Genomic DNA, 144,179 nt, shown 5'->3' with positions numbered 1-144,179 from the left:
GTATTGTATGAGGACTCTTAAGTGAATAGAGCAACAGGAACGTTCAGAAGTTGATTTTATGAGCTTTTGGTCCTTACATATATATATATATATAGATTATTTATATATGATTTTTCCTCTTATTACATTTATGCCATACTTAGCTTATTAAAGCAAAAATATATTTAAGGTATATGTTTTTATTGTTCTTAGATTGTATGTAGCTCATTGAATTAAAGTATATTCAACATTTATGCTCCAAAAGTAAAAACCTTCTTTATTTTCAAAAAAAGATTGTTTTAGAAAAATTTTGCATTTGGAAAATTAAAGATATGGACACTATATTTTTATTATTTTATTTTTAGAAGAAAGAAAATTTGTGAATTATGTGGTTAGAAGTTAAGATCCTTATCGTATTTGTCATCTTTAAAAAATAAGGTTTCTCGTTAATTTGTATCTTTTTATTATATTGAATTGTATTGATTTAAGCATATAATGTGATATTTTTATTTAAAATTGATTAATTTCTATATGTTTTGACTATTAGCATACTCTAATTGTGTAATCTCTAATTATTTAAAAAAAATCTCAATTTATACTTTTAAAGAATATTATTTTTAATTAATATGATTTTAAAAATAGTTCTTAGTTTACAAACTGGTTTAGATGAAAAGAAGAATGTTTTGACCAATGTAAAAACTAATCCAATAGGACCAATACAGATATTTTTGTTGTATATAAGAAAATAACATAAATTAAATTATGTTGTAGGTCATTCTTTGGATTTTTAAATTTGTTTTTTCATATATTTTACTTCATCCCTATGGAAAATCTTCATGGCTCCAGCGATAATTAGAACAAAGGATTTCTATGCTGTATGTAGCTATGTAAGTGCCTAAGTCATTGAATGCACCAAGAAAATATATCAAAAATCTCAAATGCTGCTAATCTAAATGCCAAAGGAAAAAATTCCACTCTTCCATCCTGGATTTTGAACCATGTAGAAGGAGATGGTCCAGGCCCGGCTTTCTTTGTATAATTGTTTCTTCTTTTGTTTCAATATATTATCCTTAATTAATTATAAAATAAAATAAAATGCAATAGGAAAAAAATTAGAATTAGATTTTCTTATATCCATAAACCCATATTCTAATTCATATTCTAATTCTTGACTTTCTTCTTCTGCTTAATCTTTTAATTCCCCAAAGAGAAAAACGTTGGTTTCCAAAAATAACTTTGGATGTCCATCTCAAACTGATCATAGGGATGTTTGATGTTTCATCTAAAAAAAAGTTCTCATTTTGTAACTTAACTGGCATTTTTGATATTTTCAACGAACATGTCCAAAGTTCAAATCCTTTCAATCTCAATTATCGATGCGATAGAAATGTCTCAGATTATTGATGCGATAGAGATGTCTCAAATCACATCTTTCACCTTTGGAGTTAAAAGAAACCCCTGATCATAGGTAGCTAAAATAAAAATATTATGCATCTTTTACCTTGGAGATAAAAGAAACCCCTGATCATAGGTAGCTAAAATATTATGCAGACTGGTCCTAAAACAATATTTTCTCCTGGATCCAGAAGGCCATAGCTCTTAAATGCCCCATGGAATATATGTTACATTAAACAAAGAACCAAAGCTATTTTGTCTTTTTTGTGTCTTGACTCTTAAACTTGTGATTTTGGTTTATAAATAATGTTAGGTAACTAGTTTGGCGGGACTTGAGATTTCTTTTTGGGTTTACTATTTGTAGGGTTGTTGGCTATGCTTTAGGGTATCAACCCATGTGGGAGAGACTCCTAGAAAAATACATATACAGTCACTCTCAACCATTTCTTATCTCCCTCAACATATATTGAAAGGTTCTCCAATCAATTTTATACAAATCTTTTTTTTTAAAGACAAATTATCATCCGAGATTTAGGGATAAGTAACCAATTTAATAAAGAAGTATCCTCTAAACACACACCAAATTAACTAGCTCTCCTTGCCTAAGTGCATGACAACTGCTAATTAATTGACTACCAGAAATGTACAATACATACATATGAGGTACCCATATTATAAAATTTACAGGTTCCACCTATTAGAGACCTTATTAGCACTTGTAAAAGAAGAAATATAAAGAGGAATTGAAGGAAAAAGGCATGAAATTTATATAAGGTGTCAGGGCTGAGGACACCCCACATGTTCTGGTAATGGCTGCTAGTGCAAGAGATAATGCTCACAGGTTTTCTGAAAACCAGCACCTTGCTAAGCAAAAGGTACTTGTCATGGGCCCTACATGTTCAGGGGACACATTTCTCATCTTGTGGCATGTATGTATGATCCAAGTTTAGGCAAAGGCACTATTATAATTGAAGAAGAATTATTAGCATATATATAACCTGCCTCAATTAAGGGTTTTTTTTTAATGATATTGGCCAACATGGAGGGCCAGATGGAAATTAAATTCAAGTATATCAGTTTGGACAAAGTTTGTGGTTTAGTTAGCTCAATTGATATGGATTATTATTGTCAAATAAGATATTTGGAGTGTGATCTCTGCCTACACCAAAAATTAATTGGTATTTTAGCATGATAATAAAAAACAATCTTTAGGAGCGAATGTCATATATTAAAACTCTATCTAAAAAAAATAGACAAAATTTGGCTCAAAATATATTTGGAGTTAATTTTTACAACACTCAATAAAAAAAATTAACATAATAACATATTTTGAAAATCTAACTGTTACAGTACATTTTCTGTACGTTCTGATCACGCATGTCAAATTTCATGTCAATTGGATGTTATTTACTTTTCGATTCATAAACTTATTTTTTATGTATAATATTTTATTACAAAAAAAAAAAAAAAAAAAAAAAACTAGAAATTTAAACATTTGTTGATAACATAACTAATATTTGATTTTCTTAAAATTTTACAAACATGAAAAGTACAAGAAAAAAAAAATATAATCTAATGATAAATTTGTATTCACATCCAACAAAATGATATTAAGAAATACTGCAGAGCCAAACTTTGTCATTTCAGTTTCTATTAGGCAACCCACGCTCTATGATCCCAAATTCCCAATGATCATTGGGATTGAGACTTAAAACCATGTGTTTCGTATTTAGTTTCTAAAAAAAAAAGGTGTTTCGTATTTAACTTCAGGTGGCTAGTTAAAAAATATTTACAGTCCCAAAGAAAATGTATTTAATAAATTACCCTTTCTTGGAACACAGAGATATATGATATCTAGGAAGGCATGCTCACACATATTACAAATTACAAAGGGAAAATGCAGTGGAAGATTGATTCCTTCACGCACCCCACAAGATTTGCTTCTTGTTGGCATGCTAATCAGAAGATATAGCCAGAGATTTTATGCGCATCAAAGCGATCTTAAGCTCAATTATAAAGTATCATGCATGGGTTGTACTAGAATATTGTGCAGAACCAGTATCACTGCCTATACCTTATTATTCTTGTGCTTATGATAACAGTATAAGATGAGCCACAATTGAATTTTATGCCTGCTTATATTTATGATATCCAGAAGCATATCAAAATCCAAATAATACATATTCATAATCATCGTGCTTATTAATATTTAATATTCTTCGTTTCCATTGTGATGATTGGTGAATCTTCTTGCCTTTTAATCCTTAGTCCTGTCATAATTAGAAATAGTATTACATTCATAATTACAAGATTTTGGTCCTATGTACAATAAAAAGAAAGACACGAGACTTGATGCCCTAGTCATAGAAAATTATAAGGGAAAAAGTTTGATCTATGTCCCATAGACTAAGATCAAGGGCTAACTTACTGAGTGGAAAGGTATTAAACACCCATCCCGCACATCCTTAGTTGATCTCCTAGGATACACTAGCCAATATAAATAAATCCACCTACTTTGAACCAAACAAGGAAAAACAATCCATGAAAGCATTGAAAGGAAATATGAAAATGACAAAATTTAGTTACAAAATTGATTGTAGTTTTAGACTACAACCTTAATATATTTTTATTGGAGGTGAATTTTGACAAATCTACTATTGGATTACATCTTCTTCTTATATCCTTCATGTTTGCAAAATTTTGAGAAAATTAAAGATCAATAGTTATGTCATCAATAAATTATTTAAATTACAAATTTTTGTAGTTTAAAATTATGCATAAAATATTAGCTTATAGATCATATAGTAAATGATATCAGATTGACATAAAATTTGATATGTGTATTAAGAGAGGAAAAAACATGCAATTCAATGGTTAGATTTTCAAAATATGTAGTAATGTTTATTTTATTGAAAAAATTTGTAGCCTAAGATTACAGCCAATTTTGTAGCTAAACTTTGTCCATATGAAAAACTCTGTAGTTTGCATAATACACAATATAACAATTTTGAGATTTTTTTTTTTTTTTTTTTTGTGCAAAAGAACACCATTTTGCTAATAATTTCGTTAGTTAGTATCGTTTCCAAACTATTTAGGAAACAAACATCTCAAGTCTTTTAGACTCGACTTTACTATAGAAACTCAAGTCTTAGAGACTCGAGTTCCATGTGCTAGCAGAGCCATTGTGGAAAATTGTCCACGTGGAACTCAAGTTCCTCAAAACAAAACCAAAAGAACATTATCACACATACCTTCATCTCCTCACGCTCATAGCTTCAGCTTCAGGTTGATTCTTCTACTCCTCATGCTCACAGCCTCAGGTCTCACCTTCAATTTCTCATAGCTATTCACTCCTCACAGGTCTGTATAGCATCCTTCTAGGTCTCGCCTTCAAATCCTTCCAGTTTGTGTTCACTCCTCACATAAACATCTCACTAGGAAAACCAAACCCAAACCCAACAAACACGCCAATCAAAACCTGCAAAACCAAATCCAATAAACACACCAATTGGAACCTGAAAAACCAAACCCAACAAATGCACCACCACCTCATCTCAATCATACATTGCAAATTCAAACTTAACAAACTCATCGCGATCGGAACCTGCAAAGAGAGGGAGAAAATTCACGGGCTTTGATTTGGAGTTTTGACCAAGAAAGATAGGGAACGAGATTTAAGAGAGAACCTTAGTAGTGAGCTTCACCCTTGAAGGCTTGATTTGGGCTTGATCTAGAGAATAGGCTAGATACTAGAGAGAAGAAGAGAGGTTCAGAGGCAAAGAAACGGAAAGAGAAGAGAAGACGAAATTGTCTGTAAGTTTTTTGATTTTTTTTTTCTTTTGGTTTTGTTTTGTGGAACTCGAATTTCTAAGGCTCAAGTCCCATGTGCATTTTTATTCAACATATAGAACTCAAGTCTTAGAGACTTGAGTTGCTACATTGAACTCGAGTCTAAGATACTCGAGATATTAGTTTTTTAAATAGTTTGAAAACGATGCTAACTAACAAAATTGTTAGCATTTTGATGTTAAATTGAAAAAAAAAAATTCCCAATTATGGAAAACGAGGTTAGCAATGAACGTGTTATAGACACAACAAATAATAATAATGCATGGAAAAAACCTAGATGCAATTCTATATGTGACATATGGCATACGCATGATGAACAAATCCAATTTAGATCTACATGGCAAGTGTATGATCTTTCTTTTCTTTTTTTCTTTTTTTTTTTGAGAAATCAAGTGTATGATTTAATTAATTGCATCATGTTTTGGCTATTAATGACATGGATAGTTCAGGGTAGTGGCTTTCTCTATCATTGTAGCTTGGCTTCAAATTTTTATTACATCATGTTTTGGCCATTATCTTATAATGTTTGGGATAGGATCCTGAGATCTTTGCAAGGTTATGTTTCTATGTGGGAAATTTACAGACTACATTGCTCCCCTTAGTTGAGATATTGCATCACCATCCCAAGTTGCTATGCAATCTCAACTGAACTCATTCTTGTCCAGATGATGTCATAATTTCACCCATCAGGTTTTTGTCTAGAATTAAAGCATGAAATTTTTTCATATACAATTAAATTTATAACTCTGCAATTTGGGTTGGCTTCGCAGTAGCAGTACTAGGATGAAAGCTCAGTGGTTTCAATCTCTTTGCTCACACATATAAACAGTAATAAAGTAACTTAGATTTCTCATGAAAACACTAGCATGGAGGCTAAATTTTCTTCACTGAATGGCTCCAACTATGTGCCTCTCTTACTCTAAAAAATTTGCTTAATTAGAATGTGTTTAAATAGGTGTTTGATTAGGGTTGAAGCACAACTGAATACATAGTTCAAATCTAAACAAAGAATTTGTTTTCCGCAATCTCACTTGAGCGGGAACTTGCTTGAATTGGGTTAATGAGGGCTCGTTTAGTAGAGGAGTTTGAGTAGTATTTTTTGAAACACGTGTGGGTGAAAAAGTGTGTGAAAATGCTTGTAATATTGTTTAAAAACTGAAAATGTGAGTTTAAGATGCTCTACCAAATAGGGCATGAGTTTCTTGAGTAAGGCTGTTTATTCTTGCTTGAGCGAACTCTTTTAGCAACAATTCTTCCGACTTTCTTTTACACACTTTAACCCATTTTACATCAATATAAAATACATCAAGAATTCAGTTTGATTATAAGCAAATGTCATGAAATGAAAGAAGCCAACACTAAAAAAACCCAACACAAATAAGTGAAAATATCAACCAAATACTTAATTTTATATCACACTTTTATCACCTTACCCAACACGTTCAAGGGCCCAATGATTAAAAAAAGAAAAGAAAAGCCCCCCTTCCTAATTTCTACTCAAGTCTTTGGAGCCCATGATAGGCTTATTTTGCGAATGCCAATTCGCAGTTTAGGCCCAATGAAAGTCAAAAGAGTTAACCTTAACTCCAATTTGGCACTTCGACGTCGTCTCATCTTTTGGCTTTACAATCTTAAAAAATGATCTCCTTGGCAGAATCAGTTTAGCTGACTATTTAGCTGACCGCTCATTCTCGTTGTCGTTGCAAATAAATGAATGGCTGTGAGAGAACCACAGCGCCAGTGAGAATACAATACGGAATGCTCACTACCCACTTCAGAGATCCACTCAATTTTGCAACTTTCTTTCTTGCTCTTCAACCTTTAAGGTAAGAACCCATCAACCCCATCTCCATTAAAGTTTGTTATCTCCCAACCAAGCATGCTTCTACTTTTTGTAAGCTAGAAAGTTTACAAGAAACAAAAAAATTTTCATGAGAGGAAATGCTATGCCTTGTTAATTTTTAGTAGGATTTTCAGTTCTGGGTTTTAGTCTTGACTGATAACTTGTATAGAAAATGCAATTTTTAACTACTTTGCCATTGAAGGGTGACCTTTGGGTGGTATCTCAATTGGGTTTTGAACTGGGTTCTTGTAGAATTGAAACTAGAAGGAGAAGGAAAAAGTTAAGGGGTCTTGGTGTTCATGTTTGTCATAGTAGAAGTGCTGGTCTCTTATTACTTTCAAATAATTCAAGAGTTGTTAAGCAAGGAGGTTGCTGTGGGAGCTCCAAATTTGATTTGGGATTTGGGTACTCTAAGCTTAAAGTTGCTCTCTTTTGTATGCCAATGACAAGTTCTTTTGGTGCCTTGGTTGCATTGGCGTGTGCATTGGAGCAACAAGCAATAGGAAATGAATTTCTTATAGAAGGATTGGATTTGGCTAATGGGGTGTCAGGGGAAATTGATAGAAAGGATGCTGATTATAATAAATCGGGTGAAGTAAATGATGGCAATTATAAAAGAGAAGGTGATGGTGCTGAAAGTGGGGAAGGAGATGGGGAAGAGAAGAGTACAAAAGTTGATGTTCGTTCACTAGCACAGAGCTTATGGTTTGCAAGAACTGTAGATGATGTGGAGGAGGTTCTTAAGGACATGGGTGACTTGCCCTCTCAAGTATACTCATCCATGATTAGAGGTTTTGGTAAAGACAAGAGAATGAGTTCCGCGATTGCCGTTGTTGAGTGGCTCAAGAAAAAGAAGCATGAAACTAATGGTTTGATTGGCCCAAATCTTTTCATATATAATAGTCTGTTGGGTGCAGTAAAACAATCTGAAGAATATGGAGAAATGGAGAAAGTCTTGGATGATATGGCTCAGGAAGGGGTCTTACCTAATGTTGTAACTTACAACACTTTGATGGCAATTTACTTGGACCAAGGTCGAACTACTGAGGCTCTTGATATTCTTGAAGAGATACAAAAGAAGGGCTGGAGCCCTTCTCCAGTTTCCTATTCTACAGCATTGTTGACTTATCGAAGAATGGAAGATGGGAATGGAGCTTTAAGGTTCTTTATTGAGTTCAGGGAAAAGTATCATAAAGGTGACATAAGGAAAGATGCTAATGAAGATTGGGAAAATGAATTTGTTAAGCTTGAGAAGTTAACACTACGTGTTTGCTACCAAGTGATGCGTCGGTGGCTTGTGAACGGTGAGAATTTGAGCGCAAATGTGTTGAAACTTCTCACAGATATGGATAATGCTAGCCTTCCACTTGGTCGGGCAGAACAAGAGCGGCTTTTGTGGGCTTGTACTCGTGAAGAGCATTACATTGTGGCAAAGGAACTGTACACTAAAATTAGAGAAAGGCACTCTCAAATTAGCTTATCAGTCTGTAACCATGTGATTTGGCTGATGGGGAAGGCAAAGAAGTGGTGGGCAGCTTTGGAGATATATGAGGATTTATTGGACAAGGGGCCAAAACCAAATAACCTGTCACAGGAGCTGATAATTTCTCACTTTAATGTTCTTCTCACTGCAGCTAAGAAAAGGGGAATTTGGAGATGGGGTGTTAGGTTGCTTAACAAGATGGAAGAAAAAGGCCTTAAACCTGGAAGTAGGGAATGGAATGCAGTTCTTATTGCCTGTTCCAAGGCTTCAGAAACTTCTGCTGCAGTGGAAATATTTAAGAGGATGGTTGAACAAGGCGAAAAACCTACAATAATCTCCTATGGAGCCTTGCTTAGTGCACTGGAGAAGAATAAATTGTATGATGAGGCTCGCCGGGTTTGGGACCATATGATCAGGGTAGGTCTTGAACCAAACCTGTATGCCTACACAATTATGGCTTCAGTTCTCACTGGACAAGGAAAGTTAAACTTGGTTGATGCCATCATTAAGGAAATGGTTTCAACAGGTAATGAGCCAACAGTTGTGACATACAATGCAATAATTAGTGCTTGTGCACGCAACGGAATGAGTGGTGCAGCATATGAATGGTTTCACCGCATGAAATTTCAGAGCATCACCCCAAATGAGATTACTTATGAAATGCTAATCGAGGCTCTTGCAAAGGATGCTAAACCAAGGCTTGCGTATGAGTTATATCTGAGGGCTCAGAATGAAGGCCTTAACCTCTCTTCAAAGGCTTATGATGCAGTTCTGCAATCCTCTCAGGTTTATGAAGCAAACGTTGATAAGAGTGTTTTAGGGCCTCGGCCTCCGGATAAAACCAAATGACCACAAATTACAAAAACTTTGACAGAATCCTGTAACTTGGCAGATGTTCCCAGCAGAAGTAAACCATTTGACACAAAGGAAATTTACATTTCACAAACAGAAGGAAACCCATAAGTGATTTGTTACTAAAAACTCCATATGATAAGCTTTTTTTTCTCCCATATTGTTGTGCATATGGCCGTGTAACCAACCTCTTTCAGGTGCAGCTCCTATATGTAACAAACGTAATCTTCTATCTTATGCAAAATTCGTTAACACGAGTACTTACTAATTAAGCACACTCAGATATGGAAAGTAATAGCATGTGTGAGGCTATCAATAAATTATTCAATCTTTTTGTCTATGAGAGAACATTGGATAAAGATCCAACACCATGTTCAATTTCAAAACCAATGTCACAAACGACTGAACAAGAGGCCAATTAAGATTGGGGAAAAAAAAAAACTCAGTCAATGTTAGGGACACAATCTTTTTCGTAAGTGACTTGTCATTTCTTGAGGTGTCAAAATATGAGTGGTACCACATCATTTTTATAAGACCTCATCATTGAAATTAGTTATATTGTGTACCATATGCAACAACCATCTCTAACCCTTATAAAAAAAAATAAAAAAATAAAAATAAAAATCACAACACTAGAAGTATGCTTGTCTAACGTAGTGATAAAATAAGTTATATAATTTTTTTTAAAACATTCACTAAAATTATTTAATTAAATATTAAAATAAACAATGGAAACTTTTCTTCAAGTTGCATGACAGAAGCTCATTGTGTAAACCAAGTTCTTATTAAAAAAAAAAAAAAAGGTGAATGATTAAAATAATCTTAAATAAATAATGAAACTCATCAATTATCTTGATGTAAGTGTAGTACTTCAGAATTAAACTTTTGTAAGAGTTTTACCTAGAGCAAATTATCTTGATAATTTTAGTGAATCACAATTCACACAACGAAAACAATTGTTCCGTATGCACGCATTTACATTGAGTCATATGGTGTAAACACAACATGACCTATTGCCTGGCAAGCATCCTGTATTGCCTAAGTCCTCCAGGCATTGATTGTTCAGTAGGTTGGTGCTGCTAGGGTCACGTCTATTGGTGATCTCCCTATTATTTTACTTTTTTTTTTCTTTCTTTTTTTCCTGAAATTCCCTACCATTTGTTTACTTAAAAGATATTTTTAAATACTAAACAATAAAACATTTTAAAAAAAAACTTTTGATAACACAATTTTTAAGTGGAGTAGTGTTTTAATTTTTTTTAAATTTTAGAAATAGAGTTTCATTTAAGAGTAAACCATCTTAATAATTTTAATTTAATTTATGTAATTCACATGACTAAAGCATGCTATACAATTTTAAATAAGTAAAAAGAGTTACATCATACTTTTGGTGCAGTAGTCACTCCACAAGTATAAGTGTTTGTGGGGTGTGAAATGCAAAGATCAGAGTTCAAGTGCATATATATATATATATATATATATATAAAGAGAGAGAGAGAGAGAGAGAGAGAGAGAGAGAGATGGGTTCAAGTTACACCTTTTTTTTTTTTGAGAAAATGTTCAAGTTACACCTAGTGTAATTATACAAAAGTTACACATTTTTTAAACAGTAGATTTCTAAAAATTCTAATGATTAGAAAATCGCTATAATTGTGCTTGGCCATTCTTGGGGTGCTTTAGGTAGGCATATTTTTGTTGCTAATACCTATTCTCCCATATTGACCTACATTATTTCATTTGCCAAGACATGTAAAACCACCGCACACCCTTGGTGCGATGGTCACTCCACAAGTATAAGTGTTTGTGGGGTGTGGGGGGCAAGGGCCGGAGTTCAAGTTTCTAGGAGGGAGCTTCACATACATATACACTTAGATTAGGTTAGAGTAGAATTCTATTTTGTATTAAAAAAAATTATTATAATCAATGTCATCTTTAAAATTAATTACTTTTCATATTAGCTAACCTAATTACTTTGAGGCTTTAAAAAAAAAACCTAATTAATTTGAGAGAATATTAGATTATATTATTTTCTACTTTCTTTCTCTTTCCTAATTAATTCATCCCTAAGCTTGCACAAGTGCCTATTCTCAATTTTCTTTGAAACAAGTCTTTTTCCCATGGGTTTATGTCAAGAAAGAAGTCTTTTTCCCATGAGTCTTAAGGCTAGAGAATTAATTTCTTGACTGGACCTATACCATCTTATATGTGCAAAAATGGTAAAATGATTCAACGGCTTGTTTATGTATTGTCCAATTAAATGTTAAATACGTTTTGTTCACGTAACAACAGATTAAATGTCTACAGAATTTTTTGCTTCACCATTAATCTATCTAGCTAATCATTACATATATATGTCCAACAATTTAGTTGACAATGATGGCGTTTGATTGAACAAATTGCAATTCACAACAAGAGTCAATATGCCAAACTAACTCCTGGTATTTCCAAAAACTCATCAGTCACTCCAAAAGTCACCACCTCTGCAACTTTTCCACTCACTGATATTTTTGGTCCATTAGAAATAAAATATGCAACTCAAGAATGTTGAGAATGGGCCCTTTTGCAAGGTTAAGGATGAATTAGAGGGTGTTTGGTACATGTACTTAAACAACAGTTTTTAGTTTTTAAATAACATTACACACTTTTTCATCTACACGTATTTTTAAAAAATACAAACAACGTTACTAAAATAACATTACTAAACGGCCCTTAATTAGGAGAGAGAAAGAAAGTAGAAAAGAAAATAATATAATATTTTCTCAAATTAATTAGGTTAGCTAATATGGAAAGTAATTAATTTTAAGAGAAATGATATGTCCACAATATTTTTACAACAAATCTTAAGTGGCAGGTTGTTACTAGTTATTATTGTTAGGGCAAAAAAGTAATCTTAGTGTTAGGTTCAAATTTGAACCAATAACAACTAACCACCTATGATTTGTTGTGAAAATGTTGTAAAAATATTGTGGATGTAGCATTTCTCTAATTTTAAAAATGACTCAAATTAATTAGGTTAACTAATATGGAAAGAAATTAATTTTAAAGATGACATTGATTATAGTGATTTTTTAACCATTAGATTTCTTAGAAATCTACAATTTAAAAAATGCGTAACTTTTGTAAAGATACATCAGGTGTAACTGGAAAATTATTAGGCACTCCTAGAGTACCATAAATGTGTACTCTCCCCTTTCACATGAATTTAATTAGAGAGACCCACAATTATGTGGAGGAAGGAGTATGCATTTAGAGTACTCAATAATTTTTCAGTGTAACTTGAACCCATCTCTCTCTCTCTCTCTCTCTCTCACACACACACACATATATATATATATATACACATATATATATATATATATATATATATATATATATTATCTATAAAAGTAATGCTAAGAATAACTTCTTTTATAGCCTTTTCACAATTTGTTTAGTTAGTTATGATTATAACAATATTCCTTTTACATAAGTCGGTATATATATATATATATATTATCTATAAAAGTAATGCTAAGAATAACTTCTTTTATAGCCTTTTCACAATTTGTTTAGTTAGTTATGATTATAACTATATTCCTTTTACATAAGTCGGTCATTAATGCCATTCACAACCGTCCATTTAAAAGAAGTTAAGAATTTTGTATCTCTATATTTTATTTTTGAGAATCATATCCCTATATTTATTATTATATCTATAATGATTACACAATTTTATTTTATAATATATGATTTTTCTTTATATACAAAAAGTAGTTGAAGGAAACATTAGTATTTTATCTGGTGGGTGTCTGACAAAAAAGAATCTGGATTTATCAAACTATATTCATAAAACCAAAGTAAACCAACGATTGAATATAGTAATATGTTTGACTATAACATAATTGAACATTTTGTACAAGATGCTTATTGTCCACAAGCCTATGATTTGAATTAAAATAAATGGCCTGGCTGGGTTGTCAACATTATGTCTCAGGTTCTCAAAATGGAAGTGTGGGGAGTAAAAAGACCCTGATAGAAATGTGGGCCTTTGAGCCATGCTAAGGAGGCCGACCTGCTCTTGGGTTTGGAATTTGTTAGTACTACGGGTCGGCCCTTACGCCGAGGACCCGAGAGTACAGCCGATGGTGGATTTCTCCTCGGACGGACACTGGAGAACCAGGGACTTCATGGTAAAGGTTGGGAAATGACACGGCCAGGAACAATGGTTAAAAGGGGTGAACCCTTGAATGTCCTGGAAGCGCCGATGTTAGGGAAATACCAAAGGTAAAGGCTGCCACATCCGCATTAAAGACCCTGCACCTACCACACTAGCCGCATTAATGGGGAAGTGACACCTGAACAGTGGAGGAGAAACTTTTGGTTACTATTCAAAGGCACTTAGAAAAGAAATATCTAGGCTAACAGGGAGTTAGGGCAACACGTGTACAAAGTATCAAAAAGAAGAGTATTTAAGGAGCAACCTAGAACAGAAAAAGGGGGGGTGACTTTTTTGTAATCAAAAAGAAAAAGAAGAAAAGGGCAAGAGATAATATAAGAACAACTCTTGGCTTACGTCCGAGGAGGTTGATTTACAATATTCCTTGTTGTTTTCAAGTGTTAGTAATCTTTGACTCGTCAATAATTCCTTAGCCACTTCTAACCTGGGTTCCAAGCCCACACTCTACAAATTCATATTGTTTAAGGCTCATTGGGCCTGAGCCCGTAACTGTTCTTGGGGCCAGGTGCAATTGTGCGCTTACAATTGGCGCTGTCTGTGGGAAATCTAGTCTAGAAGAGGTAGGGATATTATGGCAGGCTTAGGTGCTCACCATGCAGAGTCACAGGGATCACAGCCGGAAGATCATTTCGAACGTCTTGAACATCGAAGGGATCGTAAGGGGAGTGTCCATACTGAATACCTAGGTGCTAGCCATATTCGTGAGGGGAGTAGCACCACCCACGACGAGGGTTCTAAATCCATGCAGAAGGAAATCAACCGTTTAAAGAGAAAGCTACGCCGCGCCAAGCGTAGGTTTTCACCGTCCTCATCTAATTCTTCCCCAGAGGAGGATAGGGAGGCGGCTACGGCTCGGGTCGCGCTCTCCCACCGGTGCAACATCCTCGGTGAGGAGGACGACCGGTAGCCAACTCGCGGACGTAAGAAGCCTCATTCTAGGGGCTTAGGCAACGATGCTATGAGTAGGGCGTTACACCGGCTCTCCAAATCTCCATTTGCACGGAGGATTGAGAAAGGAAGGCTTCCCGAAAGGTTTACCCGGCCTGCTTTCACCATCATAATGGCCGGGACTGATCCGGTGGAGCATGTGAGTCACTTTAACCAGAGGATGGCGGTGCACTCTCACAACGAGACCCTGATGTGTAAAGTTTTCCCCTCTAGCCTAGGACCTGTTGCTATGAGGTGGTTCAACGGCCTTAAGTCGGGGTCTATAAGTTCGTTTGGGGAGCTCACTAGAGCATTTGCATCACGGTTCATTATGTGTAGTAGAGTACCTTGGCCATTGGACTCGCTGTTATCCATGACCATGAGGGAAGGGGAGACGTTGAAAGCATACTCCGATCGTTATTGGGAGATGTTTAATGAAATAGATGGCAACTTTGATGAGGTGGCGCTTAATACCTTTAAGGTAGGCCTCCCTACAGATTACGACCTGAGAAAGTCTTTGACTAAAAAGACTGTTCGCAGTGTACGTCGCCTCATGGACCGTATTGACGAGTATAAGAGAGTGGAGGAAGACCAACAGCAGGGAAAGGGAAAGGAGAAGGTTATCCCGCGAGAGAAGGGATTTCAGGTCGGACAGATACCACAATAATAGGCCGAGGAGAGATTACGTTGGACAGTCCGCCTCGGCAGCACCTCAGGCCGTGAACACTGTATTTCGGGAACCAGTACATCAGCTGCTGGAGAAAGTTCGTAAGGAACCCTTTTTTAAATGACCTGATAAGATGGCAGGAGACCCTGCGAAGAGGAATCGTAACCTCTTTTGCCAGTACCACCGGGATGTGGGCCACACTACAGAGAACTGTCGGACCCTGTGGAACCATCTAGAGTAGCTCGTTAGTGAGGGAAAATTAAAGCAGCACTTGTGTCAGCCCACTGGGCAGGTCAGTCAAGTTGGCTCGAACAACCAGAGGAACAATACATCTCGGCCAGCATTGGGAACAATTAATGTTATCTTCGCTGCCCCTGGTAGGACCGGCTCAGGTCCCACTAGGGTAATGGCGGTTTCCCATCCTTCGGCCGAGGATGCGGGTCGCAGGCCGAAGAGATTGAAGGGCACTTTGCCGTCTTGGAATTTCTCAGAGGAGGATAAGGTGGGGACTATCCGCCAGCTGACGATGCTCTTGTGGTCGCCCTCAAAATAGGGAACTATGATGTGAGGAGGGTGATGATAGATCGGGGGCGGCGGTGCGGATATCATGTACCACGATACGTTTAAGGGGTTGAGGTTGAAGTTGGAAGACCTTACTCCTTATGATTCGCGCTTATAAGCTTCGAAGGGAGAGCCGTTGTGCGAGAGGGACGATCCGTTTGCCCGTTCAATCCGGCTCGAAACTTGATTGAGGTGGATTTCATTGTGGTTGACGCGTACTCACCATATACGGCCATCCTCGCCGAGGCCTTGGGCGCACGCGCTTGGAGCCGTCTCCTCTACCTTACATGTTAAAGTTAAGTTCCCTTCGGGGGAATGTGTTGAGGAAATCCTCGGCGGCCAATCGGTAGCCGGGCGGTGCATATCCTTTGCGATATTGCATCGGACGAGCGAGACTTCGGCTTTAATCACCAAAGACTTATAGCGAGTTAACGGCTCACGATTCATACGGAGTGGTGACGAGGAGATGAGACACGTTGCGAGGGGTTGGAGAAGTTTCCGGTAGCCGATGACGGCCGGAGAGATTCTTCCAAGTCGGAGTACTTTTGCCACGAGAGAAGATGAAATTGTTAGGATTCTTGAAGGACAATGTTGATATTTTCGCGTGGGATCCTTATGAAGCTCCGGGCGTGGATCCGGGCTTCATTTGTCATCACTTAAATGTCAACCCCGGCTATTATTCCGAGAAGGCAACCACCTCGGCGCTCCTCGAGAGAACATTCCGAGGAAATTTGTGAAGGAAGAGGTGCTTAAACTTAAGAGAGTGGTGCTATCGAAGAGGTTTTCTACCCGAGTGGTTGGCCCGTACGGTTGTTGTCAAAAGAAGAATGGAACGTGGAGGGTATGTGTGGACTTCACGATGCGAACAAGGCTGTCCTAAAGATTCGTTCCCAATGCCACGTATTGATCAGGCGGTGGATGCCCTTGTCGGACATCCTCGGATGAGTTTTTTGGACGCCTTCCGGGGTTACCACCGAGATTCCACTTAGCATTAGAGGACCGGGGAGAAAGCTTGCCTTCATTACAAATAGGAAATTATCATTATAAGGTCATGCCATTCGGCTTAAAGAATGCTAGGGCTACCTATCAAAAGAATGATGACCGAGAATGTTCGAACGGCAAATGGGGAAAACCATTGAGGTATATGTTGACGATATGGTGGTGAAAAGCAAAACAATACCCTCGCACGTGAAAGATTTGGCCGACACTTTTCGGATATTGAGAAAGTACAAGTTGCGCCTCGAACGCCTCGAAAGTGCTCTTTCGGCGTGGGGTACGGGAAAATTTTGGGATACATGATTACTCGTAGAGGCATAGAGGTAAATCCGGTGCGGGTCGAGGCTATTCGGGACTTGCGGTCTCCTCGGAACCCAAAAGAAATCCGAAGCTAACGAGAATGATTGCCGCCTTGAATAGATTCATATCTCGGTCGGTGACCGGTGTCGTCCTTTCTTCAAGCTGTTGAATAAGTGGAAAGGGTTTCGGTGGACCGAGATTTGCGAGTCAGCTTTTCAACGAGCTCGAAGCAATATCTTTCTCGGCCACCCATTTTGTCTCGTAGGCGATACATGAGATTTTGTTTGCTTATCTGGACCGCGGTGGCGGAGTCACGCGGTCGGCTTGGTGCGATAAGAGATGATAACGGGGTGCAAAGACCGGTATATTATGTTAGTAAGTCTTTAGGTGAAGCCGAGGTGCGTTATCAACCCTTAGAGAAAGCGCTCCTAGCCGTGGTTCATGCCACGCGAAAGCTTCCCCATTATTTTCGGTCTCGCACACGGTGCTACGTAGTACGATTACTCGGGCGAGGATAGCAAAGTGGGGGACCATCTGAGGGCTTTTGGTGTTAAATACAAGCCCGAACCTCGATGAAGGGCCGGGTCCTCGCTGACTTGGTGGCGGAATTTGCGAGCCATTCTTGGAAGAAACTCGAAAGAGGCCCATGGAGTGAAAAATCAGTTGGGGTAATCACGAGTTGCGGTGTCTCCGATTTGGGAAGTGTATGTGGATGGGGCTGCTAATCGAGAGAGGTGCATTATTGGACTTGTTCTAATGTCCCTGAAGGGATTGTCTTTGAAAAATCTTTAAGATTGGCCTTCTCGGCTACTAACGCAATGAGCGAGTATGAAGCGATCTTGGTAGGCATGCGGATGGTACGTAAGATGGGTGGTAAGGAAGTCCATGTCTTCTCGGACTCTCGGCGAGGTGGTCGGCCAGGTCATGGGGACCATGGAGGCTAGAGACCCCGAGAATGCGGGAATATTTGGCCCGAGATCAACGCCTTGACGGGCGAGTTTGATTCCTTCGCCTTAACCCATATCTCTCGGAGCGGAAACACCCATGCGGACTCTAGCCACGGCAACTACCTCGGCTTAAGGTTTACCTAGGGTTATCCTCGTTCAGGATTTACTAAAACCCTCTGTTGTCATTGCCGATGCACCTCGCATCCATTTAATAAGGCCTGGACCTAGTTGGATTGACTCGATCGTATCTTTTCTTATGAATGATGTCCTCCCTGAAGATAAATGCGAGGCGAGATAAGATACGGCGAAAGGCGCCGCGTTTACGGTTGTCCGAGGGACCGAAGCTGTAAAAACAATCCTTTTCGGGACCGTACTTGTTGTGTGTACACACGACTCAACGGAAGGGCTTGGAAGAACTGCACGAAGGGATTTGTGGTAGCCACACGGGAAGATCCTTAGCCCACTGAGCTCTAACTCGGGGTTGCGGTGACGATATGCAAAGGGAGGCTCACGACTATGCCGGGGAAATGCGATCAATGTCGGAGGTTCGCCCCTAATATTCATCAACTGGAGGAGTTCTTAACCCCCTTTCCGGTCCTTGGCCCTTCGCACGGTGGGGTAGACATAGTTGGGTCATTCCCAAGGGGCAACGGAGTAACAAAAGATGGCTTCTCGTGGGAACGAGACTATTTCACTAAATGGGTCGAGGCCGAGCCCTTAGCAAATATTAGAGATGTTGACTCCAAGAAGTTCGTACGGAAAAACATCGTCACTAGGTCGGAATACCACACACGCTCGTCTCGGACAATGGTGTCCGAGTTCGATAGTAAGGCTTTTAGGAAGTATTGTGGTGACATGGGTATCATAAATAGATATTCCACACCGGTTTATCCTCGGGGAAATGGGCAAGCGAGGCCGTTAACAAGGTCATTGTCGGTGGGGTGAAGAAAAGGTTGGACGATGCGAAAGGCGGATGGGTGGAAGAGCTCCCTCATGTTACGTGGACGTATCGGACCACACCGCGCGAGTCCACTAGAGAAACGCCATTCTATGACTTATGGGGCCGAGGCGGTGATACCTTTGGAATACGGTTTTCCTACCCTAAAGACAAGTTTTTTTAGCCGGAGAACAACGATGGACTCTGGAGAAAGGTCTCGATTTACTTGAGGAACGACGCAGGCAGCTATGGTTCAAATGGCTTACTATCAACGAAGGCTGAAACGAGGATATGATGCCCACGTGAGGCTAAGGCCATTTGCACTGGTGATCTTGTGCTAAGAAAAGTTGTTGGCACCTCTAAAACCCGGCACTGGGGTAAGCTAGGACCCAAGCTAGGAAGGCCACATATCGCATTGTGTAAGTAGCGAGGCATAGGGTCATATCGGCTGACCTAGATGAGAGAGTTGTACCACGCCCATGGAATGTAAATAATCTTAGAAGATATTATTATTAATGAAATGTGCTTTTGTCGAGTGAACGTTCCAAAGTTATGAGTACCTCGACGCATGCGGCCCTACTATCTTTAAGAATCAAACAGAAACTTGGTTAAGTGCAGTCCTCGGACCACAAACCTTGTGGAAATTGATGTCTTGTCATTTGTTAAACAGAACCTTAGTTATGCCAGGTCTTCGGACCTCCTACTTTGGGGAAATTAACATTTGAAGCTACTATCTTTAAGAATCAAACAGAAACTTGGTTAAGTGCAGTCCTCGGACCACAAACCTTGTGGAAATTGATGTCTTGTCATTTGTTAAACAGAACCTTAGTTATGCCGGGTCTTCGGACCTCCTACTTTGGGGAAATTAACATTTGAAGCTACATCTTTAAGAATCAAACAGAAACTTGGTTAAGTGCAGTCCTCGGACCACAAACCTTGTGGAAATTGATGTCTTGTCATTTGTTAAACAGAACCTTAGTTATGCTGGGTCTTCGGAACTCCTACTTTGGGGAAATTAACATTTGAAGTTACAATTTTTAAGAATCAAACGGAAAATTGGTTAAGCCTTATCTTCGGACCACGACTTTGATCAAAGTTTAACTCCTTATTATGTCTGGATGTTAAGGCGTTACTGTTTATTAACTCGGATCTAAAGTTTCATATCTTTAAGTGATAAGCAAATTTGTGTAAGGAATGGTCCTCGGACCTTACATCCTACTAGAAACGGTGCTATACATTACAAGGGTTTGATCGTTATATGAGGTCTTTTCTTCTTTTTAATCAAGGCATTGTTTAAATATCTCAACCATGTCACCTTCTGTTAAATCTTTAATAACATGCGCGTAATTACGTGGAAGTTATGATTGTGCAATCCTTGGAGTTAGATTTATTTACTCTGAGAAACGTTTGCTATGTATTAATGGGAAACTTTTGCGATAAGTATAAAAAGAATAAAGTAAAAACAGATGCAACACGGGTGAAAACCAAATAAAGTTGTTCTTCATTAATCATTTGGGCATGCATTACATATAAAGGCTGAACATGGAGAAAGAGAAGCCCTAAGCTAGGTCCTGAGCTTTAGGAGGAAGATCTTTCTGAGAAGTCTTTGGTTCCTTGTCTCTTTTAGCTCCGAACTGAAAAGGAGACAGAACCTTTTGTCCTTTGTCTGCTACTTTCGTTGGAGGGACATTGGATTCCATGGCTTGGCTAAGGCCCTTCTCGGCATCTCCGCCTCCTTCCTTGTCTTTATTGGAACCCAAAGGTTCTGTAGGATCTGGAATTGGCTTCGGGACCATGGGAGGAAGAGCAGGAAGATTTGTCTCAGGGGTAGGAGTAGCAGCAGGAGCCTCTTCAATCTCCTATATCTCCAGGGGAAGCCAAACATTCTCGAACTTCCTCAGATCCAAGGATAGAGGAACTCCTGCTACGTTTAAAGCTTCCCCCCAGACTTTCTGACAGTACTCCCAGCACAAAGCCGCGAAGTCCTCGTCGGTGCTCCTCAGTGGTTGCTACCCACTTCCTCGAAACTCGCACCTTGGCGGCTTGTAAAGAGAGTTGGAATGAAGTCGGCTTCTTCCTTCATCGGCGCAAGTTTTTTTTTCCAAATCCGGCGTTCCCGTTGGGCTCGGGCGAGCTCATCATCTTTTTCGCGAAGGAGCTTGCGCTGCCACTTCTATACGCAGGTCTTTATAGTCTTGAGTTTGACTCGGCCCCATTTTTCTCTCTCCTCGGCTCGGCCACCTCCGAGGTAAGCTTTTCATTCTCGGCAAGAAGCTGTGCCCAGGGACTTCTCTGTCTCCCGGCCTAATCTCAGCTCGATCCTGGCCTTCTTCCGAGTGTCTTCTATAAATTTCTCGGCTACAAAGACCTCCTGAATGGCCTGTAACAAAGTGTGATGGAATCAGGAGTAGTAAACAAACTTATGAATATTGTTAAAGTGGAATCTTCCTAAAAAGGGGTAAACTTACCAGCGCTAAATCCCTTTTTAAAGAGAGGAATAGTTGTGGCTGCCTCATTTTTTCCAAGGTCTCCATGTCCTTGGGCAACAAAAGAGGGCGCTCCAACACTTCGGCCAAGTGGTGGGCATGGCCTTGTTGAACTGCCCATATACTGGATTGGCAGGAAATGGGAGCGCCGTCCAGTCTTAAGTCGAGGGACCAGGTGGTCGGTGCTCGGCGCACCTCGGCCTCTTTCCTGATTTCCCCACTTTCAACTGAGCGGGCCCTACCCTTGCCTTTGTCCAGCTTCTGCTGCTGAACCGTTGGGGGTTGTTGTCGTGGTTTCTTGGGGTCCTTACTGATCGTCCCCTCAATATCCCATTTTCTCTTCTTCTTGGGATCCTCGGCTGGAAGTTTTGGCTCAGCTGGAGGAGGGGGAGGTGGCAAAGATGGGGGAACTTGGGACGTCCCCGTCTTTTTCTCCATAACCTTCGCAGCTCTGTTGGTTAGGAGACCCTTCATCCTGCCCATATCTTCCTCGGATTCGTCCTCGGGTAGGGCAACTACCAACCCTGCAATTCCAGAGGCCTCGGTGGCTTCTTCCTCCTCGTCGGAAAGTACGACGAATTGATTCCCTCGAGGTCTCTCGGTGTCTTCAAAATGGAATTGGTCTATCTCCTCGTCTAGTGTATGTGAAGAAGACACCTGCTCTTCTGGAATAATAGTTGCCTGAGCGTGCACGGCGAGGGGAATTGCCGCTATGGGTTGGTTGAACAAAACGGTGTAGGGGGCGTCAGGGATCTCGCGGTCGTCCAAAAAGTGGGGCCGGGCCACGTTTATTCTCCTACGTCTTCGGTCACCCGCAATTATGGCGTTCTCTATCTCCTGGAAGTCCGAGGATATGGGAGTGTACCCCAGAATGAGATGAGCAGCCCTGAGTTGTAAGTCTTCGCTAACGAACACCTCGGATCGAAGTACTCGGTTTAGGTCTGCGATGTTACAGTGACTTAAACGAGGACGCACGTGTTGCTTATCTGCAAAAAAAGACGTCAAAACAAACAAGCCTGATCAGATTTACACAGATATTAATAAGTTTAGGTCATTATGAATACTCATTTTTGTGTGTGTTAGAGGGAGTTGCGTTGTGGGGAGATTAATCCTATGGCATCGCACACAGGTCCCATTTCCGGCGGGACGAGTGGAGGCCGTCGTACCGGTTCCCAGAAACGATCAAGTAGTCATCCTTCATGCCTTTGTTGGATTTAGGCAGACAGGAGATTAGCCTAACGACGCTGGAACGGGATTTAATATAGTAACCCACCTTGGAGAGTTTGTGGGACTCGTACAGAAAGACGACGTCGTGCCAAGTGAGGGTTAGACCCATTTGCTCGTTTAGAGCATCGACACTACCCAAAACTCTAAAAACGTTTGGGAGGCACTGATCGGGACACAACGGTGGTTGCGAAGGTATTCCCTAGTTACGGGTTTCATTGGGAGGGTCATCCCACCCTTATGAAGGCTATCATTGGGATGATAACATCTCCCTCTTTCCTAGAAGCCGGCCACGGCCTGGGGCAATACTTTAAACCCACATCGCGGGAATGTGATACTTGGCCTCACAAAGCCTTCCATTCCGGCGGCGGTATCAACTAGACACTTAAACCTACCCATTGGAAAGAAACGAAAGATTAAACTCTAAGAGGGAGAATGCTTATAGTGACGAGAGGACAAGGGTTAAGTGAGGAGAAAAGGTCAAGAATAGAAAGAACAAAAACTTACAAAGTTGAGGATGTGCAAATTTTCACGGTTTTGCTGCGGGTAAAGTATGATGGCTGATGTTTTGATGGGATTAACCCACAGGGAATTAAATGAAGGCGCGAGGTTCCCGAAGCGTCACGGCGTGCGGAAAAGCGGCCTCGAAATTATATTTATCCCGCCCAAATTTTCGTGGAGTAATGAGGGCCGTTGGATGCCCGTCTCGCCGTTGAACGTGGGGGACAAAGTGTAGCTTGGCGATAATAAATGCGCGCGTTTTTGAAAATAAAACCGCCCAGTGGCATCTTCTGGGACGCGAAACGATTTCCACACGTGCTATCACTCACAAAGTGTGTGGAGCAGGTTCTCGTCAGATCAAAACCCTATTTTTCTCCTCAGACGTCGAAAATTAGAGTTCTGAGGGGCTATTGTGGGGAGTAAAAAGACCCTGATAGGAATGTGGGCCTTTGGGCCATGCTAAGGAAGGCCGACCTGCTCTTGGGTTTGGAATTTGTTAGTACTACGGGTCGCCCCTTACGCCGAGGACCCGAGAGTACAGCCGAGGGTGGATTTCTCCTCGGACGGACATTGGAGAACCAGGGACTTCATGGTAAAGGTTGGGAAATGACACGGCCAGGACCAATGGTTAAAAGGGGTGAACCCTTGAATGTCCTGGAAGCGCCGATGTTAGGGAAATACCAAAGGTAAAGGCTGCCACATCCGTATTAAAGACCCTGCACCTACCACACTGGCCGCATTAATGGGGAAGTGACACCTGAACAGTGGAGGGGAAACTTCTGGTTACTATTCAAAGGCACTTAGAAAAGAAATATCTAGGCTAAGGGGGAGTTAGGGCAACACGTGTACAAAGTATCAAAAAGAAGAGTATCTAAGGAGCAACCTAGAACAGAAAAAGGGGGGTGACTTTTTTGTAATCAAAAAGAAAAAGAAGAAAAGGGCAAGAGATAATATAAGAACAACTCTTGGCTTACGTCCGAGGAGGTTGATTTACAATATTCCTTGTTGTTTTCAAGTGTTAGTAATCTTTGACTCGTCAATAATTCCCTAGCCACTTCTAACCTGGGTTCCAAGCCCACACTCTACAAATTCATATTGTTTAAGGCTCATTGGGCCTGAGCCCGTAACTGTTCTTGGGGCCAGGTGCAATTGTGCGCTTACAAGAAGCTAATTCAAGAATCTGATAGCATGAACAAAATGACCTTTATCATTTATCTATAATGATTACAATGGGACAATGCCTCCTAATTATTTTCAGGTGTTTAATATGATAAGTAAATTATTTTAAGTAAACCATCAAAATTGATGGCTCAGTCACTAGAGCCGCTAGTAAGACTGGTGAATGAACTACCGGAATTGGAAATTGAAACGGTGGCTCCAGCGTCTGCCAAAAAAATAGTCTTTGGAGACTAGATTGCCAACATTGGTGGACAAAATAGTGTTTTTCACCACAGGATTGCCGACATAATTGGTGGCTAGAGCGGCACATAGGTTATTAGACCTTGGGCATCGGTTGCCGTAACAATGTCTCCAATGATTGGAAATTCGGAACTAGTCACCGAAACAACGGCTCTAGTTACTCAACCGCCAACATCGGCTGCCCAGCCAATCGAACCGGTGACCTAGCCACTTAATGGCGTGAGAAGAAACCACCATGTGTTTTTTGTAAAATATTTTACTAAAATTTTAAAGGTAAAATGTTTTACAACTTTTTTTAAAGAATTTTACAGTTAAGGAAAATATTTTACAAGCTTGATCATATTTTACATGCAAACAAACACTACCTAAAAATGGGAAGACATTTTTCAAAAAATATTTTATTTCAAAATAAACGCAATGTTAAAGTTCAAACCACAAACATCAACCACTACAAAAATATATCAATATCACTAAGTTATTACTTGAATTCCACCCAGTAACATTATTAAGGACGCTTTTATTGTAGTGCCAATGCAAATTCATGTGAAAAATGAATTTATTCAATAATAAAATAATTGTGTATTCCTAGAATTGTTTTTTTATTATCCATATCTTTGGAGCAGTGCAATTTTTTTTTGGTGAACAATACTGTGATGTTTGCAGATTCTTCCAACGGCATTGTCCAAGCCAAAACAGAGAATCATTCTCAGCATGTATCTTAACTTTCAACTTGTTCCGTGCAGGAAAAAGAAAAAGACACAGACTTTTAACTTGTTATATACTCCAGAAATTACTGGAAACTACGTAGAGACAACCCAGCATCTCTCATTATTATGTTATTATTTTTTTTGCTTGTGGACCAAGATGATACCTTCCGTGCTCAATCGAATGAAAAATATTTATGTTGATTACTTCTTATTAATTCTGCTTCTTTCACTGATTCGAAAAGAGATTCACAACCATAGAAGGACACAATTTTATTTATTGATCCTTGGCATTCAGCCTCAACACGAACCAGCACTTTGTCAATAATGCATAATTAGGGTAAAATCACAAATAAAATTTCTATAACTCTATAGAATTAAGTTTTTATTGAAAGCAGTTCATTCAAAAAAAAAAAAGTTTTTATTGAAAGCCTAGAGTTATATAACTGACTTAGGTTTTTTTTTTAAAAAAAAATGAACAAAAGAAAAGAAAAGGAAAATGTTATAACTGATTTCTGGAACCGTTAGTTGGAACCATTATTTAGCATGATGGTATAAAATCTATCCCACTTAAATCAAACAAAAAATGAAAAAATAAATAAGGATGTCATAAATTCACCGCCCAGCACGACTTGTCTTACCTCACTTTGTCCTGTGCAAATTTTCTATGTCTCCAAGCAGCGAATAGAGGAGGACGGGTTCTACTCGTCTTGCCTTGAACATGCATGTGTGTATTATTTATTTATAAAATCTTTTTTTATACATATCTTACTTAAAATTATTTTTGTATAAATTTTATTACCATTCCCTAAGAACAATTTTTTCCCACCATCCAAGCACTTATTTTCTCTCTCTAGGCACTCTCATTATTATTTTTTTTTTTCATCTCTACTTTATTAATATCGAAACCAATCCTTTAAGGAAATAAAATACCTCCAACCTGCTCTAAACCCATCTTGTCCCATTTTTGGGACGTGCAGATTTTTCCCACCCCAACAAAGGAACAGGACTCTTCTAATTCAACCTCGTCCTCTCTTGTTGCCATATTCTTACCCAAAAAGACGAACCACATTTGGTGGAAATTGGGTGTAGGGTCCAGAAACTCCTATCTCAATCTCATTTGTTCATCCTTAAAGCACTATGGACTTCGCTGTATCTACATTTGATTAAATATTCATCACCATAATTAAGGTCTTAGTTGACAGAGAGTTATGTATGTGGTATTGTGGTCCCGTCCATGATCGCTGGCTGAACCAATTTTGGGGGCTTTAAAAATACAAGTTAAAAGTTACAAGAAATTTACCCAAAGGAATTTCCACGAACTCACTGAGTAAATTGTGAACCAAACAACATATTGATATAGATACAACTATTATATGTGACAGAATTGGAAGCCAGTCAAAGTCATTTTGCGTCACAACAGTTACGTAAAAGCCTTTGCTTAAGAGAGTTTACTTTCTCTAAACATATCTTAACGTCATCATTATTTTGCACTTGTAATAATAATAAGATAACGTCACGTCAAAGATTGAGAGACTATCACAAAATTAATTACATCCCAGGCACGCTAAATGGATATTTGACCTTGCTAATTAGTAATTATTAAGTAATTACGTCACACTATCAGAATTCAATAGATACCATGATCGAATCTAAGAATATTTATTTTTGATAGCCAAAAATATATCCCATGATAGAATATTTATTGGTCATTATAACTCTTTCTATTCAGGGATAATTATCCTTTTATGAAAAATTCTTAAATGGTTGTAATAATTATTCTTTAAATGCACATAACAACTTTATTATAAAATAATCCTAAAAAAGTACTTTGTGTGTGTAGGCAGCACAAATGCACAAAATATTAGTAACATTGTTTGTATTTTTTGAAAATACGTGTAAGTGAAAAAGTGTAAAAATACGTATAAATGTGTAATATTGTTTAAACACTAAAAACTATTACTCTAAACACTGAAAACTGTTGCTCAAAACATACCAAATAGCTCCTTAATCTCTTCCTCTTTCAATGATCCCCAAAAACATAAACATTCCCATTTCAATTCAAAACCTCTAATTCTAGTTGCCAAATCAAACATATCTACATATGTGTATGTGTGTGTGTATATATATGAGATGGATTTAAGTTACACATTTTTTAAACTATTGGATTTAAGTAGATCCAACGATATAAAAAAAAAACTAAAAAAAAAACTCATTAATGCTAATATCCTAATTGACCTCATTTATTATCTTTTATTTAATACATTTCATACCTATCACTAAACCCCCCCAAAAAAAAAGTCTACATCTCTCTCTCTCCACCATAATCACATTTTTCTCTACTCTCTCTTTCTCCTCGGTTGCTTTTATCTAACTCAATTCCATTGTCTTTCTCTTGAGGATCATGCTAATGAGTGCTTTTAGAGTATTAGTTAACAATTTATTTTAGAAAAATTTTGACATAACTTTTATAGGAAATAAAAAAAGTTATCAAAACATTAATTATTTTTTTTCCCATAAAAACTTTATTTAAATGAATTGTTAACCAATATCTTAAGAGCATTTGTTAGCATTTTCCTTCTCTTAATCCCAATCTCATCGCCATGCTCCTTGCCTCATCAACATGAACACTCCAAATCTTGTCTCATGAAATAAAATCACAGTAATAATAGCAACGTAGTTCTTTCAACAATATTCTAGACATTTTTGTTGGTGTCTTTTTGTAAGCAGCACACATATTTTTATACTCATTATTTTTTGACTACAACAATGATTATTACTAAAGCCAAAAAAAAAAAAAATTGTGCCATTATGAATGTAGAAAGAGCTAATGTAATGATTATCACTCAGATTTTATTTTTCTTTTTAGAAATAAGTATGAAATATATCAAATAAGGGATAATAAATGATATCAATTAAAATATTAGCATTAATGAGGTTTTATTTTTGACCGTTGGATCTGCTTAAATTCAATGGCTTAAAAAAATGTGTAACTTTAAAGAATTACACCAACTGTAACTTGAACTCATCTCTCATATATATATATATATATATATATATATATATATATATATATATATATATATGTATGTATGTATGTATGTATGTATGTATGTATGTATGTATGTATGTATGTATGTATGTATGTATGTATGTATGTATGTATGTATGCGTGTGTGTGTGAATATGTTTTCTTAGTTTTTAATTTTATTTTGATATATTTGTTGATTTGCAAAAACAAGCAATGATATTAACTATAAAATCATTATTATTTCAGGATGATTGTTGTGGGGAATGACAAGACCCTGATGGGAATGTGGGCCTTTGGGCCATGCTAAGGAAGGCCGACCTGCTCTTGGGTTTGGTATTTGTTAGTACTACGGGTCGGCCCATACGCCGAGGATCCGAGAGTACAGCCGAGGGTGAATTTCTCCTCGGACGGACACTGGAGAACCAGGGACTTCATGGTAAAGGTTAGGGAACGATACGGCCAAGACCAATGGTCAAAAGGGATGAACCCTTGAATGTCCTGGAAGCACCGATGTTGGGGAAATACCAAAGGTAAAGGCTGCCACATCCGCATTAAAGACCCTGCACCTACCACCCTGGCCGCATTAATGGGGAAGTGACACCTGAACAGTGGAAGGGAAACTTCTGGTTACTATTCAAAGGCACTGAGAAAAGAAATATCTAGGCTAAGGGGGAGTTAGGGCAACACGTGTACAAAGTATCAAAAAGAAGAGTATTTAAGGAGCAACCTAGAACAGCAAAGTGGGGGACCTTGGGTAATCTAAAAAGAAAAAAAAAGAGAAAGTGATAATATAAGAACAACTCTTGGCTTACGTCCGAGGAGGTTGATTTACAATATTCCTTCTTGTCTCCAAGTGTTTATAGTCTTTGGCTTGTCGTTTAATCCCAAAACACTTCTAACCTGGGTTTCAAGCCCACACTCTACAAATTCATATTGTTTAAGGCTCATTGGGCCTGAGCCCATAACTGTTCTTGGGGCCAGGTGCAATTATGCGCTTACAATTGTGTTGGATCCCAAATAATATTATCACAAATATTAGTAATTCAAAATAAAATCAAATACAAGAACGCAAATTTTACGTGGAAAACCCTTTCTCTTTGAAGGGAAAAATCATAGGACAATTTTCGAATAATTTCACTATTATCAAATCAATTACAATAATTCTTATGTATGTCTCACGGCTAAAGAAAAATCTCTCTTATTTTTCTTTGCTCTCTCACACACACACACATTATCTCTTTCAAAGGTGACAACATTTTGCTTTCTCCTTTTTTATTTTCTTTTCCATGCACAACTCTTTCTTGACTGTCTTCTTTTTCTCTAAGCGACTCCCTTTTGGCTACTCTCTCTTCTTTTTCTTTCTTGTGCAGCTTCCTCTATCTTTGCTCTTTCACATATTCTCTGTGTCTTTTAGAAGGCAGCATTACCTTGTTCTCTCCTTTCTCTTGCATTCCTCCCAAGCTCAAATCCATTTTCTCTCTCTTGGTTTCACGCTCTATTTTCCCTCTCTCCATAAGGAGGACCCTTGGGCCAAAGCCAAAACCAAGGCCAAAACCATTAAATTCTTTGTAGCATTGTCTATTTATAAGGCTTTTTTCCTATTCTCTCTTGGACTAGGAATATATTACTTCTTTAACAAGGAATAGATTTTCTTCCATGAAATATTCTTTCCTTTTACAACAAGGAAATCCAAATTAATTTTTTCTTTTTCAACTAAGAAACCTAATTGACTTTCCAAGTTACAATTGTAATTTGAGGCAATTTCCTAATAGATTGAATTCCACAACAAGTGTAAATCTAATTGTATAAGTAAGATGTTCTAGATACACAAATTTGAGGCTTTAGTTCAATTTCACAACTAAACATCTTGATTCTTAATAGAAACAATTATTCAATTTAAACATCTCCTATTCTCGGTAATATGAATTGTTATTTATAACATAGTTTTTCATTTAATATACCAAACATACCCTAACTATTTTAAAACAAATCTAATAAGAGTTTGTTTAAGAATACATTATTTTATATTTTTGTTAGATATCAACTCGTGTTAATTGTTGGGCCAAATCATACCTTTTGAATCAGTTCCGTCCAAAAAATCAGTAACTTAAGTTCGATGATTCAACTTGGTCATTTAGGAACTTAATCACTTATGGCCTGTTTGGATGTTTAAAAAAGGAGGGGGAGTAGAGTAGAGGGAAGGGGAGTAATTCAATTACCTTGTTTGGGAGTTTTTTAAGGAAGGAGGGGGAGGGGTTTGAAGGGGTTTCAACTACCTCCAACTCCCTCATTTTTAATTTCCCCAAATTGGAGAGATTTAGAGGGAGAGTAGAGTACATAAAATTATTAATAAAGTAAATTACCTAATTTACCCTTATTATATTTATAAAATTACAATGTTAAAAACAAGGGGAAGGGCTAATTACTCTCTTCTCCCTTACTAATTATAAAAACATCCAAACAAAGTGGAGGGTAATCATTCTCCTCTACTCTCCTCCCCACTACTCCCCTCTCCTCTACTCTCCTCCCTCTCTAAACTCTCAAACAGGCCATTAGGATTTTCTATTTTTATTGATAATTTTCACATTTTTGATAAAATCCTCTAAAGTCGAGGTATTTTTCGTACCACACACGGTAATCTATAAAGTTAGATGTTACTTCGAGCCAATCACAGCATCATAAATTTCACTTCTTTTTTTATTTTTTTGAAAACACCATAAAATTCAGTTCAAACAACCTAAAAACAATAATAAGAGACCAATGTTAGTTTTTTTTTTTTTTTGGAGAAGAAGAGACCAATGTTAGTTAAAAATCAGTTTCTACTCAAACAGTAAAATTGAGTTTAAACATCAATTTGAGCATAACTTATTAAACCGTAATTGAACATAAAACGATTTTTTTTTCTCAAATAGTTTACTTGCCTTTGCGGACGCGGTGGTTTAAACTTTAAATAAAACATACGACATGTTTATTTTCTTTGGTTTTCGATTAATGCTTTTATTTTTTTTAAAGATAATATATAGTAATTTTTTTTATAGTAGGAAAAGAAAAAAACAGAAAAAGAAGATAATATCGAATACGACAATTTGGTTGCTAAAGCCTTTTGATTTTCCAAGTGAGTTGGCTACTGAGTCTGAGCGAAAATGATGTCTGATCTACTCTCTTCTCCGCAGCCTCCGCTTGGCGCTGGAAGCCCCTACCACGAGTGCTTTAAAATAAAAAAAATCAGTACATTTCCAAATTAACACGTTAAAAAAAATGTAAATTTCCAAATTAGCATAGCAAAACGGCTAACTCTTTCTATTAAAAAATAAAAAAATGAAAAGGCTAATTCTAATATGCAACTAACTCTTTTGCACTTTATTCTCAAAAAAAAAAAAAAGCTAATTTGCACATATTTTCATATTTATCTTATATGACAAATTGTGATTGACGTGAATCTAGTATTTTATTTTTTCTTTATTTATAATCAGTCACATATACTCATAAATAACTAAAAATGAATGTAAAATTAGTTGTGACCTTAGATTTTTTCTATCAAAAAATTTATATCAAAGATTGTAGGGTACACGTATAATTTAGCATGCTAAGAATGTTTAAAAAAAAAATTATTATTAGCTTTACTCAACTCTCAATTTTCTATGCGCGTTAAACATGTTGCCAAAATTGTTTTGCTTCCTCCACGTAATGATTAGTTAAGATGTCCAATAGCAATCTTTAACTTAGTGTGGAACATTCTCAAAAAAAAAAAAAAAAACTTTAGTGTGGAAGTAGTAAAAACAAAGTGCTTATAAAACACTCCAACAAGTGGCTTTTGCTTGTTAACAAGTGGCTTTTGCTTGTTTCTATGCAAATTTTTACTTGTTATACATGTTTTTCTTTCTTTTTATTGAAGAAGCCACATAGACAGACAGAACCTAAGTTGCTTTGGTTTGGCTTTTTAATAGAAACACAAATGAAAGAAAGATAAAAACTCTGCTTATTTATTATTCTTTTGATAGCAACCGCTCTATCCACGATCCCTCCTAATTTGAGGCCTTATAACAACGGTTATTGAACCGCCTTGTGTTCAATCCCAGGAAACCCATCTGATGTTTTTTCATATTTTAATTTCAAATTAAACCTTGACGTTAAAAAAAAAAAAAAAACACTAGCTTCCCTGAGAAAAAAGAAGACAAAGGCTTAAAGAATAACATTCTTTGTTATCCGTTTTTCGTTGTCATTTGGTCCTGAAGAAGAGTAAAAGAACTGATCTTGAGTAAGTTTCTGATGTGGGTTTTCAACAATTTTGCTTACTGGTGTGTTGGGTATTTGTTATTTTTTGGTTTCATGGTACTTAATTTTGTTGCTTGAGTTGTTGAAAATAGTATATTTTTTGTGATTGCAGGTGGAAATTGGAGTTGACTCTGAGATGGGTATGTAGTTATTTGGGGGAGATCTGGTTGGGTAAGGAGTAAGGAGAGAGAGAGAGATGGAACCCCCAAGGGGGGTTTTGGCTTCAGTGTGGAACTTTATTTGCTTTCTACCTTTCTTCAATGGACTTCTTATTCTGGGAGTCATTAAAGGTCTGTTGTCAATTTGTTCCTGGGTTTTGTTTTCTCTTTTGGTTTCATTCTTGTTATGGCCTTTTTTTCTCCTCAAAATTAATCATGTAATTATATATGTATTTGCTTCTTATGTTATTTAGGAAAAAGATAGTTTTGAACAAATGAATTAATTAATCTTTTCAGTACTACTACAATACACTGTCCATGTGTAATTCCTTTTTTAATTTATACCTGATGTTTTTTGAGTTTAGTTTTGCTTCTGTTTGCTTTGTTAGAAGGTGTTCTGGAGTTTAACATTTGAAAATTGATAGACAGAAATGATTGCTTCAGGATTGTGCTTTCTTTCTCCCTCTTTTCATCTTGCCTTTAAGCTGCTTCCTGGGTTTCTTAGTTTGATTTCATTGTTATTGCATCATTATTTGCTCCTCATGCTAGACCTGAGTCCTTGCCTAGTTTAGTTTCTCTTCCTTGGAATTTTCTTTAACAGGGCATTTTGATTCATGTCTATATCACCTAGTTAAGATGCTAGTTTTCGTGCATCATGTGCAAAACAAATACCTATGCCTTGAGGATGATGTTTGAATTGTGTATGCAGAGAAATTAGAATAGTCATTTTAGCTAGTCATGTATACGAAGCATTGACCGGTGAATCAAAATATATTGCCAGAATGAGGAGTGTGACTTTTAATAAACACGTCAAATTTTTAATGAAACTTGTTTCAGGTATCATTCTCTGCCCATTGGTATGTCTTATCATGACAGTTGGAATTTCTTCTCTCATAATTGGTCTTTGGCCTGTACATATTGCCTGGACATATTATTGCGTTCTGAGGTGCTTTCATGGTCCCTCCACCTTCCCATTGTGATTTCCTGATTTATTTATCTATTTTCGTTAATTTTTTTTCTCATAGTATTGAATATTGATGTCTTTAATGAGCAGAGCCAAGCGATTAGGACCTGTTTTGAAGCTTGTTCTCTGTATTTCCGTTCTACCTGTGCCCTTGATTTTGTGGCCAGTAGTTGGTATTGTTGGAAGTATCATAAGTGGAGCAGCATATGGCTTTCTTTCACCAATATTTGCTACTTTTGATGCTGTTGGAGTAGGAAAGACTAGTAAATTATACCACTGTTTTTATGTATGTCTTCAATACATGATTTCTTTTCTTTATAAAATTCTCTATTCTCACGTTGCCTGTCACAAGAGACATTCTTTTTTAAACTGTATTTGCAGGATGGAACTAAGGAAACTGTTAAAGGGTCCTTCACTATTGTCAGGGATTTTAGGGATGTTTGTTACCATTCCTACTTCTCAGTTATGGATGACCTACGTCTAAAAGGACCTCCAGATGTGAAATATTTTGAGATTAGGTTTTCTCTCTGTCTGCTGTCTACATTTGCTTCTTATTTCATTTATATTGCTGCTCATAAAACCATAAAATAGAGTTTAGACTATATCATTGAAAACAAATCCTTCATTACAATATGAAGGCTTTTAATGATGAACATGGACTCTTAAGTTCTTATAGTTTGCATTTGCTAAACTATTTATAATTTCCATGTGTTAACTTTATTTTCGTGATGGATGGAGTAATTAGAGATGAGAATATACTTTCCTGTATTTCTTTTTGTTTCAAACTCCATGTTTTCAATCTTGGAACATGAATTGTATTTGTAGGTCTCTTGAAGTATTTTCTGCTTATTATCTTTGAAAGATTATTTGTGGAGAAAAGACATTTTTCAGCCTCTAGAATATGCTTGATGTTCAAAACTTATATTCTATCCTTATGGCAATTCAGAGATGTTTGACTTGACGTCAACATCCACAATCAAGTTTGAGAAATTATATCTCATGCTGTAGGTGGAACTAATTGACATTCACACAAGGTGAATTGTCCAATGCTTTGGTTAATTGATCCTAGTTAACACACACTACTAGCATGTGGAATTCACACAAAGGGCAGTACTAATTGACTGTACAAGATATGATTGGCAGAAGGGTTGTTACAGAGGCCCAGGGGGTTCAAATGAAGGGTTGTTACACTTGGAGCCCAGGGGTTCAAATGAACTCCCTGAATTGGACCAAAAAAAATTATTAATGTATTTTTATCTTATTTTTCCTGTTTTGACACTTAAAATAAAAATTTGAATACCCTAGCCTTAACAACTGAAATAAACTTAAATATGATCATCTTAATTCTTAACAATATCTTGACCTTTTTAAACACAAAGAAAAATCTCAATAGCAAACCAAGTTGATCTAAAATTTAGGAAAAAATTTTAATCAGCTCAAAAACAAAACTAGAATTTGCTATTTTTAAACCTTAAAAAAAGCTCATTTAGATCTTAACAAATTTTAAATAAATCAATCAAATGGGAAATTAGTGGGTGAATGATTGCTTGACTGTGTACATTGAAACAGATGTAGCTAATAAAATTAATAATGAAGATATCATGTAACAATTTTAAAATATGAAACATTATAGAAGACAATTGTAAAACTTTATGTATTACGATTTTTTTTTTTGGTAATGTCGATATATTTAATTTATCTTTTGTTTAAAATTTTGTATAATTTATGTTTCTTATTGAACCCCCTAGAAAATAATCCTGGAGCTGCCACTGGGTTGTTAACAGATATATTTATGGTATGATTGTCCACAAGCGCATCATTTAATGGGACAGGCTTTAGTCAAGCTTTTAAAAACAATAGTAGAAATTATCTGATGGTCATGATTAGCCCAGTCATCTTGTTTTATTCACAAAAACCTAGTCTTTTCCTTCCCCATAATATAACGACATGACACTGATAATTGATTTTTTTGTTTTTAATCTTGTTAGTTGTTCTGGATATGTGAATTAGTGTGCCCATGTTTGTGCTTTGTTGGGGGTGGGGGGGGGGGGGGGTTGTTTCCCCTCTTTTTATTTTCTCTTTAGATAATATCTTAGTTTAAGACTAGCTTGATAAGTGTAGAAACCCTTTGGATTTTAGATTTTTATTTTTCCATTGTATACAGAAGTTAAGTTTTGTGGAGTTCTTTCCATGCTGAACTTATTTTGTTTTATTAAGGTGTTTTTTTTTTCTTTGGTGTTAACTTCCTTGCAGATTGCTTTATCTTCCTGGGGCAGTAATTGCTGGAGTTCTTGGTTTAGTTGTTGATTTTCCATTAGTCTCATTCATTGCTCTATGCAAAAGCATCTACATGCTCTTTAAGGGATGGCACCGTTTGTTTCATGACCTTATAGGTCGTGAAGGCCCTTTCTTGGAGACAATATGCGTACCTTTTGCTGGTCTTGCTATTATACTCTGGCCATTGGCTGTTGTTGGGGCAGTGTTAGGCTCCATGGTTGCCAGTATTTTTCTTGGTGCTTATGCAGGGGTGGTTGCTTACCAGGTAAGACTGTATGCTAGATGAGGTAATGTTGTTTTTTAGTCGTATAGTTAATACAGTTTGTTATAAATTGCTGCTTTTTTTCTTTGCTGATGAGCAGATGGAGGTAGCATTCAAATTGAGTTAATTTGTTGTTCACATGTTTGTTTTGTACAAGAATCACTCTTACTACTAGAGAATGACACTATCTGATTTTTCTAGTAACTATAATAAATTTTCATGGTCAGATTCCATTGTAAACAGAATGAATAGTTACTTTGCCTGTTTTCAATGATGTTTTAACACCTCCAAAAGTGATGGTTGCTATTGTTGATTACCATTTTCTTCAACTGATCATTGTTAGTAGATGTTTCAGCTTAAGATTGAAATATATTGCAAGTTATCTCAGCTTTTAGCATTTAGTCTGTGTAATCATTTCAAGCAATTGCACCTAAGCTATAATCACCAAATTATGATTCTCATGTCGGAGACTTTGAGATCATATGAGATAGCGAGACCTTTTATTGGTGTCCTGATTGCAGGTGACATAAATTGATTGTTTGGTCTTTGGATTACAGGAGTCCTCATTTTGGTTTGGTCTTTGCTATATTGTTGCGGCCTTGTCCATATATGATGAATATAGCAATGATGTTCTTGACATGCCAGAAGGATCTATCTTTCCTAGGTTTTGTTCAGCACTCTAATCCTCTTTGGTTGTGAAAAGTTTTCATGCACTTTGACTTGATTCTCATAAAATTCTGATATTAACAGGCCTAAATATCGAAATAAGGAAGCAGAATCACAGCCCACCTCTCGTACACCTTCTATCTCAAGGCCCAATTCTTTCCGAAATCCTCCTTCCCGCACAACGTCAATCAAGAACCCTATGGCTGAGCTGAAGGCATTTGAGGTATCTTGTATATATTGCATTTAAAATTAAAGGAATGCTTCTCTCTGGAATGAAGTTCCCTCTATTTGCATGTGTTTGAGATGCGTGACTTAGTTGCATAATTCTAATTTTGAAGACACCAAATTTTTTAGCTCATGGTTTAGGTGCTGAATGAAAGTATTTTCATGTCTCATGTAGCTACTTGATAGCTTATTCAAGCAGTGTCAACGCTTTGCCGAAATAATGCTTTCTGAAGGACTAATAACACTTGAAGACATTGAAGGTGCCAAGACTAGCAGAGTTATTAGCATCGGGTTACCAGCTTACTGCTTTCTTCAGATGCTTCTGCGCTCTGCAAAAGCCAATGCTGTGGGTTTATTGTTAGGTAGTGCTGCACCTTCCTACATATGTTCCCTTAAATTAAATTTTTTTTGTATCATTCTTCTTTTTTATAATTTGCAACAGTCTTGATGGCTAATAAAGAAATTGCTTTTGTAATTGATTGATATAGCTGACGAGGTTACAGACGTCACTAGCACAAACAGACCAAAAGATACCTTCTTTGATTGGTTTCTTAATCCACTTCTTATCCTTAAAGATCAGATTAAAGCTGAGAATCTTTCTGAGGCAGAAGAGGATTATTTCTCCAAGTTAGTTTTGTTGAGTGGAGATCCAGTGAGGTTGAAAAACTCAAATATTGGCTCTCCCCCTGAATCTGAACGTAAACGAGCTGAACTTGATGCACTAGCTCGAAGGTAATAAAGTGAATAATATTTGCAGAATCTTCCTAGTTCCCAGAATTATTTATTTTTCTTTTAATGCCCCTTTTAGTTGTGCTTCATTTATCCTTTTTTTTTTTTGTTAAAAAATAATGATGAAGGCTTCAAGGGATCACCAAATCTATCTCAAGGTATCCAACTTTTAGGCGTCGTTTTGAGGCTCTTGTCAAGACCCTATCCGATAATCTTGTCAAGAAGAATGATCACAGTGGATCAAACAATGGGCCTCAAACAATTCCAAGATCAAAGAGTGCCTTTGCACGAATGTTTAGCCAGCAATCTTTCAAGTACAAGACAAACAATCACGGTTCTGATCCGGAGTCACAAACAGCAGTGAGAAAGGTGGAAATTTTATGATGAGAGATGCTAAATGTAATTTTTGTACCAATCTTAATATTCTTTATTCCTTGATTTCCTAATTGGTCATTTTAAGTTGTAACCTTTATTTATTCTCATATTTGCCGTCTCCATCATGACAGATAAAAGAAGCATTTATTTCTATGTTGTACAAAGAAAATGCAATGGAAGAGAAAGATAGATATGGGTTTTGTTTTCTTTTTCCATTCTCTGAATATCTGTGTGGTTTCCGCACCCCCCCCCCCCCCACCCTACCACCACCACCACCACCACCACCACCACCACAAAAGGCAAAAGTTTATGCATTAGCTCTCCTTTCTCCACTATTTGTACTAAACAACAGACTTACTCACTTTTTCTACAATTTCCAGTGTATTCGGATTGAAAGCACCATTATGAAGTTCACTAAATTAGCAAATCACAGGATAAGACATAAGCTATTGGTGGCTTTGATAATCAAATTATAAGTTGTTCCTAATTTGATATGAACTCATTGTCACACTAGATGAGACACTCGGAAAAAGGTTCTTTGATTGGTCCATGTCCTTTCAGGTATCTTGATGATTGAGGAAGAAGAACCAAGGTTCTTTGGACAAATTCTGTGACAATGAAATGTGACTTGTCTCTTGTCTGCTGGGTCTTGTTGCCTAATGTTGATGGATTGTGATTTGTGAGTCAACGTAAGCACATCGAAGGGCAATCTTGTGCTATTTTTTGTTTGCTAGCTAATGACCTAGTTTAAGAATCTGTAAGTAGTCGCAAATTTGTGAGGACTTTTATAGGTTTACATTGTAGAATGTAGACGCACAATGTTGTACACGTTTGCAAAATGATTGATTTAAAATGTATTGACAAATAATTTTTGTCTTTTCTTTTGTTCAAATGTTATTAATATTGAATGGTTACCAGTTTTTTTTTTCATAGTATATTCAGTCTAGAATCTTAGTATATTTTTTTTCCTCATTTAAAAAACAAAAAACAAAAACAAAACGGTTCATACTTTAGCCCCCCCAAAGCTAAAATCCCAGCTCCGACCTGGGTAAATTTACCATTAATTTTGAAGAATTCATGTTATCTCATACTATACTATATAATGCCTACCTGTCAATTTCGTAATGGCTTGTCTTTCCTAGTTTTGTTGCTGATATGTCAGCTGTGTGTTGCTTTCTCAAATTAATTAGGAACTCAAAGTAATTGTGTTTATACTTCAGAAACCTTCTCAGACTTTCCTCAAGGCAACTATTACTTATATTATTTTAGAGCTATGGCGATCACAGCAACAAATACTATTGCTAGAAGCAAGCAGCCTTTGCAAGTGATTGGCTTAATTTTGCAGCACATGCATAATGCATTGCAGTCACATAGTTACCTATTATGCCTTCGGTTTTAACTTCTTTTCCACATAGACCTGTGGCTCTCGGCCAAAACTAGTTTCTCATACTTCTCTAATTCCGAGAGAAGACACATTAGCTTTAAGTGATGCTATTTGTGCTACAATTTTCATTGTGCGGTACAAGATTTTTGTAACTATCTTTTGGTGATAATCAATCTCGTTTAATATTAGTAAGAATGCTTTATCATCTAACTTGATAGTGTTTAATGAAAACACAACTCAAATGAAAAGAGCCCCATTAGAAGGCTGAATTGCATTTTCATCTCTATGGTAGTCCTCCACGTCCACCAGGCACAAGGAAATTACAGAGATGAAAATCTTAATAAAGAAATGGGCCAAGCAATGGGTGGAGGCCAACTAACTCCTACATAGTTCGAAGCAATTTTTTTTTCCAATTTTATATGCAACTTTTATTAACTAAAAACCTTTATTCCCTTGAGAAATTGATGATTTTAGCTTTTCTAACCGCATTGCACCTTTGTTTGAATGGGTTTATGTTGGAATATTTACGCGTGCATAATAATGTAATTAGTTGAGTAGTGAGTCTTCATATTGGATATTAACATTAAAAATGAGTAGTTAATAAAATTTAATTGGACCCAAACCTATCAAATTAAGCTTTTAGGTCAAATGGTGTCCTTATATATCTAAAAACTAAAGCATAGTATTTATTGTTGCTGTGCTCTTTTTAAGCACATCGACGTAGTATTTTGGTCCATTTAGTCCACTTCGGTCCAATGCGGTCCACTTCGGTTCTATTCGATCCAATTCGGTGCTTTTGTTTTACTTCGATCCTATTCAGTCCATTCAGTCATATCATTACACTTCGGTCTAATTCGGATCACTTTAGTCTATTCAGTCCACTTCAGTCTAATTCGGTTCATTTCAGTCCATCTTGAACTTTTTGGGCCTTAAATTGATTCTTTTTGTAGATTGCCTTTTCAATTTTTGGGTCAAATTTTCTTTTCTTTTTTATTCTTAATTTTTAGGTTGAAAAGTTTGTAATTTTATTTTATTTGGACCAAACTTTTAATTTTTGGTTAAAAAATACAAACAAAATAAGTATTAGAAATTAGACATGTGCCCCTAAAAAATGATGAATATTCAAAATATTACCTTAAAATTCAAGTTTCAATAATATGGGCACCATACTTATATTTTGGGGAAAAATGCTACAATTGTAAACCTATATAATAATTTAAACTTAATGTAATATGTTACATATATTCCATGAAATAAGGGCGTGTATATATATTTAACATTCTTAGACATGTCCAAATTAGTCAATTGATTATGGTATATTTAAAAAGAATTCATTTTTAATAATATCTTCTACATTTATATAAAATGGTATCATAATTATATAATTTAAATCTTCTTAATAAATTACGTTTTTCACTATGAATTTTTGTTGAATGCAAAATATTTTATATGTTGCATTACATAAAATTTATAAATAAATAAAATATATTTAAATAAATACATGCATTATTTTACCCACAAATTTTATATTATATTCTTATTAAATAATTATATTACATTTGCATCGATAACCTCCTGAAGTCTCCTCAACCTGTTATCCTTTTATATATCACATTTTTCAAGATATAATTATAAAGCAAAGCACATGAACAATTAAAGAAAAAAAAAAAGATTCCATCATCAGAGGTCTAAACAAATCCCACGTTAGATTTACAACAACATCTCTGAACAAAAAAATAACTTAGTCTTATGGAACCCTAAAAATTCAAAAACTGGACAATAGAACTAAATAACTTCCCACCTAGCATAACACTAGGGTGACTATATAACATTAGAAGCAACGAATGACAACACAAACTGAAGAAAGACTAATGCAGAGACTCCAAGTGAAGAAACTGCAACATGGGAACCAGATGATGATTTGCCACCACCAGATGGAGACTCTTCCTCATGTGATATCACTTTTACGATCATCCTCTGACCCTTCTCGCAGTGCCCGGATACTCCACTGATGAAGTAGAAAGGACGCGGCTGATTCAACCTGAAAACTGAATTCCCATTGTTGGAGAAGAAGCTGGGGTGAGAGGAATTGCACCTCTTATACTCTGTCTCATTCACCTCCATAACTGAGTCCTTCCTGTACTTAAAACCTGTGTTTACAAAAATAAAACACAAACACCAAAATAAATAAATAAAATATATAGGAAGTACATTGTCATTGATAAGAAATATATTTCACAACTTTTTTGCAACCTACTAAAGTGATGAATTGTTATTAAATTTTATATGGATTATTATTGATACCATTTTATTATCTACACATCAATAATTATGAACAAAATTGTGTATATAGACTCACTGAAAATATAAAGATCAAACTAGTTAAACACGTGTATAGTATATGAATGCATGTTTGAAGTGCTATAAACCCAACACTTTTTCACAACCTTCTCATACCTTAGCAAATTGTTATTGATTTCACATGAGATCATCATTGACACATCTTTTTTGTTCACTACTCATAATTTTTTTGAAAAAAGTTGTGTTTATATAGGCCTACTGAAAACATGCGCCATAAACATCAAACTAGTTAAGTGTAAGTGATTGTGAGCGCATGTTTGTGCATGTGATTGTGAATGCATGTTTGTGTATATATACTTACGGACAGTGTCACCAACTTGGAAGCGGTTTTCTGAGGCCCAGTCATTGTAGATTTTGCTGTCATTGGCTGGTGGGACTACCCAACCATGGGTGCCTCCAACTTCGAACTCAAAGGAAGAGACTGAGAAATTGTGAAGAGAGCAGAATACGGTAAACAAGAACACAATTAGAACTGTGGTGGAACTCTTGGAGAAAGAAGCCATTGGAAGCCTTTGCAAAGGCTCTCAAAAGAGACTAGGATATATGCTACGGGAAGAGATCAGTTGAGTGTAAACACGGAGTTTTGAGGGTGTGATATGTGAGTAATAATAGTGGGAGTTGTGATATTGGCTTATAATAAGGGGAATCCGCCAGAGAGCGTGGGTGTGAAGTAGGGCTTGAGATGAGAGAGAGTGGATGGACATGAAGGTAGTGGGAGGTTGTGGCTTTTTCTTTGACTTGGTCAGTTCCTCTAATCGATATTCAAGAACTAGTAATTTTGAAGCGGAAATGTTTTCCCACGTTGCCAACAATCATGGATAATGGGTCAGTTGGTCTAATCACTTGGATGAAACCCTATTTTTCTTTTCTTTTTCAATGGTAATTTGATGGTTATAATACGAGGAAAAAGGGATTTAAAAGTTAATTTTCATTCAAAATATCAATAGGCTGTTGCACAACAAAAATCTTGCACTACAAAAAACGCGCACTATAGCCGCGTCTTTTAGTCGCGTTTATGAAAAACACGGCTATACCTGACCTATAGCCGCGTTTAAAAGAAACGCGGCTATAGACCAAACCTATAGCGCCGTTTCCTAGAGACGCGGCTTCAGACCCAACCTATAGTTGCGTTTTGTTAAACGCGGTCATAGGTTAGGTCTAAAGCCGCGTTTCTAGTGTCTTGAGCTGCGTTTTAAGTCCGGACTATAGCCGCGTTTATCAAAACGCGGCTATAGGTCCAGTCAAATAATATATATATTTTAAAAAGATGACTTGTGTATCCAAATAAATTTTTTTTTTTTATATATATAAGGGGGAGCTATAGCCGCATTTTCAAAAACACGGCTATAGGTCCATATATATTTTTTTACGCTGATAACCTGAGCATCCGAATAATTTTTTTTAATATAAGGGCGGGGCTATAGCCGCGTTTTTAAAAACGCGGCTATAGGTCCAGTCAAATAATATATATATTTTAAAAAGATTACCTGTGCATCCGAATAAATTTTTTTTTTTTTATAAGGGAGGGGCTATAGGTCCAGTGAAATAATATATATATTTTTAAAAAGGATGAGCTGTACGTGCATCCGAATAAATTGATATTTTAACATAAGAGAGGGGCTATAGCCGCGTTTTCAAAAACGCGGCTATAGATAACACCATTAAAAAAACCCAGAACCCCACTTTCCCACCTACCCCCACTCTTATCTTTTCTTTCTTATCTTTTCTTTCTTGGTCATTGTTGTCTGCTTTCTTCAGTTCTTTCTTTCTTTCTTCTCTGCAAGTCACGCCCAGCTCTCCTTTCTTTTTTTTTCTTTTTTTTTTCCTTCTTCACTCCAACACTGCTCTCTTTTTTTTCTTTGTTTCTTTACTGCTGCTTCTTCTTTCTTTTTTTCTCTCTTTCCTTCTTTTTTTCTCTCGTTCCTTCTTTTTTTTTTTTCAACACAACGCACACACCGGTACACTCCACACCACCATATACTTCATTTTTCAAGCAAGGGTCACTGGAAAACTTCATAAGAAAAGCTAAAGGCTCACTCATCTCTACTATTTGAGGTAAAAATTCTCTAATTTTTTTATGAGTATTATACTTTTGCTAGAAGTTATTTTTGCTATTGTGTTGTTGATATTGTGCTTATGTTTAAATAGGTTTGTGTTCTTGAGCTTTTGTGTTCTTTGAATGAATTTAGTGTTAAATTTGGGTTGGTTTTGTTGAATGAGAGGAGATTCATGGTTTGTATTGTTATATTTTGGAGCACATTGCATTTGTATTGTCAGTATATTGTGTTTGATTTTGAATTTTATGGGTGTGTTTGATTTTAAAATTTTTGGGTTTGTGTTTGATTTTAAATTTTTTGAGTTTGTGTTTAATTTAAAAAAAAATTTTGTTTGAATTTTGAATTTTTTGGGGAAAAAAAAACCCAGAAAATTTTTTTTGTTTTAAAAAAAAAGCTGAATTTTTGAATTTTTTGGGGAAAAAAAACCCCAGTAAATTTTTTTTTTGTTTTTAAAAAGACCTATAGCCGCGGTTTAAACGCAGCTCAAAGCAGGTTTGTAGCTGCGTTTTTAAAAAACGCGGCTTCAGGTCTGGTCTGTAGCCGCGGTTTTAAAAACGCGGCTACAGACCCGCAGGGTCTGTTGCTGCGCCACTAAGGCCGGGGTTGTAAACGCGGCCATAGAAAACGCGGCTTCAGGTCTATAGCCGCGTTTTCAGGGTCTATAGCCGCATTTTTGAAACGCGGCTATAGACCCCGTATTTTGTAGTGTTGGCACTTGATAAATGAACTTTTTTTTATAGGACTTATTTTTAGAAAAATTGTCAATGATATTTTATTCAGATAGCAAATAGATCAGTGTTAACAAAATTGACAATGTTTTGGAGAAATAGACTTCATCCAAACTAAAAATAAAAAAAGATAATCTAGCTCTGATAGTTAAGGCATTTTTAAATACATTATCTTATTTAAAGGTATGAGAGGAGTTTACATAAGACAAGGTGTCTTTAGGTAAATGACCAATTAAAAACAAATGTAAACATATCACCATATATTCTTTAGAGCATTGATGATTATTTCGGAATCTCCTTCTAAAGCAGAATTGTCTCACCCAACTCACTGATAGGACTTGAATGAAACTTGAACTTGTTTAGTTCGGCAAATCAAATTCAACCAAAGTCACATGAGGATCAACTAAATTGATGAGGATCAACTAAATTTGATAGGGAATAAGACTTTGTTTTATACTAAAAAAGGTCAGTCACACCTCACAAGGACATGACTGACCCCTTTTTTTTTCCTAGTAAATCATGGCTAGGGAATTATTCAATATTAGCTACTAGAGTTTGAATCATTTTATAGAGCAAGCAGGCTGCGTTAATATTTTGAAGTCAATCTTCTAATTCCAAACATTGCAATCACCAACAGTTGCGTTTTTTTTTGTGGGGGGGGGGGGGGGGGGGTGCATTAGATCTTTTACAATATTGATTGCCATGAATATATATACCCTAAGAAAAACCGAACAATACTAATCAAAGAAACACATATTTTGTTAACCACTAGCTTCATCAACTCTTTGCTCAAATATTTAATAAACCTTGGATTTTATTTTCACCCCACCTCTTCATCAACACTATTTTTTTTTAATATTTCAATATCAAGAGGTGGGATGATTTGAACCTTGAACTTTTTTGTTGAAAATACAAAAAAATATCAATTGAGCAACAAAATTCTTGACAAACCCAACATTATTATCACTTGGCAAACATCACGGCTATTATTACTTAACAATACCATTTTAAAAATTATTTTGACAATTAAGACAACATTTTCAAAATAGGAAATTTCCCAAGACAACTTTCAAACATTTCTATTTTGCCAAAAAAATTTTACAAGCATCATATGGGTAACAAATATTCCTGATCCTATATGACCTACCCTACTTAAGCAAATTTTCCCTATCTTGAAGAGCCAATGAGGCATATACTTTAATGGATAAAATTTAGTTACAAAATTAGTTGTAGCCTAAAGTTATAATCTTACTCAATATCATAAATATTACTACATATTTTAAAAATCTATTCGTTGGATTGTATGTACTTTAAGCTCTTAATACACATGTTAAATTTTATGCCAATCAAATATTATTTACTTTATAATCTATAAAATTATATTTTATGCATAATTTTAAACTATAAAAACTTGCAATTTAAATAATTTATTAATGACATAGTTATTGATCTTTAATTTTCTAGAAATTTTACAAGTATGGAGGATATAAGAAAAAAATGTAATCCAATAGTAGATTTGTCAAAATTCACCTCCAATAAAAAGATATTGAGTAAGGTTGATTTTTAAGATACAACCAATTTGTAACTAAATTTTGTCATAATTTAATCCTTTTTTTTTACATATTCTATTAATTTATAAATTTTTTTTTTTATAACATTTTCTCTTATCATCCCCAAAATAATTGTTTTCTCTCTTGTATTGTTATAATTTTATTTCCTTTCTCTTTCGTCTCCACCTTGTTAATATTGAAGTCCACTCATTAGAGATGAAAAAGTACAAGGTACTTCTGATCCGACCCTAAACCATCCTATTACCATATTTAGTCCAAACAACACTAAAAGCTTAATTGTTTGGGCACGTATAATGGATATTTGTTTTGTAATAAGGACCTCGAAAACTAGCAGATAAAAAGGATGTTACATAAGTTGATTACTCTAATTTGTCACCTTTTAAGCACGATATATAACAAATTGGGAACGAGTTATTTAGTTAAGGACAAAAGCACAATCACATTCCTTGGATTTCAAATAACAAAGCAATACACCAAGTTAAATAACATCTTCATGAGACTAAAAAAAAAAAATCAAAAATCAAAAAGACAATCAAGGAGATTCAGAAAGAATACATGAACTTTAGAAAAGTGCACTTGTATTTGTCGTCTTTCTTTAATTTCCTCCTATATCACATAAACAAAGATTGGCAATATGAAAGGGGTTTAACAAAAATATCATGTAAAAGCTGAAATTGAGCGGAAATGGAAAGTAGCCGCCATATGTGTTCCCCACTGGCAATCTGAAAGGCACACATGAATTTATCCTATACCAGGATACCACCACCATGCATGGTCACATTATGTCATCTCACAGCTATGAAGCTAGTCAAATTCAGAAACAGCAAAACCATTTTTACTGCATCCAAAACACATAGAATAATAAGAAATGTCAAGAGTCTGTTACCATTTTTTCACCCCCTCTGCTTCGTCTGAGATCCTTGGTTCTTGGTCTTTCTTATCAGGCGTTGGTCATGGGACCCCCATCTATCCTTATGATCGCTACCTGGGTCCAAGGATTTGATCTGGACAGGACCTCTTTTGTTTCCTTTCTTTTGAGGTGCGTGTCTTCCCCCATGTCAATGTCATCTCCTGAACCATCCGCGTCCTTTCTAGGATCCTTTCTTTGAGCCCAGAGAGCCCATCCACGTCCTGGGCCTGAATCTTCTATCTCCACAGACTCCTTTGCTTTTTTGTTCTCTTTTTCCTTACTGGACCTCCTTGGGCCTTCAAATCTCCTTTTCCATCTTATTGGGCCGAATTTCCCTTCCTTTAAGGCCCAAATCCTCAATTACATTTTGGCCTCAACACCCTATCTTTCACTTAATTATGACTCCTTGTTTAAAAGAAAGAAAAAAAAAAAAAAAATTGGCTTCAAGTATAGTCTAATAATAATTGCATTTTTGTAGTGCCTATGTTGTGAACTTGTGATTAGAATTATATCGCACTTTTCCACAGTTCCACTATAAAAAATGATGTCTCTTTTTCCTTAAATGTCAAATAATATATACTTTTATAGCAAGAAATTAATTCTTTCGATTCATCTTTCATTTTTAAATATTTAAGACTCTTCTTTGAGAAACAAAAAAATATATATATTTAAGACTCTTAAGAAGTAGCTGAAGTTGGTTTTAATTAGGTCACGCAATAATTTAGAATTTATAACAAAAATATATAGGAAGTGTATAAAGGATTGATCTTGAGCCAGTATAGAGAATCTTGAGATATTATAAATGAATTTTTTAAGAGAACTTCCCCAACCACTAAGATATTTAAAGTGATTCTGCTAAACTTAGTTTACTAAATATATATTTTCCTAGTAGTCTAGCAACTTTGAATTGACCATTTGACATTTTTTTTTATTAATGATAAAAAAAAACCATTTAAAGCCTTAATAAAAAAATAAAAAAGGTTTCATCAAAAAAACAAAAAATTAAATAGATTTGATTGTAAAAAAAAAATGTAATTAAGTATTAAATTCTTTGATTCTTTCATTTTTAAAAAAAAAAAAAACAGATCGATTATTCCCTTATAAAAAATTGATTATTTCTTTATAAAAATAATATGCTAACACAAGCTCATGGGTAGCCCATTAGGCCCAACCCAGTACCCCAGCTTGTTAAAGACAAAATGGGCATTGCCCATAGACAGGGTTATAAGTTGGAGTTTTCTCTTTCGGCCCAACTTGAGCCGGCCCATTAACTAGTTAATAGCCCATTGTGCCCATAGACCAAGTAAAAATGGGCTGGCCCATTGACAACCCTTAACGCTACGACTAGTGCTAATATTCCCACTTCTTTCTTCTTCTTCTTCTTCTTTTTTTTCACTCTCTCACACGCATATTCAAGACTCTCTCTATCTCTCTTCTTATTTTTTTTTCTTTCTTCACTTTCTCAGTTTCTCTCACATGCAAACACAGGCTCTCTCGTTAGTTCGCATTTTGCATCTCCCCAATTCTTCTAATCGAAGTATTGACTCTCTCACTCAGACTCTTTCAAGGCTAGTTGTTTTCCATCTTTGCGATTCTTTAGGGTTTAATTTCATATATTCATTTATTGATTTATTAATTTAGGGTTTGATTTAGGGTTAGTTTCATATATTGATATTAACTTTCATATATCAACTCTGTCTAATCGAAGTATTGACTCTCTCACTCAGACTCTTTTAAGGTTAGTTGTTTTCCATCCTTGCAATTCTTTAGGGTTTAATTTCATATATTGATATTAATTTAGGGTTTAATTTAGGAATTACTTTCATATATCAACTTTGTCTAATTAAAGTATTGACTCTCTCCCTCAGACTCTTTCAAGGTTAGTTGTTTTCCATCTTTGCAATTCTTTAGGGTTTAATTTCATATATTGATTTATTAATTTAGGGTTTGATTTAGGGTTAATTTCATATATTGGTATTAATTTAGGGTTAATTTAATATATTGGTATTAATTTAGGGTTAATTTTATATATTGGTACTAATTTATGGTTAATTTCATATATTAATATTAATTTAGGGTTTAAATTTCATACATGAATAACCACTTTATTGGATTGGTTGTCTGCTTTGCAAAACCAAACATTTTTTTTTTATTCTTGTCCTTTTTATTCTTGATTGTTGACTTTGTACACTCCCGATGTACTAGGGTGTGTTTGGATACCGCTTATTTTACTGAAAACTAAAAACACTATAGCAAAATAATTTTTAAATGTGTAAATAGTGTCGTGGGACCCATTTTTAATGAAAGTTTTGTTGAAAAAAGAGGTTTGTGGGTCCCGTGAATAGTGCACTAGACCCACTGGAAAAACCACCACAACCACAAAACGCAAAAAAAAGGGAAACGCAGATGTAGACGCAGACGTGTTCCATTTTATTATTACCCAAACAGGTACTAGGTGTCCTTTTTTATATCAATAAAGATTATTACTTATAAAAAAAAAAAAAAAACTAAGAATGTGACTCTTTTTCTTGCAGTAAGAGAAGTCAACGCTCATTAAAGTGGTTATTCATGTGCATGCTCAATATCAAGTTATACACAAACACTTGATTAATGGGACTGAATTAGAGATGGGTTTCCACTTTCCAATATTTGTTTTATTCACACAAAATTACTTATCCAAGGAGCTGTGGTAAGTGAATTTGGTGAAAAATAGGCATGCATTATAGTACTTGACAGTTAAAGTTCCACTTCCTCTTGAACTTAGTTAGAGGGGAAAAAAAAAAAAAGAGATTGTTATTCCACTCAGCCAAAAAGAAAGAGTACAAGTAGAGTTACAAAACACCACTTGTTCAAGCCCTAGTAGCATTATATTATAGAAACATGGTGTTGAAGTTCGATGTAGAAGTTATTTACTTTTATTCCAATATATTGATTCATTCATAATGCAATTCATTGACTCATATATTGATTGTGGGTTTTGTTTTTTTTTTTTTTTTTTCTCTAATACTGAAAGTTACTGATTTCTCTAATTGAATTTTAGGGATATGACTATGGCAGATATGTCACTTGAATCGACCTTAGAAAAGGTAGATAGAAGCAGAGTTTTACTTGTTTGCATCTCGTTTCATGGCAGTGAAGCACCTCATTCGGTTTATGGAATTAAAGTGGGGGACTTATTGGTTTCAAATTGGGAGGCTTTGTCTAGAGTTGCAGATCTTGGAGGTGAAAATCTTCCATATTGGATGAATTCTGCTTTGTTTGGTCCAAAAATATTGGTTGCAAATGGATTCAAGGCATCTGGTTTGGAAGTAGAATTTAGCAAAGACATTTTTCCGTTTGATCCCTTTGATCCTGCAAATGGATTTGAGAGCCAAGACTATGTTGCTGTTAAAAACTTCACAGCGGGATAGTCAAACCCTATATTGGTGTAAGTCAAGGGGAAATTATATGCACTTGCTGGATTGCCATTTGAGCCTTTTGATAATCTTCCCCAACCTTCATTTGAGGTATATGATCCTGCAATTCAGGACTGGTCCCCCCTCCCTCCCCCACCTTTTTTCATTTCTATATATCACCCTTTCGACTTCTATGGCTCCTCATCATCACCTCCCACATATTACCCTTTTGACTCCTCTGGCTCCTCATCATCACCTTCCTCATAATCACCTTTTACATCACATCACCTTCGTCATCATCACCTTTTGTTTGTATCAGAAGAGGGTTCATTTCCTTTAACAATGCAGTTAGGGAATCTACGATCTCTTTCTTTGGCCTTTTTTCCAAAGCATATGCATTTGACATTGCCACCAAGGAATGGATGGCCAGTATTGCCTTTATGAGGATGCCACTTCCATTCAATGGGATAAGAATCAATCAATCAATCAATATATATATATATATATATATATATATATATATATATATATATATATATATATATATAAAAGCAGAGACCTCATGTTAGAGAGTACGAGATTATGCCACGTGGAGCATTCCTTGAAGTTCTCTTTATGTAGGGTTCTAAATTAACAAAGTTTGCATTTATATCAAAGTATTAGTTCATTAAATTAGCCAATAGAGTAAATGCTTATATCATTAATTATTTATATAAAATGAATTTATATGATAATTTTTACAAATTCTATATAAGAGATCATTTTTAGTTGGAATAATAATAATAAATTTAGAATATGACATTCTTACTCATTATTAGTTTCTTTGACAACAATTGGCACAAGAGCCATAAAAAATTAAATATTTGTGAATTCACAAAATAAATCTTAGTCTTTTAAATTTCCTAACTCCTTTCAGTCACATGTAATATATAGTGTGTTATATCATTAATTATTTATATAAAATGAATTTATATGATAATTTTTACAAATTCTATATAAGAGATCATTTTTAGTTGGAATAATAATAATAAATTTAGAATATGACATTCTTACTCATTATTAGTTGCTTTGACAACAATTGGCACAAGAGCCATAAAAAATTAAATATTTGTGAATTCACAAAATAAATCTTAGTCCTTTAAATTTCCTAACTCCTTTCAGTCACATGTAATATATAGTGTGTGTTTTAATATAATTTTTCTACAATTTATACGAGATACAATGATTGAAGGATATATGCATTTTTTTAGAGGCATGAAACATGTATATCTACATTAACCACTATATCATGCAATTTTCAATTTGTGAACACATATATATAGTGTGATTTCTATTTTGTCTATAAAATAACTAAAGATTACAATTTTTACAGTGAAATTTATTCAAAAATTTTTTTATTCATCAATAGTTTGGGGATATGAATCATGAATGTCTCTATTGGAAATTGAGGTGCCAACCAATTAACCTACAAAATTCTTGGCAAACTTATTGAAATATTGGAGAAAACTAACAATAAGTTGCACCGCACATCATGCGGGAATTTAGCTAGTTATGATAACAGTCAGTACATCCAGTAATTACATTGTCATTGGGTTCGAAGAAGAAAATCATCAACTGTGTGCTTTCTTCCAGCATTATGCATCGGGTTTCATGAATTCAGTTGCTCTGCCTATTGCAATTCCCCCCATCTTTTGCAAGTCCCGTCCAAATTTTGTTCATCTAGGAGACAACAAAAAAAGAACTGTTCCAAATTTTCTTTGCGACTTTTAAAGTTTCAAAACCTAATCAGAAATATATATTCTAGAAGGAGAACTTGTGGGTGGATTACGACAGCATTTCTTTTTATATAAATTTTTTTTTATAGAATCGTTGATAACCTAGATTTCACAGAACACCCATTTTATGAAAGAATAGAAAATAGTGAAACATTCATCATCACTAAAGTCCTTGTTTCTAATGTTTTACCTTCGACTTAAACTCAGAAAACCCCAACATGGTCGTGAAATGCACTGGTTCATATATTTTGTGATATTGAAGTTGCAACAGTGATCTTATGTGATATTGAAGTTATCTTCTATGATATTGAAGTTGCAACAGTGATCTTCTGTGATATTGAAGTTGCAACAGTGATGTTGTTAGTATGCTACATATATAGTCAATTTTATTCTCACTTTTTCCACTCTTCACATTTTTTGACAATGAAACAACAAAGTTCTATGCATTTCACATCTCCTGAATGACTTTGTGGCTATAGATGATAGCTTACTGGATTTGTTTGTGTTCTTTTCTTGTATGATTTGTTGCATTCAACTTTCTGTCTGGTCAAATAGAGGATCAGTGAGTAGAAAGTTTGAAATTAGTTTGTACTTCTTCCTGCATTATGCATCAGGTTTCATGCATTCAGTTGCTTGGCCTATTGCAATTCCCCCCATCTTTTGTGGGTCCTGTCCAAATTTTGTTTATCTAGGAGATAGCAGATAAAGCACTGTTCCAAATTTTCTTTGCGACTTTTAAAATTTCAAAACCTAATCGGAAATATATATTCTAGATGGAGAACTTGTGGGTGGATTACGACAGCATTTCTTTTTATATAAATTTTTTTATAGAATCGTTGATAACCCAGATTTCACAGAACACCCATTTTATGAAAGAATAGAAAATCGTGAAACATTCATCATCACTAAAGGCCTTGTTTCACACTTTTTTACCTTCGACTTAAACTCAAACAACCCAAACATGGACCTGAAATGCACTGGTTCATATCTTCTGTGATATTGAAGTAGCAGCAGTGATCTTCTGTGATATTGAAGTTGCAACAGTGATCCTCAATGATATTGAAGTTGCAACAGTGATCTTATAGTTGAAGTTACAATAGTGATGTCGTTAGTATGCTACATATATAGTCCATTCTATATTAGATAATTTTATTCTCACTTTTTCCACTCTTCACATTTTTGGACAATGAAACAACAAAGTTCTACGCATTTTACACCTCCTGAATGACTTTGTGGCTGTAGAAGATAGATTACAGGATTTGTTTGTGTTCTTGTCTTGTTTGATTTGTTGTATTCAACTTTCTATCTAGTCAAATAGAGGACCAGTGAGTAGAAAGTTTTAAATTAGTTTGTACTACTTCCTGCATTATGCATCGAGTTTCATGCATTCAGTTGCTCTGCCTATTGCAATTCCCCCCATCTTTTGCAGGTCCCGTCCAAATTTTGTTCATCTAGGAGACAGCAGATAAAGCACTGTTCCAAATTTTCTTTGCAACTATTAAAGTTCCAAAACCTAATTGGAAATATATATTCTAGAAGGACAACTTGTGGGTGGATTACGACAACAATTCTTTTTATATAAATATTTTTTATAGGATCGCTGATAACCCAAATTTCACAGAACACCCATTTTATGAAAGAATAGAAAATCGTGAAACATTCATCACCACTAAAGTCCTTTTTTCTCACGTTTTTACCTTCGACTTAAACTCAGACAACCCCAACATGGTCGTGAAATGCATTGGTTCATATCTTCTGTGATATTGAAGTTGCAACAGTGATCTTCTGTGATATTGAAGTTGCAACAATGATCCTTTGTGATATTGAAGTTGCAACAGTGATCTTATAGTTGAAGTTACAACAGTGATGTTGTTAGTATGCTACATATATAGTCAATTCTGTATTAGACAATTTTGTTCTCACTTTTTCCACTCTTCACATTTTTTGACAATGAAACAACAAAGTTCTATGCATTTTACACCTCCTGAATGACTTTGTGGCTGTAGATGATACATTACAGGATTTGTTTGTGTTCTTGTCTTGTTTGATTTGTTGTATTCAACTTTCTGTCTGGTCAAATAGAGGATCAGTTAGTAGAAAGTTTGAAATTAGTTTGTACTTCTTCCTGCATTATGCATCAGGTTTCATGCATTCAGTTGCTCTGCCTATTGCAATTCCCCCAATCTTTTGCAGGTCCCGTCCAAATTTTGTTCATCTAGGAGACAACAGATAAAGCACTGTTCCAAATTTTCTTCGCGACTTTTAAAATTTCAAAACCTAATCGGAAATATATATTCTAGATGGAGAACTTGTGGGTGGATTACGACAGCATTTCTTCTTATATAAATTTTTTTATAGAATCGTTGATAACCTAGATTTCACAGAACACCCATTTTATGAAAGAATAGAAAATCGTGAAACATTCATCATCACCAAAGTCCTTGTTTCGCACTTTTTTACCTTCGACTTAAACTCAGACAACCCAAACATGGACCTGAAATGCACTGGTTCATATCTTCTGTGATATTGAAGTTGCAACAGTGATCTTCTGTAATATTGAAGTTATCTTCTGTGATATTGAAGTTGCAACAATGATCCTCAGTGATATTGAAGTTGCAACAGTGATCTTATAGTTGAAGTTACAACAGTGATGTTGTTAGTATGCTACATATATAGTCAATTTTGTATTAGACAATTTTGTTCTCACTTTTTCCACTCTTCACATTTTTTGACAATGAAACAACAAAGTTCTATGCATTTTACACCTCCTGAATGACTTTGTGGCTGTAGATGATAGCTTACTGGATTTGTTTGTGTTCTTGTCTTGTTTGATTTGTTGAATTCAACTTTTTGTCTGGTCAAATAGAGGATTAGCTAGTAGAAAGTTTGAAATTAGTTTGTACTTCTTCCTGCATTATGCATTGGGTTTCATGCATTCAATTGCTCTGCCTATTGCAATTCCCCCCATCTTTTGCGGGTCTCATCCAAATGTTGTTCATCTAGGAGACAACAGATAAAGCATTGTTTCAAATTTTCTTTTCGACTTTTAAAGTTTCAAAACCTAATCGGAAATATATATTCTTGAAGGAGAACTTGTGGGTGTATTATGACAGCATTTCTATTTATATAATTTTTTTTTTTTATAGAATCATTGATAACCCAGATTTCACAGAACACCCATTTTATGAAAGAATAGAAAATTGTGAAACATTCATCATCTCTAAAGTCCTTGTTTCTCACGTTTTCGCCTTTGACTTAAACTTTGACAACCCCAACACGGTCGTGAAATGCACTGGTTCATATCTTCTGTGATATTGAAGTTGCAAAAGTGATTTTATAGTTGAAGTTACAGCAGTGATCTTGTTAGTATGCTACATATATAGTCAACAATGATCTTCTGTGATATTAAAGTTGCAATAGTGATCTTATAGTTGAAGTTACAACAGTGATCTTGTTAGTGTGCTACATATATAGTCAATTATGTATTAGACAATTTTATTCTCACTTTTTACACTCTTCACATTTTTTTACAATGAAACAACAAAGTTCTATGCATTTTACACCTCCTGAATGACTTTGTGGCTGTAGATGATCGCTTACTGGATTTGTTTGTGTTCTTGTCTTGTTTGATTTGTTGTATTCAACTTTCTATCGGGTCAAATAGAGGATAAGTTAGTAGAAAGTATGAAATTAATTTGTACTTCTTCCTGCATTATGCATCGGGTTTCATGCATTCAGTTGCTCTACCTATTGCAATTCCCCCCCATATTTTGCAGGTCTTGTCCAAATTTTGTTCATCTAGGAGACAGTAGATAAAGTACTGTTCCAAATTTTCTTTGCGACTTTTAAAGTTTCAAGACCTAATCGGAAATATATATTCCAGAAGGAGAACTTGTGGGTGGATTAAGACAGCATTTCTTTTTATATAAATTTTTTTTATTAAACCGCTGATAACCTAGATTTCACAGAACACCCATTATATGAAAGAATAGAAAATTGTGAAACATTCATCGTCACTAAAGTCCTTGTTTCTCACATTTTTATCTTCGACTTAAACTCAGACAACCCAAACATGGTCGTGAACTACACTAGTTCATATCTTCTATGATATTGAAGTTGCAACAATGATCTTATTGTTGAAGTTACAATAGTGGTCTTGTTAGTATGCTACATATATAGTCAACAGTGATCTTCTGTGATATTGAAGTTGCAACGGTGATCTTATAGTTGAAGAGCATTTGGGGTGCTAAGGTGCCTTAGAAAGTTGCTTCTTCTTCTTCTTCTTCTTTTTCCTTTTTTCTTTTTTTTTTCCCCCTGTTTTACTTTCTGTTACATTGGGCAAAACACCGAGGGTCGTTAGTGGACAATCTTTGAAGATTTGTAGTTGAAATTAGATAGAGATTAGATAGACAATATTTTTAGTTTTTTGTATTTATTTTATAAGAAATTGGATAGTTGTAGACTCTTATTTGGATAAGGGTTAGATTTGAAATTAGATAGAGATTGGTATTTGAGTTCAATTAGAATTATTTTCTATTAGTTGTTATTTATTTAATTAATTTTGATACAAGATAGAAATTTGAGGATTGCTAGACTAATACAGAGAACTATTATTTATTTGTTTCATCTGATTTATGTCAATTTTTGATTGGTTGGGTCTTTGTATCCGATTTGATCAAACTTTTGATTTGATTTTTGGAATTTTCTAATTCTTCAGATAATCTTTGGATGCAGCAATAAAGGTTTTGTGAGAGGAGTAAATGAGTAAGGCTTCTGTCCAGTGCTCTAGTGTACTGGACGTGCCACATTGTGCTGCAATCTGTGCAGTAGAGCACTTGATGTAAGTCAAACTCTTATAAGAGCTATATTGATATGTACCTATCCATTCAAGAAAACCCTTTTTTTTCCCCCAACTGCTCAAAGTTGTTATCAAATTGTAGCACACTCTTTTCTAATAATCCTCAATTTTTTTATTAGTAAATGTGTTTGGTAAATTAGGTAGAATGGTACTCTTTTCTGGTAATCCTAAAGAAGATAAATTGCTTATTAAAAAATCCTGAGGAAGGCAAATTAAGATGGAGGGCAAAACAAAAAGTTGATAACAATAATGAGAATGATACTACAAAATGTTAATTAACTTGATTCGCTATCTTCTACTTTAGAACTCCAATGTGATCTGTCCCAGTTGATTTTATGGAATTGTAGTCGATTCGAGATGACTAATCACTAATCTCCAAGAACGAGGAAAGAAATGGAATTTTCGGTTTAGTTTTCTGTTGCCTCCTATTTTTAATTACTCACTTTAAATACATACAAAGTAACAAGGACAGATAACAATGAGTCAAAGACAATTATTCTCAGTTTCTCAAAAAAAAGACAATTATTCTCCCTTAGCCGAAACTAGATAATAACTATAAGACTATCACACCTATCCTTCTAAATAATAATAGCAATCTAATAACAAACGATGATAACAAAAGATAGAAAGCAATCTAATCTCCTAGTCACACGCAACTGAAGGAGTCCTTTATTGAACTAAATCCTTGGAGGCAATCTTAACACAATGATACAAGGAAAGGAAAAAGAGTAAAACTAACTTTATTCCTTGTCCTCTGATTTAGAGATTTAGAACTTCAATGACTCCCATAAGCATCTTGTCTGAACTCCCACCAGTACCTCTAGCCTACCTGGCCTCTTCCCCAACCTTCCTGGCTCTATCTCTCAATTTCTCATTTTTCAACAGTTCCCCAATCTTTCTTTCAATCTCTTCCCCCTTCACCAACAGCTCCACACCCCAACCCCAATCCCTTGCCCATATCCCCAACCCTGCATTCGCCACAGCTTCTGCATTTACCCTTTGGTCCCCATGTTGTCGCCATGCAAGCAAAGGCATTCCTCTTGAAGCTGCTTCCATTACTGAGTTCCACCCACAGTGATTTATGAACCCTCCAGTGGCTGGATGTGCTAAAATCTCTTGCTGGTTCACCCATCCCTTTACTACAATTCTGAACTGCCAAGTAGGTCTTCCAGCTCTTGGTTATCTTCTTTATCGACTTTACTGCTCTTGATTACCCACAGGAATCTACACCCATTTCTCTCAAGCCCATCTGCCAGTTCTCTTATTTGATCTTTTGACATGGCTGTTCTGCTTCCAAAGCTCACATAAACTACAGATTCTTCTGGTTGGTTGTCTAGCCATGGCAGGCTCTGGAATTGATCCTTACTAAGCTCATAAGGTTCGAACGGTCCCATTGGAAGGATTGGTACGGGATTGGACAAAGTCTTGCCACTCTTGACGACAGCAAGAGTTTCTGGTTCAAACCAGTCAAATGTGTTTATTATGATTCCTTTTGCTTCTGAGAAGGCTGGAGCATTTGAAACTATAAGTGCTGTAAAGAGATGATTTGGGTCAAAGAATGGTGTAGGAATGCTTAATATGGACAGAGGGGTCAGTCCTGGGATATTGACTTCGAAAGAACTGCTACTAAGTTAAGCAGGCTCTGAAGTAAGTATTGGAAGATACGCCATAAGAGAAAAAAATTTGACTGAGGTGGCGGAGACAATATAGTTGGTAATAGCAAGATCAGCAGCAACTTGTGTGATACTAGAAGGTAAAGAGAAGTCAGAAAAGATGGCAGAGAAAGATGGAGATGCAGATGATAACAAAGGATAGAGAAGATGGACATGGCGGCTGATGGCTGCAAATTGGAGAAAGAAAGGGTCATCAGTGGTGGAATTGGAGTGGTGGGAGGGAGTGATTTGGTAGTTGATACTTGATATGCTTAAGTTGTGGATGGGTGGAAAGGAACAAGGAAGTGTAAGTGGATTCTGTAGAGTGACCATACAGTTATTGGATAACAGCATGGAAGCAATCCTGAGGAAGGGGGTCAAGTGACCCATTCCAGCACTTGAAAAGAGAGCTATGTGGGAGGAGCTTGGGAACCAATGTTGTCAGCCATTGTTGGTGGTAAAGAGGTTTGTCTGTAGATTGACTCCCAGTCCTTGCCTTGGATGATAAAGTTGACTTTTGTTAACTAGAAGTCGAGTAGTATATTTTATATAGCTTTATGATTTTGGATTGGTGGTAGGGATATATATGAGTATTGAGTAGATAGATAGATTTCTTGGTGAAGCATATGCTTCATGTGAAACAATCTTAACCAAACGCTTAGTCTTCACCAACTAGTGAAGACGCAGTGGCCAACGTTGTCTCAGAAGTCACTGACTTTTGGGCTTTAAGTTATTACTTGTAAGTTGTAATGCAGAGTGCAAAAAATGATTAGTTGTTTCTTGAATTGTTTACTGACTTATTTGCCTTCGACTCTACTACATGCTTATTAAAATTAAGATACATAGTAAAGTAAATAGGTACATTTTGTATTATATAGGAATTGATGCAAGACTCTCTTGACTATCAGTTTGTATAAGAATTGTTGTTGAGAATGCAGGAAAGAGAGAGAAGAGAAATAAAAAGTGGAATTAAGAATTAAGTGGGTTTGACTATCATTGGTGATGACATTTTTATTATATGAATTGTGTTTTGCAACGAACGTACTCATCTTTCAAAAAAATAAAAAATAGTAAACTATATAATCAATCCTTAATCTTTACACAATATCTCAATTTAATCCTTAACGTTTCAAATGTGTCAATTTGGTCTCTAACCTTTTAGTATTGTGTCAAAATTGTCTTAACCATTAAGTGATGGATGGAAAATGTTGATGTGACTAATGGTCAAAATAAAATATTATTTTTTGCCACATAGACTGCCACATGTATTGTCACGTTAACATAAACTTAAAAAAAACTAGCACTATATGTCCTTCATTTTTCATTTTCTTTTTTCCTTTCATGTTCTTTTGCCTTACTTTCTTGGGAAATAAACAAGATTATAAACCCATAATTGAAAAATTCAACTTCATTTTCCTGCATTTTCCCATAAATCAAACAAGGGAAAAGCAATATTAATGAAAAAGCAAAGATTGCGAAACTAACAACATACCCATTTCTGAAAGAAACTTCAAATACACAATATTTATGTTGATTACAGAAATTTAAAGGCCCTCCACAAAGTCCACTATTATTTTCATAGCTCACAGGCGTAATTGTATTGATTCTAACAAGGTCTAATACTAGGCCTAACAACAAATTGTTAGCAACACTAAAGAATTTTATGGACTATTTTGATCTTTGGGTGGGATTGGGATTTAAGAAGAAATATAAAATGATGCTAACAAGCATGGCACTTTGACAGCATGTAGGAAGAGCAAGGGTAAAAGATTTGATCATTGATTGAGATTAATTAAAGAAGAGAAAATTTTGATTCCAATAAGCACGATAGTGTCGACGGCAAGCAAGAAAAACAAGGAAATTGGGTGAGTGGCTTAAGCTTCAAAGTTTTGTTTTTCCCTGGTTTGGTTGCTAAGAAGATGCAAGGAAATTGTAGTTTAATTTTTCAATTCTGGGTTTATAGTCCTGTTTGTTTCCCAAGAAAGCAAAGCAAAAGAAAATGAAAGGAGAAAAAATATATATATTTGAAGGACATGTGGCACTAGTTTTTTTTAAAGTTTATGCTAACGTAACAATACATGTGATAGTTTATGTGACAAAAAAAAATGTTTTATATTGACCGTTAGCCATTTTAACATTTTCCATCAATCCTTTAACATTTGAGACCATTTTGACATAAGACCAAAAGGTTAGGGACTAAATCGGCCCATTTGAAACGTGGAGGATTAAATTAAGATATAGTGTAAAGCTTAAGGACTAATTATGTAATTTACCTAATAAAAAAACCTATTCATCAGATCTACAATAAGTTTGAGCTTCTTAATTTATTGAAATTAAAAAGTGAAAAAAGTAAAATAATCATACAATTTATCTTATTGAAAAAGGATTGATAATGAATTTTCAAATTCAATCCAGACTCTCCTGCAACAAAAGAAAATGAAAAGAATTAAAAATTCGTAGTCATTGACTACTCTGCATGCAAGAATTAATAGGGTCACATGAACATGATGAGCAGATTGGAAAGAAAAGAAATGTTTGCTGAAAAAAAGAGGAAATAAAATAAATAAAAGAGTCTGTGAGCGTGTCATCCAAAACGCTATCCGTTTAGTGCTGCCAATTGCTTTCCAAAACGAAACCCCTCACTCACATGGTTTTTTCTGCTTCATCTACTCTGTGTCTCTCTCTGTAACTTCTTTCTTGGCGCCAAATTCTTCAGACTCTCTGTCTGTGTGTGTGTGTGTGTGTGTGTGTGAGAGAGAGAGAGAGAGAGAGCAATAATAAGCAAAATAAGTAGAATAATAAGAAATGAGCATAAGCCTCCTAGTCCGTACATCACTGAGTTCGCTCCGACTCCGAAACTCCTCTATCTCCAGTCTGTCCATGTCGTCTCTTCCGATTCCAAAAGGTAAGCAAGTTTATCATGTTTTCTTTAGGAATTGATTGTTTTTGTGCTTATCATATTACTAACCTTTTTTCTCATTTCTTCTTAAACCATATAAAAAGACATGTTTTTATGTCACTTGGTGGGTTCTGTTCTCATTTCTTCTTTTTCATTTGTGTTGATAATGGTTGCAATTATTTTGTCATGGTACATTTAATTATTGAATATTTTGATGATCCAAAACAACTTTATCTCTTTGCCAACAACACCTTCATTCTTGTTGCGGGTGTAGAGATAACCACCATGTTAGCATGGGTGCGGAGAAATGGTTGGACATTGAAATTTGGAGCTCCATCCATGAATGCTTTGAAGTTCTTAAGTCCCGTGGTTATCGAATACAGTGCTTTGAATAATTACAATCAGGTACTGAAATCTGAGCCCATCTTGTGTTTGGCTGACTCTTTGGTCTGTGTGTGCTTAGGTATCCATTTACAACAAGGATTGGTCACACCCAACTGCGATAGTTGTTGGAAATGAGAACAGGTGATTAACTTCTGTTGCAGCAATTGTTTCCTCTATTTGAAACTACAAATCAACGTCATGGATTCAAACTCACTAGTACTAACTTAGCAATCCAAAAAAATAAGTATTTTTTTAAAGACATCTGACATAGGACAGATTGGGGATTCTGTTTATGGTGCGGTTACCATAAATTGAGGATTTATAGTTTAGAGTTTTGAAAATAAAGGTTAGGGGTTCAAAGAATGACTAGGGTTTTGACAGGAAAAGAAACAAGTTTGACTTAAGGTTGTACGAGGTATGAAAAAATTGAGATTGATTCTGTCCACCGGTTATGAATAATATGCATGAATAGGAGAATAAATAGCTTGTTTGAAACTGAAATTGAGACTGGCTTTATTCATAGATTGTTAACAGTCATGTGGATAGTGTGTGTGGGCAGTACAGTACTATAAATAGTATAGCAAACAATGCTTGTGCATGAAAAAAGAAGAATAAGAAAAAATGGACTTATTTTTTAACCAAGAATGCTTCTTACTTGGCAACTCCAAGGGGTAGCACAATTGATTGGGAACCGCACCTCATGAGACTGGGGTCACTAGTTCCAATCTCCCTTTCTCCTTCCTTTTGGGGCCAAAATTTACTTATAAAAAAAACACAATGAATGCTTCTTACATGGCTTTACCTTACTCTTAGGCTTCCAAAGAGGATTTTTCTTCTCTAGCCGTGCAATTGTTTGACCATTACCCCTCTTTTCTTTGATATATATTCAGAGTTTTTGATAATCTCTATTCTCATTGAATTAATGTGACAAGTCCTACAGATACATTTTAGTGACGGGCTTCTATGTTGTGCACAAGAAAGATAGCCTACATCATATTAATTTTTAAGTCTGCTTGGGAGTATCGAAGGCACCGTGGAAAAGTAAGAACACTTCTAAGAACACTTCTAGGGGGCCAGAAAACAACTTTTTGTTGCTCTTTGGGACCACGATTTAACTTTCCTGTGCATAGTACTTGGAAAATTCTTTGGATCTTTTGTGATATTTTTTCCTAATGGGCGCGTCCTAAACTATTGTAAGTGCGATATTTTCCTCAAATTGAGAAGTTAATTAACTGCAAACTTTTTTTAAAATCTTTGCTTCTTATGTCATGTCACTACTATTTAAGCATGATGAGTTAAGGAAAAAGAAATCAACATTGAGATCAGTGTCTACGACATTTTTTTGCAACCATCTCGATGCCTTAGAACATGGTTAATTAATTTTTTCCTGGATGTAGCCTTATATACATCATTAAGTTCAATAAATTAGTTGATTCTCAAAGGTTCAGTAATTTAGTCTTCTTGTGAGGTCCATTCTGTGAAATAATTGCTACCAAAGGCCAAGCTTCAAAACATGGTTATATACATAATACATTTCGAAGTACAAAAAAAAACAAAACTAGCATTGCTTTGGGTTTTTTGTCTATTGATCTCATTCAAAAGAAAGGTGTTAACTGCAATTATAGCAGTTGGAAAATCAATTGTGGAGGAAAATCAATTGTGGAGCAATAAGTTATTTAATGAATTTTTTATCGAAATTCACATGCTTGGCAGTGGAAGGTTTTAACACAAAGTGAAAGAGTAAAAACAAAGGTAGATTAAAAGCAAAAAAGGAGGGAGATTAAAAAGAATGAGGTTGGTCTAAAAAACTATTATAGTTTAAGTTTTTGGGTTGGTCTTACCTTATGATATTTTAATTTTTAACGGAACTGCATAAAGACAAGAATCTCCAAATAGTCTTAGAAAAATGGTCTTCATGATACCTGTTGAACTTACTTACCAAGCAAGAAGACACTATAGATAGATGACATAAATTATATATATATATATATATATATATATATATATATATATATATATATTTTAGTGTTTGTGTATTTGCATGTGAGTGTTTGTGTTCATTTATCAAAAGATTAAATAAAAAAAAATAAAAAAAGGTCTTGGTGTTCAATGATGTGGACACCTGTCACCGCTTTCATTATTATTTTACCCACTAGTTGCTCACAAGTTACCTGTTAATTTACTTTTTTTTACGCTGGATTATTTTTTCAAGTGTTTCTAACTTTTAATTATATATAAAATGAAAAGGCTATGCTAAAATATTCTTTATATTTTGATTTGGTTGTGTACGTTGTTCATATTTTCTACCAGTTGATTACAGAATATCTTTTAAATTGCAAGTTCAACAGCTATAAAATGAAAAGGCTATGCTAAAATATTTTTTATATTTTCTTTTGGTTGTGTAGGTTGTTCATATTTTTTACTAGTTGATTACGGATTATTTGTTAAATTGCAAGTTCAACAGCTGGATTGTTTCGTAAAGTATGTCCAACTCTCAATTAATGAAATGACTACTATAAAATTGAGATTATATTATCTTTTGGTGTGCTAAAATAATTTTTATATTATCTTTTGGTTTCTACCAAATTATAAAGGATTATCTATTAAATTGCAAGTTCACACAAGCTGGAATATTTCTTCAGGTCTCTCTAAAATGAAATGCTTTGCTAAAATAGTCCTCATATTAATCCTTAGAACATGGTTAATTAATTATTTCCTGGATGTAGCCTTATGTACATCATTAATTTCAATAATTTAGTTGATTCTCAAAAAAGTTCAGTAATTTAGTCTCCTTGTGAGGTCCATTCTGTGAAATAATTGCTATCAAAGGCCAAGCTTCAAAACATGATTATATACATAATACATTTCAAATAACAAAAAAATAAAACTAGTATTGCTCTTGGTTTTTTGTCTATTGATCTCATTCAAAATGAAGGTGTTAACTGCAATTATAACAGTTAAAAAATCAATTGTGGATCAATAAGTTATTTAATGAATTTTTGACCGAAATTCACATGCTTGCAGTGGAAGGTTTTAACACAAAGTGAAAGAGTAAAAACAGAGGTTGATTAAAATCAAAAATTTATCATGCATAACGCACGGATCCTCATTTAGTTTGAATAAAGATGGTGTATATAGTGGATCTCAAGATTTAGGTTTTTAATTTTTTTTTAATTAAAAAAAAATACTTCCACAAATAAGTTAAGGGCATAGAAAAAATGTTAATAAATTAACGGAGATTAACTTTTTAAACGAGACCTAATTTTAAGCCAACAAATAATTTAGTACGAAGGGTATATTAAAGGAGAGTACATTTATTCGTACCACACCAAAAGTGGCAACCAATACCAATAGAACTTAGGGTGAGTTTGGTTGGGCTTTTTAAAAAAGTGCATAATGAAAAAGTTGAGTTTTGAAAAAGTGCATAATGAAAAAGTGATTTTTCAAAAAGCTGAGTGTTTGGTAAAATTTGTTAAAAGTCGCTTTTGAAAAGTGAGTGTTTAGCTAAAACTATAAAAGTTGCGGTTGAGGACAAATTACCAAAAAGGACAATGTATATATAAGGGAGTTTATTTCATACTTATAATTCAACTACTTCATATACTTACTAAATAATAATAATAATAATAAATTTATATTATTGGTATTATTTTAATAATGTTTGGGCAATTATTCTTTTTTAGTGGCATAATTATTTGTTATTACCATTAATGACTTCTTATTAATATTAATTAAATCTAAACAATTTTCATCATCATGAAGCACAAAATGAAAATGTAAAAAGATGATAAAATATACACCAATAATCCAAGTTTAAATTGTGCTATATAAAAATGTAAAAAGATATAAAATACATACCAATAATCCAAATATAAATTGTACTACATGATATTATACCAAAAAAAAAATACAACTACTAATTATTACCCCCCCAAATAGAATTTGCAATGGAATCACGAAGAACCACCATTGCGGCAGATCCGTTAAAGTTCCCGAGTTTTGCTCATAATCGCTACATGCTTCACTATTACGTTCTCTTCTAGAAATTGAATCTTCATTGGCATTTATGAACTCCCTATCATCCCTATCATTTAGTCTAACAAAATTATGAAGAGACATAGCAGATACAATAAGTATTTGGATATGGAATGGAAAAGATGGCATGTTTCTAATAATTCTCCATTTATTCTTCCACACACCAAAAGTGCGCTCAATCACACATCGAAGAGATGAGTGAGCATGATTAAATTTTTCATGTCTAGTTCTAGGGCCTCCACCTCTCCTTCGAAAGTCCTAAAGATGGTATGATATCCCTTTGTATGGTGCCAAATAGCCTTGCATCATTGGGTATCCAGAATCAACTACATAATATTTCCCTAAACAAAGAAATTCAATTGTATTAAACACACACACAATATGTCATTATAATGAACAATTGATTAACCAATTACAAACCTGGTGGTGGGTGCGGAAAGTTGTTACTTTGTGTACGAATAGTATCAAGAAAAATGTGGGTGTCGTGTGCCGCACCTTCCCATCCAGGCAAAACAAATGTGAATAACATATCAAAGTCACATGCAGCCATCACATTTTGGGTTGGATATCCCTTTCTTCCAAAGTATGGAATGGACTTCTCGCAGGTACAATCGCTTATCACATGTGTGCCATCAATCGCACCGATGTAATCCTAATAAAAACATTAATAGTTTTCAGTTCCACATGCATTGTATTATCTTATAGACAATAACACTTATTCAAATATACAATAGTACACATACTTTGAAATTTGACCAATAAATTGGATGGTCTTGTATTTTGGTTGGAACTTCACTAAAAGTTGGATCCGAAGGCTTTACATATGCTTCTGCAAAGCGAGCACCTAACAGAGTGATCATCTTCTCAAAATGTCTACTTATGGTTTCACTCGAATGCTGAAATAATTCTTGAACCATTCGGTTACATGTTCCATGACCAAGTATCACTAAACAGATTGCCACTAACTCTTCTAACACTGTAATGAAAATTTCAAATATGTTTGCATTACACATATATTAGTCCAAAGCTAATACTAAATATCACATAACTTAGTTTAAAGTTAATACAACATAGCAAATACAACATAGCTAACTTAGTTTAAAGCTAATACAACATAGTTAATACCACATAAGGTTAGTCACTTCTGCTGCCTAGAAATTATTGCTTGTAGCCACTGCAGCTGTGACTCTGGGTCCTTAAAAGTTAGGAACATCTCCCTACGTGACTTTTTTAGAAAGATAATGGAAGCTTCAACCACAAACGCAAAATCCACTCCAGGAAGTGCTTTCACAATCGCCATTACATTATCACTTGAACTTGGTGACTCTCGAGAAGTACCTTCAGACCTATTCTGACATACAGTTATTAACTGACTAATACGATTGTCCAACATTGCAGCTCCTCCTATCTTCTTCTTTTTCTTTTGTGAGGGTATTGATTCACTAGCTCGCTTTTGTCCTGAACTACGTGATTGACTAGTATTTCCTTGCTGCAAACTACCAATGTCTAAACTCATGTCACATTGGTTATCCTTAAATTCGAGCTACCATCCGAATCACCAAAGCACCCTCTTTTTGGCATTGTTGGAGGTAATGTACCCGAAGAAGGGGTCCATGCGGCTACCCCGATTGCCGCAACATCCCTAAACATTATCTCAAGTTGTTCTAGATTCTGTGGACCTTTCTCTCGGAATTTTTTAGCTTTGGGTAATTCCTACAAAATGTAATTGTAATTTTACTCATATAAGAATAATATAAAAAAAAAACTATCTCCAACTAACTACATATTAATAAAATACTCAACTCACCTTCAACTTCAGGTTCCACCAACAATCAGGAGCAGCAATCGTTCCCTTCACTGAATCCCAACCTAAACCTGTGTCAAGATTCCTCAATTTTTCCCACACTCTCCAATCACCTTTTAATACATCTCACCTACTTTTTAATTGGTCCTTATCATAGTTTTGACCGGTCTCCTCACAAAATTTGGTCACCAAATTGAACCAACCTTCGGGACTAAAGGCAGCACCTTTTGTTCTATTCCCGGCTTGAATTTGTTCCACATAAAGGTTACAAAAAGTAGTTGTCCACGATGAATTAATATCCCAATCTGCTCTAGCCTTTTTTTCCCATCTATAAAGTTAACTAACCATAAGAAATGCAAAAAATAGAAGATTGTAAAAAATGCAAAAAACGCACAATCAATAACACAAAAAATAAGTTTACACGTAAATGAGTGAAAATAATTAAATATGTGTCAATTTGCTCAAGTAACAAGTTCATATTTTTTATTATGCAGTGCATTCCTAGAGTATATATGAAGTATATTATGCGGCATTTAGGCCGCCGTACAACGCCATTTCGATGGGTCATGCCCAAGAAGAGCGGCCAATGATGCTATTTGGCACGCCCTGAAGAAGAAGACAGTGATGCAGCATCTGCCGGGCATGCCCCCACCGATGCACTCGCTGCCGATGGGTTATGCCCGGCCAGAGCGCCGATGCCGCCGCCGCCGATAGGTCATGCCTGTTAACGGGCGATGCCCACGTAGCTCACAGGCTGTGCCGGGCATGATGGGGCATGCCCAGCAGCAGCAGCTGATGAGAGCACTATATAAACTTCAATGAGAGCACTATATGGCTACAATGAGAGCACTCTATAAACTTCATTTAACATTGAGTTTATTTAATTACTCATGAAAAGTTGTTCTTACTTCTTACTTTTACATTGATGTATGGTGTTTTAATGAAAAAAAAACCAAGTGATGTACGGGGTTGTTCTTACTTCAATTTACAACGATGCGGGCTAGCTGCGCTGATGGGGCATGCCCGAGCCGGCAGCCTGCTCGCATCACTTCGTCGTCGGCTGATGGGGCATGCCCCGACGATGCCAGTGATTCTTTCTCGGGCCGGCGCAGGCTGGAACCAAGTTAGCCAAACAACAATTTTTGGTAAAAGTAGATCAAATACACCTTGTTTGTTCAGATCTAAAAAAAATTTTCCCACACGTAACTTCACAATGATAATTCCCCTAAATGCAATACAAACCAACTCAAATATAACAAACTCAAAATAGAGTGACTAAACTGTTACCCAAACCCTCTTTTTCCCAGGCTATGAACAAAACATATGACACACTAAGCTAAGCACAGACACATGCAGAGTTTCATAAACATTAAAAAAAAAAAAAAACATCAATAAATCATAATATGGTTTCATTTTGGCCAAACAAACAAATGGGGCTTTATTTCAAAACCATTTGCAACAATTTCTAAATCTGAAACAAATGGGGCTTTATTTCATTTTGGCCAAACACACTATCAACTAAAGAACCGAAACAAACAAACAAAGTTAGATCAAATACACCCAATCAACAAACAAATTTCAAAACCCAATCAACTAAAGAACCAAATGGGTCATCATTAAATCTCCAAACCCTCAAAAACTCAAAAAGGTACAAATAAAGTTAGATCAAATATACCCTGTTTCAGATCTTAAAAAAAAAAAAAAAAAAATTCGGATCACTGTTGGTACCTGGTGGAATTTGGTAGCAGATCAGTCTTGCTTGGTGCTTTTTTGATCAAATGCGTACCTTCAAAAAGATTGTCTCAGATCAGAAAATTTTTTTTTTTTTAAATTACAGATCAGAGAAAACGAAGAAAGCAGAAGACGAAGAAGAAGAAGAGGACGAAGAAGAAGAGGAAGAAGAAAGCAGAAGAGGAAGAAGAAGAAGAAGTCACGGATGACTTACTACAGGGAGATCGGTAGCAGCACGGAGAAGGCAGAGCAGAGAAGAGATGAGAGGAATTACACAGAAATTTCAGCAAAACAGAGAGATGAGATGAGAGAGTGATTCGGTAATTTTAGGTCTCAGCTCAACGGATAGCTGAAAACGTTGATGCGCGTTTTGCTTATGGACCTCCAGACCACCATTTTAGAAATCAGCGTTTTTGCCTTTGCCTTAAAACGCAACTTTTATCTAAAAGTTGCGTTTAGGCTTCACCAAACGCCCAGTCACTGCCAACTTTATGTAAAAGCTGCGTTTTGGGTCCTAAAAGCCCAACCAAACGGGCAGTTACTCGGAAACTCCAGAAAAGATATACTTACTTGTTAAGCAAATTGGACGACTAGACAACGGTGAGTCAACTTGTAATTACTGGGAAACACAAGAAGCATAGATTATTATTCTTCTTTTTCTCTGCATCAAAGCTGAGAGAAGAACAAATATGATGAGCTTTGAGATCTAAATTGCTAGCTGTACAGCAGCTAGCTTCTTGATCATTCTCTTTGCACTTTCATTTGATTGAATGAAAATCTAATTCATCCAGGAAAAAATTGGTGTCCTGTTTTTTTGGGATAGTTGGGTAGATAGATCTAATATTGTTGTTCTTTCTTAATTGAGGTTCCAAAGATATGTCAGATCTTGCGAAAGGGGGTGTTGTGGGGGCAGCTTTTGGAGAGGTATTTGCTATTTTGCATGATGCAGTCAAGCATGTGATAGGCCAAATCAAGATGTTCAAACCCGAACTTGAACTCTTACAATCCACGCTAGATGGTGTAGAATCAACCGTCCGACAAATAGAAGAATTAAGAATAGCTCTTAATTTCCCAGAAAAGGAAACAAAGAGCTTGGTGGAACAAATGAAGAAGGGCAAGGATCTTGTTGACAAGTGCTCCAAAATCAAGCGTTGGAATTGGAAGTATTATGTAAAAGCCTATTTTTATTCGAAAAAGCTTTCGAAGCTGAACAGGGCTATTGAAAGGTTCTGTCGGGTTAATTTGATAACACAAATCGCAGAGACTGGGATGGAGACTTTGAGCCAGGTGAATCAGAACGCAAGGATTGGGTCGGAGACTTTGACCCAGATGAAAGAGAACGCAATGACTGGGATGGAGACTTTGGCCGTGGCGAATCAGAACAAAACGATTGGGTCGGAGACTTTGACCCAGGTGAAGCAGAACACAAGGACTGAGTTGGAGATAAAGGCCGAGGTAAACAAGAACACAACGATTGGGCGGGAGACTTTGGACGGTGTGAAACACAACACAATGATTGGGTTGGAGACAAAGGCCGAGGTGAGTCAGAACACGAGGATTGGAAAGGAGACGTTGACGGCGGTGAGGACTATGAGTCTTGCTTTGGAGAGTCAGAAATCGGACGTGAAGAAGAAATATGGGACACTGTCGTGTGCGGTTCCTAAACCCAGGGATTATATTGTTGGGTTTGATTTGCATTTGAAGGAGTTGAAGAGGAAGCTGCTGATGGAAGAGGTATCTGTGCTTATATTGACTGCTCTTGGTGGTTGTGGGAAGACCACATTGGTCAAAATGCTTGGTTGGGATAAGGAAATTATAGGTATTTTTTCTCTCTCTCTCTCTCTCTCTCTCTAATTAAACCTGTTGCCAACTAAAATATGTCTAGTAAATACAAAAAAAATTTCATTTTTGTTTTCCCAACTACTAAATCCATTGTGTTCGTAACATTTTTCTTTAAATAAACATGGGGCGATACTTTTATTTTAGTTATTTATAATGATAGCATGTGAATACCTTATAATACCAAAAGAAAATGGTTAGGTCATTTAAAAACAAAATACATAGAGAACTTTATTGATGAATCTTAAAATGTATCATTGCTTGATTATTCCATATAAAATAAAGTTTAGCTACAAAGTTAGTTGTAGCTTTAGGTTACAATCTTACTTAATAAAATAAATATTACTATATATTTTGAAAATCTAACTCTTAAATTGTATGATCTTTATGCTCTTAATATATATAATTTTAATGCACACTTTTGTGTCAATCGAATATTATTTATTATATGATTTATAAATTTATATTTTATACATAATTTAAACTAAAAAAAATTGCAATTTAAACAATTTATTGATGATATAGTCATTGATCTTTAATTCTCTAGAAATTTTGCAAGCAGATATAATCCAATGGTAGATTTTATCAAAATTTACATCCAATAAAAAAATATTGAGTAAAAATGTAGTTTTTTACTACAATCAATTTCGTAGCTAAACTTTGTCTATATGTATGTATGTGTTTAACCGTAATTGGAACAAATGGGAATACTTCATTCACACAGAAGATTCCAATTTATGCAAGTGAATTGAACTATGTTTTGAAACAAATATTTGTGCGATTAGGTAAGATATGGTAGGCCATTGCTAATCGTGCTCATTCTTTTGTTTTAGTCCTTTCTCAGACATGAACTACGCCTTGGTGGCAGCTTTCTAACTACGTTGTGTTTGGATAGGCATATATATGGACAGAATATTTTTTGTCAACGTTTCAAAAACTCCCGACTTGAAGGTCATTGTACAAAACCTATTTAATCATAATTGTTATGATTGCCCTGAGTTTCAAAGTAATGAAGATGCAATCAACCAGCTGGAGCAACTGCTGAATCAAATTGGAACAAAAGTTACAAAACCTATATTGTTGATCTTGGATGATGTGTGGCCCGAATCAGGATCCCTTATTGAGAAGTTCAAGTTTAATATTCCAAATTATAAGATTGTGGTGACTTCAAGACAAGCAATTTCAAGATTTGATTTTGGACTTAATTTAAATCCATTAGATCATAAAGCTGCAATGGAACTTCTTCGTCACTCAGCATCATTGCAAGATGGGAGCTCTTACATTCTAGAAGAATGTATGGAAAAGGTACTTTGTCAGCATATATATATGAAATATGGTTAATTTTGTTTGTACTTTTGGGTTAAGGTGTGCATATAACCAAAGATACACATTCTATTTTTGGGTTTATGGGTCCATATACCATATACCATATATACTTGCCAAAATCATGTTTTCATACTTGCAAATGCATTATATTTAAGCTTGTTTGTTTTGTTTCCGGAAAACCAATTGTCCCCAAAACCTTTTTTTTTTTTTTTTTTGAGAAAGAATTGTCCCCAAAACTTAAGTGAAGACAAGGGAAAAGAGAGATATATATATATATATATATATATATATATATATATATATATATAAATATATATATATATATATATATATAATCATACAAACATCATTTTCATATTTTTGAACAAATGGTGGTTTAGAGTTTAGAGACAAAACAGTCTTGGCCAATATTACCCTTGTAACCAATGGACATAACAAAATGGGTAAGAATTGCTTACTCAAAAAAGGCCCGACCTAGACTCAAATTTTTTTACTCGAAGTAAAAACGGGTTGACCTGTGACTCAACCCACTTTTTGCAAGTCTAAATTAAGACTATTGGTTTTATTGTTTGTTGTGAGTTTTAAGGAAACAATTGAGACTTTTACATAATTGCGTGCAAATAAATTGAAAGATGAATGATTGAAGCATTCTGCAATAAGTATAGATTTTTAGATATCAAATAACAAATTACATGTCAAGATAATCTGATTACAATAAAGTTAAAAACATATATTTAAAATGATAGATATTTATGAGAAATATTCATAAGTGTGAAAAAAGTGAAGTCAAAGTATCAACGAAATTAGCATAAATTATGAATGCTTAGACCTATATTTTAACAACTCATGTCCAAATAAATGGCTTTTCAAAATAAATTATTAGATTTCTTAGAATGTGTGTTGCTTAACAATGACATGATATTCATAAAAGAGACCATGTATAAATAAGTAAACAATCAAACTTTAATTTATATTCTCAAATTAAAATAGAGTGCCAACCACAATTTTTAATGGATTATAAAATTAGTTTTCAAAATTGTAAACTTTTTTATATATTTTTATTCTTTATGAAATTAGTTATCCAATAAAGCATTTGTAATTTTATTTTATGTTTTGAGATGTTGATATTGTATAGAAATGAAACTTATGTTTTTGTTTTACTTATCCTTTGTGCTATTCTTTTTTTTTTTATTAGTAATGTTGGGATTTATATAATTTTAAAATTATTGAACAAATATTAATTTGTATAACTGAGCTCATTTTTTATATGAGTGGGGAGTTCAAAGTAATGTTTTTTACATTAAGAAATTTGTTGCGTGACTTTCTAAATGGTAAATAGAAATTGTTTTCTTTTTTCTTTTCAAATTATTTGAAAAAAATACAAGCCAACCTAACCCGCAACCCGATTGACCAGACCCGCTTTTTAACCCGCTTAAAATGACCCGTCTTGACCCACAATCTATCTGACTTGCACCCCGATGTGCCACGTTTACCTAATGACAAGAACTAATTTTATTCGGTTGCTTGAATTGCAGATAGTAAGATACTGCGGGGGGTTGCCAATAGCCCTTGAAGTGATTGGTAGTTCACTCCGTCGAAAGTCTGTAGAGGTTTGGCAAAGTACAGTAATGGGATGGTCTGAAGGTCATTCTATTTTTGACTCTGATAATGAGGTGCTTGCTTGTCTCCAAAAAAGCCTTGACTTTTCTGCTGACAAGATCATCCTCAAAGAGTATTTCATGGACCTAGGTTTATTTCGTGAAGACCAAAGAATCCCTGCTACTGCCCTCATTGATATTTGGAAAGAATTACATGAACCAAGCAAAAATGATGTCCATGCTATTGCTAATTTGCATGAACTCAACAGTCGGAATTTGGTTAGTCTAGTAATGACAAGGTTTGTTCAGACCTGATTTCTAAAGTGTGATTTTCTTGTAGGATAAGCTCTTCATTTGATCATTTCTAGTTGCTAGTTGTGATGTGATATCTCTATACATGACCTAAGGCCCAAAATATTGCATTATTTCTTCTAGCTTAATCAACTTCTGGCCACAATTGATAATATATATACACACCAAGGATGCTAAAGGTGATTACTAAAAAGAGACGACAAATTTTATATCAAACGATAAACAATAGGGGGTCCAATTACTCTGCCCAATAAAAGAAGGGAATCTCAACTTTTAATGGTCTATACCTTTTTGCTGCTTATCTTATAACCTTTTGGTTTTAATTGTTACAGATAGAAATTGATTGTCTCAATCCATGTCTTTCTTATCGTATCCATAGCCATGTTCGATTGCCATGGAATATATATTTTTCTTATGTGAGGACTGAAGAATTTGAATCTCTTATAAGCTTATACTTTTGTCATTCACCAGGAAAGATGCAGAAGAGGTCAATAACTATTACAATGAAGACTTCGTCACACAACATGATCTTCTTAGGGAGCTAGCTATCCAATTGAGCAGCCAGAAACCAATAATAGAAAGGACAAGACTGATTGTGGACATCAGGGAAAACAATCTACCAGACTGGTGGATGAAATCACAACGTATCAATGCACGCTTATTATCTGTCTCTACTGGTTAGTACATTTTTCTCTCTAACAAAGGCACACACACACAATGTAACCTACTAATGAGTATCTTGTTACACCATATGGAATTTTTTTTTTGCAGATGAGTTGTTTTCGTCAAGTTGGTGCAACATTCAAGCACCTGAAGATAAGGCTTTAATTCTGAATTTTCGAACCAGGAATTACACCTTACCTGAGTTTGTGAAGATTATGGTTAAACTCAAGGTTTTAATTGTCACTAATTATGGTTTCTTTCCTGCTGAATTAAGTAATTTTCAGCTACTCAATTCTCTCCCCAATCTAAAGAGAATTAGATTAGAGAAGGTTTCAATTTCTTCCCTTTACAATACCCTTGTACAATGGAGGAGTTTGAAGAAAATATCTTTGTTTATGTTTAATATTGGTCAAACTTTTGGGAATTCTACAATACAAGTTTCAGATTCATTTCCAAATCTAATGGAGATAAACATTGACTATTGCAATGATTTGGTGGAATTGCCTGCATGGTTGTGTGAGTTTCTCTAACTAAAAAAACTCAACATCACCAATTGTCATAAGTTGTCTGAACTGCCTAAAGAAATTGGAAAGTTGCTGAATTTAGAAGAGCTAAGGCTTAGGTCTTGTACCGAATTGTCAGAGTTGCCAGAGTCAATCAGAAGCCTCCATAAGTTATGCATTCTTGACATATCTAACTGCCTAAGCATTATCAAGTTGCCAAAACACATCAATGAGTTGCATAAATTGAAAGAGTTACACATGAAAGAGTGCCTAAGATTGCGTAAGCAGTTGCCATCATCAATTACTGATCTCAAGGAGTTGAGGCTTGTGGTATGTGATGAAGAGAGGGCCAAGTTATGGGAGCCTTTTGAGGAATCTTTCTCCAAATTAAAGGTAATGGTGGCTAAGAAAGATATCAACTTGAATTGGCTTTACAAATCATGAATTTTGAAACCTATTTCTTCTTGAAAAATTCTATAAATTTTATCATTTTTAATTGTTCTCTTCCATTCTTTGTTTCTGTGTTCTTTTTTCTTCTGTAATGATTGTGAAACAAGTAGCTTAGTAGACCAAAACAAGAATATTTTTTTAAGAGTTGCAATTTTACACATGATAATGTACCCTTTAAAAGTATTGAGAAAATTTAGGGCTGAGGGTTGTGAATGTGATTGTTTTTGTTGTGTATGGTGAAATGGAAAAAGAACTTGTAAACAATGTGATATTGTTTTTTTCGTTATTTTTTTTATTAATATTAAAAATAAAAATAAAAAACCTCCTTGCTGGTTTTGAAAAGAGCAAGATGAAAGAGTGTTTTTTTTTTAATTAATAGTTTAATACATTAAAATAAAATATTCTTATTGAGCGAAATTGTTTGTTAATATGGCTAATCTTAATATATGATATTGAGCTTTTCAAAAAATAAATTATACAATATATTCCAAAGATACTACCTAATTAAACTAGTTTAGACCCCAAAATTACCGAATTACGAACACGAGAAAAGTCTCACACGGCTTGTAACTTTAAGTTTGTGAATCCATTTCAGTTGCAGAAGGATTGTGGGGGTGAAATAAGACTCTAGGGTTTAGAAATCATGAATGGTCTTCTTGAGGAGAATTATGCTCATCCAAAATGTGCTCACATCGAAGTATCCAACTCAAAAATGGCAAAAGCAAGACATGAAAATCTTATAAAAATAATAAAAAAGTTGAAAAGATGATTTTCTTTGGGGAATGACTTCGAAATAACAAAAATGTTTGAAGGGAAGTGCACACATAAATATTGAAATATGTGATCAAAATCATATAAACCTTCAAGGAATCACCAAGCGGCCCTTAGCGTACTTGTCGTAATTCTCTTCAATATTCATTAAGCCAGTGAGATGTGAACGATAAAAAGTTCCCTTAATCTCTCTATACTCTCTCCACCATGTCATGAAGCTGCTCCCAGGTAAGAAAATCTTAGAAGATACTGCATAATTTTTCATCAAACCGTATACATAGTTTTCAAACTCAATCAATTTGTTTGTTTGTTTCTCCGTATCATTTGATTCTTCGCTACTCAGCAATTTGCATGAAATGCGAGCCTCCTCAACAATCAACATGCGCCCAAAAGCAAGAATCCTTTGTCAAACTTGATGCCACATTCTGTTTCTTCAATTCATTTGGACCACTTGAAGGTTTCTCCGTTTCTTTCAGCAATTGCTCTCATATTATGTAATGTTTTGGCCTTCCTTGATTTATGTAGTCTTGTTTGCCTGCCATGTAGTAATCAGCTATGTCCAGTGGTTCAATCATCCTTCGGTAATTTGTTCCCCCAAAGAGTGAACAGGTACGAAGGGAGCACCTACTGTCTGAGGCCTTTTCTCTGCTTGATCAACCATTTTCTTCCTAGTAACATGTGAGGCCTCTCATATACCCTACCACCTTAATATCACTCCTATCGATTCCGTTCTTGTATCTATCATAGTATCCAACTCTTTCGTCTTTAGACACCTTCTTATACTGTTCTAGATAAGCCATTAATACTTTTTTTTTCATTCAACCCCCTGGTGCGATCAAAAGCCTTCTCCTTTAAAATTGCCATCGTTTTTTCCCGTCTTTCTGTCTTTGCAATGATATCAGCGCTCTGTGGTTGCTGCAATAACTCGTAAAAATGAGTTGGGCCATAAGGGGAGTTTTGAAAGACCACAAGGACAATGACAAAGACTTCGAATTGTAGTAATTTTTACCCATGTAAGATATATTAGAGGATTTGGTTAGTTGTTAATAATTAATCGGTAAGCATTTCATTCATTACATTATTCTATTTCGTATACTGTCTAGGTGTAATGTATATATACCATACAAATGACATAGCTCAAATAAGCATTCTAAATATACGATCCAAAAAGAATTGTAACTGAGTTACCTGTGATTGCACCAGTCCAATTGCTACTAGTTGTGTAATAATGCCTACCCGTAATGGTGTTGTAGTCCAATCAATTAAGGACTCATCATCTGTAGTATCCTTGCAAATTACCTTACAGTTGAGATCCTTCACAAATGTTCCATAGGACTCAAAAACTTTATTAGGACCTTGATTTTCAGGAGTTCCTAAATTGGTTGCCGTCAGCAACTCCAAAATGGTTTGATGGTCCTCAAAACAAGAACAGCCCAGCTTTGAATAGAAGAGAAATGTGCCAAAAGGCTGGTAACCATTAATTAAGACTCTGAGAACTTGATCCTGGTCGGAAACTACATGCAAAAAGCGAGAGTTCCATGCTGCATATGTTGATATGGCTTCTTGCAGATTCTCCTCACCAATAAGGGGTGAACCAAAAGTGATGCAAAGTGGGCCTTTGGTTTTTGAAAAATTGAATTTTTCTAGCAGTGATAAGGTGAACAGAGTGGCAACAGATCCTCTCAAAGAATTTCCAGTAATAATTAATGGTTTGGAATTGTTAATCTGCATTATGATATGAATCTTACAGTGTTAATAACTAGCCTTGTCACATTCTCAAAGTCCAATAAAAATTACATAACATATTGTACACGTTGTTAAATGTTATTATGCATGCCATGGTAACTATGAATGTTAGTCACCAATTCCGTGTGATTCAAAGGAAATATAGACATACAATTATGTCAAAACTAATAAATATAACTTCCTAATGTATTCGAAACATATAACTTCAGCTCAATGATACATTATCTAAACCTAATAATATTACTACCAAATTAAGTTTGCATAAATTTATATTAAAATCTTCATACTAATAAGAAATGCAACTTTTGAAATTAATCTAAAAATAGCAAGTGGGGAGCTGCTTGGAATGGTAGAAAATTGTAGTAAAGAATTTACTCCTTTGAACCATATTGCACGAAAACTTACAATCTGACTAACATGTGAAAATAAGCTTGGAGACATGTCTTTTACCTTATTTGATTTGTTCCATTTGACCTAATCTAATAAATGCTCCAACTAAACTATATTTTGGATATGATTCTCACAAAAACAAAAACCCCTAATTTGATTCACAATGTCAACTTGATTTACTATAGAATCTATTAGATTAAAGACAGCATAATACAATAGAAAAAGAGATAAAATGTAAATATAAATTAAATTATAATGTCAAAAGTCATGAGTATATAAAGTCGAAGAATATACTATTCAATAATAATTAATCATTCTTAACGGTTGACACCATCAGCAAGAACGGGGAGGTGAATTGATTTACAATGTCAAAAGCCATGAGTATACTAAGACAAGAATGACACCATTGACATGGAAGAGAGAGAGAGAGAGAGAGAGAGAGAGAGAGAGAGATGAAAGAAACCCATTAGACAATGAACAAATCAAAGTAAGACTACAAACCAAGTCAATCAAAATGAACAAAACTTTCAATTTCAACGAACCTAATTAGGCACAAATATCATAATTTAATATAAAAAAACACAATTATAAAAATAAAACAATCTTGAAATTGAGAATGCTAGAAGTAGAAAGCCTATGACATTGAAATTCTATCTAGAACAGATATGTAAATGATTATACTCTATCTTGTTGACCTTTAAAAATCAAACTTTTTAAAAAGACACATTAATTTAGGAGGATTGATAAAAGAGTAAGGCCCAACTTCGACCGAAGCGGCCACGAACCAAGACGACGACTCCTCAAGCCTCCTTTACTCCATCCACCCCCGCTCCTTCTTCAGCGGGTGGTGTGATGCTTGAGGTGATGATGGCGCAGCTTCAGCACATGGATGCTCGCCTTAACACTCTCACTGATGAGATGAGTCAGGTGACCACCCGTGTGGGTTGTATTGCACGACATCAGGCTTGCCTTGGTAGCTTCGTTGCTTATTCCTCTCCATCTCCACAAGCTTCCAAGGACGAGGATGATGATGATGGCTCTGATGATGCTGATGCTGATGAGGATGATGATGCTAGCTCTTCTGGTGATGAGGAAATAATTGATTCTCAGAGACTTGCCCTTTGTCATTCGTGACAAAAATAGGAAGTACTTTTGGGTATGAGAGTAGTCATGTACTTAGAGAGAGAGTTAGCATAGGACCTTTTTGTTAGGGGGAGTGTTTATTTTTTTGAGGGACGTAGTGAGATGTACCTTTTCTTTTCTTTCTCTTTTAGATCAAGGAAGTCAATACCGTACTGGAGGCTGTACCGGTTTAGCCAGCGGTACAATATATTTCGGATACCGGTCAATACCGGTGTACCATTTTGGATTTACCGCTATTTTATACATATATATATATATATATATATATTAGCAAAGAAAATTTATAAGTTTAAAGTTTCAAAAAAAAATTATCTAGCAAAGATATAAATTATAAATTATATATATATATATAAATATTAGCCGAAGTTATGGACACAGCCCCCACCTATTCATTCTCAATAAATAAAAAGCCCCCACCTATTCATGTAACCAAACATGGTTAACAAAAAGTAGATCAAATGGTTTAGAAGCTTTAAAACTCTTGAATCAATCTATACCGTCCATTTTAGGTCAACCTACTTATAAAAGCTACATGACACATTTCCTCTATTCACACTCTCATTGCCACCTCTGTCTTCTTCTTTTTTTCTTTTTTTTTTGGGTAAACATTGCTGCCTCTGTCTTTTTTTTTTTTTTGGTAAACATTGTTGCCTCTATCTTATACTCTCATTGCTGAAGTCTATGGTTTTCACTCTCTCAGCGTAGCACAACATAGCTTCACAAGACTCAGCCTTGTTTTTCATTTTTCTCATCTAGATTTTTGAATGGATAGCCTTGTTTTTCATTTTCTCATGTGGGTTTTCGAATGGGTAGCCTTGTCTTTCTTTTTTCTCATCTGGATTTTCTTTGTTTTCATTTACCAGCTGAAACAGCCGGATTGCGCCGATACGGCCGGTTTTCGCCGGAACAACCGATATGCAGCCGGTACGGCCGGTAATTTTTCCGGTACGAAACAGGAGTCTATCTGTACCAGTGCACTGGCCAGTACGATATATATCGGCCGTACCAGCCGGTACGGTACGATATATACCGGCCGTACCAGCCGATACAGTACGGTATCACCCACACTGTTTGAGATACTTTATCTTTTTGTACATCGGTCTTATGACCACTTAGTGATAGCAAACATTGTACTTATCTTTGATATATATCTTTTCTTTTCTTTCTCTTTTAGATACTTTATCTTTTTGTACATCGATCTTATGACCACTTAGTGATAGCAAACATTGTACTTATCTTTGATATATATATATATATATATATATATGATTTTGTTATCATTTTCACCTATCTCATCATGTGTTATTTATTTTCTCTCTTTATAAACAAATTTCTTATGTATACAATCTTTTATTTCTATTTCACACTAAGATACCTTGATGAGTTTTGTTTAAAGTGTTTTAGAAATATAAGTTGTCAAAATCTATCATGCCATGAACTCTCTTCTTGCTAAGTTTTTCAAGAGTTTGTGTTAGGATTAGATTTTATTGTATTCAACAAGTGAGTATGAGTTGAGTGATTTATGACTTCTCTCATATTTCATTTGTTTGTTGTGGTTTGTCACGGATTGCCAAAGGGGAGATTGTTAGGATATATGTGAAAATTGTTATGAATATATGTCATTTAGAATTGGCTAATTCACAAAACGCATTTTACTTATAATCGATAAATCATACAAATTTTTGGGTTAGTATCAAAGAAATATTGGATTTACAAAAAAGAAAAAAGGAAAAAAAAAACAATTAATTCAAAGAAAATCAACAATTTTTTAGAAAATGATCAAACTGAACTATTTCATTCGAATTGTGGGGGGTAAAAATTCTTAAATAAACGTTTGGGCTCTGAGCCTGGTTAGTTGGTACAAGTCTGCCCAATTAGGATCTCTAGGCCCACAAGTCAGTCCGCACTGTAATAGTCCGAGGAGTTGTCCGAGGAGGAGTATCTCTGAGGAGCTGTCCGAGGAGGAGTATCTCCGAGGACAGGCCCAGTAAAGGCCATGGGACTTGCTAAACGGTTTAGAGACAGAATAGAGAAAGATCTGTTGGGTAAAGGTGTGGTCCAAGCACCCGTTAAAAGAGGGAACGAGTGAGAAATATCTGAGGAAAAAGCTGCTACCACCACATTAAATGCCCTACATCTACCTCCCTGACCGCATTAATGGAGAAATGACCTCTGAACAGTATCATTCAGCTTTCCAGCTATTATTTGAAGACTTTAAGAAGGTGGTGGATGGGACAAGTATCTGGGAAAAAGATCTGTGTTACACGTAGAAGGATCAGGGAAGAAAAAGGAGGATATAAGAAGACGAGAGAGGAGAGAAAAAGGGGGGGCTCTTCTTTTTTGGAAAGCTAAGAAATTGTAATCTTTTGTTTAGAGAAAGAAAGGCTATACAATTTGTCCTCAGCTTACGTCCGAGGAGGGTTTTTTTTTACGTTCATCTATTACTTGCATAGACTGCGGCATTCTAGCCTGTTGATCGGCTTTCCAACATCCCAAACCTAGGTTTCAAACTCATATTCTACAAATTTCATTGTATAAGGCTCTTTGGGCCTGAGCCCATTACTTGTTTTTGGGTCTGAGTACAAATTCTGCACTTACACGAATCATCTAGTTTTTTAAGTTTTTTTAATTATAAAATAGCTATATTTTCGTTCAATTATTCACTTTCATTTATGGAGTTTCTAAGTCTTTTGCTTTTAAACTTGAAATAAGTAATCAAAGAACTCAATTGCCCTTACTTTTGATCATTTTTATATATAAACACGCATTAAATTCTATATTTAAATTTTTTTTTTGAAAATAAAATTATATTGGTTTTAATCTTTGTTATAGACATATTTATGTTAAATTTGAATTCCAAGTTTATGTATATTTAAAAATAATTTAATTATATTTTATGCATAATTTTAATTTTTAAACTACAAAAACTTGCAATTTAAATAATTTATTGATAACATAGTTATTGATCTTTAATTTTCTAAAAATTTTACAAATATGGAGGATATAAGAAGAAAATCTAATTCAATAGTAACTTTGTCAAATTTTACCTCCAATAAAAAGATATTGAGCAAGGTTGACCTTTAGGATACAACCAATTTTATAACTAAATTTTATCCTAATTTAATCCCTTTTTTTTACATATTCTATTAATTTTTTTCTTTTTACATTTTCTCTTATCATCCCCAAAATAATTGTTTTCTCTCTTGTATTGTTATAATTTTATTTCCTTTCTCTTTCATCTCCACCTCATTAATAATGAAGTCCACTCATTAGAGAAGAAAATATATCTCTAACTTTTCTTGACCCCATCAACTCCACTCGTTCCTCAAGTGGGTTTTACCCAACTCGAAGAAGGGATGGGGTCAAGTGCAAGGTACTTTTAATCCAACCCCGAACCGTCCTGTTACCATTTTTTAGTCCAAACATCACTAAAAGCTTAATTGTTTGGGCACGTATAATGGATTTTTGTGTTGTAAGGACCTCGAAAATTAGCTGATAAAAGGATGTTACATAAGTTGATTACTCTAGTTTATCATCTTTTAAGCGTGAAATATAATAATTTGGGAACAATTTGGGAACGAGTTATTTAGCTAAGGACAAAAGCACAATCACATTTCTTGGATTTCAAATAACAAAGCAATACCCCAATTTAAATCACATCTTCACGAGACTGTAAAAATCAAAAATCAAAAAGATAATCAAGGAGATTCAGAAAGAATACATGAACTTCAGAAAAGTGCACTTGTATTTGTCGTCTTTCTTTTCCTCCTATATCACATACACAAAGATTGGCAATATGAAAGGGGTTTAACAAAAATATCATGTAAAAGCTGAAATTGAGCGGAAATGGAAACTAGCCGCCATACGTTCCCCACTGGCAATCTGAAATGCACACATGAATTTATCTTAGACCAGGGTACCACCACCATGCATGGTCACATTATGCCATCTCACAGCTATGAAGCTAGTCAAATTCAGAAACAGCAAAACCATTTTTTCTGCATCCAAAACACATAGAACAATAAGAAATGTCAAGAGTCTAGCTGTTACCAATTAATTACAGAATTATATGATTCCTCTTTGATAGCAATGGTTTTTGTCATTGTATAATTTACCATTGGTGTGTATTGAATATTTTCTACTGGCGGTCTAGATGAATTATCATTCCTTTGTGTGGTGGCTGTGGCAGTGGCTTCATTCCCAGTCCCCGTCCCATTTCCAGTACCAGTCCCAGGGCCAGTAGCTCCATTAGATTTCTTTGCATCTCTAGCTTTGCTGAATATCACAGTAAACCCTTCGGCCGAGGCCGGATTGTTCACATCCCACTCTCCAAATTTAGGTAGAGGCCGACCCTTATCCTGCTGCAGATGAGAAAAATTATTACTTAGTTTATTAGCAAAATACCTACAAGATTTCATAAATGTACAAACTTTTGAGAAAAAAAATATTTTCAACTATAAATTCAAGCAATCAATAGTTCATAAATGTACAAACTTTTGAGATAAAATATTATTGTCAACTATACATTCAAGCAATCAATAGTTCATAAATGTACAAACCTTTGAGTAAAGCATAGTCAACTACAAATTCAAGCAATCAATAGTGTACACAAAATTCTTCAATGGATATAAGATTATTAAGAAGTAGATTTTCTGATTCTTTAATGCAAAAATATGACTTTGTTAAAAGCTCTCGCATTATTCAAAAGCCAGATAGCTAGAATATATAGAAACTATTAGAAAGTACGAAAATTGGCAGTAAAATTGTTTTTGTTACTTAATTAAAGCAATAGAATACAGGACAACAAAATTCTGACTTTACATAATGTTTTATCGACTTAAGTTTTGAATGACCTGGGTGGCTTTCTCTAATTTATAAGTTTTGGATTGTACATGTGCATCGTAGGTGTAACAATTATGAATCTATAGCATGATATGGAATTCCAAAAAGAAAATTCAGCTCAACATTATGAATATTGGTTTTTTTTCTGATGTCTTCATTTAAATGAGAAATTTGGGTTGCAATTAATCAAATATTGTCGTATGATGAAACTTACACAAAATTAGTAACCAACCAATTAGAGCAAATCAACAGAACTTCCATTGTCAATGTCCTAAAAACTACTCAAAGAACTTGATATCAATATCATTATTCTAGTATTATGTAAGTCAAATCAGGAAAATAAAAGAAAAAATTTTGAGAAGAAACAAAGAGATTCAAACATAATAGATATATATATATACACACACACATAAATTTATGTTACAATATTGTAGAGATGATCTTACCGACGCCATTAAATTCTATCGCAGGAAGTTTCTAGTATGAGAATGGAAAGAAATGATGAGAATACAAAAAAATGAAGAGAGAAAAGAGAGAGAGACAATGAGAGAGAGAGAGATCCAAAACTTGAGAAAAAAAAAAAGAAGATGAACAGAGCGAGTCTTAAGGTAAGAACCTAAGACAATAGCGGGTATAAATCATTGGTGAGTGTTGAATGAGGCATACACGTCGTTACCACGTACTTCAGCTGTTTTTGGCGCAATCTCTTCTAATACATTAAAAAATCTTTAAGAAAGCATCTAATAATTCTAATGCCACACTCTGATTATACATATGCAAATAATTAAACAAATTGAAGAGTTGTGTTTTATTGGTACTTGTTGCCCGAATGAAATGAACGGCATTTAGCTCATATTTTTTTATGACTTTATTATTACATGCATAATTACATCAATGGGTCTCATCTAATCTTATGATACATACAAATTAAAGAGATAAGAGTAATGTTACAAAAAAGAAGGATTGAAATCAAGTACTTATAGATAGTTTCAACCCAGGACATCTGCTCTTGATGATAGTTTTTTATTATCAAACCAAGACACCAATCAGTTTTTAATGTAAACAGGAATTGAACTTCAAATCTCTTATTCAACTATCAGAGGTTTCACCAGTTGAGCTAATTGAAACCCACAAAATCAAATACTCTTAAATCATGAGATTTGACTCTCTCTTTTTTAATGAAGCTATTAAATTAATTTAATTTCATGAACGTGGTACACCATCGTTAGCATATTTCTTTATATGGTTTGCAATTTCTTCTTACCAAACCTTAGCTACCTCCGTAGATTGGCCCCAAGGCCAAAGCATCAAGAGGTTTATTCAAGCTTATTTGGTGTATTAGTTGTATAATATATCTCATATATAGGTAGACCAAATATGTAAATTCCATATATGATATTTGTATTTATATGAGAGGACGTAGTACATTGAATGCACCGAATGATTTCTCCTATTTAAAGATTGAATATTGACTTTTGATTTTTTTTTTTTTTTTACATTTATATATGTCTTTTTATTAATATATTTATTTTCTATTATGATTAATGGATATTATATGTCTTATATGCTAAACTTAAACAAGGTTCAAAATTAAGAAATAAAAAATGAAGGTAGGAAAAAAAAAATGTATATATATATATATGGGTTAGGTTCAAGTTACATATAATATAATTCTAAGAAATGTTACACCACCCAATAACTTATTATTGAATTCATATTATGCAAATCCAATCGTTGAATTACATGTTCTATATGTTCTTAACATGCATGCCAATTTTTATATCAATTAGATGTAATTTGCAACCATAAATTTATCTTTTATGCGTTATGTTAAACTATAAAAACTTGAATTTAAACAATTGATTAATGACATGACTATTAATCTTTGATCATCATGAAATTTTGCAAGTATGGAGAATATATGAAAATAATGTAATCTAACAGTAGATTTGTCAAAATTCACATCCAATTAAGAAATATTGAATGGTGTAACATTGCTTAGAGTTACACTAGGTGTAACTTGAACTCAACCCTATATATATATATATATATATATATATATATATATATAAAGCAAGTGTGCAAATTAAAGAGAAAAATAAAAATGAATTGTCAACTTTTAAAAGTGATAAAAGAATGATAATAGGAGATAAAAAAAATTATTTAATAATCTATTAATTCTTCACAAAAATTAGTGCATACGCAATAAAATTTGAGAATAATTAAATAATATACTCCAAATTTTGTTATTTTTTTCAAGTTGGACTCTAAAATTTTATGTGCATAAATGTCTACAATATAGTTTTAATGTTTTTACAATTTGATCATTTTATGAGTTTAAAAAAACTCATGTAAAACCCTTCTCCTCCAACTATTAAATTATCTATAAAATATAAAAATTAAAATATAATTTTACTAATATACACTTTAAAATATGAAAAAATAAATATTTAAATTTATTTCATTAAAGAAACTAATGTTTATACAACTTTTTGGATGAATGCTTAGGAAATATAATGAAATATGTGTTCTCTTGTAGTTATCTATATATATAATAACAGATAAAGCTGAGAGAAAATTCAATTAGATTTCAAATTGGAATTCAATTAAAATCTAATTTTGCACCATGTGTCCTATCTAATCTAAGTTCTTAAATTTTTGTGTCAAGTGAGTTAATTCAATGTAAAAATTTGATTTCAATTAGAGTTTAATTATGCAACATGTGTCCCATCTAATCTAACTTTTTTTTAATTTTTGTACCAAATGAGTTAATTTAATGTAAAAAACGAGGAGTTTAATATAAGTAAACCATAAAAAATATAATTTTTAAATGATTTTATATTTATGAGCATTTTTTTGTAGAACTAAAAAAAATTCAAATTTATAATAATAATAATAATAATAATAGGTAAAGCTGAGAGAAAATCCAATTAGATTCAATTAGAATTCAATTAAAGTCTAATTTTGCGCCACGTGTCCTATCTAATTTAAGTTCTTAAATTTTTGTGCCAAATGAGTTAATTCAATGTAAAAATTGGATTTCAATTAGAGTTTAATTTTGCGACATATGTCCCATCTAATTTAAGTTTTTTTTTTAATTTTTGTACCAAATGAGTTAATTTAGTGTAAAAAACGTGGAGTCTAATATAAGTAAACCATAAAAAATATATATATTGTAAGTGCACAATTGCACCTGGACCCAAAGACAATCACGGGCTCAGGCCCAATGAGCCTTAAACAATAAAAATTTGTAGAGTGTGGGCTTGAAATCTAGGTTAGAAGTACTAGAAGCTCGATAGCAAACTTTTATAAATAAACACAAGTAAATAACGAACGATAAAGGCAAATGGATCTCCTCGGACTCGAGCCGAGGACTACTTCTTTATTATTTCTACTTCTTCCTTAAAGATTACACTTTCTCAATTTCTTTCTTAGCTACCACCCCACTTTTCTTTGGCCTTTACCCCCCTTTTATACTTCCTTCCCTGATACTTTTTGAACAGTGACTAGAAGTTTCCACCTCACTGTTCAGGGGTCACCTCCCCATTAATGCGGCCAGGGAGGTAGGTGCAGAGCCTTTAATGCGGAGGTGGCAGCCTTTACCCTTGATATTTTCTTTAATACTGGTGCATCTAGAAGATTCAGGATGTCCCCTTTTATCCATTAGTCTTTCCAGAATTGTGCCTTTGACCTTTATAACAAAATCTTGAATTCTCCTGGATCTGTCCAAGGTGAAACTCTCCCTCGGCTGTATCCTCGGACCCTCGGCATATGGGCCAACTCATAGAGCTTAATCCTGAGCAAGGTCGCCTCATGTTACAGCCGCCCAAAGGCCCATATGCCCATTTGGGCCCTTTTACTCCCCACAATAGCCCCTCAAAACTCTATTTTTTCATCATCCGAGGAGAAAAATAGGGTTTTGATCCAACGAACACTTCCTCCACACTTTCTGCAAATAACCACACGTGTGAAAACCGTTTCGCGTTCCGGAGGGTGACACTTGGCGGTTTTATTTTAAAAAACGCGCGCATTTATTACCGTAAGTTGTACCTTGTCCCCCACGTTCAACGGTGAGATGAACATCCAACGGTCCTTATTATCCCATGAAAATTTGGGCGGGACAAATATAATTTCGAGGCCGCTTCTCGCACGTCGTGACGCTTCGAGAATCTGCGCCTTCATTTATTTCTCCAGAGACTAATCCCATCAAAACATCAGCAATCACCTTTTGTCTACACAACTCCGTGGAAACTCGCACAACTTCAAGTCTGTAAGTTCTTATTCCTTTTTTTTCTCTTAACCCTTTCTCCTCGGACCCTGTCCTCGGCTCTCCTTATAATCATTCCCCCTTTTAGAATTTAGCCTTTCGTTCATATTTGATGGGAAAATTCAAGTGTCTAATTGATACCGCCGCTGGAATGGAAGGCTTCAGAGCCAAGTATCACATTCCCGGCAATGTAGGTTTAAAATATTGCCCGGCGGAAGCCGTGGCCGGCTCTAGAAAGGAGGGAGAGGTTATCATCCCAATGATAGCCTTTATAGAGGGTGGGATGACCCTCCCAATGAAGCCTGTAACTAGGGAGTACCTTCGCAACCACCGGTTGTGTCCCGATCAGTGCCTCCCAAACATTTTTAGAGTTTTGGGTAGCGTCGATGCTCTAAACGAGCAAATGGGTCTAAACCTTACCTAGCACAATGTCGTCTTTCTGTACGAGTCTCATAAACTCTCCAAAGTAGGTTACTACATTAAATCCCGCTCCAGCGTCGTTAGGCTAATCTCCTGTCTGCCCAAATCCAACAAAGGCATGAAGGATGACTACCTGATCGTCTCTGGGAACTGGCACGACGGCCTCCACTGCCCAGTTGAGTGGGGAGATCCAGGTGCGACACCTTAGGATTAACCTCCCCCCGCACAAATTCCTCTAACACTCACAAAAAATGCGTATTCACTTGTATTCACGTTTATTTAGGTTTATTGTGTGTTGTGTGAATCTGACCATGTTCGTTTGCTTTGGTGCCTTTCTTTGCAGATAAGCAACACGTGCGCCCACGCTTAAGCCACTGCAACGTTGCAGATCTCAACCGAGTACTGCACTCCGAGGTGTTTGTCAGCAAGGACCTACAACTCAGGGCTGCTCATCTGATTCTAGGGTACAATCCCATTTCTTCGGACTTCCAGGAGATAGAAAACGCCATAGTCGTGGGTGACCGAAGGCGAAAGAAGATAAACGTAGCCCGGCCCCACTTTTTGGACGACCACGATCTTCCTGACAGCCCTAACACCATACTGTATTTACAATCGATTGCTGCGGTCCCTCTAGCTGCACACTCCCAGGCAACTGTTGTCCCGGAGGAGCAAGTGTCTTCTTCAAACACGCTAGACGAGGAGATAGAATGGTTCCAACTTGAAGATACCGAAAGGCCTCGAGGGAACCAGTTCGTTGTACTCTCTGACGAGGAAGAAGAAGCCACTGAGGCCTCTGGAATTGCAGGATTAGTCGTTGCCCAACCAGAAGACGAATCCGAGGAGGATATGGACAGGATGAAGGGTCTCCTAACCAATAGAGCTGCGAAGGTTGTTGAGAGAAGGACGGGGGGGTCCCAAGCTCTTTCATCCTTGCCACCTCCCCCTCCTCCAGCTGAGCCAAAACTTCCAGCCGAGGATCCCAAAAAGAAAAGAAAGGGGGAGGCCGAGGGGACAGGCGGCAAGGAACCAAAGAGACCGCGACAACAACCGCCGTGCTCACCAGCCAGGAAGCCGGATAAAGGCAAAGGCGAGGGCCCGCTCTGAAAGCGGGAGATCAGGACGAGGCGAAGTGCACCGAGCACCGCCGCCCGGTCTCCTGACTTAAGGCGCTGGACGGCGCACCTATCTCCTCCATCCCAGTATCAAGGCGGTTCAACAAGGCCATGCCCACCACTTGGCCGAAGTGTTGGAGCGCCCTCTTCTGCTGCCCAAGGACATGGAAACCTTGGAAAAAATGAGCCAGCCACAACTATTCCTCTCTTTAAAAAGGGATTTAGCGCTGGTAAGTTTAACCCCTTTAGGAAGATTCCACTCTTAACAATATCAGATCATTCATAAATGCCTTGCTATATCTGACTTCCTCGCACTTTACTAGAGGCCATTCAAGAAGTCTTCGTAGCCGAGAAATTTATAGAAGACACTCGGAAGAAGGCCAGAACTGAGTTTGAAGTGAGGCTGGAGACTAAGAAGTCCTTGGGCACAGCCCTTGCTGAAAATGAGAAGCTTACCTCGGAGGTGGTTGAGCTGAAGAGAGAGAAAAATGGGGCCGAGGCGAACCTGAAGACCATGAAGACCCAAATAGAAGGGCAGCACAAGCTTCTTCGTGAAAAAGATGACGAGCTCTCCCAAGCCCAAAAGGAGCGCTCGGATTTGGAGAAGGAACTTGCGCGAATGAAGGAGGAAGCCGGCGCATTCCATCGTTCTCTAGAAGCCGCCAAGCAAGCGAGTTATGAGGAAGGGGTAGCGGTTACCGAGGAGCAACTGACAGAAGCCTTTGCGGCCTTGTGCCGGGAGTACTGTCAAAAGGTCTGGGGGAAAGCTCTGAACGTAGCAGGAGTTCCTCTATCCTCGGATCTGAGGAAGTCCGAGAGTGTTCGGCTTCCCCTGGAGATACAGGAGATTGAAGAGGCTCCTGCTGCTACTCCTACCCCTGAAACAACTCTTCCTGCTCTTCCTCCCATGGTCCCAAAGCTAATTCCAGATCCTACAGTACCTTCGGGTTCCAATAAAGAAAAGGAAGGAGACGGGGATGCCGAGAAGGACCTGAGCCAGAATGTGGAGTCCAACGTCCCTCCAACAAAGGCAGCAGACAAAGGAAAGCAGAATGTCCTCCCTTTGAGTCTGAGTTGAGAAAGACTCGAGGCCACCAGGATTTTCGAGCAAGACCCCCCTCCAAAAGCTTAGGACCTAGCTTAGGACTTATCTTTTTCCATATTTGAATTAAATATGTAATGTATATTTGAATGATTAATGAAGAACAATTTCATTTAATTCTCACCTATGTTGCATCCATTTTACTTTATTCTTTTTGTATTTGTCATAAAGATTGCCATTAGTACATAGTCAAAAAGGGACAGAACAAACAAATCTAACTCCAAGTATTACACAATCATAACCTCCGCGCAGTTATTCGCATGTTTTAGTATTAAAAACTTAACAGCAGATGACATGGTTGAAATATTTTAAACAATGCCTTGGTAAAACAAAAGACCTCATATAACGGTTAAACCCTTATAATGTGTGGTTTTGTTTTTAGTAGGATGTAAGATCCGAGGACCATTCCTTACATAAATTTGCTTAACACTTAAAGATATAGAACTTTAAGATCCGATCTAACAAACAGTAAAGCACTAATTTCCAGATGCAATAAGAAATTAACTTTAATCAAGTTTGCGGTCCGAGAACAAGACTTAACCAAGTTGCTGTTTGATTATTTAGATCAGTAACTTCAAATGTTAATTTTCCCAAAGTAGGAGGTCCGAGGACCCGACATAACTAAGGTTCTGTTTGACAAATGACAAGACATCAATTTCCACAAGGTTTGTGGTCCGAGGACTACACTTAACCAAGTTTCTGTTTGATTCTTAGGAATAGTAACTTCAAATGTTAATTTTCCCAAAGTAGGAGGTCCGAGGACCCGGCATAACTAAGGTTCTGTTTAACAAGTGACAAGATATCAATTTCCACAAGGTTTGTGGTCCGAGGACGACACTTAACCAAGTTTCTGTTTGATTCTTAAGGATAGTAACTTCAAATGTTAATTTTCCCAAAGTAGGAGGTCCGAGGACCCGGCATAACTAAGGTTCTGTTTAACAAATGACAAGATATCAATTTCCACAAAGTTTGTGGTCCGAGGACTACACTTAACCAAGTTTCTGTTTGATTCTTAAGGATAGTAACTTCAAATGTTAATTTTTCCAAAGTAGGAGGTCCGAGGACCCGGCATAACTAAGGTTCTGTTTAACAAGTGACAAGATATCAATTTCCACAAGGTTTGTGGTCCGAGGACGACACTTAACCAAGTTTCTGTTTGATTCTTAAGGATAGTAACTTCAAATGTTAATTTTCCCAAAATAGGAGGTCCGAGGACCCGGCATAACTAAGGTTCTGTTTAACAAGTGACAAGATATCAATTTTCACAAGGTTTGTGGTCCGAGGACGACACTTAACCAAGTTTCTGTTTGATTCTTAAAAGTAGTAACTGCATGCGTCAGAGGTACTCATAACTTTGAAATGTTAACTGACAAAAGCACATTTTATTAATAATAATACCTTCTAAGATTATTTACATTCCATGGGCGTGGTACAATTCTTTCATCTAGGTCAGCTAGCCGATATGGCCCTATACCTGCTACTGAAACAATGCGATAGGGGCCTTCCCAGTTGGGTCCTAGCTTACCCCAAGCTGGGTTCTTAGAGGTGCCCACAACTTTTCTTAGCACAAGATCACCAGGTGCAAGTGGCCTTAGCTTCACGTGGGCATCATATCCTCGTTTTAGCTTCTGTTGATAATAAGCCATTTGGACCATAGCTGCCTCGCGCCGTTCCTCAAGTAAATCAAGACCTTTCTCCAAGAGTCCCTTGTTATTCTCTGGGCTAAAAGAGCTCGTCTTTAGGGTAGGAAAACCAGATTCCAGAGGTATCACCGTCTCGGCTCCATAAGTCATAGAGAATGGCGTTTCTCCAGCGGACCTGCGCGGTGTGGTCCGATACGTCCACAGAACATGAGGGAGCTCTTCTACCCATCTGCCTTTCGCATCGTCCAACCTCTTCTTAAGCCCGTTGACTATGACCTTGTTAATGGCCTCGGCTTGTCCATTTCCCTGAGGATAAGCTGGGGTGGAGTACCCATTTATGATACCCATGTCACCGCAATACTTCCTGAAAGCTTTGCTGTCAAATTGGACACCATTATCTGATATAAGTGTATGTGGTATTCCAAATCTAGTGACGATGTTCTTCCACACAAACTTCTTGAAATCAACATCTCTAATGTTTGCCAAGGGCTCCGCCTCGACCCATTTAGTAAAGTAATCCGTTCCTACAAGCAGCCATCTTTTGTTACCTGCTGCCCTCGAAAATGGCCCCACTATGTCTAACCCCCACTATGCGAAGGGCCAAGGATTGGAAAGGGGGTTAAGAACTCCTCCAGGTTGATGGATGTTAGGGGCGAACCTCTGGCATTGATAACATTTCCTGGCGTAGTCTTGAGCCTCCCTTTGCATATTGGGCTACCAATAACCCTGAGTCAGAGCTCTGTGGGCCAAAGACCTTCCCCCAATGTGGCTGCCACAAATCCCTTCATGCAGTTCTTCTAGAAGTGCTTCCGTTGAGTCAGGGTGCACACACAGCAAGTACGGTACTGAAAAGAATCGTTTATACAGTTTCTGATCCTCGGACAACCAGAAGCGTGGCGCCTTTCGACGTATCTTATCTGCTTCCGATTTGTCCTCGGGAAGGATGTCATTCTTAAGAAAAGACACGACCGGGTCAATCCAACTAGGTCCAGGCCTTACTAGATGGATGCGAGCCACATTGATGGGGGTAAGAGTTGGCTTTAGCAAATCCTCCACAAGGATAATCCTGGGCAAACCCTGAGCCGAAGATGTTGCCAATGTGGCTAAAGAGTCTGCATGGGTGTTTCCACTCCTAGGAATGTGAGCTAAGGCAAAGGAGTCAAATTCAGCTTGCTAACGTTTGACCTAGGCCAAATATTCCTGCATTCTGGGGTCTCTAGCCTCCATGGTCCCCATGACTTGGCCGACCACTAACTGAGAGTCTGAGAACACATGGATTTCCCTTCCACCCATCCTACGTACCATCTGCATGCCTACCAAGACTGCTTCATACTCGGCCTCATTGTTAGTAGCCGAGAAAGCCAATCTTGAAGATTTTTCGAAGACAATTCCTTCAGGGGACATTAGAACAAGTCCAACACCAGACCTCTCTGATTAGCAGCCCCATCCACATACACTTTCCAAGCCGAGGGCACTGCGGCCGTGATCACTCCAACTGATTTTCCATCCATTAGTGAATCTTTTAGAGTTTCTTCTAGCAATGGTTCAGTAAACTCTGCCACCAAGTCAGCGAGGACCTGACCCTTCACCAAGGTGCGAGGCTTGTATTTAACGTCAAAAGCCCCCAAGATGGTCCCCCACTTTGCTATCCTGCCTGAGTAATCGGCACTACGTAGCACTACCTTAAGGGGCAATTGGGTTAGGACAACCACGGCGTGGGACTGGAAATAATGAGGAAGCTTTCGCGTGGCATGAACTACGGCCAGAAGTGCTTTCTCCAAGGGTAGATAACGCACCTCGGCTTCGTTTAAAGATTTGCTAACGTAGTATACCGGCCTTTGCACCCCGTCATCAGTCCTTATAAGGACCAGGCTAACCGCATGGGCAGCCACTGCTAGATAAGCAAATAAGACCTCGTCCGCCTCGGGACGAGACAAAATGGGCGGCTGAGAAAGATATTGCTTGAGTTGTTGGAAAGCTAACGCGCAGTCCCCGGTCCATTGGAACCCTTTCCATTTGTTCAACAACTGCAAGAAAGGACGACATCGGTCAGCCGACCGAGATATAAATCTGTTCAAGGCGGCAATCATTCCGGTTAACTTCTGGACTTCTTTTGGGTTCCGAGGAGGCTGCAAGTCCTGAATAGCCTTAACCAGTGTTGGGTTTACCTCTATGCCTCTATGAGTGATCATGTACCCCAAAAATTTTCCAGACCCAACGCCGAAAGAGCATTTTGAGGCGTTAAGGCGCAGCTTATACTTTCTTAACACCTGAAAGGTGTCAGCCAGGTCTCTCACGTGTGAGGGTATTGTTTTGCTCTTCACCACCATATCATCCACATATACTTCAACGGTCTTCCCCAGTTGCTGTTCAAACATTCTAGTCATCATCCTCTGGTAGGTAGCCCCAGCATTCTTCAAACCAAATGGCATGACCTTATAATGATAATTCCCCGTTGGAGTAATGAAAGCAGTCTTCTCTTGATCCTCCAATGCCAAGGGAATCTGGTGATACCCCTGGAAGGTGTCCAGAAAATTCATCCTGGGATGTCCGACAGTAGCATCCACCAGTTGATCAATACGAGGCATTGGGAACGAATCCTTGGTGCAGGCCTTGTTTAGATCAGTGAAGTCCACACATACCCTCCACGTTCCATTCTTCTTTTTAACAACAACTGTATGGGCCAACCACTCGGGGTAGAAAACCTCTTTGATAGCCCCAGCCCTCTTGAGTTTAAGCACCTCTTCCTTCACAGCCTCGGAATGTTCTCTAGAAGAGCGCCGAGGTGGCTGCCTTCTCGGAACAATAGCTGGGTTGACATTTAAATGATGACAAATGAAGCTCGGATCGACACCTGGAGCTTCGTAAGGATCCCACGCAAAAACATCAATATTGTCCTTCAGGAATTCTAACAATTCGATCTTCTCTTGGTGTGGAAAAAGTATGCCAACTTGGAAGAACCTCTCCGTCATCGCTGTCCTGGAAACTTCTCTAACTCCTCACAATGTGTCTCCTCTCCCGTCACCATCCCAGGATGAACCAAGGAGCTGTTCACTGCTACAATTCTTTGATGATTAAAGCCGAAGACTCGCTTCCGTCCGATGAAGACGTCGCCCGATACGCACCGCCCGGCCACCGACGGGCCGCCGAGGATTTCCTCAACACATTCCCCCGAGGGAATTTAACTTTAACATGCAAGGTAGCAGGAGACAGTTCCAAGCGCGTGCAAGGCTCCGGCGAGGATGGGTGTTTATGAAGAGTACGCATACACCCCAATGAAGTCCACCTCAACCGTTGCTGTGCCGAATTGATCGGGCAAACGACTCGTCCCTTCGCACAACGCTCTCCCTTCAAAGCTTATAAGCGGCGAATCATAAGGAGTAAGATCTTCCAACTTCAACCTTAACCCCTTAAATAGATCAGGGTACATGATATCTGCACCGCTGCCCTGATCTATCATCACCCTCCTCACATCGTAATTCCCTATCCTAAGCGTAACTACAAGGGCATCGTCATGGTGCTGGATAGTCCCTACCTTATCCTCATCGGAGAATCCTAAAACGGGCAAAGTGCCCTTCATCCTTTTCGGCCTGCTGCCCGCATCCTCGACCTAAGAATGGGAAACCGCCATCACCCTAGTGGGACCTGAGCCGGTCCTACCAAGTGCAGCGAAGATAACATTGATCATTCCCAATGCCGGCCGAGACGAATTGTTCCTCTGATTGTTGGAGTCGGACTGGCTGCCCTGACCAGTAGGTTGACACAAGTGCTGCTTCAGTTTTCCTTCACTGACAAGCTGCTCTAAATGGTTCCAAAGGGTCTGACAGTTCTCGGTAGTGTGGCCCACATCCTGATGGTACTGACAAAAGAGGTCATTTCTCCTTCGTAGGTCTCCTGCCATCTTACCAGGCCATTTGAAGAAGGGTTCCTTACGAACTTGCTCCAACAACTAATGCACTTGGTTCTCGGAACACATGCTCACGGCCTAGGTGCTGCCGAGAAGGACCGCCCAACCGTGAATCTCTCCTCGGCCCGTTGTCGTGGTACCGTCCGACCTGAAATCCCTTCTCTCCTGCGGGATAACCTTCTCCTTTCCCTTACCTTGCCGTTGGTCTTCCTCCACTCTCTTATACTCGTCAATACAGTCCCATGAGGCGACGTACACTACGGACGGGCTTTTAGTCAAAGACTTTCAGGTCGTGATCGAGGAGGAAGGCCTACCTTAAAGGTATTAAGCGCCACCTCATCAAAGTCGCCATCTATTTCATTAAACATCTCCCAATAACGGTCGGAGTATGCTTTCAGCGTCTCTCATTCCCTCATGGTCATGGATAACAGCGAGTCCAATGGCCGAGGTACTCTGCTACTTGTAATGAACCGCGAAGCAAATGCTCGAGTAAGCTCCCCAAACGAACCTATAGACCCCGCTTTAAGGCCGTTGAACCATCTCATAGCAACGGGTCCCAGGCTAGAGGGGAAAACTTTACACATCAGGGTCTCGTTGTGAGAGTGCACCGCCATCCTCTGGTTAAAGTGACTCACGTGCTCCACCGGATCAGTCCGGCCATTGTATATGGTAAAAGTGGGTTGAGTAAACCTCCTGGGAAGCCTCCCCTTCTCAATCCTCCGTGTAAACGGAGATTTGGAGAGTTGGTGCAACGCCTTACTCATAGCATCGTTGCCTAAGCCCCTAGAACGAAGCTTCTTACGTCTGCGGGTTGGCTGGTCGTCCTCCTCACCGGAGGACGTTGCACTGGTGGGGGAACGCGACCTTGAGCTGTAGCCACCTCCCCCATCCTCCTCCGAGGAAGAATTAGACGAGGACGGTGAAAACCTACGTTTAGCACGACGCAACTTCCTCTTCAAACGATTGATTTCCCTCTGCATGGACTCAGAACCCTCCTCGTGGGTAGTGCTACCCCCACCATGAGTATGGCTAGCCCCTGGGTATTCTGTGTGGACGCTTCCCTCATGATCCCTTCGACATTCAAGACGCTCGAAATGATCCTCCGGTTGTGATCCCTGTGACTCTGCATGGTGAGCACCTAAGCCTGCCATAGTATCCCTACCTCTTCTAGACTAGATTCCCCACAGACGGCGCCAATTGTAAGTGCACAATTGCACCTGGACCCAAAGACAATCACGGGCTCAGGCCCAATGAGCCTTAAACAATAAAAATTTGTAGAGTGTAGGCTTGAAACCTAGGTTAGAAGTACTAGGAGCTCGATAGCAAACTTTTATAAATAAACACAAGTAAATAACGAACGATAAAGGCAAATGGATCTCCTCGGACTCGAGCCGAGGACTACTTCTTTATTATTTCTACTTCTTCCTTAAAGATTACACTTTCTCAATTTCTTTCTTAGCTACCGCCCCACTTTTCTTTGGCCTTTACCCCAATTTTATACTTCCTTCCCTAATACTTTTTGAACAGTGACTAGAAGTTTCCACCTCACTGTTCAGGGGTCACCTCCCCATTAATGCGGCCAGGGAGGTAGGTGCAGAGCATTTAATGCGGAGGTGGCAGCCTTTACCCTTGATATTTTCTTTAATACTGGTGCATCTAGAAGATGCAGGATCTTTCCAGAGTTGTGCCTTTGACCTTTATAACAAAATCTTGAATTCTCCTGGATCTGTCCGAGGTGAAACTCTCCCTCGGCTGTATCCTCGGACCCTCGGCGTATGGGCCAACTCATAGAGCTTAATCCTGAAGTAGGTCGGCCCTCCATGTTACAGCCCATATGCCCATTTAGGCCCTTTTACTCCCCACATATATAATTTTTAAATGATTTTATATTTTTGAGCGATTTTTTTGTAGAACTAAAAACAATTCAAGTTTATAAGTCATCTATATATATTATATGTATATATGTGTGTGTGTGTGTGTGTGTGTGTGTGTGTATATATATATATATATATAAAATAAGTAAAATTAAGAGAAAATCCAATTAGATTTCAAATTGGAATTCAATTAGAATCTAATTTTGCGTCACATGTCCAATCTAATCTAAGTTCTTTAATTTTTGTGCTAAGTGAGTTAATCTATATATATAATAATAGGTGGAAATGAGAGAAACTCGAATTAGAATTCTAAATTAGAGTTCCAATTTTGCCCCATGTGCCCTAAATTATTTATTCTTAAAGAGTTTTAATGCTTAATTTTATAATCAAATGTGGGACCACATCATAAATATTCATCTAAGTGAGTTATTAAGTACAAAAACTAAAGAGTCTAGAATAAAAAAATAAAAAATAAAAGTGCTTCACAATAATAATAAAAAAAACTTAGAAAATTTACATTTTATACCTAATAATATCATTACAAATTTTTTTAAAGAGTTAATAAAATATAAAAGTGAATATCAATAGTATTTAAATTATATATATATATGAAATATATAATGCATCTTATTGTATATCTTTAACTGTTTCCATGCATATGCATGGGGTTACAAACTAGTCTATATATATAATAATAGGTAAAGCTGAGAGAAAATCTAATTAAATGTCAAATTGGAATTCAATTAGAGTCTAATTTTGCATCACGCATCCCATCTAATATAATTTTTTAAATTTTTGTGCTAAGTGAGTTAATTCAATGTAAAATTAGATTTTAATTAGAGTTTAATTTTGCGACATATGTCCCATTTAATCTAAGTTTTTTAATTTTTGTGTCAAACGAGTTAATTTAATGTAAAAAACGATGAGTCCAATATAAGTAAACCATAAAAAAACATAATTTTTAAATGATTTTATATTTATGAACTTTTTTTATAGAACTAAAAATAATTCAAGTTTATAAGTCATCTATATATACGTGGGGGTGACAGGCCTAATAGTATAAATTGGGTCGAGAGCTCGGTCCAAGGGTGCCTAACTGTCCGAGGACAGGGTAGATACTGTTATAGAGATCAACACTGATGAATAAAGAAAAGGATTTAGTTACCATGGTCCGAGAAGGGGGTCCAAGGAGAGATGCCTCATCGGCTGGGTGTAGTAGAGGTCGGAAGGTGCTATCTGCCTTCTAGAAGCAATGTTCCAGGAGATTTTATTGGTAAGGATATATTTCCTAAGAGCATAGGACAAAGAAAAGCTATGAAATATTTAAGAGAAAGCTGCTACCACCGTATTGAATACTCTGTAGCTAACTCTTTGGCCACATTAATGAGGAAGTGATATCTGAGCAGCAGTTTTCAGCCTTACAGCTACTTCCAAAGACTTCAAGAAGGTACTAATGGGACAAGTATCAAGACCAACAATCTAATCCATACGTGGAGGGGAGAGATAGAGAGGTAAAGATGGTATAAATAAGGGAGAAGACTCTCGGGACAAAGGGATCGGAGAAAAAGATAGGAAAACACTGTAGACTCAAGAACACTATTTGTAATTTGTCCCTAAAGGAACTAAATAGAAGAATCAACCTCCTCGAATTGGGTCCAAGGATAATTTTCCTTATACAAAATTGCTTCATCTTTATTCTATTGTGATCTTGGTCCATTACGATTGTCATCCAAATTCATTATAACCTAGATTTCCAACTCATTCTCTACAAATTTATTGTATTGGGCTCTTTGGGCCTATTCCCTTTCCTCTTTTGAGCTTAGGTATCAATTTGTGACCTTACAATATATATATATGTCTTATCTAATCGAAAATTTTTAATTTTTGTGCCAAATGAGTAAATTTAGACTTTAGTGTAGAAAACAATGAATTCAATATAAATAAATCATAAAAAACATAATCATATATCTAACACTATATATAAAATTAGAAGAAGAGAGAGTTTGAATGAATTTTATATTTATGAGCCTTTTTTTGTATAACTAAAAACAATTCAAATTTATAAGTCATCTATATATATATATATATATATATATATATATATATATATATATATATATATATATATATATATATATGGCTAATTATACTGATATGAACAGTACCCATATCTTAATTCTTGAGGATTGCCCATTGCGGGTGCTTTCCCTTTGCCCTTCTTCTCTGCTGAAGAAGTCATTGTCCACTTACTAGTGGTATTAAATATTGCTCTTTCTTTATCCTGCCAAGAAAGGTTTGGGTTATTTGAGATTTTCAAATAATTGTTGAAAAACCTTTTTCTTTTAAAACTGATAGATGCAGAGATGCAAATATTTTCATGATGGATGCATGATGATAATTGATTGGAGTTAAAAGAATCACCAATTGTTTTGATTGAACCAAGGTACTGGACTTGATTATAAGATGAAAGGGTTTGAATGGTGACAGTACTGAGAAAAATTTAGAGAAAATTCAATTAGATTCTACAATTGAAATCCAATGTATCCTAAATTATTTATTTTTAGAGAGAGTTTTATTTCTTAATTTTGGAATCAAATGTGGGACCATATCATAAATATCTATTCAAGTGAATTATTGTATATAAAAACCAAAGAGTTTAGAATTAATGAATATAAAAATATTTAAAGAATGGGCAATTTACATTTTCTACCTAATAACATTCTTACAAGATTTTTTAAAGAGTTATTGTGTACAAAAACCAAAGAGTCTAAAATTAATGAACATAAAATATTTAAAAAAAATGGACAATTTACATATTCTACCTAATAACATTTTTACAAGACTATCAATAATATTTAAATTATATATGTAAGAATTATATTATGCATCTTAATGTGTATCTTTTAAGTATATTCATGCATATACATGAGGTTACAAGCTAGTTCTGTTTAATCATACTAAACTTCCAAACATAGGAATATAGCATATATACCCCCCTCCCTTCCCTCTTAAAAGGCCCAGCCACAAACACTGGCATGGATTATTTGTTTTTTTTTTTTTAAAGAAGTTTACCTTTAATATAGAAAGATGGTATGAACATGGATGTTAAGCTATGCTTCAATTGAAACATATAGCTTTACATACAGGCGGTCTCACACCCTCCCCCCCAAAAAAAAAAAAAAAAAAAAGCTTTACATATATACAGGGGAATGGATCAATTGGGCTTTTGTGAATTGGGAACTACGGCTCCTAACTGGAAAATCTGCCCTCTGGCCAACTCATCCACACTCTATGGAAATTAAGGTTCATTTTGCAATTGAATTGATCATTCACATAAAAGCATGCTTTTAAAAATTGGTAAGATTAAAGAACTGTTTTTGCTCTGGTTCCAGTTTTGGCTGGTTTTATACCCATTTTTACTAATTCAATTTAAAACTATGCATAAAAAAGAAGTGTTACTTCCATAATATTTTCACAATTCTTTCAACCTTTCACACCAAATCTTAAGTGATAAATTGTTGTTGGTTTTATTATCAGTCCAATTTTTAAAACTATGCATAAAAGAGAAGTATTACATCTATAATATTTTCACAATGCTTTTAGCCTTTCATAGCAAATCTTAAGGGTCCGTTTGGTTGGAGGAGTGGAAAAGTGGAAGGATAGAAAATGAGGAAGGAATAGAAAAGTGAAATGATTGAAAAGATTTAGTTTTCTCTCGTATGTGTTTGATTAGGAGGATAGAAAAGTAAAGAGATGGAAAACTATAAAAAATAAAGTTAGTATAAATTTAAAATTATGTTCCTATTAAATAAAACAAAAGGCAATACAATTTTTTATACACATTTATTTATTTAAAAAATTATGTATGGACATTTCATTTTTTTAAATTATTATTTTAAAGGCACAAGTTAGATCATAAAAAAACTGGTGAAAAAAAAGAAAGAAAGGAAAGTGATAAAAACAAAATAAAGAAAAAGAAAAAAGTGAGATTAAAAAAAAACAAAACAACGTGAACGTGCATGTTGGTAACAGTGAAAAAAAAAGGGGGGGAAAATAAACTATGGAAAGAAGAGATAAAAACAAAAGATAAAAGTGGGATGAAAAAAAAATCATGAAACAACGTGAACCTGAAACAAAGAAAGAAAAAAGTTAGCAAAGAAAAAGGTGAGGGGCATTTTTGGGCAGTTCCTGTTAGTAAGCTTCTCTCCACAGTTTTCTTTCCAATTTGGAGGGAAAAAATTTTGATGGGCCAGAAGAGAAAACACTTGAGCCTATCATTTATTTTTCTTCCTCTCCATCCAACCAAACACACTCTAAAAAAAAAAATTTCCTATTTTCTCTCCAAAATTTTTCATCCACTCTATTTTACTTCCAAACAAACACACTTTGAGTGATAAGCTTTTATTAATTTTTTAATTTAAACTCACAACTAAAATTACCTTTTTATTTAGTATCCTATAACTTAAAATTTGTTATCAAAACAACGTGCACCTATCATTTCGCTTCCCATAAAAAGTTAAATTCTGGCCAAATTGGGCTCAAAACTTCACCAAAACAGTTGACCACAATGGGTAAACCCATCTCCGTTCATATTCTTCCACGTGGCGATCACTGAACCGAGCGTTCGTGGTAGACACGGGCCGACCTTTGTATTTGACTATTTGGGAGAAGAGCATTTATAGAAACAGGAAAAGCAACGGCTAAAGCATCATCAAACTACTGCTCCATAAGCAAACCACGCTACCGCTACTTTGACCAATGGCTCAAAGTCCTCCACATCACACACATTAACTCCCAAAGACCAAGCAATCCACGGCAAGTCCCCAACGAAAATAAATAGTATCATTTTGATGCTAAATTTAAGTTTCATAATTCAATTTTCCTTTGAATTATGTGTTTTTAATTTAATATACATAAAATTAAGAAATTGGTTCAATATTTACTCTTACTTCCGTTTTTTCTTTTTCTTTTTTCAGGAGGGAATAATTACTTTATAAATTAAAATTTATTTTAAAAACAAAAAAGTATTTTTTTATGAGCAAGTTACAAATATACATACTCTGATGCTCAAGAAATTCATGTAATGACTAGGAGTCTTGTAACTCAACTAGTTAGTACTTCATAGTGTTTTTAAAGAAATAATTCATGGCTCAAATATTGGTGTAGTAAAAGATCTTGAATTTGAGACTTAAGATATACTTGATTCTTTTTTATTTACAACAAGGAGGATGTGGGGATTTGAATCAAAACTCTCTCCATTAAAAGAAATAATAATAATACTATTAAGTTATAAGATTTCTAAAGACTTAAGATATTAAAGTTTATTTTCTCCACACAAAAAAAAGTTTACGGTATACATGTGTGTAATTGGGACTAGTTTAGCATTTACAGTAGTGGTGCTAAAAAATTTAGTTCTTAACAACTCAAAAAAAAATTTATCTATTTTATTATCTCATTGTAGAATACACCAAATATCAAAGGTTCTATTTTTTACATCATAGCTAAAAACTATTCATCTCTCTCTCTCTCTCTCTCTCTCTCTCTCTCTAATGCAACCACCCTGACAACCCATCACTCACCACCTCCACAAAGCCCACAACCAACCATCACAAACAGCCACCATCGACCATCCAAACCACCATAACCAAAACCTAGCAACCCACAACCCACAACCCACCATCCCAACCGCCTCAACTAAAACCCACCAGATCAACCAAAACATAGCCAAAAAACGAAAAACATCATATCAACAAAAATTCAATCTAGAAAAGAGAACGATAGAAAGAAAGAGAGCAAACCCACCACGACTAACCTATCATCGTTGCGTCATCGCTACACAGATTTGACCAGCTGCTGATTATCTTCATCATTTGTCTTAGACTTTGAGAAAGAGAAGAAAACCAAGAGGTCAAGACACGAGAGAGAGAGAGAGAGAGAGAGAGAGAGAGAGAGAGAGAGAGAGAGAGAGAGAGAATAAAAGGCAATAAAAAATAAGTAAGAGTTGCTACAATAGGCTGTTATAAATAACAATTTTACAGTAGCTAAGAGTTAAAAACGATTTAGGTATAACAACATTGATGTAGGATGCTTTATGTGATTTGAAGGGCTAAAATAGCTTTTGAATGATTTTACCACCATTGCTGTGAATGCGCAAGCTAGTTTTTTGCTTTTTAATGTACAAATTTTTTTAAACCTCACTTTTTCAAAGTAAAAGTATACTTTAACACACTTTTAGCAAAAAACTAAATAAATTATTTCCAAACAAATACTTATTGGTTGAATTTAGTCGGATGGTACTTCCCCATGCATATGCATGAAAAATGGGGAGCCTCAATTTGAGTCATGGTAAGAGAGAGGGCATGACTCTTATTTAGTAATATTTCTAACCAATTAAAAAAAAATGATGCATGTGATTTTTTTTTGTAGGAAACATTAATATTTATTAGAACACATAAACAAGAAAATAATATATATAATTTTGACTTTTTTTTTTTTTTAGAATACTAAGTATTTTACAAAGGGTTAAGTGAAAAAGTATAACAACGTCCATCCAACTATGTTTAACAATTGACATAAATTAACTTTTTTGATAAACTTGACATGAATTAACTTATGCAATTAGCATATATTCTTTTTAACATATATACAGGTGGAAAAATTGAAATTCGATCCGCGTGTCTTCGTCTAAAAACATAACTTGAGTTTAGGAACAAAATTAAACCCTATATATAGATAGAGAAATGATATGTCCACAATATTTTTACAATATTTTTACAACAAATCCTAAGTGGCAGGATGTTATTGGTTGTTATTGTTGGGGCAAAAAAGTAATCTTAGTGTTAGGTTCAAATTTGAACCAATAACAACTAACCACCTATGATTTGTTGTAAAAGTATTGTAAAAATGTTGTGGACGTAGCACCTCTCAGATGAGTTAGAGAGACCAAAGAATAAATAAAGTTACCACTAATTTGGCAAAAGGATGGAAAGTAGAAACTGATCATATTACCTCAGAAGTTTTCCTGATCCCCAAATTAGCCCCCATTCGTGTCCATAATCACCTCCACACAATACCCTTAAACCCTCCCTATATATAACCCATATTCGTCATTTTACCTACAACCCCGTCATCTTCCAACTCCCCCAAACAAACAAACAAAACAAACCAACCTACTACAAAACTCACTCCCATCTCTCTCTCTCTCTCTCTGTTCGGCTAAACCGCAACAATGGCGACGGCCATGTTAAGGAGGGCACTCCCACGCGCCTCCGCCTTATCTCGATTCACACGCGCCCGAGCTCACGCAAGCGAGGCCGAAGCTCAGCAAGTCGAACAAAAGGCACGCGCCTCCACGTCGCTCAAGACCTTCTCGATCTACCGCTGGACCCCGGAAAACCCGACGAAGCCGGAGCTCCAGGACTACCAGATCGACCTCAAGGACTGCGGGCCCATGGTCCTCGACGCCTTAATCAAGATCAAGAACGAGGTGGACCCCACGCTCACGTTCCGTCGATCGTGCCGCGAGGGGATCTGCGGGTCCTGCGCCATGAACATCGACGGCTGCAACGGCCTCGCGTGCCTCACGAAGATCGAGTCCGGATCGTCGGCCTCGACGATCACGCCGCTGCCGCACATGTTCGTGATCAAGGACTTGGTGGTGGATATGACCAACTTCTACAACCAGTACAAGAGTATCGAGCCGTGGCTGAAGAGGAAGAACCCGCCGGAGACCAAAGGGAAAGAGGTTTTGCAGAGTAAGAAAGATAGGGCCAAGCTTGATGGGATGTACGAATGTATATTGTGTGCTTGCTGTAGCACATCCTGCCCTAGTTACTGGTGGAACCCTGAGTCTTATCTCGGTCCCGCTGCTTTGCTCCACGCCAATCGGTAATTTTTTCACTTTTTTTTTTTTTACCTTGTGGTGAAAATTTGTAACTTTGGTAAATTCGAGAAATAATATTAGTAGAAGTAGTAAAAAATGACGTGTGTGTTAAGGAATAATGCATGTGGCTGAAGCTTGACTAATCTGTTAAGAATTCATAAGCTGACTTCAAATAATTTGGGATTAAGGTTGATTTTTGTAAGTAATTGACATTATGAAAAGAAAATGTGTGGCTGACCCTAATTAATCTGTTGAGGATGTATAGCCTACGTCCAAAGAATTTGGGAGTAAGGCTTTGTTGATGTTGTTGGTGGTGGTTGGATTTGGTTAATATGGGTGGCTTAGAGTTATGTATATAGGACCCAAAAAAAAAAAATGATTTAGCAATGGTAGTTTCTCACTTGTTTTAAAATGTTTTTTTAGGTGAAGAATGAAAGTTTAGTAGTAGTTTTACTTAGTTTGGTTTTAGGTATATAGGATGTTGTGCTTTGGTTATGGTTAATGTGGACTTAAGGTTTGGAATTCTTTAGAATGGTTTGGTTAGGAAAGAGACCATATTTTTTTATTATTAGAAAATTAGGGTTTTTTATAATTAAATTGATCAACCGATGATAGTTTCTACTTTCTATTCTTCTACGGCTACACACTTTACCACAACTTGTACATGTGTCAATCTATGATTGGATTGCATCACTTATACATGGGACCACCATTGGTACTTGGAGAAAGTAATTCAATCTCCACTTGACACGTGCAAGTTGTGGCAAAGTGTGTGTCCCTAGCCTTTTTGGAAAGATTTAGGTTTGGGATTCTATAGAATGATTTGTTAGTTTTGCCATTCCTCTAGAATGATTTCATTAGAAGGGGTAACACATTTGGTTGGGTCCACGCCACATGAAGTGGAGATAGCTAGTTTATATTGCTCCCTCTACTTCCCTTGGCCAAAACGTAAGCAACATATAAAAGAAGGGGGAAATGTTTGCCTAGAAAATAACCAAATAAGGGTTTTTAAAACAAAATAAAATGTTAATATTTGAGTTGGAATTAGTAAGTAAATGAAGGGCATTAGAGAAAAATGCTTGAAGATGGAATATTTTATTTGAACATATTCGTGCATTGTCATTCTCTTTACCTGCAATCTTGCATTTGTTGTTTCTAATTAATTATTGAAAATGGCTTTATTTAGATTCTTTAATTTTTTTTTTTTTTTAAAGAAGTTTTTATGTAATAAATTTGGGGATTTTGCATTGAAAGGCCTAGATGTATTTATTTCCCTAAACTCATATGTTTATGCTGTTACTTTGATTATGAGAATCAAACTAAGTTTAATCTGGGAGCCTCTTGCTTTTAATATCCCTCTCTATTTTTAGGATATTCTGCATTGAGTGATTATGTGAGCCTAGTGTGGAGTCTATATCTCAATCTGTTTTTAATAACGGGAAGTTCCTATGCCTGCAATCTAAGTCCATTGAAAAGAAAATAAACTTTAGTCAGGTTTATAGAGATATTTTTGGTGTTTTGTTAGCCTATCATGGCATTAGTTGGTACATCTTTGAGGTTTTATATTTTACTAGTTTGGAGAGAAATTCTAAATGCTTGCGTCAGTTGGTTTTCTTGTTTCACTTGGGAATTTAAAGCTTCAATTGAATGATTCCTTTCTCTGTCTGCTGCAAATGGCATGCCTTTTCTTTTTTTCTGTGGTTCATATTTCTTTACCAAATTTTGAATCCCCAATGAGTAGCGAAGGTCACTAGTTCAAATGTCCCATTTCCAAAAATTATTTAAAAAAATGATGTTTTTGTCTTGCATATTCTTGTAATGTAGTTCAAAGGTATGGTGTGGAATAATTTTATGCCATATATGAAAATAGAATTTTTGTTTCCTTGTCTTAACTTGATTGTTCCATTCAATTTGTGGATTACTTTCTTTTGTTCTGGGCCTTATTGAATTTGTCTGTGTAAATGCATGGTTCACTTTCAACATGCCTTTTATTACATTGCATTATGAGAATTCTTCTGTCCTGCTGTAGAAACATGTGAAAAAGACCTGTGTGCTAGTTAATATGTCAACTGATTGTTATATTGACACCTGTTTAGGAATTTTTAGTGCCATCTCTGAAGTGCCAATTCGTCTCTAGAAGCCTTCGTTACAATAGGGGTCTTTGTACACTGTTTTGGTTAGTGATATTGTTCTATCCATTTCTTTGTACTTTTGGGATTTCAATCAAAAGGTTTTACTAGGAGCATATCTTAATTCTACCTAGAGAAATGGAAATTGTTTTGATAACTGAAATATGTCTGGTAAAGTTATGGACAGATTGTAGGTTCATGTTTTGTGAAGCACGTGTCCTCTGTGTTTATTCATATCCTTAAAACTATTTTATTTGTACATTTTCATAGTTAATTTCATATCCACTGTTTCTTTTATCAAAACCAGATGTGGCTTTAAGTATTTCTGAAGTGTTGAATTTTTTTAACGCATTGTTGTAAATGCAGGTGGATAAGTGACAGCCGTGATGAATATACCCAAGAGCGACTGGATGCCATAAATGATGAGTTCAAGCTCTACCGCTGCCATACCATACTAAACTGTGCCCGTGCATGTCCAAAGGGCCTGAACCCCGGGAAGCAGATCACACATATTAAGGGCCTCCAACTATCTGGTCCTAGTACTGTTTAAGTTTCTAGGTTTATGAGGCATGCCAATGCGTATTTAACTCCTGGGATTTTTTGATGGCCCATGAACCATGTGTATTAAGTTAATAATATGTGCACTGAATGTATTCCATATCCCATTTGTACCTAAAAACTTGGAAATTGAGGTTTGATGTCTTTCTTTGTTTTCGAATAAAAAGTCAATAGAACTCCTTGGGTCCATCTGGAGATCAGATTATCCCTTTTGTGTGTGTCTGTGTGTGTTTGCTCACTTGGCTGAATACCCTTTGATTTTCTTGTGCGTGAGACAGCCCATTCTATATATATATGGTAAAGCATATGCACTGGTATAACATTGTCTACGAGTAAGATTTAGTTTCTGTATGGATTTTGTGACTTTCTAATGGGACCGAGATTGCTACGAGTAAGATTTGGTCCTCAACTCCCACATTTTGAACTTTTGACCACTACTGTCAGTTGTATACTGCATGGCTTACATCATCCAATCTGCATGTAATTTCTCGGATATAGAGGGCAGTTTTCATTCTGATTTGCACCCTATCTCTTTGCCTCAATAGATGAAGATGAATATCAACTATATGGAGGGATAAGAAAGGCAAGAAGTGCCATGGACCTTCGCAATCAGTAAAAGAATAGCTAATGCCACCAACTCATACCACAACGGAAAATAGAGTTACTTTATGAAAGTTGTTGAGACCTCTAATGAACTATCACATACTATATAGCCAAGAATTTTGTGTTTCAATTAATTGGAACCTCCTGATTTTTCTAACGAAGACATCCAAAGTTTAAATTCTCCACCACAAAGTATTGAATTATCTATATATAAAAATAAAAAAAATAAAAAACCTCATACTACATAATATCTCTATCTTCTTTTATGGCTTCTATTGGTGTTTGCCAAAGTGCATTTGTTGAGGTATGAATTATTTTTCTTTTTATATATGTGGCCTTATAATTTTTATTATGCAATCGAATCATTTTTTTTTTGAAAGTTGAGCCACTTTAGCCTGAAATCCATATTTTTATTAATTTTTACTATTTTCTAATATGGGTAGATCCTTTGGAAATTGAGCCACTTTAGCCTGAAATCCATATTTTTATTAATTTTTACTATTCTCTAATATGGGTAGATCCTTTTGAAGCCTCCTTAACTAATGCTTTAGGCACTTGTTAACAAAAGTCTATTTTTAGTTATTTATTCTATCATGATACCTAGGGGTAATACCTACATACTCTAGGAGTATTGCTCCCTCCTCTCACATGAGGAGTGGGCCCATGGTAGGATCTATGTGTGAAGACCACCCCTCATGTGAGAGGATAAACTATTGCTCCGGGACAATCTTATGATTTTTTATATCTAAACACCCATGTGTTAACACCTATATATGTACTTTGTGATTCTTCTTATTAGCTTGTGTATTAGCTTCTCATTCTTTCTATATAATAGATGTAATTCTTTTGAAAAGAAGTAACAAATAAAATAGATAAGTCTTTCTTCCATATAGCGTGAGTATCCTTTCTACTATCTTCAGCCCGGAGAAATTGTCCCAACTGACCATTTGGCTGTAGGAAGATAATGGAGAAATGCAATGAAGATGCAAAGCAAATTGGGGTAGCTACAGATTAAATTTCGAGATCCAAATAGTTCATTAAAGCAACATTCTAAATCAGGACAGGAGCCAAGAATATATGAGGACTCCAGCTGTGTTCCACAAAACTGGTTAAGGAAAATATAGATGAGAAAAATTTGCAGTTAATCATGAACATAAGATAATACGTTCACATCAATTTCATGAGACCTTTTTTATACCCCCTCAAAGGTAAAAAATAAAGTATAAACCCACCAAAGATAAGGTTATAGTAATCACACGATTATAAGATGATCTTTAGATATATTAATAGACAAATTAAACTGGTACTCATGGTTTCTAAGTCACATTGAAGTGATTAGGTTTCCTCCTCCTTACTACAAAGAAGCCTATATAAACAGATGATTTGTGAAAGCTTCACCTACTGTCCAGCTAATGTTGTATCAATCACATTGATCAATATGGTCACAACGATGAAGTTGTTGGCAGTAGCTGGGTTTCTTGTTTTCATAGTCTCCATTGAGGTTAGGACCAATGTTGTTCAAGCAAGCACTCGCCTCTCATTTCTCATCGATCCTCAAAACCTTGAACCATTTCACTACGTTACTATAACAGGTGATGTTCTGCACTTCATCAATTTTTTTTCCTGGTAATTATACATGTTCTGCACAATCATATCCTTCATCTTGTTCTTACAAGGAGAGAAGAAACCGTTGGCTAGAACTCATTGCCAAACTTCCTCATCCCATTAAGTTTAAGCTGTCAGTTCTCTCACCTGATACCATTTTTAACTTTAATTTGATACTAATCAAAAGCTCATTCAATCCTCAGATGGTAAAAATTTCTGAAATCTTACAGAATATAGACAGACTGTAACGTTGGGCTTTCTTCTATAGGATGCAACAATGACTGTGATACAACATGTTGTAACTGCGATATCAGGAAGCAACCACCACTATGTGTGCAATGCTGCAAAGAAGATCCTTGACAAGCAGGTATGCTTTTAGGGAGTGACACTGGTTTTGCAGATATGCATAAATTCAGCACGTGACTAACAACATGTCATCTTCCCCTTTAAATGAAACTCCTGTGTAATTGTTCGAGAAGTCGCACTTCTGATTGCAGAATACTTATTATTCAAGTCAAAGATGAATTCTCATTGGCCATAAGAATACAATGGAACCATTTATTCTCTCTATTATTTAAGCAAAGATGAATTACAGTGCATCCGCATTCCAATGGCAATCATTTCCAAGTTCTCACAAAATTGAGCATTACATGCATGAGAGTTGTATAGATCTACAACAACCAAAGAGCTAAAACTAGCCTAAAAATCTAGCTCTTTTAAAATAATAATTGAAAAAAGAAGAGTAAAAGATGTACAGAGGTTATATCCTCCTGGAAAGGCCAAGGAATACGGCAGCTGATGAGATCTGTACCTTGAGATCAGCAATATCCAAATCATGGCCTCCTTCTACAAGACCCCACTTGTCCACCTGCATAGATATAAGAAAGAGCTGTTACTGTTTGGAAGAGCAAGTCATAGCCTACATCCTAAAGTCAGTAAGTGCATTTGTGTGTGTGTTCAACAGAGAGAAATGCAGTTGGGGTGAGGGAAAAGAGAGAAGCAGGATGTGACTTAAGAAATGGGAACCTGCAAATCTTCTTCAAGTCTAATCAATTCAATTGCGTCCTCAATCTGCAATTTCCCACGACAGATCCCGATCGCAATAATCAAAGAATGTGACGCAGATGCCATAGCATCAATTGCTGCCAATTCACAGTCATCTGTTTTCTTCAGAACGTTCTCTATGGCCTTTATGAGACCATCCTCCTGCTTTCCACCATAAAAGCTGGAGTAGACAACAGGCTTAAAGCCAAATTCAGACTCTACCCAATCAAGTAAAGGATCAATTTTCTCCACCTGACGTTCTAAAATAAAATTGAAGGCACTATAGGTCAGATAACAATACACCATAAAAATTTAACATGAAAAGATCCATGTCCACTAAAAGATCATGCATAGGCTATTTTATGTGAAACACAAAGATGATATAAAAAGTTAAAAACCAAGTGTTCTAATTTTTTTTTATTTTATAAATAAATCAATAAAATACTTATCTTAAGAATTTGGACAAACAGTCTATAAAGACCTGGCCAAAAAAAGGCAGTGATAAAACTCAATTTTGCACCGACCTACTATAACAAATGGTCAGTCTTGACCTTATTACAATAAGCTGAAAAGAAACACATTATTCATACAACATGAATTTCAAGCAGGAACCCCAATCTTCCTCAACTGTAGTAAATCTGGTATAACAGGGTAACAATGTCATTCATTAGCAGTGGACAAAAAATAATGTCCTCTAAAAAAAGACACTAAATAATGCATATGGATCACTATTTTAAGTACTTTTTGGCACTGTAAATTCTAGGATTGGGAAAAATTTCACTGGCACTCTTGACATTAAAAAGTTTCACATGCACAGGCAGCATAGAGACCAACCAAGCCATGATTAGGAAACCCAAAGGGAATATTTACACTAAATTTAGTCCAAGTAACTAAGAGAAACATATTAAATGCCTCTAAACCTAAAACTCCAAAGGCTCTAACGTACTTCTTCAGTAAAAACTCCAACTCTTACACACATGAAGAATCAAAAGTGATATTTATAGCTTAAATAACATAGCTCACCTGGAGAGAGATGTAAAAAAAAAAAAAAAAAAATCATTTCTCATAAGAGACTGAAATACATGACTTGCCTCATTGTTATGCATTGAAGTCTAAAGAATTATCACACCAATTCAACATGCACAAGATAATTTAAATCAAGCTGGAGCAGGTCAGTAGAATAACATACCATGGACGCCTCTTGTCAGAATATTATCTTCCGGAGCTCGACAGAAGACCAGATCTTGATTAAATTTCTTCATCAAATGTTCAATAACCTTAGGTCGTGTGAGTGGAACTCTTTCCAATGCAGTACAAGCAAGCTTCATTAGAGGCATCGAGAAGGGTCTGATCCCATCTGTTTCCTACAATAATTAAGATCTCAATATACAGCCCCCCAGCACATAAAGACACACTCCAAGTTCAGAAATAATTCCAGGATGAACAAAAATATCAACTTTAAAAAAAAAATGTTATTCACAAAAAGTCAGGAATTTCAAAAAAACCCAGGCCCATTTAAAACAAGATCAAACTCCCAAATCACGCAAAAATTATAAAAGCAACCCATTTCTAACATAAGTATAAGTGTATAACCCATTGCAAAGAAAAAAAAAAAATCAAAGTTTTAAGAGCCTATGAGTTACAGTAATGAGTAAACCCAAAACACCCTAAAAAGTATCCATTTCGGATCAGATGGCACAATCCCAACACCCAGGAAAAACCGAAGACAACCCATTTAAGTTCAAGGAAAAAAAAAACCACAAAACACAGAAAGAAAGCTCGAATTTTTGTACAAATCTAGTCAATAATAAGTCTCCATAAATCTAACGCAAACACAGCTTTTGAAGGCAACCCATTTGAGCTAAACCAAATCCAAAAAGACCCACAAGAACATTCCACTCAAATAACACATACATTGAAACTAATACCAAATGCAACACACTAAAAACAAAGGTACAGACACACAAACCTGATATTCCCACTCGGCAGCAACAGCCTTAGCGAGAGGCAAAGTAGGGAGCTTGAGAGGCCTCTTCGATGGCGTCTTGAGAGTCCGGTAATCAAGCATCACCGACCACCCAACCCCATCTTCGGACTCTCTCACCTTCACCTCGTTGTAGAACCTCTTCCCCACTATCGAACCAGTCATAAACGACATCGGCATCGTCACGGACGACGACGACGATGTCGTCTGGGAATTGGAGCTTGGCGCCTTGACGTAAATGCTGCTGTTGTTGTCGTTTTTGTGGGTTTTACCATCGGATGAGAATGTGAAGGCCGAGGAAGATGGGTCCTCGGATTGGGGCTCTTGGGCGGTGGCAATGGAAGTGAAGAGACGAGTTTGGATTTGGGATTGGGATGAGAATGTTGTGAAAAATTTTGGGTTTCTTTTGATGGAGTTTAAGGTTTTGATAATCAGTGAATTCGCCATTGAATTGGGATTTTGTTTTCTGTGCTCTGGGTTTTTGATGGAAATGTGTTTGGGGTTTTGACTATTTTTTCTTCCCAAAAACACTTTTGCATTTGCAGAGGAATTTTGCTCATGGAAAAGCTTTGGGCTGGTTGGTCAGCTCAGGGTTTGGGCCTGTGTTGGATATTGTTTCTGGGTTCAACTTCCTGTAATATTTCAGATTTCTCTTTTTTTGGACCAGAAAACAATGTCTTTAATTTTTAATAATTATTTATATTTTCACGTATACTAGATTTATATTTATTGGGTACAAAATTTAAGTTTAATTTCTTTTTTTTTTTAATTTTTTTTCACAAAAATTCAAACATATCAATGAAATATAAATAATATAATCTTTTTTGAGGACAAATAAATTTAATGTAGTTATATGTTTTTTTTTAATAAAAATATCTAATGTAGTCATGTGTTTAAATTTGAAAAAGAATGAAGAAAGATGCATAAAGATAGAAATGGTTTTGATCAAATAGTCATATTTTGTTGAGAATTAGAGAAAATGATTCTACTTCTTTTTTTTTTTTTTAAAGAAGAAAGAGAAAATGATTCTACTTAATTATATATAGACAAGCTCTGTCTCTATAATTAGAAAACTCTTTTTTTTTTTAGAGAAAAATAGAAAACAGAATTTGGCACGAAATTAAACAGAAATAGGGCAGTGGTCCGAATGAACAAAATTGGGAAGCTAATTTAACAGTACATTTATTCAAGTTTGTTATATGGTTTTATAGATTCCTGAAGAAGAGGGTACTGCTAATACCATCTGTATTACAAAGTTCTCACTTGGGTCAAGTTCAATCATTTGATTTAAGGCTGCTGGCCTTGCTTATCCATCATAAAAGGATTAATATGATCTTCTAATTAGTTTTTCTTCTTCTATTTTTTTCCACTTAAATGAATTACATAATTGAATTAACACATTTTGTATTGAAATCACATGTTTAAATTTATTTGTGAAACTGAAACCTAAGATACAACACATGACTAAGTTTTGTCTCTCTTATAATATATGAGCTCACAGTTATGGATTCATGTGTTGTAGAAGTCTTCTTCTTCTTTTTCTTTTTTAATTGAAAAAGGGTAAAAATGGGTGACTAAAGTGACTACTATATCTTGAACGTTATCATAGTAGCATCTTATCTATTGAATTTAGACTTGCAAGTAAGGGAACTAATGAGTCATAGTTGTTATCCCAATCTCACAAGGGCACTAGTGAGCATTGAGCTAGGGCATGGGGTTTCCCCAAACACTTTTCATTACGATATTTGAACTTAAAACCTTCATCCTGAATCATTTTAAGTCATATTAAATACTTTCGATGTAGCACAATTACCTTCTCTTATATAAAAGCTTGAATGGAACAAACCACATATACAAACAACTGCAAATGGCCTATTGTTATTGTCATTATCAAAATAACTTTTTTTAAATTAATAAATAGAAGTAACTAAAGAATTTACTTCCAATCATTGGACCCATGTGATGTTGAAAACACATAAAACACAAGCACATATTTATATCAAACACTCAATTATATATGTTTTAGTTTTGAAAAAAATGTTATAAACACATGATATGACACTCAATTATGTATGTTTCAGTTTTGAAATAAAAGTTATAAACATATGATATCAAATACAATTTTTTTTTTTTTTGGTATTATGAGTACCCAAAATATATTTTTTATACCACAATTTTTGCATTATTTTAAAAGGCAATATTTAAATAAATCTTATTATTTGCTTTTTTTCTTTTTTTTTGGTCATTCGAATTCGGTAGCTTATTTTGCATAATATAAAACAAAAAGTTAAACACTATCTTATACCATCCATACAAAATGGAAGGATGGAAGGTGCAATTGGAAAAGTAAGATAATAAAGTCGATAACAACAGGAAATGAAGAGTTGCATTTCTTTTCTTTTTTTGCCGAATGGAAATGAGGAGTTGCTTTGAAGGTTCATGTCAGCAAAAGAAAAGAACGGAGCGAAAGTGGGTTTGATCTTAGCCATAAAGCCCATAAAGGGGGGAGGTTGACTGAATGTAACGCTATCAGCGTCTTGGTTCATCCAAATTAATACGCAATGCAATCTGCTGACAGGCTTACAAAGATAAGCTGTTATAGCAATGTTACGACAGAATTTAAAATATATATATATATATATATATATATATAATATAATATAATTTTTTTTTCCTTTCGTATTACTAGATAATAAATCCTGAGAGCAGCGGCCATATTTTATTATTAACATAATTTTTATTATCTCTTCAAAAATTAACATATTTTATTAATATCAATTACTATATCATATTAATTAGATTCTAATATATATATATATATATATCAATTCAGTAGTTTAAAAAAAAAATTTATTAAACACTTTTGTCTCTAAAAAAATTATATTTTTTAATAATAAAAATCTAGGAATGGGTTGAATGTCTTACTTTATGTCTCAATATTGTTAGGGCTTAAGATTAAGCACAAATTAGGTTGGAGGGCTTTATCAACCTAATTAAATCCTAACCCATATAAGTCAGATTAAGTTGAGGTTGGGAGTATTGGGTTGTGTATACATGTTTTATGCATTGTTTAAAACTAGGATTTTATCTATTATTAAGACTTTTTTCAATAAATTATTACATTTCATATAATATGCATAAATTACATTTTAAATTTTCAAATTCGTCCAAATTAATTATAAAAATTACCAAAATCTATTAAAATAAAATTTTAAATAATAGTAATAAAATAAACTATATATGCATGGTGGATTCGGTTTAGTTAAATGGGTTGAAAATTGTGAACCCAAAACTGACTAGAGCCAAGGGTAAATATAAAATTCTAACCCAGCCCACAAAAATCAACCCGAAGTGTTAAGTTGGGTCGGGTCGATCTCGTAGGGTTTGTGGGTTTGATGCACACCCCTACTTCATATGTATTTGAATGTTATCCATTTTAAATTGTAGTTATTTAATAAGGAGAAAAAAAGGAGGAATGTGTGATGCTAAGAACCTTGTACCTTAAATGACATTATTTGGTATTTCCAAGAGAGCTATTCAAAATTCAAATCACCTTCCCTTAACTATTGAATTAATCAAAAACGACAATGTACAACAAATTATGAATTTCTTTATTGGATAAAAAAAAGGAACACTACAATAGAGCATTAATAGTAGGTTACTTAAAATAAGGCAAGAGGTAAATGGGTAACAAAAACCAAAACACCCAAAATTATATCCGCATTAACTTATCAATTTCCCTATCAATATGTGTTTTAGCTTCGGTTGTTCCCTATTTTAGGGAGTGCTATTCATTTCCTAAAAATTTGTTTATTAATTTTATGTTGTTATAATTATGTGACAAAGTAAAGTAGGTATTTTGAGAAATAAAAGGAATAATAAAAAAAAAGAACGAAAAAATAATATTTAAATAAAATATGATTTAAAATAAGAAACCTAACAGGGAGAAAAGAAAAAAAGTGATTATTAGCTCAAATGAGTGGAGAAAATTACCACCAAAAGTAAGAGCGTAAGACTTTGATTTCTGGTGCAGTTTTGTTCTGCCCTCCCACCCCCAAAAAAAATACTTGTTTCTCAACAAAAAAAAAAGACTTTGATTTCTCATTTCACAATTAACTTGGTCCTAATTTTTGTCAAAATACAATATTTATCAGTCGGCCCCACATTTACATGTAGCAGACGGTGCACTTGTACCAGAAAAAACAGTATTTAAAATTAAAAGTCTCCTTCCTTTTTTCTCCTTCCTTGGTTCTTCGCTTCTTCTCTCTAACTCAGACCAAGAGAGAGAGAAATGGCAAACTGGAATTCAATTCCTCTGGAAATCACGTACGAGGTACTAGGATGGACAGCTTTCATATCATGGTCCATCAGTTTCTACCCGCAAGTCATCTTGAATTTCCGTAGGAAAAGGTATTTCCTTTAACACAACAAATTTCCCACCTTTTTTTTTTTTTGTCTCAGCCTGGATTTCGTTTTCCAATTCATACATGTATCTTTCTTAAATTTTATTATTTGGGTTGTTGTTGTTGATATTGTTGGGGGTGTGAACGCAGTGTTGTGGGGTTGAACTTCGATTTCGTGGTGCTGAATTTGACGAAGCACTCTTCGTATCTCATATACAACGCGGCCCTCTACTTTAGCTCCGCTATTCAGAAGCAGTACTTTGAAAAATATGGCCAGGACCAGGTTCGTGCTTTCTTCTTGTTAAATTAACCTACCCAAAAGTAATCAACGATTTAAGTTTTTAGAAAAAAGATTAAAGATTTTGATGATTCTACCAAGTATTCATGTAGTCAATAGGATGTTGATAGTGATGTTTGCCTTTTATTTTCATGGAAAATTCAAGTTCAAAATCAAAATCAAAATCAAAATCAAAATTTATTATTGGGTTTCTTTGTTTTGCTGACTTGTGTAGCTGGTGAGGCATATCTTCCATTGCTGACTAGTGCAAAGGATAGTGTTTAAAATAGAGTAAATCTAGTAACATATAAAAAATCACAACTTTTGTCACAATTATACATGGCAAACTGTGATTAATTGCGTGTCATTTTTAAATAAACCTATCACTCGCAGTATGCAACGTAGATAGTTGTGCAAAAGTTGTGGTTTTTTATGTGGTATTAGAATTCTTGCTAGCAATAATTATCTTATGCATCAATATATGCATCCTGGAGTCCTCCTTTTCAGTGTGTGGGTCCTACAGCCGTGTGAGACCCACAAACGGTAAGAGAGAAGATGCATATATCTAGATATATGAAATACCTTCACCTTGACTAGGCTTTCTAATAGTAGTTTGTTGTTTAACTTTCTTAATTTTCAATTATAACTATTATTTATTAATGAAAATAATCACTTGGTAATATGGTACTGGAATATGAGTAACTACTTTCAATTGTCTAGGAAATTTGTTTCGGTTTGGTTTTGAGAAAGCATAATGTATGAGTTAAGAAGGCAACATCTGAAATTAGCCTTATATAAAATCCAAGTTGTGAACTTAATTTGTGCACGTTAGAGGATGAGAGATTGGGTTGGGTTTTGTTTTTTTGTTTTGTTTTTTTCAAATTTTTTTGGCCCTTACTTGTTCTGTTTTCATTGTAATTATTGCAGATGATACCTGTAGCTGCAAATGATGTCGCTTTCTCTATCCACGCTGTTCTTTTGACTGCAATTACCTTGTTCCAAATTGCAATCTATGAAGTAAGTGGTTTGCTCTTCCTCATTGAGTTCATATCTTCTTTTATTGTAATGGTGGGAGCTCTTTATCTTAGTAATCTGGTTAGAGATTCGAGTGTTAAGCTTGACCTTTCTTGATGGTTTTGTACAGCGTGGAAGCCAGAAGGTTTCCAAGATAACAATTGGAATTGTCTCTGCTGTGTGGTTGTTTGCTGCTGTATGTATTTTCTTGGCTTTGCCAAGCCATTCTTGGCTTTGGCTAATCTCCATCTTTAAGTAAGTTTTTCTCTTTATGTTTTTGTAACTTGAAGTTCAACCTATGTGAATTTCATGACAGCTTGGCTCATATTTGCATAGGATGATCATTGAATGTGACATGATTTTTTCCCTTCTTTTACTTTCATGAGAAATTATCAGTGAATTGGATTACAACTTAGCTCATACTTACACTTTTATATAATAAATCTGTTCCTCAGTGAAGTTTACCATCAATGAGCTTTCTAAGATCTGATTTGAGTCATGCCTCAGCACTAGGAAGGTTGAATTTTCCACGTCTGGTTTGGATAGGTGGATGTGACACTAATTCTACAAGATACATCGATAAGTTGAGCCTTGATATGCAATTTATTGACGTTTGCCCATGTGACAATTTTGTTCATCAATTGGAGGCTGTCCTGTCTATGTCTAATATTGCTATCTTAGTTGCATTAGAGTAAAGAGTTTCCTATCATTTCTTCATTTCTTCTGCTGTAAGTTTTTAGGCATTGAAAAGTAGCTAGCGCCTAAGGCCGAGCGCTGGCTGGAATGGTATTTCCACAAGAGAGGTTTCAAATTCGTGGCGTACTATTTCTGATAATAGTGCGATAGGCACACATTATTTGGTGGGACGCCATTCCGCTCTGCTGCTCTAGTCTTTGCAGTCTGAGCAGGAGGTTGTCCCTACATTTCTCATACTTAATATTATTATTTTTTTGTTAAAAAAAAAAGGCTATGAAACTCTTTACACAGTCAATTTTCCCAGGTAATTTTGCTTTGATTTTACGGGGTATATGGTTATTCCATATTCAGTTCTTAAAGCCGAACTCTCTCTGTTAATGACAATATGTACGCTATTGTATTTTCCAGTTTGGGTATTGCTAAAGCTTGTGTATTGGAGGATTTAAGAAACTCTAGACGTTTCTCTTCACTATGCAGTGATGAAAAGGCCTTCTTGGAGGACCAGCTAAGCTGGTGGGGAACGAATTACTGGAATTTTGGCATTATGCCATGGTTGAACGTAGGGAACCTTGACAAAGGCCTTCTATTCACATGATTAGGGAAATCTCCCGCTGATATATAAGGCTGCTTAGGTTGAAATTAGTGACCCCAAAGAGTGTGTTGAAGAAATGATTTGAGCCTTAGAATGGCAGCTGCAGTAAGTGTCCACTTTTGGGCAAATATGGGAGCAGATAATTGCATTCTCTTTACCCATCAATAGCCCATTTCATATAATTTGAAGCAACTTTACTGCAATTTATATTGCTTATGATGTGTAGTGTTGCAGAATATAAAGCTAGTTTTTTCCCATATGCCTTTCTAGCAGAAACTTTCTTAAATTTTCTCTGTTCACTTCATTACAAAAGCTCAGTCTTTGACTAAATTTATTTTGTTTCATGATTTTATAGATGTGGTTGAACTTCCTTTCTAATTTTATATGTATTAAATTTTTGCAGCTCAATTCAAGTTTTTATGACGGTGATCAAATATATTCCCCAGGTCAGAATTGTGAACCCTCTAAGTCCCTTTATAATATTTTAGGAGATGTAGGAAGAATTTAATCAATTGGCTATGCTGAGAGATGCATCTAATAAATGCCTTGTATAAGAAAAGTCCGTACAGACATGGGCTCAATATTTTTCTAGTGACCAAAATGTAGGAACTAACTTTTCTTGGGGTTTCATTATAAAGGGATATATATATATATATAGGACAAGGGGTGGGGGACCAGGCCAACCCATACTTGTGCAGGGGGGGGGGGGGGAGTTAACCCTTATTTTTCAGATATTTTTATTTTCCAATTCAATTGGATGTTGAGGTGTTGATAACATTAATTGATGTAGGATGGGTCGTCCTGAATTGAGAACTTTATAATTCTCTATTAAAATTAAGGATCTTAGACAAGCCTCTATAATTTGACTTTGTTCATTATATATCTGTATTTCAGTATCATTCTGAACTTTATGATGTTTGTAAAAATTAGGATGTTTGTGCAAGCCTTTAAAATTTGACTTTGTTGATTGTATTTCACTTAGGGTGTTGAAATGTATGCTTCTATTATATATCATAGAGTAGTAAAAACTAAAAAGAAATGCAAATACATCAACTGAAGTAATTTGAGGAAATTAACTTGAATAGGAGTTAGTCAAGATAGCTTGCTGACATGGCTGAATGTGCTGTGCTCCAAAATTTTTTGCTTTTGCTTAGTTGGTAATAGAGGGAAAAATGTTATTGACTCTTGGGGTTTTAATTTTCTTTACCTCATAAGATGACTAAATCAAAATGGTTGTAATTGCTTAAAATTTTGTGATGGTATTAAAGTGACAGTTGGACTGGCCATTCATACTGTATTAATGACTGTTATGAAATTTAGGTGTTTATGAACTTTGTAAGAAAGAGCACAGATGGGTTCAGCATTGGCAACATTTTACTCGATTTTTCTGGAGGGGTGGCAAATTATGGACAGATGGCCGTGCAATCTATAGATCAAGGTTTATTGAATTCTTCCACAGTTGTAGATCTTGCCATCTAAATTTATCCTCCTTGCGTAATATATTCCTAAAACTTGTTGCTTTTTTCAGATTCTTGGGTGAACTTTTATGGAAACATAGGGAAGACATTGCTATCTCTGGTATAGAATATTTTCACTTCTCTAATTTATTTCACTTTCTTTGCATCATTATTTAAGTGAAATTTATTTGCCATAAAATAGTTGGTAGATGACTTTGTTATGCTTTTTTATTCTTATTCTGTTCTTAGATTTTAATTGAAGTTGTCATTTTAATGTAAGAATTACTACCATTTTTTTTTTAACTAGAGAGAAATTTAGTGAAAGTCATGAGAAAATCATGTTTAGAAATTCTGGATAAAGTAAAATTCATCAAACAGAAGACAGTGATAGGCGGACAAAAAAAGAAAAAAAAAGAGAGTTTAAATTAGTTCGAGAGCTGGCGTAAAACCAGTATGATGAATGAATGATGAAGTAAAAGAAACCTATTATGCTTTTAAAGTTAATTTCTTGCTTGAGATATATTGGAGAGCACACACGAATGTATCCTTCTGGTTATTCTTTTTTTCTTTGGTGAAGATTTCTAGATATTCTACAAATTATTATTATTATTATTATTATTATTTTAAGATTGATGGAATACCCTACTATTATAGGCATCGCTATTTTTTGGCTTTCTTTTCTATTTATTTTAATTATTTGATGGAATATGCAATTGCAGGTTTCTATATTCTTTGACATAATTTTCATATTTCAACATTATGTCATCTATCCTCACAAGAAAGCCCAAGTCTCTTCTAAACTTGTTGAGGAGGAACACACTGAGCGGCTTGTTAAGTCTCCTGAACACCCAGAGTCAGAAAATGTGTAAAGCTTAGCTTTAATCATAATGTGAATGTTAATATCAGCTTTGTGGTTAGTTTATACAGAAACTTATGTTTTACTTTTTATGTGAAAGACAGTCAATTATAGGTAAAAGCTTATAATGTTATTTACAAATTAGTGTAGTGAAGCTTTGTTGTAATTTGCCTTTTGTATAAGAACAACCATTAATTGACTAATGGAAGTAGCAATTTATGGAGTATGAACATTGTGTTTGTGTATAATAACTGATTTGAAAACCGGAGTTGAACTATCAAACTGGTCTTGCATAAGTGATATATGGTAAATATAAATAGGGTGTTAAAACAGTGAGAAAAATAAGTTATAAGGTGTTTAACCAGAGGTTTATTGGGACTTCAAAAAAAGTGGTAAAACTACAGGCTATCCTTTGACATGAGACAACATAACACAGTGTAATACAAAAGATAAATATTATTTTGATCCTTATATTTCGAGGTTATTGTCAATTTGTTCCTTATATATTTCAATTTAATTGGTCAATATTATTTTTAACTTATAGTCAATTTTCATTAGTAAATTAATAGTAATTTGATTTTCAAAAAAAAATTGTAATTTATTTTTAACTTAATAGTCAATTTTTGTTAGTAAATTAATAGTAATGACTAAATTGATTGTTATTAAAATGTGGAGACCAAATTGACAATGTAGATACCAAAATGGTATTTTCGCATATAATATATTAATGGTCTCAATGAAGAATATGAAAATCTTGAATATGCATTAAGAACAATGTGGTTTATTGATACTATTTAATTTAGGTTTAAATCCTCTACTTTCATCTGTTTTAAGTAAAAATGGACATTTTTGTAGGATTTATAGTCCAGCACACTTGAACAATGGAATGGACACAATCTTGTAATCGTCATTCCCAACTTAGTTATAGTTAAACCTTAGACAAAGGTGCATCTATTTTCTAAGTACATTTGTACATACTCTTGCTAATCGTTTTGTCACCTATACAATTTTCTTAATCATATTTTTATACAAATTATTGAGGTCAAAAGTTATGAATGGTATAACATTATAGAATTTATCTTTCTCGTATCCTTTTGTTAATAATTAAATAAATGTTTAATAGAATTGAGGTAATAAAGAAATAAAAATTAATTGAATCTCAAGGAACATGTTGGATTGTGTGGCCAAATAACCCACTGCATGCAACAGATAAAGATTATTTTATATGAAAAAGAATCTTGCACATTATTGTATATTATAAATAAAATAATTATGAATAATGAGGATTGCATGTTTGGCCATGATTGGTTGTGTGGAGTTTGACTTTGTCAAACATGCAATTGAGAAATCTTAAGATATAGTGTTGTGAGTGAAGATAGTGAGGTGGATAAGAAAGCATGAAGTATATTAATATTTATGTCCTAATTTGTAGGAATAGAATGAATGTTGGGAATGTTTAACATTCATATCCTAATTTGTAGGAACTGAATTGAACGCATTTTGGTTGGGCTTTAAATAACTCACTTGAGCTCTCTCTAAAAGAATGAAAACCAAACATAAATCTTATAAGAAAAAACCCACTGTAATCTAAAAACTATTAACTCGTATCTTTCTCATTTAATTTTAGATATCTATTTTTTAGATGTATTTTACATCTGCTTTAGCAGCAATGTCAATGATATAGGAAAAATAATTATATGCGCATACCTTTTAGCTAGTTTATGGCAAATACAATAACATTAATGTGAATATCAAATTTATGACAATAAATCTCACTAATTTGCAATGAAGTAATATTTAGGTGTTCTTGGGAGCACCCTTTTTTTCCCTCAATAAATGTTCTTATAACTACATTTCTTTTTGTATAGGTTTTATAACAACATTTAATTTATCTAAATGAGCTGTTGTCTATCTTATTTGCTTGGGCCACAAGTACTATAACCTTGCTTCCCAAGTTTCTCTTCCCTGTATAAGTTGAAGGTCAAGTCAATCCTTAAAGTTCACAAAAAAGTGAACAACACACACAAAATGAAGAGAGAGGGTCGTCAACATGGGATGGTTCGGACCTTTCGGATCCTACCATCTCCAATAAACCCGGCCGTATTTGTGAATGAATACCATTCGCCCCCTACAGCAGGGTTATTCACCAAAGTGCCATCCAAACCCACTAACCACTCCAAGTTCACGGGCAAATGTGGCACACCACGTTGCACCAAGTGTCACATAAACCCGGCATACAAGTCCAAGAACAAAACCAAGGGAACCAAGAAGCTTAACTCACGTGACGTCGTTTTGAATACTCGATTAGTCACTTGGAATGTCAAGTTTGGGCCATCCGGGTCAAGCTTTTTCGGGTCTTCTGCCACGGATCTTTTGGATCTTCTATCTAATACAATTAATTGTGATGAAGTTTACAATACTTATGAAGTTTGCGATCATTTTATGTGATGACGTTTACAATATTTATGAAGTTTACGATCATTTTATTGATAATGATATGCTGTAATCCTTTTGATAATAATATGTTTTATTTTTTGTTTTTTTTAGAGAGTTTCAACTTATGTCGTCCACTCTGATGATAGCTCTTCATCACCAGATCAAAACACCAATCAGTTTTTTGTGTAGGTGAAAATTAAACTCCAGATATCTTATACAAATATCAGAGATTTTACCAATTGAGTTAACTAGAACCCTCAATAATATGTTTTATTGAGGGAATTATCATCCTCATAACAATTTTACTATTGGACATCTCTTGTAAGTTAGATTGGGTTGGTTCTCATATTAAATTTGCTTTTTCCCTATTTTAGGTTGAGTAATAAAATATTTAATCAAGAAATTTTTATTTTTATTTTTTATTGATGGTTGTGGGGGATTGCTATTTTTCGAGCTTTGGTAAGGAGCTTGGTATTATTTTTAGTTTTTTTTTTTAAGTTGGGAATTTTTGCCTTATTAAATATATGGATTTGAAATAATTGGCATTAATGTATTATTTCAAATTCATGTTAGTGAGTTCTTATTCAATTAACATAATCTAGAAAAAGAAAAAAAAACCATTATATGTATATAGTTATGGTTTATATTGATGTGTTGTGGTGGGCCTTTTTTTGTGTTTTGGGCTTGATCTTTCCTGCTATACCATAGCTCGTGATTTTGAGGGAGGAGAGTTGGGACTGACCTTACTGAAACACACCTTAGGCCAACTTGTGCGCAAGTTGGGCCATTCATGTATAAACGTGTCCTGACAAGAACTTTGAACGTACCGCTTGCTCATGGAGAAAAGATTGTTACAGATGCTACAGTAGGAAGCACAATGCAACAAGATAACTAAAACATTTCTACTAATAACAATAATATAACAAAGGAAAATAGAGCAATATGATTATGAATAACAAGGTCACAACGAAAAGTTTAGCAGTAAGATAATAAGTTAGTCATTGATCAACCAAAACAAAGAAAGAAGATTCATCTGCCAAAGGAATGGACTTAGCTCTTTAGCAAACACAAGTCCAAAAGGGAACCGATCTCCAATGTGGGTAACCTCAGAGGGGGTTCTTGCCGTAGAAGTTACACACTTTGAAAAAATGACCTAGATGGCTTAATCTCGAGTTTTTAATTTATCATAGAGTGGGCTATTGAAAGGAAGAGAAATTGGTAGCTTATTGATGTATGTTTTTGCTCTTATCACTCATGTTTCTTCATTTCTTTTTTTAGGATTTCTATATATTTCCCTTTCTCTTTTATTTCTTTGTTCACTCTGCTTTCTTTTCTTTCTACCTTTTTTTTTTCCTTTTGTTTTTTGTTATTCTCTTCCTCCTTCACTGTGCACGTCCATAGCCTTATATATTGCCTACCATGACATGATTTACCATTTTTACCCCTAAACTGCTTTTGGCTTGTTGTGGGTGTCCTTCTAAGACTGTCCACTGGTCTGCCGGCTGTCCAGCTACTACCATTACATTGCGTATGGTGCACCACACCTCATTCCCAAATAAAGAGGTTTTGGTTTTGTCTCTTACCTCTCTTAATACTCTCATTCGGATAAGGGTTAAACATCTTCCTTACCAACCTCCATAGCATGTATCTAGTGATTTCAGCTCATGTTTACTTCTTTTAGGTGAGATGTCATCCCAGTAGGATATTTCTCCCAAAAGAGGTTGAGCAAGAACCCCAAAATAGGCTTCCCCTTCTCCCTACCGCCAAACCATACCCTCTCATACCTCTAAATCGTGGCCCATTTCCTCTGTATTGGCTGAGTACAGGTAGGTGGTGCCTAAGCCTTATGTGCATGCTACACTTCTGTCTGAGTCCATTGCTTTTCTGGCTTTCATGCGTTTGCCATTGCCTCCGTATTTGTCTAATTTTGTTGTGCATTCTGATATCCGTTTAACTCTTACGTCGTGAAAGACACATGGGTTTTTAGGCTTTCGTTCTCTGCATCACATCTCCTCTTTGGACTGGGCATTGCTTAGATGTGAGCTCTCTTCCTCTTACTTGGCCCATGTTCCATTCTTCCTTGTGCTCGTGAGCTAGTTAATGTTCTTGTCATGTCACTGCACTACTCTTGCTATGATATCATTTATCTTTTTGTTTCATTGCTACCTCTAGGCTTACAGGCTAAAGCTCTTGTCATGTCAATTTCTTATATTATATATTCTTTTGGGCTTTACTACCCAGCATTCCTGCTTGGCCAACCCATTCCATCCCTTGGGCCAACCCATTTCATTCCTAGGGCTTCCTTGGCCCATTTCATTCATCTTTCACTCCTATGAGTTTTTGCTAAATTCTTTAGGGTTCCCCGGCCCAATTACCACATTCTTACATCTTATTATCTTTGGGCTTATTGGCCTTTATGCTTGCCATACGAATTTATTAATTCATTTCTTGGGCTTCCCCATCCCATTTACTTCTTTTTCTACTTCTTGCTATTCCCATGGGTTTAATACCTTCATTTCTTAGGCTTACTCAGCTCATTTGCTTCTTCATGGCTACTTCTTTTTTTTTTCTTTTTGCGCGCCTATTAACCATTATTTTTGCTATTTTGGCCTACTGGTCTTTACTTTACTACTATCTCCCCATCTTTTTCATATTGTTAGCTTCTTCTGCCATTGGGCCCTTTTGTCAAAAGTGGGCATTAACATGTGTATACAAAGGCATGTAGATGTGAGATTTGTTTTGTACCCAAATTATTGTAAGAAGGAAAACAGAGGGCGCGACTCTATTCCAAGAAAAGGTATATAATATTTTGAGTGGGACTGGAAACACCATATACTTTTTTTTTTTCAATAAAAAGGGATACTATTTAATTTTTATAGTGAGAAATTCTATAGAATGCTATATACTATATAATTAAAGGTACATATAATTTGATGGCAAAAATAAAAAACTGACTCTCTAACTTTTAACCTTTGTCATTTCAGTCATTTAACTTTAAGTTTTATCATTTCAGTCCTCTAAATTTCAATTATTGTCAATTCAGTATTCCGTTAGATATCAGTTAGTAGTCTCCGTTAAGTTAGCCAAAATGACGTCGTTTTGGCTCTTTTTAATTTTTTTTTTTAAATTTGTAATTAAAACAAAAAAAAAAGTTATTTAATAAAAAAAAACACCCTTAGCTAAAATCAAAACAAACAAAATAGAAATTGTTCCCCTCACCTGAAATCAAAACACACAAAATTGATATACGATGAGCAGTCCTAATTGAGAAATTTGGGGGAAGAAGGGAGAAGTCTGGGTTTGGGTTTGGGTTTGGGTTGTCCCTAACCATTGTCAATTCAAGATCATAGATTTCATACTCGAAGTGGTTGGCCATGGCAGCAATCATGCTAGACTTACCAATTCCGGGAGGACCATAAAGAAGATAGTCAGGCTTCCAAGCCTTGCCAATCTTTTTATAATACTCTTTTCCTTGGCTAAGCTTAGTAATGACATTCATTATTTCTTCCTTTTCTTTGATTTCATGGCTAAAGTATCAAACGTTGATGGGTGCTCAAAAGATATGTGGCTCCATTTGCATGCTTCGTAACCTTCCCAATTTTGGCTGGGATTGCTAGTGTACAACTTCATTTGACGATTTCTCACCTTTATTGCCTTCCCTTCTTGAAGTACATGAGGAATGTAAGTCCCAGTGACAAATTCTCAATGAGATTTATGGAAAGTGAGCTTGCAATACCTATTCTCCTCGGTGTAAGGGTACCATTAAATTGACTGCTCTAGTGCCGTGTTTTTCTTTGAAACCCACCGAAGCTTGACCCCTTCATTTTCATCTGTAACTTCTTTGTTCTCATCCATGCTCAGTACTTAGAAGTTAGCACTCAATCTTAGTTTCTCTCACTCAATCTTGGTCTCCCTTCTCTTAAATCCGATCTCTCAATCTCGGACTTACTGCTGCTGACCCAGACTTCTCCCTTTTTCCCCCAAATTTCTCAGTTAGGGCTGCTCATCATATTTCAATTTTGTATGTTTTGATTTTAGGTAAGGGGAATGATTCTATTTTGTGTGTTTTGATTTTAGCCCATTCCCCTAATTGTTTTTTTTTAATAACAATTTCTTTTCTTTTTTGTTTTAATTACAAAATTTATATTAAAAAAAAAAAAAGTCAAACAACGTCGTTTTGGCTCACTTAACGAAGATTACAAACCGATATATAACAGAATACTGAATTGATAACAATTGAAACTTAGAGAATTGAAATGACAAAACTTAAAGTTAGAAAACTGAAATGACAAAGGCTGAAAGTTAGAGGGTTATTTTTGGATTTTTGCCTAATTTGATTTTTCCACCTCAAATTACACAATCTATATCTACATATACTATAAAACCTAAGCTTTTGATTATTTGTTGACCTCTTAAAAGCTTGCCATGTAGGATTTGAAACTCTCACAATTTTTCACGTCACCAATTAATTTTTAATTTTTAATGTTTTATTATTAAAAAGAAAAAATAATTATAATTCAACTAAATTCTCTAAAAATAATTCAACTCTCTTTGAACGTAGCTTGTGTTGGGAATATTACACAAAATAATAATAGAAGGATAATGTTAACACAAAAGACAAATAGAAAATAGATAGCTTGGAGACACTATATCGTTTTCCTTAGACAATATTTGCCTCCCACAATTTTGTTGCTAAAGGATTATCGCAAATTTATCCCCAAAATATAACTAAGATGTTGGGTTCTACAGATAACAATTCTAGAAAAAAACCACAGGATTTCTTCTATTTATACCTATAGGATTATATTTCATCAAAAGGCATATATGGAGAGTTAAAACGTTTAATGAAACCATTCACAAGGCTTGAAATCTCTTCAAACTCTTTGAATAGTCATCTGAAAGTTCTGCTAAAAAATCCGGTTTCACGATTTTCAATTGGTCGAAAATTACTTTCGATCGATCGAGTGCTCTTTTTAATCGGTCGAATAGGAATCGAGCAGCGATCGAGACATCCAGAGACTCTAGGATTTTTTCTTTACCATTTCAATCGATCGAGCCAAAGCTTCGACCGATCGAAAATGTTTAATTTCGAATTTTCATTTAGAAAATTCTAGAACTTGAATTTTCATTTTAACAACTTTATGAAACAATATTTTCCAAACCCAAACATCATTATTACAACCTATCCATGTATATACCTATATATATAACAGTCTGCCCCTTTCCCTCTGAATACTGCCAAGTCCTAAACATAGAAAACAAATCAATTCTACCACCGTCCCAGCCGTGGCAGAGGGTATGGTTGCTATGTATAACTCCCTTGGTTCTTAATTTCGCTTCATAATTGTAAGTCTGTTTTTTCCCTTTGCTGATTGGTTTCTTACAATCCTAAAAAACCACAAACTAAGCAAAGAAGCCATGAGTCGTGGAGTATTGTTGTAGATTCAAGATTGGTCATAAAGATTGGGCTCTTAGGGTCGTTTATGAGAAACCCAAATAGATTTTTTGAGGGGTTTTGTTTGATTCTTTGTTTGGCTGTAGACCTAAGCTTCTTCTCCAATGTCCTCCTTCAGCAACCTTGGCTTCACCGGTTCGCCCTCTGCCAAATTTATTTGTTAGTGATGGTAAAGTTTATGTATTGAATTTCGATAGAGCCATGAAAGCTTAAGATTCATAGTAATAACTTAGGGCTTGCTACTAGCTACTACTGAACTATTTTTTTCCTGATTGCTACCATGCCCAACTAGGGACTGAATATATAGAGTTTAGAAGCTGTTTGCAAATCCCAACAATAGAAAAGTGCATGATTTGGAAGTGAAGGAAAAAGGTAGAGAGCTGTGTTTTTTCATCTTTCATATCTATTTTTGAAGTATATTTTGTGGGACTTCACCATGATCCAAGCTGGTATATTGATTATTAAATCTAATAGGTAGTGGATCATTTATCATTGTTTTGTTGCCTTTGAAAAGTGGGAGGATTTTCTTTGGAAGAACATTGGTTTATGTGCTTTTTAGTTGCAGTTCAACTATCTGAAATAAATTACTCTTCAGACTATGCATCTTTATTCAGTTGTATTTGTGTGTTTTGTGTATGTTTCTTTCATTATTTTTTATGGATCATGCATGGTTGTGTGCAACATGAGATGGCCTAGTTTTCGTAAACAAATTGGTCTTCTATTTGGTTTAAGAACCATGTTGAATCTGAATCTAGAAAACTGTTCTTGGTCATTTAAGAGCCATAGTTTTTCTTTTTTTTTTCATAACAGAGAGAGTTCGTTAGGATATATGTTTCTTTGTTTATAAAATATTTTCCCCCATTCCCATTGGACAAGACTCTTTTTAGAGTTTACTACCTTATTTCACAATGAAATCTTAATTCTTTATTTTTTTTTTCTCTAGATGATCACATTGCTTATGCTATTTTATTATGCAAAGCTAATCCTCAATATTTTTTCTTTAAGAGAGATTTAACAAAGAAGTGAACTATATCACAAACGGTGGAGAATGACTAATGGAAAAACTAAAACTGATTCAAGAAATTATAGCCTAAAAAAAATAAGCCGTGAAAAAATTCATTGAAAACAATCATTGTGTTTAGCACACAACTATTGATTCCAATATACAATATATTTCTAATTTTTGACTGACAACTTCTAATATACAATATATTTTTAATTTTTGCTTCTAAACCCACTTTCTTCTCTAACTAATTAAAGATATTAACTAATTAAACTTGTGATATTTCTATGGATATCATTTTAATTTTTTTAATTAGTAACATTCTAGTGCATCGCATAGGTTAGTAACTAGTTTAACTAATAAGAGTATCTTCTGAAAAAAATAAAAATAATAAAGGTCCTATTAATTAGGGTTGTCCACACCCACTTGTGACCTAAATAACCCGTCCGACCCGGAGCCACTATACCCAAAACCATCCGACTTGAGAAGAAAGGCGGTCGGCGATGAGTCTTAAAGGTCCAAAACAGACGCTAACGAATCGGGTGGCGGATCTCCTTCTCCAAAACCTGAGCCACCCGATTTGGCCGGCTAAGAGGCCAGATCTACCCTTGATCTGGCAAAAACATAGTGATATTTGCTCAGATCTTATGAAGATCTTGTGATTTTTGGTCAAATCTCGTCATTTTCGCTCATATCCGGCTATGATCTAGTGCATTTTACTCAAATATAGCTCAAATTCGATGGATTTTTTCTCAAATTTGATGAAAATCTAGTGGGTTTTTGCTAAGATCTGGTGGGTTTTGCTCAAATCTGCCAAAGATCGGATGTTATTTTGCTTAAATCTAATGGGTTCTGCTCAAATCTGACAAAGATCCGACTAAAAAATGTTGATTGCTGCTAATTTGAACCTCTAACAACATCTTCTAAGTTTTGACCAATCGAATTGCCGACCAACCAAGTTTGATTCCACTTGACCCGTGGGTTTTTGCAGTCGGCGATGGGTCTTCTTGCCAAAAACCTGATGTCATTGGGTCAGTCACGGGTTGGGCACAAACCCGACCTAGTCCAACCCGTGGTTACCCCACTATTAATAGATGTCAAAGTGCACCTTTAGAGCCAGTTTAGTTAGAGGGGTGAAAAAGTGGGAGGATAGAAAATAGTAGGAGGGTAGAAAAGTGAAAGGATAGAAAATGTTTTAATTTCCCTCTTTTTTGTTTATTTGGGAGAGGAAAAGTGGAGAGATTAAAAAAATGAGTTGTATAAATTTATTTATATACCCTTATTTAAAAATGATGCCCAATTAAAACAAAAATAAAAATGACAAAAAAAAATCTCCTAAATTTATTAAAAAAATAAAAATCACGTCTAAACAAAAGAAAAAAAAAAGAAAAAAAGAAAAGGAAGAAGAAGAAGAGCAACATATTGGACGAGCTTGCCTAGGAAATCTAAAGAAAAAAAAAAAAAAAAAAGTACGATGCAATGTCCAGGAAAAAAGAAGAAAGAAAAAGAAAAGAAGGAAAAGGCAATGTCTAGAATAGGGGGGGGGGGGGGGTGGGGGAACGCACTAAACGAAATTTAGGTGAAAGTGCATATGAGCATTTTTTTTATTTACTTTAAATTCCCTTTACTCAGTTTTCTTCTCATTTTAGAAAGAAAACTTTTTGGTGGATTTAAAGAAAAAACATTTAGGCTCCATCGTCATTTTTCTCTCTTTTCCTTCCTCCTAACCAAATACTCTCTAAAAAGTTTTTTCTCCTTATTTTCTCTTCTTCTTTTTTCCTTTTTTTTTTCTTTTTTTTTATCCTCCCTGAAATCCATTTTACCAAAGCCACTTTTTATAAGGAGTTGACATTTTTTTTTATTAACTTTTGATATTTCCTAATATAGATGGAACTTCTTTAAAGCATCCTCAACGATTTTTACGCGGAGTTGACCTTCATCTTATTAATTTTTGATATTTCCTAATATAGGTGGGACTTCTTGAAGGTCTTTTTAACATGCAAGTGCTTAAATCTAAGATATTCGTTATCAAAGGCTAACAAATAAATACACTTAAGTGTCTAAAAGATTGAAGTGATTCTTCTTTTTTAGATAGTTACAAATGTTGATAATTCTGTAACTTGAATGATTTTTTCCTTAAACTCCAAACACTTCATGCATGAGGAGATGCGCATTAAACTATAATACTTTACAAAATTTTTCTAAGTTTTTATTCACAAGAAACCAAAAAAACACCGTACGTTAAAAAGCCATAAAGTCCGGGTTTTAAAAACTATGGCTAAGTTTACGAGGCATTCTTCAGTTGTTAATAAAAGTAAAGATTGTGATTTGTTTTGGTCAGGGATAGTGTGCAATTGTCAAGTTGAAAAATTTCCGACCCAACTATTCTAATAATCTTTTACTTTTCTTTTAATAATTATTTTTGAGACTTATCCTTACATCCTACCATGAATTTAAATACTACCGGGACTTATAACCACACATGCATGATAGAAAATCTTCAGATAAAATATAATAATAAATCACTAAATCTCAATAATTTTTTTGAGGGGTAGGTCTCTTTGATTAATTTAATATTCGGATCCATATTTCACATGAGATGAGATAGCATTGTTTTTTTTTTTGAGAGAGAGTTTCAACCTATGACATCCGCTCCTGATAATAACTCTTTATCATCAAATTAAAACACCAATCAATTTTTGGTGTAGATAGAGATTAAACCCCATATCTCTTATTCAACCATCAAAAATTTTACCAGTTGAGCTAATTGAAGCCCGCAAAGAGCATTGTTAATTTGTTACTGGGGCATTTGAATATTTTCCAAAAAGAATACATGGAAGCAAATTACATATTTATGCTAATCATTTAGTGAATTATTAAATCATCCGAAAGACAATCAAATTATCCAAGATTTAGTGAAACTTTATTTTTATGTTGGGTAAAGTTTGGTAACAAAACTTAATTGTAGCTTAAAACTATAATTTCATTCAATATCTTTGTATTAAATGTGAATTTTGGCAAATTCACCTTTGAGTTATATTTTCTTCTTATATCATCTGTTGCAAAAATTTCAGAAAAAAAAAATCAATAACTATCATCAACCTAATGTTTAAATTTCAAATTTTTATAGTATAAAATTATGTATAAAAAAATAAATTTATGACTTGAATAATAAATAAAATTTGATTAAAACAAAATTTAACATGTGTATTAAAAATATAAAAACCATTCAATTCAATAGATAAATTTTAAAAATGTGTAACTATATTAAATTTAGTGGTAGGCGGTAGCTGTATCGTAAACTATTACCAAATTTTGTTATTTTGTGTCTAGGTAGCCATTAGCTAGACGACAATCTTGACCAAGTCAAAATCATTTTCCCCTCAAAAAAAGTCTAAATCATTTTGCATGGTCGAGTTTTATTTTATTTTATTTAATATAGCACATTAACTCCATGTGACCTTTAATTAGGAAAAAAAAAACTAAATCTTAACTCATTATCTCAACCTCATGTCTTTCCATGTTCTGCTCCAAACCATTCCAAGACGAGAGGATCAGCTTACCTGTTGGCTAATTGGGTTCAACCTCACGGGCTTTATATATGATCCAAAAGTAGCTAATTAACTTTCTCAATTGTCTTCGAGATAACACAAAATACAATAACAAAGACATGGGCACCAAGAACACCATTGCTATGCTCCTCATCTCCATGCTGATTGTAATGTCATATACCAATGTGGGTGAAGCGCTCTCAGATTGCGCAAAGCAATGCATGCCTGTGTGCATGAAGACTTCAGGAGCAACCCTTGCTGCATGTGAACCTGCCTGCGAAGGTTATTGCAAGCAAATTTCTGGAAACACTGGTTCGGGTGATTGGCCATATGATGGCAAACAAAATTAATCAATCAAAATGATGATTGTTGGAATAATTCATTTTCTTACGTAATATGTATGTATACTCTTGTCATTTCTATGATAGTTTTCACATTTCTTTTTTCTTTATAAAATTTTGGTTGGTATTAATTATCAAAACTTAGTCCTAAAATTTTAGGAACAATCATGTATCATGAATGCTCGATATAAATTAATTGGAGTCAACTATATGTACTGCTTTGTTGTGAGTGTTTGTATAATATGAACAAGTTGTGGATTGTACAATTTCAATGAGGTATAGCTTGTTGCAGCTCAGCTGAGCACTGGCCATTTGGGTTTTGCAACCCAGTAGTCCAGTCCCGAAAAAAAAAAAAAACTAAAGGTTTACAGATTCTCATGTCATTTGAATTACATCAATTTGAAGCAAATAATTGGCATTAAATGAAAATGTCAGTCTAAAAAAAAGATTAGGCATGTTACCCTTTTTAAGCACACATGGATGTTGGTATTGCATGCAGCACATTGTGTGCATGTTAAACTAGAAAAGGTAGCTAGTGAAGGTAATATAAGGATATACCTGCACAAGTTTTTCGTACTCAGAAATGAAATACTTGACATAATCATTGAATATTTGAATATGCTGAACGAAGGAACAATTTTGTCACACTTTTTTCCACAATAATAATAGAGCTATGAAGAAAATCAACCTGATAAAGTTTGGCTATGGCCGTGTATTCAAGTTATCCAGTTCTTCCCTTATTTTATCTTAAAGCTAAAATGAGTACTTTTTTTTTTTTTGGAAAAGAAATGAATACTATACGTACTGTACAGAAAGAAAACAATTAACAATCAAATGGACCCAGGATGCCAATGATGCTGTAACAAAAAATATGAGCATAATAACTTAAGCTAGGAATTGAAGATGGTTATTGTGGAAGGGTGGTACTAGTTAACGGGTGTTTTTTTAGGGCACATGGTAGTGATCCATTTTAAGAAAGTTTTAATACTATTTTTATAAGAAATATAAAAAGTTAGTTACTTTTTTTTCTTTTCCTATAAAAAATTTCCTAAAAATAAATGTTTTTTTTAATACACTAAAAATAATTCTTAAACCAATGTACTCTTTGCCATGCCAACATACATATCTAAAGAGTTAAAAATTTCCTTATTTTGCCTTTGCTAGCTATACTTAGAAATAGAAAGTTTTATCCTTAAACTTTGTAAAGTTTCTAAAAGTACTTGTAGCTTAATGGTCCAAGAGTTAGTTTAGAGATAAAAGACTAAGAGTCTTGTAACTTAATTGGCACATTTTTATACACAAAGTGTTTGGGAGTCTAAGGAGAAAATGTTCGAGTTGCAGAGTTAACAACATAATGTAATTATATATAATAAAAAAATGAAAAACTAGACCAAAAAAGAAAAAATTTCAATAGTTTTGGGATTACTTTTAATTTTTAAAATTTTTTAAAGTTTAAGGGTAGAAAGTTAAACATTTTTAATAGTTTAAAGACAAAAGATAAACTTTTTAATAGTTTAAGGATGAAAAATGAACTTTGAAAAGTTTAAAAATCAAAAAGTAAACTTTTAGTAAAGCATAGGGACCAAAACAATATTATATCTTTTTTTTTTTTTTTGCAATAAAAAAGCCGTAAAAATAAACCCACCTAAGAAATGTTTACACATTACAAAGATAAAACATGTAGATCCAAATCATAACAAACATAAAGGTGATTCTATGAATTACTTTTTTCTATGGTAATAACTAATAAAAGGTGAAACACTGCCACTTTGTTTTTTCCTTGTCGGTTGAAAATAATACTTAATTTTTTTTTTTTTTGTTGGGATAGATAGGAAATATTAGTATACTAATTAGTTAGGAATAGAGTGGCTTGATTGATTCTCTCTTCCACTTTTTCCACTATGCAATATTGTAATTGAGCTACCTTTAATTATTTGCTTGGTCCACACGTTCTATGAGCAGCCAACACATAACTACATATTCTACTTGCTTCCCAAGTTTCTCACCCCTACATAAAGTCTCAAACCATTTATCATTCCTTGTCCCAGCTTTTCCTTTAGCCTGCAGCACCCACCAAATATGAGGAGAGAGGGTCGCCAACATGGGATGGTTAGGACCTACGAGATCCTACCATCTTCAACAAATTCGAAACCCGAAACCCGAGTCGTCAACAAATACGATTCGCCCCCGACGGCCGGGTTATTTACCAAGGTGCCATCCAAGCCCACGAACCACTCCAAGTTCACAGGCAAGTGTGGCACACCAGGGTGCACAGGGTGTCATGACCACCCAGCACGTAAGTCCAAGAACAAGATCAAGGGGACCCATAAGCTAAAGTCACACGATGTCGTTTCCAACTCTCGGTTAATCAGCTGGCGGGTCATGGATAGGAAACCCGGCTTGAATTTTTCTGGGTTTTCTGCCACGGGTATTTTGGACCATCTTTATAATGATCATATCAACGATAATGATGATGATGATGAAGAAGTTTATAGTGATATTAATGAGAATGATCATGTATATTATGGTTATGGGTCTTCAAATAATGGGGACAACAAGGCAGAGATTGAGATTAAAGAAGATGACGACGAAAAAGGTGATGGTAATGATGATGATAAAATGAGTTTTTGTGATGTGGGATTTGTGTTGGACCAAGCTGAAGGAGATGAAGGTTGGTGTCTAGTGGAAGAAATGTGATTGCTAATAATCTATTGTTAATTTGTTGAGTCCATTGTGGATTATTCCTTGTTATTATTATATCTTTATTGTGTTTCCTTTTTTAATTGTATCTACAATTGTACTGACTTCTGAGAGAGGATTATGTCTTCTTGAGGATCAAGATATGGATGCTTTGACATCTGATCTACTCGTGATGTAGATTTTTAATATTGAAGGACCAAATATTAGCCTTTTTTTTCATGTCTATCTATAATATGAAACTCTTTTTCTTTTCTTTTTTCTTTTTTTCTTCTAATTACTAGCATTAGCATGCTTTTTGTTTCTAAAAAACAGCATAAGCATGCTTTAATCACGTTAAATCCAAATGATTGAAGCAGTAAAAAATTATACCAATTGACACTAGTATTTCCAGATCACGCATATGGTCAAGAGATTTGTGATCTTATAAGAGGGTTCCATTGGTGTATCTTTCCTAAATTTGTGGTCTATAGATCCTTTTCTATCACCTAAAAAACAGGGGAAACAAATTAAGGGTTATCCTTTTCTTTTAATGACCAAGGTTTATTTTCACATTTGCATTTTTACTCTCTTGAAAAAAAAAATTGGTAAGAATCTACAACCAGCTCATTTTGGTACTCTTCTCTCAATTACCATTTACCACACCCTGAATAAATTGAGATTTCCTTACTCTGTTTTTATTGTGTTTTGAGATGTAACATATAAGTTTTGAGTAAGTTGAGATCACACCTTTAGGAATTCATTTTGGATTTGCATTTCAATGAATTTAGTTTGAGACAAACATATCCCAAGGAAAATAAATCAAAACGAGATGGGACAAATGCTTTTATTTATTATTTATTGTATCTTGCAAATGCCTTATAATGCATTTGAGTGGTTTCCTTTTTCCCTGCAATAAGGTAGGATATATAATTTAAATTCAAGTTCTCTCCCGGAAGAGATTGATTAATGCAACTGAATCAGAGCTCTTGACTCATTTCAGAGACTTATGAGTAATGAGTTATGACCAATTAAAATGCTTGAGGTTCATATCTGACCATATCCAATAGAGTTAGTGATAATTGTCTTGCAAATCAACATAAATGATATTTTCAATCCTTTAAAAAAAAAAATTATGATTACAACAATAGAAGATGATGGATTTGATCACTAAATGTTTCCGTTGAAAACATTAAAATGTGCTAATTTAGTTAAAAAGTTATTGGTCAAATCAAGAAAAATGTTAAATGACTTTTAATATTATTACCTTAATAATAATAACATAGTCCAATAAGTTTTTAAATTGGATAGTGAAGGAAACTTGGATTTTTTTTTTTAAAAAAAATTATATAAAAGAAGGGCAAAAACAAAACAAATTCCAAGTTTCCAATACCAGATAATGATGTCTCCTTATGCTTGTAAAATTGATAAAGTCATTCAATTGTGAAATTTAATACATTAATCATTAATATAAATATAGATTAGGATAAGATTACACTTACTGTAAAGAGTTAAAATAGATTAGGATAAGATTACACCTATTGTAACTCTTTACTATGATACATAACTCTATAATTTTTTTTCTTAGTAAGTTAATATTTTCATAATTCTAATCAGATTATATAAAAAAAATAAAATATTATATATTCTCTTTGTTCTCAACATATGTAAATCAAATTTCTTAGCATCTAATTCACAAAATTATTCTGCTAAAAAAAATCACAAAATTATATTTTGCAAACTTAGATGGAATAACAACGCAATGCAATCCAACTATTAATTTTTTGTAAGTTCTTATTTAATAAAAAATTATGGAGCTGTAACTTGAATATGACCTATATAAAAATATACATAATGTTATGTTGTTTAATTTTGATTGCTAAAAGTTATTATTTATCATATAATCATATAATAGAATATTTTTAAACAATATGACACCATACCATTTTAGATTTATTAAATTATATTTTTACAATGAAAATTTATTAATTTCAACACATAAGGAATCCTCAACTTGTTTTGATTGTAAATGCCTTTGAAACATATATTCTAAAGAATAATCATTTTCTTATATTTGGTTGCCACCTTAAAAATTAGCAAGAATTTTGTTATTTGACATGTACAAGAAATTACTATATTAGTTTTTTTTTTTTTTTATAACTTTAATGAATTATTTGGAAAAAAAAAGTTCACTGATGAAAATAGACATAAAATGGCAAATTTTTTTGGGGGGCCATTTGAGAGTCTCAAAGGAGAACATATCACAAATTCAAATTCTACACAAAAAATATTGATTAAAGCAAGAATCTGTTATTTGAACAAAAAGCTTAAGATTGATCAATATTCAATCCATGAAAGTTATCGGTTGGAGAGAGAGAGAGAGAGGTATTGGGCAAAGAAAGAAGTTTTTATTGGAAGAGTTTGTTGTAATGGTCCACTAAATATGTATCTTTTTGGAGAAGTTTATTTATCTATCTGCAAAATTCGCTTGAAACAAATTGAAAGTACATACCAACCATATGAAATAATTTTGTATATACATATTATATGAAATATTTTTTTTATTGCTCCCTTTTTTTTGAGAGAGTTTTTTATTGCTCATTTGATTTGGAAGAGTGGTCCCAACTCTTCCAACCCCTAATTCATTAAAGGCCAAATATGATATGAGTTTATTTTTCAAACTCTTATCAAGCTTATTATCAATCTCATAATTGAACCTACACTCAATATGTTTTTTTTAATCAAGTCTTGTTGTTCACGAGCCTATTTATGAATAATTTATTTTTCTTGGATTTAGCTCGTTTATCAAATAAATATAAAATTAAGTCTCAAACTTAACTTATTTAAAAACAAAAAAACGACCACTGTGCACCCTTGTTTCGGCGATCATTTCACAAATATAAGTATTTGTAAGGTGTGAACGGCAAGGGCCGAGTTCAAGTCTCCAGGAAAAAGTTTTACACATGTACACTTAGATTAGGCTAGAGTAGAAATTCTATATTGTATAAAAACAAAAACAAAAAACAAAAAAACGTACATGAGCTCTTTATTAAGTTAAATTTGAATTGTTTATTAACAAAACGATTCATTTACAACTTTACGCTCTGTTTGTTTCAACAATAATGTTTTCTAAAAAATAAGTCATTTTTCGAAAAGCATTTTCTATAAATCTATCTTATTTTTTAATGTTTGGTAGCAACTTTAAATGAGTTGAAAAACAATTTCCTAACTTTCCTTATTTAGCTTACTATGAGATAGAGTTGTTTTCCAAAAAAATTTAATGAAAAACAATCTCTAAAATTAAGCCATACTTTTTATATTGCTCAAAGATAGTTTTCTTTTTACTCATATTTTTTTATGCTACTGTGGGGAGTAAAAAGACCCTGATGGGAATATGGGCCGTTGGGCCATGCTAAGGAAGGCCGACCTGCTCTTGGGTTTAGGACTTGTCAGTACTACGGGTCGGCCCATACTCCGAGGATCCGAGGATCCAGCCGAGGGTGATTTTATCTTCGGACGGATACCAGAGAACCAGGGACTTCATGATAAAGGTCAGGGAATGACACGGTCAAGACCGATGGTTAAAGGGGGGAAGCCCTTGGATGTCCCAGAAGCACTGATGTTAGAGAGATATCAAAGATTAAGGCTGTCACCTCCACATTAAAGACCCTGCACCTACCACCCTAGCCGCATTAATGGGGAAATGACACCTGAACAGTGGAAGGGAAACTTCTGGTTACTATTCAAAGGCACTGAGAAAAGAAATATCTAGGCTAAGGGGGAGTAGGGGCAACACGTGTACAAAGTATCAAAAATATGAGTATTTAAGGAGGAACTTAGAACAGAAATGTGGATCCCTTCTTGGTAAACCTAAAAGAAAGAGAAACAAGAGATAGAAATAAAATAAGAACAGTTCT

At 35.2% G+C, this 144,179-nt stretch overlaps 9 protein-coding genes, 1 long non-coding RNA gene and 2 pseudogenes across 13 annotated transcripts; 6 read left to right on the top strand and 6 right to left on the bottom strand.

Annotated features, from left to right (window-relative positions):
- The first annotated feature begins 6,905 nt into the window (after positions 1–6,905).
- Positions 6,906–9,650, top strand: LOC142637761 (protein LOW PHOTOSYNTHETIC EFFICIENCY 1, chloroplastic). Of its 2 annotated transcripts, XM_075811787.1 has the most exons (2): positions 6,906–7,049; positions 7,319–9,650. In XM_075811787.1, exons 1-2 carry the CDS (start codon positions 6,934–6,936, stop codon positions 9,396–9,398), a joined length of 2,196 nt encoding a protein of 731 aa, XP_075667902.1. In that variant the 5' UTR covers positions 6,906–6,933; the 3' UTR covers positions 9,399–9,650. The 2 variants fall into 2 exon arrangements, with proteins under 2 accessions (XP_075667902.1, XP_075667903.1); XM_075811788.1 differs by having other exon boundaries at positions 6,922–9,650.
- Positions 9,651–32,236: 22,586 nt separating this feature from the next.
- On the top strand, positions 32,237–38,456 carry LOC142621984 (putative membrane protein At3g27390). The gene is made up of 11 exons (XM_075795385.1): positions 32,237–32,575; positions 32,705–32,882; positions 33,588–33,696; positions 33,805–34,000; positions 34,096–34,232; positions 35,968–36,256; positions 36,811–36,917; positions 37,004–37,142; positions 37,320–37,506; positions 37,633–37,876; positions 38,002–38,456. Exons 2-11 carry the CDS (start codon positions 32,789–32,791, stop codon positions 38,255–38,257), a joined length of 1,758 nt encoding a protein of 585 aa, XP_075651500.1. The 5' UTR covers positions 32,237–32,575; positions 32,705–32,788; the 3' UTR covers positions 38,258–38,456.
- Positions 38,457–41,453: 2,997 nt separating this feature from the next.
- Positions 41,454–42,496, bottom strand: LOC142632272 (early nodulin-like protein 21). The gene is made up of 2 exons (XM_075806701.1): positions 42,295–42,496; positions 41,454–41,782 (listed from the first exon to the last, which is right to left on the bottom strand). Exons 1-2 carry the CDS (start codon positions 42,494–42,496, stop codon positions 41,454–41,456), a joined length of 531 nt encoding a protein of 176 aa, XP_075662816.1.
- Positions 42,497–57,820: 15,324 nt separating this feature from the next.
- Positions 57,821–59,776, bottom strand: LOC142622570 (UDP-glycosyltransferase 708C1-like; annotated as a pseudogene).
- An 8,117-nt stretch (positions 59,777–67,893) lies between these two features.
- Positions 67,894–70,132, bottom strand: LOC142641019 (uncharacterized). 2 transcript variants are annotated; one of them, XR_012845298.1, is made up of 4 exons: positions 70,007–70,132; positions 69,790–69,847; positions 68,065–68,401; positions 67,894–67,970 (listed from the first exon to the last, which is right to left on the bottom strand). It is a non-coding gene; the product is annotated as an uncharacterized LOC142641019 (long non-coding RNA). The 2 variants fall into 2 exon arrangements; XR_012845299.1 differs by having other exon boundaries at positions 68,065–68,389.
- A 536-nt stretch (positions 70,133–70,668) lies between these two features.
- LOC142641009 (putative disease resistance protein At5g66900) lies at positions 70,669–76,725 on the top strand. The gene is made up of 5 exons (XM_075815365.1): positions 70,669–71,611; positions 72,527–72,936; positions 74,493–74,854; positions 75,339–75,544; positions 75,639–76,725. Exons 1-5 carry the CDS (start codon positions 70,669–70,671, stop codon positions 76,058–76,060), a joined length of 2,343 nt encoding a protein of 780 aa, XP_075671480.1. The 3' UTR covers positions 76,061–76,725.
- Positions 76,726–77,306: 581 nt separating this feature from the next.
- Positions 77,307–78,985, bottom strand: LOC142632263 (senescence-associated carboxylesterase 101-like; annotated as a pseudogene).
- A 5,132-nt stretch (positions 78,986–84,117) lies between these two features.
- LOC142622112 (uncharacterized) lies at positions 84,118–85,987 on the bottom strand. 2 transcript variants are annotated; one of them, XM_075795544.1, is made up of 3 exons: positions 85,822–85,987; positions 84,649–84,891; positions 84,118–84,531 (listed from the first exon to the last, which is right to left on the bottom strand). In XM_075795544.1, the coding sequence occupies exons 1-3, from the start codon at positions 85,828–85,830 to the stop codon at positions 84,508–84,510; spliced, it is 276 nt and encodes a 91-aa protein (XP_075651659.1). In that variant the 5' UTR covers positions 85,831–85,987; the 3' UTR covers positions 84,118–84,507. The 2 variants fall into 2 exon arrangements, with proteins under 2 accessions (XP_075651659.1, XP_075651658.1); XM_075795543.1 differs by having other exon boundaries at positions 84,649–84,894; positions 85,822–85,986.
- A 20,835-nt stretch (positions 85,988–106,822) lies between these two features.
- On the top strand, positions 106,823–110,458 carry LOC142610914 (succinate dehydrogenase [ubiquinone] iron-sulfur subunit 2, mitochondrial). The gene is made up of 2 exons (XM_075782903.1): positions 106,823–107,587; positions 110,078–110,458. Exons 1-2 carry the CDS (start codon positions 106,929–106,931, stop codon positions 110,259–110,261), a joined length of 843 nt encoding a protein of 280 aa, XP_075639018.1. The 5' UTR covers positions 106,823–106,928; the 3' UTR covers positions 110,262–110,458.
- Positions 110,459–113,008: 2,550 nt separating this feature from the next.
- LOC142642994 (uncharacterized) lies at positions 113,009–116,069 on the bottom strand. The gene is made up of 4 exons (XM_075817490.1): positions 115,491–116,069; positions 114,711–114,885; positions 113,504–113,781; positions 113,009–113,345 (listed from the first exon to the last, which is right to left on the bottom strand). The coding sequence occupies exons 1-4, from the start codon at positions 115,950–115,952 to the stop codon at positions 113,238–113,240; spliced, it is 1,023 nt and encodes a 340-aa protein (XP_075673605.1). The 5' UTR covers positions 115,953–116,069; the 3' UTR covers positions 113,009–113,237.
- Positions 116,070–119,726: 3,657 nt separating this feature from the next.
- Positions 119,727–125,026, top strand: LOC142622597 (cystinosin homolog). The gene is made up of 8 exons (XM_075796112.1): positions 119,727–119,915; positions 120,059–120,191; positions 121,113–121,202; positions 121,330–121,454; positions 122,891–122,933; positions 123,808–123,925; positions 124,016–124,065; positions 124,664–125,026. Exons 1-8 carry the CDS (start codon positions 119,797–119,799, stop codon positions 124,811–124,813), a joined length of 828 nt encoding a protein of 275 aa, XP_075652227.1. The 5' UTR covers positions 119,727–119,796; the 3' UTR covers positions 124,814–125,026.
- A 14,570-nt stretch (positions 125,027–139,596) lies between these two features.
- LOC142621639 (uncharacterized) lies at positions 139,597–140,502 on the top strand. Its single transcript, XM_075794952.1, has one exon. It carries the CDS (start codon positions 139,666–139,668, stop codon positions 140,281–140,283), a length of 618 nt encoding a protein of 205 aa, XP_075651067.1. The 5' UTR covers positions 139,597–139,665; the 3' UTR covers positions 140,284–140,502.
- The last annotated feature ends 3,677 nt before the right edge of the window (positions 140,503–144,179 follow it).

The sequence above is a fragment of the Castanea sativa genome, chromosome 1 (genome assembly GCF_040712315.1).
Source record: "Castanea sativa cultivar Marrone di Chiusa Pesio chromosome 1, ASM4071231v1".
Taxonomy (NCBI): Eukaryota; Viridiplantae; Streptophyta; class Magnoliopsida; order Fagales; family Fagaceae; genus Castanea; species Castanea sativa.
This window is presented reverse-complemented; position numbering and strand designations above follow the sequence as displayed.

Excerpts from the sequence above, each read along its gene's own strand:
- LOC142637761 (XM_075811787.1), top strand. The coding sequence starts at position 6,934 with ATGAATGGCTGTGAGAGAACCACAGCGCCAGTGAGAATACAATACGGA. Across the intron at positions 7,050-7,318 it reads CTTGCTCTTCAACCTTTAAG|AATTGAAACTAGAAGGAGAA; the intron begins GTAAGAACCCAT and ends GGGTTCTTGTAG.
- LOC142621984 (XM_075795385.1), top strand. The coding sequence starts at position 32,789 with ATGGAACCCCCAAGGGGGGTTTTGGCTTCAGTGTGGAACTTTATTTGC. Across the intron at positions 33,697-33,804 it reads ACATATTATTGCGTTCTGAG|AGCCAAGCGATTAGGACCTG; the intron begins GTGCTTTCATGG and ends TTTAATGAGCAG. Across the intron at positions 34,001-34,095 it reads AATTATACCACTGTTTTTAT|GATGGAACTAAGGAAACTGT; the intron begins GTATGTCTTCAA and ends CTGTATTTGCAG.
- LOC142632272 (XM_075806701.1), bottom strand. The coding sequence starts at position 42,496 with ATGGCTTCTTTCTCCAAGAGTTCCACCACAGTTCTAATTGTGTTCTTG. Across the intron at positions 41,783-42,294 it reads CCAAGTTGGTGACACTGTCC|GTTTTAAGTACAGGAAGGAC; the intron begins GTAAGTATATAT and ends TTGTAAACACAG.
- LOC142641009 (XM_075815365.1), top strand. The coding sequence starts at position 70,669 with ATGTCAGATCTTGCGAAAGGGGGTGTTGTGGGGGCAGCTTTTGGAGAG. Across the intron at positions 71,612-72,526 it reads TTGGGATAAGGAAATTATAG|GCATATATATGGACAGAATA; the intron begins GTATTTTTTCTC and ends GTGTTTGGATAG. Across the intron at positions 75,545-75,638 it reads CTTATTATCTGTCTCTACTG|ATGAGTTGTTTTCGTCAAGT; the intron begins GTTAGTACATTT and ends TTTTTTTTGCAG.
- LOC142622112 (XM_075795543.1), bottom strand. Across the intron at positions 84,532-84,648 it reads ATATTCAATACACACCAATG|AAAAAATGGTTTTGCTGTTT; the intron begins GTAAATTATACA and ends TTTTGGATGCAG.
- LOC142610914 (XM_075782903.1), top strand. The coding sequence starts at position 106,929 with ATGGCGACGGCCATGTTAAGGAGGGCACTCCCACGCGCCTCCGCCTTA. Across the intron at positions 107,588-110,077 it reads GCTTTGCTCCACGCCAATCG|GTGGATAAGTGACAGCCGTG; the intron begins GTAATTTTTTCA and ends TTGTAAATGCAG.
- LOC142642994 (XM_075817490.1), bottom strand. The coding sequence starts at position 115,952 with ATGGCGAATTCACTGATTATCAAAACCTTAAACTCCATCAAAAGAAAC. Across the intron at positions 113,782-114,710 it reads TCTGACAAGAGGCGTCCATG|AACGTCAGGTGGAGAAAATT; the intron begins GTATGTTATTCT and ends ATTTTATTTTAG. Across the intron at positions 113,346-113,503 it reads GACTTGAAGAAGATTTGCAG|GTGGACAAGTGGGGTCTTGT; the intron begins GTTCCCATTTCT and ends ATATCTATGCAG.
- LOC142622597 (XM_075796112.1), top strand. The coding sequence starts at position 119,797 with ATGGCAAACTGGAATTCAATTCCTCTGGAAATCACGTACGAGGTACTA. Across the intron at positions 121,203-121,329 it reads TCCAAATTGCAATCTATGAA|CGTGGAAGCCAGAAGGTTTC; the intron begins GTAAGTGGTTTG and ends GGTTTTGTACAG. Across the intron at positions 121,455-122,890 it reads TGGCTAATCTCCATCTTTAA|CTCAATTCAAGTTTTTATGA; the intron begins GTAAGTTTTTCT and ends AAATTTTTGCAG.
- LOC142621639 (XM_075794952.1), top strand. The coding sequence starts at position 139,666 with ATGAGGAGAGAGGGTCGCCAACATGGGATGGTTAGGACCTACGAGATC.